At 42.6% G+C, this 125,898-nt stretch overlaps 2 protein-coding genes and 1 pseudogene across 3 annotated transcripts; all 3 read right to left on the minus strand.

Moving 5' to 3' along the window:
• Positions 1 to 5,732: 5,732 nt before the first annotated feature.
• Stmp1 (short transmembrane mitochondrial protein 1) lies at positions 5,733 to 15,448 on the minus strand. The gene is made up of 3 exons (XM_032906760.1): positions 15,340 to 15,448; positions 6,974 to 7,027; positions 5,733 to 6,295 (listed from the first exon to the last, which is right to left on the minus strand). The coding sequence occupies exons 1-3, from the start codon at positions 15,352 to 15,354 to the stop codon at positions 6,221 to 6,223; spliced, it is 144 nt and encodes a 47-aa protein (XP_032762651.1). The 5' UTR covers positions 15,355 to 15,448; the 3' UTR covers positions 5,733 to 6,220.
• A 4,753-nt stretch (positions 15,449 to 20,201) lies between these two features.
• Positions 20,202 to 20,415, minus strand: LOC116902895 (annotated as a pseudogene).
• Positions 20,416 to 22,145: 1,730 nt separating this feature from the next.
• On the minus strand, positions 22,146 to 87,919 carry Nup205 (nucleoporin 205). Of its 2 annotated transcripts, none has more exons than XM_032906762.1 (43): positions 87,847 to 87,919; positions 82,368 to 82,510; positions 80,018 to 80,189; positions 77,799 to 77,943; positions 77,315 to 77,474; positions 76,443 to 76,671; positions 74,611 to 74,775; positions 71,578 to 71,753; positions 69,726 to 69,842; positions 69,406 to 69,543; positions 67,902 to 68,052; positions 66,490 to 66,695; positions 65,037 to 65,219; positions 63,600 to 63,650; positions 62,001 to 62,210; positions 59,422 to 59,521; positions 58,772 to 58,909; positions 57,077 to 57,266; positions 55,412 to 55,532; positions 53,723 to 53,804; positions 53,320 to 53,484; positions 52,878 to 53,002; positions 49,546 to 49,660; positions 46,160 to 46,309; positions 45,642 to 45,713; positions 45,180 to 45,337; positions 44,598 to 44,678; positions 43,859 to 44,050; positions 42,323 to 42,590; positions 42,133 to 42,231; positions 39,509 to 39,657; positions 38,102 to 38,293; positions 37,259 to 37,380; positions 36,066 to 36,204; positions 33,642 to 33,768; positions 31,446 to 31,522; positions 29,344 to 29,472; positions 29,043 to 29,169; positions 25,992 to 26,158; positions 25,151 to 25,274; positions 24,594 to 24,722; positions 23,766 to 23,827; positions 22,146 to 22,491 (listed from the first exon to the last, which is right to left on the minus strand). In XM_032906762.1, exons 1-43 carry the CDS (start codon positions 87,872 to 87,874, stop codon positions 22,339 to 22,341), a joined length of 6,027 nt encoding a protein of 2,008 aa, XP_032762653.1. In that variant the 5' UTR covers positions 87,875 to 87,919; the 3' UTR covers positions 22,146 to 22,338. The 2 variants fall into 2 exon arrangements, with proteins under 2 accessions (XP_032762653.1, XP_032762652.1); XM_032906761.1 differs by lacking the exon at positions 87,847 to 87,919 and adding an exon at positions 87,528 to 87,743.
• Positions 87,920 to 125,898: the final 37,979 nt, after the last annotated feature.

Genomic DNA, 125,898 nt, shown 5'->3' on the forward strand with positions numbered 1-125,898 from the left:
TACTAATTAGCACAGCCAGTATTTTGGCCAATCACAGCAGTGCATGCTCCACAAGCCCGTACATGATGCCAGCAGTGCAGCCAGCTCGAGAGCAGTGGCCTCTCTGTGCAATTGGCTTTAAGATGTTTCGAGTCCGGGTGCTTCTCCTTTTGTTGGGACAGACGGTTTATCACATTTCTGAACCAAAACAGAGCCCTAAGTCCCTGCCTCAGAGGACAAGACAAGCATAGGTAATGTGATTTAGGGAATAGAGAGGAAGAACACTTGGCCCAAGGTACAGTACTTGGAATTAATTTCCGGTCACCCTCTGCGGTCTGAGTCTTTCTCAGGGAGAGCCACGGCACATCCCACAGCAGCTGCTGCCTGGGTCTCCACGGGCCATACTTTCAACCATCCCTGTCTGACCTGGCTGCACTCAAGCAGCTTCTTACCTAACCCAGACTCAGGCAGAACATGACTGCCTGTTTCAAGGATGGAGTGGACGGGGTTAGCCTCCAGCTGTTTAAGAGCTCTTCGGTTCTAGCCCTTCTCTCGGTGGGACCTGAGTTTCACATCCTACACCGGCTCACCTTCCAGATGATGAGAGGGAGCTGAGGATACGGAGTACAGCTACACCTTATTCTTCTAAGTCACTTATCAGCTTTGCTTAAAGCTGCCTTTGAGATCCCAGTAAGGCATCCGTATCGAAATTACCTCCAGGTGTCACGTGACACATCTGGAAAGAGGGAACCTCAACTGGAGAACGGTCTCCATTAGATTGGCCCGAGGGCATATCCGTGAGGTAGCTTCTTAATTGCTAGTTGACGGGAAAGGGCTCAGCCCTCTGCAGGCTGTGCTATCTCTAGGCTGTGTACGGTAGCTGGGCAAGCCAAGGGAAGCAAGCCAGCGAACAGCACTCCTCCTCGACCTCCGCTTTAGTTTCTGCCTCTAGGTTCCTACACAGAGCCCCGGCCTCCCTCGACGAGAGACTATAACCTGTGAGCAGAATAAACTCTCTGCTCCTCAAGTCGCTCCTGATCAGCATGCTCTCTCACAGCAGCAGAATGGAACATAGAACATGGCAGCAGTAAGCGCGCACAGGACCTCCTGCGTAAGTGAGGTCTTACATCCATCCTCACAGTTTTTAAAAATTGCTGCTTTTCCTTCCCTGGAGGGTAAGTGTCGGCTATAAGCAAATGCACACCACTGTATCTAAGGGACTTGAGCATCTTGGACCTGGAACCAATCCCTCATGAATACCAACAAGAACAACACAGTGGGTTTCACATGCAGGCTCTACTGTTGGTGAAGACATTGCTGAAATTAGGGTGACTCTCAGTACTGCGAGACACTTGAACCGCTCAGGCACAAAGGGACTGAAATTCTCCGTTCTCGTGGGGCTGTCCTCGCTGAGTGAACACTGTACTTACACTGCTCCTTCTGTCCCAGTCCTATGCATTTGCACACGAGAGGTGGCACAGCTCACAGCTTTCCCACTGTCCGGCCACGGTGGCAATGATTCAGGCAACGTTCCACCCTGGACTCTTTCTATAAACCGCCCCCTCGGTTCTTTTTGCTTCCACTGTGCCTTATAAAACTGCCATTAACTACGTCCTCTTTAGTCGGCTGAATATGCTACAGCCAGACTTTGAATAAGAATATATTGAACTCCTGAAATTCTAAGTCCCACAAACTCCCTATAAAGAACAAGTGAGGTTTTAAAATATTTTCCCTTCACTATTAAGTTCCTTTCCATAAGGCAATGCCCTAAGACAGGAAAAAAAGAACTCATTCATATTCGTCAGGAGCAAACCCAAGACTGGGAGTTTAAGAAAGGCTTAATTTGCTACAGTACAGTAGAGTGCTCTCTTACAAGGAGGAGATTTAAAGTAACGTTTATACTGTGGGAGACCGCAACAGAAAACAAACAGCAGTGTGGTATCTAGGGCGTGAACTGCTCCGTGGAAATGAAAACATTACACATGTGGACGTGTCACCATGACCAGTAGGACAGATGACAAGGAAACTCACGCATCTTACTTCTCTCCGTAACTGTGGGAATGAAAACCAAATAAGTTAGAAAAAAAGAAACGGGATTTCTCCTTTACACAAGAAGTAGATATCTGCTTAACTCCACGAAACACCAACTCAGAAGTCTAAAGATGCCGTAGCAATGACTCATGAAATGTCACCCTTTGAGAATATTAAACGTTAGGTGGTTTTGATCTAGGTCTACAGTTTAAGGTTATGTCTTTCAGGACTGGAGAGATGGCTCAGAGGTTAAGAGCACTGGCTGCTCTTCCAAAAGACCCCAGTTCAATTCCCAGCACCCACATGGCAGCTCACAACTGTCCTTAACTCCACTTCCAGGAGTTAAGGACACCCTCACACAGACACAAAAGCAAAACACCAATGCTCATTTAAAAAAAAAAAAAAGGAATCATTAAATAAAAGGATATCTTTTTTAAAATAAGATTTATTATTTTATTATATATAAGTACACTGTAGCTGTCTTCAGACACACCAGAAGAGGGCATCAGATCCCATTACAGATGGTTGTAAGTCACCATGTGGTTGCTGGGATTTGAACTCAGGACCTCTGGAAGAACAGACAGTGCTCTTGACCCCTGAGCCATCTCTCCAGCCCTGGGATATATCTTTCAAGTTTAATGTAGTTATTACTTTCCCAACAATCATGCCAGGGGATGGTGGTACATACCTTTAATTCCAGCACTTGGGAGGCAGAGGCAGGCAGATCTCAAGGCCAGCCTGGGACAGAACATCCAGGGCTACATGGAGAAACCCTGTCCGGGGGAGACAGGGGGTCGAACAATCCTAAACTTTTCTATTTCACATGTCATGGGAGCTGCTGGAGTATTTCAAGCGACTCTCCTCTTATGGTCACCCAGGGCAAAACTTTCTTAAATTATATCCCCAGGATTTTCAAGTATTTTTTTAGATGATCACAAATGGACCGCAACCCCACTCACATGACCAATTTCCAACCCCTGTCCCCTACAACTTACAGTTCCAGACTCCACCAACATTTATGTCAATGGCAAATATCTTGCCCAAGAACTGAGCTACAGAACAGAAAGCCAGGGCTGAGGATGTGGCTCTCTGCATGAGAGCAAGTGGTCTCCTAGCGTGGGTAAGGATCAGAAAATAAGTACAGCAAAAACAAAACAAAACAAAACAAACAAACAAACAAACAAAAAAACCCAGGAGAATGTTCCTAAATCACAAACTTGTAACTATCCTGTATTAATTGTGTGCCCATTTCTATGGTGGAGCCAAAAATCAAGAAGGCTTCCCTTAAAGAAACAATTCTATCAGTTAAGGGTTACTTCTGAGGGAAGTCCTCAGTCCCCATGAGTTTGACTACATAATATAAATAGACCGCGGGACTGAAGAGATGGCTCAGTGGTTAACAGCATGTGCTGCCCATCCAGAGGACCAGAGTTCAGTTCCCAGCAGCCCCATCAGGTGGCTACCAAGCAACCATCTGTGACTCCTGCTCAATGGGACCTGACCCTCTCATCTCCACAGGGTTCCTGCACTCACATGAACACACCCACATGCAGACACACACAGAAAGGTAATGCAAATAAATCTTTATTGTATAAAGACCTAATCCCCTAGCATCATTTCCAAGGCAGCCACACGTACAACAATGCTGTCACGATGGTTCTTTTTCTGCAAACAGCTGCTAAGTAAGCCTCTATCCAGCATTCTGAAGAGCCTCGAGGGTGATGCATCTTTCTTCTTTTGAGGCCATCCTTCATTCTGCTAATGACCTAGTCATTCACAATCAAGTCTTGGGAGCCAGGTGTTATGAGGACAATAGATACCGGATCCGCTGTATTTTCGAAAGAGACTAACCAGACTATACTACTACACTGTACACGACTCACAAGTCAGTTCCAAAGTGACTGCAGAAATAGGAAAGTAGTGTGGTAGGCAGCCTTTTCCCTCTGCCATCTACTATTTACAGGACGCTTTGCAAAGCATAATCTAACAGAGCACATATGGTCATCTGTTTCCCCAGGAAGCCCTCATGAGGTAAGTGTTACAAAGTCTCAGAAGAACATACCACTTGCCCACTCCCTGCTGCTAGCTAGAAGCCAACCTCTGTCTGGCATAAAGGGATAGAATGTATCTCTAAGTAGGAGTGCCCTGTTCTGACTCCCATCTGGGACCATTGTTACTTCCTGAAAACAGCTGTCTCTAATTAATCCTTGCAATCTATGGTCTGCTAAAATATCCTCACAAAAGGCATTGTCAGTGAAGCTGCCCAACCAACCCTCCGGAACAAGACACCCTGTCTTAAACAAGCTAGACTGTGACAGTTGATATCGTACAGCTATGCTCTGGGATATGGACACCAGGCTCAGGGCTAGCACCACTCCAGCAACAGAACAACCTAATGCTCATCGGTAGCACATTATGAAATCCCCATTCAATAGAATCGTGCACAGGAAACACAGGGGCAAGGTTAACATACTGACAGGATGCTCTCTCCAACAAGAATAAAAAAGCCAGCCAAGCATGATGGAGCTACCTTTATCCCAGCACTCAGGAGGCAAAGGACAGACAGATCTCTGTGAACATGAAGCCAGCCTGGGCTACATAGTGAGTTCCAGGTCAGCCAGGGATACATAGTGAGACCCTCTCTCAAAAAGCAAGCAAATGAAAGAAAAAGAAAAAAGAGCTTTAAAAAGAGTAGCTGGGCGTGGTGGTGCACACCTATAAACCCTGTACATGAGAGGCAGAGGGCAGAGGACAGAGGGCAGAGGGCAGAGGACAGAGGGCAGAGGGCAGAGGCAGGAGGATCAGAAGTTCAAGGTTATCAATGACTATAAAGCATGGGCTTTATGACACTGTGTAAAAAACAAAAATGAAAGGAAGAGACAAAAAAGTATATGTACACACACACACACACATATACACACAAATGTGTGTGTGTGTTTGTGTGCATGTGTGTGAAAAACACATGTGTGGTTAGATACTCTTTCTCAAAGGCACAGAGGAACGTAACACCAGGGATTGTCTGAGGACTTGTACCAGGGAACAAGACAGAGACTAGAAAGAACCTTCAGTGAAATCACTTTCCCATCATCTCCTGTGAGAATAGGTAACCTTAAAAATAGTTTTTAAGGGGTTGGGGATTTAGCTCAGTGGTAGAGCGCTTGCCTAGCAAGCTCAAGGCCCTGGGTTCGGTCCCCAGCTCCGGAAAAAAAAAAATAGTTTTTAATTAAAAACATTATGGACTAGGCTGCACACCACGGTGCACACTGGTAGTCCCAACACCCGAAAGCTAAGGCAGGAGGATTGCTTGAGCCCTGGAGCTCAAGGCCACCCTGGGTAACACTGGGAGACTGTCTTTAAATAGAGATGCTGCTGTTTGGATCTGTCCTGACTGGGAGAAGATGCTTCACTGTGGAGAGAAGCAGAATCTCCCCCAAGAGACTCATTTTAACCACATTTGGACCACATTCTCTTAGGGGAATCCCTATAAAGTTACACAGTTAGTACAAATGTTACTGTTTAAAGAAAAAGTAACATTCTTTATCAAAAGCTTCTCGCTTATCTGCCCGTCCTGTCAAGTGCAAACATAAAGAATGGTTCTTGGACGGCAGCCTCAGTTTAAAGATATCGTTAAGGAAAAGCACAGACTAAACAGACTGAACTGCATTTTGCATGTTTTAAATTTTCCAAGTCTCTTTTTTTTTCCTGAATTCATAGTTTTTTGGTTAATGACCAGCAAACAATTTATTGGTTAAATTATCAATCATGGAGTTCCTTGATAACATTATATAACAAATGGATTAATTCACCAGAAACTGGCTCGAAAGATACTGATTTTAATTACTTTAACAAAATTTGGTTTGTGTAGCAAGCTCCTACTGTCACTGCTAGACAGTGAATGCAGTAACTATCCAAATCCAGTCATTCCTTGACCACGGGGTCTCTCAGAGCACAGGTGAGTACCAGTTAAGGTTGTGTTTGCTGACCTAGCACCTTAGTTCCAGCCTTAGGACTCAGAAGCAGCTGGACAGAAGATACGGGGGGGAAGGGGAGATGCTGGAAACGCAGAGCTAACTCGACTTCGGGCCGGTGTTAGATCTGAGGCAACGCGCAGGCTCTGAGACCGAAGAGGAACACAGCTTTGGATGTGGCTGTGAGGAAGGCAGGCCCCGGGACGGAATTGGTGGGTCCAGAATACAGTGCCAGGTGGGCATCAGGAACTAGGGGGCTTCTTCTTGGCTTCCAGGTCCTTCTTAATCTCTTCAAATTTTTTAGCCAGGTTTGGCATCTTTAAAAAGAAGAAAGGAATATTATCGTTTATCTGTAGATAGAATACGAAGACTAAGCAGTCTCTCTCGTGTCTCTTCTCTTAAGGACAAGGCTCTGCCAAGGCTTTGGTTTCCTCTGGGGACCTACTCAGTGGCACTTCCTTGGCTCATACCTACATACGTAAGCTATCAGTGTTAGATTTATATCCCCTCTCTGAACGCCAGGCCCAGCCCTCCTTTAGATACACACTCAGTCCTTTGACGCGAGTGCCAGCTAAAAGAAGTGTATGTATATGTAGCAGAAATACATGGAGTGACAAATAATAAAGCAAAAAGTCGCCGTCCCTCAGTACAGAGGAGAATATAATCCTGCATCTCTGAAACACACTCTAGGATCCTCGTCTGCCTGCGATACCGTTTTCCACCCCTCCTCCCTCACACACCAACAATGACGTTGACGTAACTCCTCACTTTACCACACCGTCTTCCTTCCACGAGGCAGGCTAGGCCACATCCAGCTCTCCTGGGATGATGTGGGGACACCCGTGCCTTTGTGAATTCAGTTACTTTTTCAAACAACAGAAAAGCTTTCACATTTACAGACCTCGTTTATGCTAGTAGGCAAACAACGCTGAGAGAGAAAAATAACTATGAAGTGGTTATAGGAAGCCAAGAAAGACGTGAATGTGGCCACTTACGTCGTAGTTCTGGGCCAGATACATTCCAACCACGTTGCCCAAAGTAAATCCAAGCTGAAAGAACAGAACAGGAGAGTTATACAGCAGACAAAACCTGTCAGGAGCCTGCGGCCATGTCAGACGCACAGGTTACATCTTCCCAAGAAGTGCGTGGCAGGGGAATGCTCAGGATCTCAGCGTAGGATTGCATAGGACATAGGAGTCACGTCTTTCTTCTAGGAAACAATCACACACACACATATGCCATGTACCAACATTGGAAGGAATAAACCGTGGCTTTGAGGAGTTTCCCTGTCCATGAAAGACCCCATAAAGTCCTGAAGGAAGGTCTGGAAGCCAGCGCCCTAATTTTGTTACAATTACTTAGTTACTACTCATTGTAGGAGCTGTTACTTCTGTACACAGTTGATAAAAAGTATTCACTGGCAAACACTGGAGCTGGGCTCACATTTGCCATCAGCATTCAGGACACAGCAGGGGGATCCTCGGCAGGGAGAGGCTATCCAGGTCTACACAAAGAGTCCCAGATATACAGGGAGAGTCCCATCCCCACACCTACACAGCAAGAATAGGTCTCAAAACCACAACTACAAAAATCCCATTTGAATCAAAAAGCTTAGAAAATAAAGGGGCTCTCAGAGTTTAGTCTCTCCATGTTTAAAAAGAACTACAGTGGTTTGCCCAGGGTTGTTCACAAAAGCAGCAGCAGACAACTTGAGTTACTCAGAAACTCAGATGCACAAGGGCAGAGAAGACTGGGGAAACTCTGACACATCACCGAGCCTAGTGAAACGCCAAGGGTGGGAACTAAAGGGCAGGACACTTAAGGTCTGTGGCTCCCACTCAACGACCAAAGGGACAGGAACAATTTTTAGAGAACTGTCAATGTTTATCCCACTGGGTGAGAGTATTCTCCTGAACATGTAGAATACTCCATATACACAGATGGACCAGAGTTCCACAGCTGTGCATTTTAATAATTCCGATTTCCCCTAGAGACTTTACTTCAGAGCTTACAACTGTGGGCTAGTTTCTAACTTAATAAATTCAAATTGGCATCTACCCTTTTCCCCCATTATTTTGTTTAAACGGTGCTGCTTCTACTCAGTCTCGATAGAGAAATTAAGATAGAAATCAAAGAACAGCACTAACTGTCCCACCAATCACACATGAGGTGCCTCCCTGAGCTTCCAAGATGCAGGTGAGGCAAGGATACAGTGGGGTACTGGAGAGATGGCTCAGCAGTTAAGAACACTGCAGAAGACCACAGAGGGCCACAGTTCAGTTCCCATCACCCATGTTAGTCAGCTCACAACTGACTCCAGCTCCAGGAACCAACACCTTTTTTTTTAAATTAGTTATTTTACTTATTTATATTTCAAATGTTATCCCCTCTCCCGATTTCCCCTCCACAAACCCCCTATCCCATCTCCCCTGCTCCCTATTTCTGTGAGGGTGCTCCCCCACCTACTCCCACCTCCCCACCCTAGCATTCACCTATCCTGGGGCATCAAGCCTTCACAAGACCAAAAGGCCTCCCCTCTCCCACTGACGGCAGCTAGAGAAGACCATCTCCGCTACATATGTATCTGGAGCCATGGGCCCCTCCATGTGTGCTCTCTGGTTGGTGGTTTAGTCTCTGGGAGCTCTGAGGGTGTCTGGTTGGTTGATATTGTTAGGAACCAACATCTTATTCTGCCCTCCCTGGCATCCGCATGCCAGTGATCAGACTGCACACCACCACCACTACCATTAAAAATAGTAAAAATAAACCCTAAAGGAGGGGAAAACAAAAAACAAGAAATACAACTGGGTCTGTCTTATACTTAACCTTTAAATCCAAAGGCAATTTTAAATTGGTTAGTTGTTAGCAAGAAACATAAAAGAAGTTACCTAAGTTTCTAGTTGATAACCATTTTCTGATGCTTTTTAAGTCATTACCAAGGTCACATTACCAGAATTACCTTTTTTTCACTCTAGTAGGTTCAAACCACAACTTTTTGAAATCCAGGGCAATAATTAAATTTGAGTCAAAATTTAAGGAGAGGAGAAAAAACTCCCTGATGATGCTAATCCTAACTGGGATGAGGAACCGTGAGAGGGACTGCGGGAAGCAGTGACTGGGAGGTCTGGCTGTTGTGGAGACTGCCTTCAGGTGAGCCAACAGCCTGCTCCAGCTCTGCGGGGCTTCCTCACTCTAAAGCAGCCTAACACTGGAATGTTCCAGCTCACACACAGCCCTCCCAATTCTGACGATGTGCGTCTCAAAATAAACACAGGCTATGTCGTGTGGCTCTCTTTTGGCAATGTCACCAAGCATTGGGGCAGAAAAGGGAACAGCTATTTTAGAACACAAAACAAAACAAAACCCCTGGCCTCTGTAAACAGCACCCTGTTCCAGTTTCAGGATACGACCAGATCTACAACCAGACATTTTAAACATGTTTCAGGGCACAGTGTGAGAAGTGTCACTCATTCGGAAAAATGATGAGGAACCCCGAGGTCAGGGAAACACGCGTGCTTCAGGAGACGGTCGCTGGGTAGGAACAGACAGGAAAAGTAAATCTAAGCCTTCACATCTGCATGCACGGCCAAGTAGTTCATCCTGCACAGTCATGTGTACACACACACACACACACACACACACACACACACACACACACACAAAATAAATAAAAATTTAAAAATGTCCGCCCTTCGAATAGTACCATCAAAGAGAAAGGGCAAACCACAAAGTAGAATTATTTGCAAATTATAATCTGATGGTATTTTTATCCAGAATAAAGATCTTTTACAATAAGTGACAGAGAAACATAATTCAATTTAAAAAGTGGGCAAAAGCTGTGAGTGGATTCCTCCAAGGACACACAGTCGACAAGCCCAGAAGATGTTTGACATCAGTTAGTCATTGAGGAACCCTGAGGAACCATGGCACGCCCAGTAAGATGGCCTTACTCAAAAGCAACGGAACAAAACAAAATGAACAGCAAATGCTGGCAAGGCACGGGACGGAGGCCTTCATCCTCCACTGGCACAGGGCATGGCCGCTCTGGAAAGCCATCTAGCCACTTCTCTTCAGGGCTGCGCACATTACATGATGGGACAGCACTGAAAGGTGGAACATAAACCCCCACGACAACGCCTACACCAATACTCCTGGCCTAGCCACCCCCAAAACCAAGAGTGGAAACAGCGGGAGTTGGTTAACGTGTATGCACCATAACGAGAAGTGAGGCGCTCACTGCTCATGCTGCCTACAGAGGAGCCTTGGCAGTGTTGTCAGGGACAGTCAGAAAAGACCATTTACTATTTACTGCATGGCTCTGTAAATAATATACAAGACAGCAAGTCCACAGTGACGCAAAATCAACTGCTGACTGTCCGGGTTGGAGAGGGGAATGAGAAACGAATCCTTATATTAGAGTTTCTTTTTTATATAAAACGAGACAGGTCACAATCTCTTCGTACACTAAAACCACTGGGTTAGATACATTAAATGGGTGGACTTTTGTCTCAATGCCAAAAAAAAATCAAGCAAACGAACAAAAAACACCACCAAAATTTGGTAAAGTAACATCTACTACCTGGGAAGAAGCCAAAGACAACTTCATGGCTTCCAAACTGGACTTTGTTAGAAAGAATGGAAATCCCAGAGGAGCAAAAGAGAAGCAGCCCAATCAATGGAAGAGTCTGCACGTGAGAAATCTAACTTATTCTAAGTGCACTTGTTTTTAACATGCAAACAGGTCGGTCAATAATGCTTTGCCCATTAACACTGAAAAGCCCTGTTAAAAGGCACAGAGCCTGCTCCACAACAGGCCATCTGTCATCTGCTCAGGCCCTCCCCTTTCGGAAAGCTGTGTCTGGAGACCAGCAAATAAAACTGCAGTGTTTATCCGGGATGGCTCCTGGCAGAACCCCAAAGTAGCTGACAAGTCCCAACGTGACTCATCAAACTTTGTTTTCAAAAATAACACGCCCAAGCCCAAGTCACTGATAAGGGTTTAAGAATCTAAAAAAAATAAGGCCGGAGAGATGGCTTTTCGACTCAGAGCTCATGCTACTCTTGCAGAGGATTAGAGCGCATCCTAGCACCCACACCTGCAGCTCGCCAGAGAACCTAACACCTCTGCCCTGAGCACAAGCTCACTCGAAATAATAAAATCTTAAAAGAACTATTAAGTAGTATAGGCCCTGCTAGCACTGAAAAGGAAACCTAAAAAAAAAAAGACATTTTGATTTATGGTAAGAGTATCTACAACTCAAAACTATACATTAACTAACTAGAACTAATAAAAAGATAAGTTGATAAAATGTTTTAAAGTGTTATTTATTCTTACCTGTGTGGGTGCTTTGCCCACATGTATAATGTACACCACATGCATGCAGTGCACACGGAGGCCAAAGAGAACATGGGATCTCCTGGGATGGGAGTTACAGATGTTGTGAGCCTCTCTCAGTATACGGCAAAGTGACCCCAGGTCCTTTGGAAGAGCGGCCACTGCTCTCAGCAGCCGAGGCGTCTCTCCAACCACAGTCACAGAATTCTTACATTCAGAGTCACAAGAAGAAAACAGAGGTCTTCCAAGGAGGCACAAGCACACACTACCATTTCTGTGTCTTAGTTTTTAAACGCAGTGTGAAGACTATCGTCAAATGTCTAATAGCTGCTTCAAGTAGTTAAAAAAAAAAATCTACATTCTGTGCATTAAACAAAACCCTGCTAGGGCTAAAGCCTTTCAGTGCCTCCTAGAAAAGCATCTTTTTAAGAAGTAAGCTATGTTTTATATTCAGTAATATTGCTTAGAGAATAAAAAAGAAAAGAAAAAAAAATCAGTAACTCCTTAATGTGCCAATGTTCAACAGGAGTACAGGAAATCTTCCTGGGAAAGGTGAACTGGCTGCCTGCTCTAAAAGAAGCCGGAGCAAATATTCCACTATCTCATAACCAGTGGTAGTAACGAAGTGAAAAGGAAGGATCTAAAATTAACGAGGGGATCCATTCCAGGCCGCCCCACACACCAACATCTGTAGCTATTCAAACAAGTTACACAACTGCACAGGAACCCACCCATATCCCCCAAGCACTCTAACCCTCTTGGTCACTCACAACGCCTACTGCAAGGAAAGGCCTGATAGTCTATCCCACCAAACTGTTCAGGGACGGCAAGGAAAAACTGTACACAACCACTCATATGCAACTAACTTCTAACATTTTCCATCCGTGGTTAGCTACATATTCAGAAGGGCCCAGTGATACGCAGGGCTGACTGCAAATGAAATCAGTCACTGCGTATTGACTAAACTAAATCCTTTGGTAGTGAAGAGAAGCGGCACGTCAGCCAGACTGGAGAACCCTGCTAGTTCACAGCCTGAGTTCCGCAGCACAGAGGAAGTAACTCACCCTGAATAGGGGCAAGCTTCTGTGAGTCAGCTGTGGAGACCCGACCCGACGGCCTACAAGAAAGGTAACGTTCTAACCTTTCATTAACTCTTGATTCTCACAAGCATGCATATATGTAATAACCACTGTGAATGCCCAGGTTTATGCTGGGGAAACTGAGGCACAGAGCAATTAAAGAGCCTACTCAAGACTACACAGCAGGCCTGGCTCCTCACTGGGCAACTTGAGACCAATCCCCAGAACCCATATGAGGGACGGAGAACCAACCACTGAAAGCTGTCCTCGGATCTCTACACTTGCACGCCTCCACAGGAGAGACATACACAGTAATCAGCAGATAAATGGATGCAGTGTAAGTATCTTTGCTGTGTTGAAGATGCACCTACGGTATCACATGATTCTAAGAAAAGATTAGATAAACAAGTGAATACATGTGTCAGGCACACGATACCAACAGTAAAAGTTTTAATGAAGGAAGGAAAGAAATCAAGGATTATGCCAGCATTTCAGCGGTGAAAATTAAGTGTGTGGGGAAAGGATTGGGAAAGCAGGAATAATCAATCCAGAGGAGAGGAGGCTGAGAGGAAGGCAAAGGGGAGACACTAACAGTTGATACCAGGGATCTAGAATCACAGAGCAGGACTAAAGGTTGTTCTGGAAGCTGATGTAAAAGGTGCCGGCTTGAGGAGGAGCCCGTCTCCTAAGGAGCACAGCCAGCTCAGGACTTGAGCAATCCCCAGGAACTAAGAGCAAAAGCAAGCAGCCAGTGACAAGATTACAGACAGGGAGTCTCTCAGCTGCTACACCCAGATATGGTCTCCTCTGCAAGGGCAGTGGCCAGTCATCCTCACTGTGCGATTTTGAGTTATCACACAGAACAGAACCTAGACAGCACAGTACACAGGCCCCAAAAGCTGAATGGGAATGAGTTAGGAGGAGGTGATTCAAGTTAGCAGCTGCTGTGGGGCCCCAGGGGTAAGAGTCACAGCAACTGTAGCCGTATTCAGGTGCTATGAAACTCACAGCAGCACCCTTAGGCCAGTCCCATCTAAGAGTTCCTTAGAAGAACTTCAGCCAAGCTAGGAGCAAGCTGTCAGTGCAGTGTGGAAATAGGGATACTAGGTATCCAGTGCAGTATGGAAATAGGGATACTAGGTATCCATTTTAACTGGAGGATAGAAACACACATGCAACACAATCAAACGCAACATCTTAGGGGTTACAAAGTATTCAGCTCCCCGCCACACACACACACACACACACACACACACACACACATCACACCCAGCCCTCTCCCGTCATCTGTTGGTGGGAGGCCAGTTCCCGTTTCCGATTCCTTACAAAAGAGAAATGGCAGATCTCAACCATTATTAAGTGCTAATGTTTTAGGGTTTAATGTATTGGCTCCTTCAGAAACCTCACAAGGTGCAAACTGAAGCACAGATAATTTAAATAATCTGCCCAACCAACACACACACACACACACACACACACACACACACACACACACACATATATCTTGAGATTAAGGATAGGGTACAAACTCAAGTGTGATTCTAGAGTCTAAACTTTTAAACATTAGAAAACAGTTGAAATGGCTAATGTAAAAAAAAAAAAAAGCAAGATTTGCAGAAATGAACAGTGTTTGACCAAGTTCCACACAAGGAAAGTTGATTCCACCTCTGTACATCTGTATCCACTTTGACCAACAACAGCAAGGAAGAGGAGACAGACCCTGGGCAAGAGAAGGAACAACAGTTGCACCTGAGCTAAGAATCTAATGGTCGGCTTCAGCGTCTCTCCTTAAATATTGAAAAACTTGAATTCTCCAATCAAAATCCTTGTAAGTATGGAGCAGTTTAGTCCCATATTTTATAGACTCGTTCAGCAAATCGCTTAAAAAGTTAAGGGTATATTGAATTAAGGTTCTCCCTACAAATGCAGTGGAAGGGCCAATCATATCACCTTACACTAGCTGGTTGACGCTGCTTTTAAAAGTGATTCCTGGGGCTGGGGATTTGGCTCAGTGGAGGCGCTTACCGCGCAAGGCCCTGGTTCGGTCCCCAAAAAAAACCAAAAAAAAAAAAAAAAAAAAAAAAAAAAAAAGTGATTCCTAACAAATAAATTACTAATTACTCCTACCTCTAAGGCCTACTAAGGACACTGGAGAAAGCCCCAGAGGCAACGGAGCAGCAGTCTTTGTGGGACAGTTTATGTCAACAATCCAGTTTAGGGTAACGGGATTAAAAACGATTTATTCTCACAGCACCAAGTAGCCAGGGACCATCTGAAAGAAAGAGGATACCTGCTTTATTAGAATTAGAGGATGAAACAGAAAGTTTGAAAACTTTCATCTGAAAATTTGACTGAGGATTCCCTAGAATCCTCAACAGGCAATTTTAGAAATACTTGATTTTTGCCAGAAAACTTGTTAGCTCAAAAAGGAGACTTGAAAGGGTGTGTGGGGAGAGGGAGGTTTTTACAAGTTTCTTGTAGGGCACTCTGACTCACTCCTCAAAGCGGGCAAAGGAGGGCACTGTGGATCTCTCGCTCCGACCTCGTGAGGTGGCTGACGAAGGCACAGCGTGTGAAAGGCACTCTAGGGCCTCAAAAAAGCCGAGTATAATAGATGGGGTCTACGGGAGGGTCTCGGGGAGAGGACAAGAGCCAAGTCGTTACGGACTTCTCCGATCAAACTTACTACGAGGATTGCGCAAATAGCTCACAGTAAGTGGTTTTTGAAAACGCAGCAATTTCGCTGACACCCCAAAGTTTTCGGAACTTGAATGACTGTATATAAACCCAGACCCAAGGACTCAGGAGGAGGCCAGAGGAAAATCGCGAGCAAACCCGAGGGGTAACGACCGGCTCGAGCCACGACTCCAGAGCCGTGCACCGCCGACCTGGGACCCCGGGAAGGACGAGGCGACCGCGGGGCCCGATCCTCGGCGACCCCACTCACCAGGAACTGAAGCATGATGTCGGTGGGGAGGGTGAGGAGGGTGTGAAAGATGCTTCAGCTCCAGCACTGCTCGGAGACTCAGCCCCAACGCGAGGGCGGAACCCGCCGCCAGGTTCCGGTTTACACCCCGCCCCGCCCCGCCCCGCCCTCTCCATTCCCGGAAGCGACTCGCAGAGCCGCAGCGCCCTCTAACGGCCATCTCGGGAAACAGGATGAACCAGACTCCTATAACTGCAGGCCAGGGATTCACATTATAACAAGGACTCTGGCAGTTGTGTTAACACAGTCAGACCTGGGGCTCCCTAGCCTACTAAACCAGGGTGAGCGAGTTCCATGCCAGGTGAGCAGCTGACTCTCCTGGGAGCCATTACAAAGTCCACCCTAATCCCCACCACAGCCGACTCTCAGACGAAAGCGGGAAAAGTTTCCATTTTTTAAAAGTCCACAAATGCGCTATGCAGCCTAGTTAAGGGTAGTCCTCGGACCCGTGGTAGATGATGGAGAGAGATCTTCGGAGTCTGGCACGACTGGATCCAAGTAGTGATTGCTGGAAGCCACCAGCAACCACCTACTCTATATGAAGTTTACTTCTGCCGCAAGTAGAGCGCGAATCATCTACTATGTAGGGGCCAAAGGCAAACCCACTCTTGCCCCGCCGCACTACTGGCCACCCCCATACAGGAGCACATCGAAACCACCCTTCTCACTTTGCTCTCAGCCTTCGGAATTCATCTTTATCCACTTAAATGGGACTCTGGCTTCGAATAACAGAAAAACAAATCCTAGCTGGGCCTAGTGAGGAACATTAAGCCTCAAGCCCTGGGACAATGGCTGAAATGACTTTAACATATCAAAGTAGGCCTGACCTCCCGGTTCTCCCAGCGTCCCTCAGTCCCAACCCGTTACTGGGTGTGGCTGGCACACGCCTCTACCCAAAACTCACCGACCTAGGAGCTGGGCTGCCTTTCCTCCTGAGTCTTTCCTATATAATCCAGCCATTTTGGTTACCGAACCTTTTGTTCCTTTGCTCTTTTAGCCCCTATACCTCATTCTGCCCCCTCCCTCTCCCCCTCTCTCCTCTCTCTGGTCTAGATCAGTCCTCTGGGCTCCCAGATATCCTTGCTTCAGGCTATATGTCTCCCTTTCATCTACAACAAACTTTCTCCACCACCATACCTAGTCTGTTTCTCTATCCATCCGTTTCATTATTTCTCTCCCTCTCTCTCCTCCCAACCCCTCTACTAAACTGACAAAAGAGCTGATTAGAGGGGGAAAAAAAAAAAAAAAGATATAAAGATCACACACCACCAAGGAAAAAGTCAGTAGGTTTGAGAAAAATAACCCAGTGGACTTTAATATCTGCAGAGAATGTACAGTGGGGCATTCTCAATTTATATAATCACTTCTGCCCATTAAAAAAAAAATAACACAATGTATTGGTTAGTTTCATATTAACCTGATACAAACTAGAGTTATCAAAGATAAGAGAGCCTCAACTGAGAAAATGCCTCCTCTAAGATCCAGCTGCAAGGCATTCTCTTAATTATCAATGGGGAAAGGCCCAGCCCATGGTGGTGGATTCATCCCTGGGCTGGTGGTCCTGGGTTCTTATAAGAAAGCAGGCTGAGCAAGCCAGGGGGAGCAAGCCAGTAAGCAGCACCCTCCATGGCCTCTGTATCAGCTCCTGCTTCCAGGTTCCTGCCCTGCTTGAGTTCCTGTCCTGAGTTCCTTAGGCAATGAACAGTGATACATAAGTATAAGCAGAATAAACCCCCTCCTCCCCAACTTGCCTTTTGATCATGGTGTTTCATGACAGCAGTAAACTCTACCACACCCAACAAAGAAAGAAAAAAAGCAAAAGGAGGGCCAATGATGCACACAGAGCAAACCAAGTGAGATACCACTTTACATCCCTCAGATGGGTTCTTTAAAGTACAACAAATAGGGCTGTGAGATGGCTCAGTAAAGTACTTGCTACACACGCATGAGGGCCTGAGTTCCGGTACTGGGAAGAGAGACTAGAAAATCTCTGGGGCTTGCCAGCCAGCCAGCCTAGCCCAAGTCTGTGGATTCCAAGCCAGCAAGAGACCCTGTTTCAAACAGTAGGATGCAGAGTACCTGACTCGTGACATCTAAGGCAAACTAACCTCTAATCTCCACTTACACATACAGACACGTGTAACAATGAAAGGTGTTATCAATGGTGTGACAAAGACTTCTCACCCCGCAGGTTAGACTACATTGGGGCAGACACATAAGAAAAGGAGTGATGGCTGGTAAAATCAGGACTCCTAACTTCCCAGCAGGATTTCCTCTTCTAGTTAACATAATGTGCAGAAACCCTCTACATGGTTTGTCTCGCCAAGGAGATATGAACATATACCGAGGACTCCAACTGGCAAAATATGTCTACGGATCCCATTATAGCATAAGACAGGCATCAGAGCATTTGCACAACAGGTAACTAACTTCAGTAATTATAAGAATACAAAACTATCAGAAACCACACCGAATGAAAAGCAACTTACACATCGTTTCATACGGTATGAAAAATACAAACACTGTATTTTGCTCTGCAAAGTAATACTACTCATATTACTATGGGCAGCCTATGGGCGCACACTTAGAAGTACCAACCATGAGTAAGAAGAAGCAATGAATTAAAAGATGCCACGTCTTTAAAATAAATAAAATAGGGGGGCTGGAGAGATGGTTCGGTCGTTAAGAGCACTGACTGCTCTTCCAGAGGTCCTGAGTTCAATTCCCAGCAACCACATGGTGGCCCACAACCATCTGTGATGAGATCTGGTGCCCTCTTCTGGTGTGTCTGAAGACGGCTAAATAAATCTTTAAAAAAAGAAAGACGCCAGGCTCTGGGAGGAGGCTCAGGAGGTCATGGGGCACTAACCCTATTATACTTTTCTCACAAAGGACCTGGAACAAATGACTCACTGTGAACATACATGTAGTTCATGTGCTTGTGCACATGCAGAAACCAAAGGAGAGCATCTGATGTCCTATGCTGTCACCTTCCAGCTTCTTTCCCCCAGGGCTAGGCTGATAACTGGCTAGCAAGCCCCAGAAAGCCTCCTTCCTATCAATGTCCCTGCAGCACTGCAGATAAAGCCACCTATGCAGCCACGACCAGCTCTTTCTTTGGTTCCTAGGTCCCGACTCCTTGCTTGTATAGCAAGGGCTCTTACTCACCCAGCCACTTCTCCAACCTGAAATGGAGTTATTTTAAAGTATAAAATTAGCTGTATGATGTCAGAACACTGCATATCCAGGTTTGTTATACTTATGATAGCATTTTTAAATTGAAACGGCATACAACTTTTAAATAACTTATTGAAAGAAGTAATTCAACGACTAGAGGTTGTCCTGGGACTGCGATATTCAGCCTGAAAGTATGGCCCACAAGTCAGTTACTCCAGTGGAAGGTAACCTTTATATTTAACCGAAATGTTCATGGGACACATCGATGTGAACATCTGATGAGATACGCAGAGGGCATAATTGTCATCTGTCACGTTGATCCTGGAGGAAGATACTTAACACGAATCTAATGAAAAGGCAAGCATATAATAAAGCTCTTTCTAAACAGCTGAAACCTGTCAACTTCTCACCCTCTTAGGAAAAGGGGAACACCAATGGTTGCAGATACAGATGATTAAAGAGGTAAATAAATATGCCTCTTTTTTTTAAAGGTTTTCCTGAGACAGACAGGGTTTCTGTGTAGCACTGGCTGTCCTGGAACTTGCGCCCAGCTTCATGTGATTCTAAACTGAGTTTTAAAGACAACGGAGGAAATCTGAATGCAAAAGAAATATTAGAAAGCGTTGAGCTTTATAGTATAATGTCTAAAACATGGAAATGATATTAGTTAATGAAAATGTGCTTAGGAATCATTTCAGCAGGCTGGAGAGGTAGCTCAGTGGTTACCCACTGCTGCACGAAGTAGCAATTCTGGTCAGTTGTGCGACTGCTGCTGCATCACTCCCTCCCACACATTTTCCCACTGCCCTGCTGACCTCTCAGTTCGTCCCTGCACTTCTGGTGAGAAAATAAGGTAATGCTGGGGCAGTAAATGGCACGGTGCTTAAAGGCACTCTCCACCAAGCTCAACAGCCCAAAACCCTCGTGGTGAAAAGAACTGATTGCCCCAAGCTGTTCTCCAACCCTGCACATACTATGGTTTCCCTCAGAAGCCCTGTATCTATCATGGACTCACACAATTCTCAGTAGGCGTCATTCAGTTACCTGTATGTGGGTGCTCTCATGCCACCATGTACACAGAGGATAGCATGCTTGAGTTAGTTCTCTCCCTCTACTAGGCGCATTCCAAAATTCAAATTCGGGGCAGCAGACTTCGCAGCAAACACCTTTATGCACTGAGCTATCTTGCTGCCCGCCCAATGCTGTGTTCTTGGTAGCAGACAATGGCTGGATGTCAGTGGCAGAGCATCTGTCTACCATGAGGGAGGCCTTAGGTTCATCCCAGGATCATAAAAGACAAGCGAGCCAGTGAAGCCACAGGCAGGAAGGTCCTTTGGATCCAGTTACAGGTCTTCCTAAGATGTGGGCCTTTTTCCTCTTTTTTTCTTTCTTTTTCTTTTTTTTTTTTTTAAGATTTTTATTTTATGTGAGTACACTTTAACAGTCTTCAGAAGAGGGCATCAGATCCCATTATAGATGGTTGTGAGCCACCATGTGGTTGCTGGGAATTGAACTCAGGTCCTCTGGAAGAGCAGTCAGTGCTCTTAACCCCTGAGCCAGTTCTCGAGCCCAGGCATGTTGTTTTTTGTTTGTTTGTTGTTGATTTTTTTTTAATTTGTCGGGGTTTTTAATAGCAGAGATATGGTTCATTTCAGCTCCTTCACTGCCAAACCTGTGGGGCAGGGACTGCTTCTGCTTCTCTGCCTTCTCCTTGTCTGTGATAACCAGGGTGTAAAGGTACCGGCTACAGCGAACCTTGAACTTCACATTATCCTTGTTCTTCTTGATCTTGGCAGACTTGGCATCCTTCTGCCAGGCTGTGAGTAGAAAATCCTTGATTTCCTCAATTTTCCGAGGCATGGCGATGGGCACTCCACTCTGGCATCAGCACCCGTGCTCTCCAAGCCCCAGACAGGTGCCTTCTAACCAGATGTTTTCTAGCTAACAGCTGTTGTTTAGCTGGTGGGCAGCAAATTACTTTCAAACTGTAACAATGACCAAGTCTTTTAATGAAGATGCTTAAAAGCTATAGAAATTTTGTTTAAAGATTTAAAAACAAAAGTCATCAACCATAATGGCACGGAACTCAGACTAATGCTCTGCTTCTATGTAAACCAGGCCTCAGCCCTCTCAGCAGCCTCTTATGTATCAGGCTAAAGCTGCTGCGGGAAGGAAAAATAGCAATTATGTAATCTTTTCAGTGATTAATCTTTTCATTGTGGCAATCACATGAATGAGAATATAGGCAGATGAATTGTCCCAATTCTTTTCTTTTTATAGTCCAGTTGTTACCCACCCCCAACCCCCCAGCCCCCCTGTCTACCCCAGTCCAAGAGGACATTCCCACCCCAGCTCCACCCGCACCAGGCCTCCCTAACCTCTGGGGCCTCAAGTCTCTAAAGGGTTAGGTATGTCTTCTCTCACAGAGGCCAGACCAGGCAGACCTTTGTTGTGTGTGTGTGTGTGTGTGTGTGTGTGTGTGTGTGTGTGTCGGGGGTGGGTGTGGTTACCAGCTAGTGCATGCTGCCTGGCTGGTGGCTTAGTATCTGAGAGATCTTGGGGGTCCAGGTTAGTTGAGACTGCTGGTCTTCCTATGGGGTTGCCCTCCTTCTTCCTCAGCTTCTTCCAGGCTTTCCCTAACTCAACCACAGGGGACCCCAAAGGTTGGGGTTAAGTATCTGCTTCTGTCTCAGTCAGCTGCTTGTTGGGCCTCTCAGAAGGCAGCCATGCTAGGCTCCTTGAGATGGATCCCAAGTTGGGCCTGTCACTGGACCTCCTTTCCCCTAGTCTCTTCTCCATTTTTGTTCCTGCAGTTCTTTCACACAGGAATAATTCTGGGTCAGAGTTTCTGACTGTGGGATGGTAACCCCATCCCTCACTTGATGCCCTGTCTTTCTACTGGAGGTGGACTCTATAGTTCCCTCTCCCCACTGTTGGGCATTTCATCCCTCCCTTTTGAGTCGTGAGAGCCTCTCACCTTCCAAGTCTAGAGAGCCCCCCAACCCCCACCTCCCGAGGTTGCCTGTTTCCATCCATTCTGCTGGCTCTCATGGCTTCACTCCTGTCCCCATCCCCCTGATCATGTTCCCCTTTTCCCCTCCCTGTCCCCTCTCCTCCCCAGGTCCCTCCTTCTCTCTGTCCCCGAGATTGCTTTCTTCTCCCTCCCAAGTGGGACTGAAGCATCCTGACTTGGGCCCTTCAGCTTGTTAATCTTCTTGAGTTCCGTAGATCGTACCCTGGGTATTCTGTACTTTTTGGCTAATAGCCGTTTATTAGTGAGTATATTCCATCCATGTCCTTTTGGTCTGAGTCACTTCACTCAGGATATTTTCAAAGAAACAAAGACAGGTTTGAAATGCAGGAAAGGCTGAGGCTACTTCTAGGAGAGTTTGACTGTTCATGGCACAAGCGTGGCTGTAGATCATTACCCACTCGGTCAGAGGACCTGAGCACCGCAGAGGCGTGAAGTACGCACAATGTCTGAAAACAAACTGCTGCTGGAATCTCTCCCCAGGAAAACCATGGGCATCGAAACGTCTTTATGTGAAGAATATCAGTAATTTCAAAAGGCTGAACATACACTTGCTTAGTTATTTTTTAAAAAGTATTTTATTGTTCACAAGAAAGGGTGAAATGAAGCAGAGGTTTACAGAAAAGATGTCCATATATAAAGAAAGAAATAGCAAAATATCTTCTGGTCATAATTTAGAAATAAAGTCATCTATAAAAAAAGAGATGGTTTTCCTCAGTTCATCTCTTCCAATCAGAAAGCAAGCACAGTTCTCAGTTCCTTGATATCCTCAGCAGACCACGGATACGTCTGACAAGAGCCTGTATGAAGCTATAGCGAGATCGAACTTTTGAATACAACCCTTCGATGTCAAGCAGTTTCTTTTGCAGTGATTCTCCAAAAGCGTTGATGGCATCAGACTGCAGCTGGAGGCAGCAGAGATACCCCTGTTAGCACTGATTCCAGGCATCGCATTCTAAGTCTCCCGATTCACAACAGCTACACTATTCTTTTTTCTATAATCTTTTTAAAATCTATTTATTCACTTTACATCCCAATTGTCACACCCCACCTGTCCCTCCTCTCCTCCCAGTCCTCCTTTTATAAACTCCTCCCCTACTACCCCCCTCCCCTTCTCCTCAGAGAAGGGGAAAGACCCTCTTGGGTACCGCCCACCCTGGGACACCCAGTAATGCAGCCTCTCTCACACACAGTAAGCTGAGTTCAGAGGCAGAGTATCTATCTGCCTACCATGTGCAAGGCCTTGGGTTTCACTGAAACCCAGCACCACCGCTGTCCCCACTCACCTTACCCACACTTATACCTACAAAAGGCACTTTCTAATGTAAATACTATCAGGTTTTTGTAATGGCGTACCAAATTCATTAAAAATTTATATTTCTACATCAGAATGTTTTCTTGTCATTTTAATTCCTGTACAAATGTATATAAATTAAAGATATTTCTTAAATAGCAACAACTGTTGATGCTGAGATAATGATATACATATAAAAAAATAGCTTCTAAAGGTCATACCAAAAGTTGTTAAGGGGCTTGAAAGATGGCTCAGTGGTTGAGAGGATCTCTTCCAGAAGACCTGGGCTCAATTCCCAGCACCCACATGGCAGCTCACAACCACCTGTAAAACTTCAGTCCCAGGGGTCCTCATGCACTTTCCTGACTTCTGTGGGCAGCAGGCACACACGTGTGCACAGAAAAACGTGCAAGCAAAACGCATACATAAAATAAATCTTTATTTTATTTGGTTAAGAATGAGTGCCAGGGGGTTGGGGATTTAGCTCAGTGGTAAAGCGCTTGCCTAGAAAGGCCAAGGCCCTGGGTTCGGTCCCCAGCTCCGGAAAAAAAAAAAAAAAAAAAAGAGTGAGTGCCAGGCTAGAGACACTATGCTAGGGACACTTGCTCCCCTTACAGAGAAGCAGGATTCCATTTCTAATACCCGTGTCAGGCAGCTCACAGCTACCTCTAACTGACACCCACCTGCGGCCTACCAAGGTGTCAGGCACACACATGGCACACATACATATACAAAGACACTTTCTCATATATATATGTGTGTGTGTGTGTGTGTGTGTGTGTTCTTTTTTAAAAAAGTGTCTTTAGGGAATGAAAGGAATGGTTACTTTCTGTTTTAACAACTTTCCTCTTCTAGAGAAAACAATGTATGGTGACAGAGCCTTACCTGGTCTATATCGTGCTGGTTCACTTGAGCCAGTCCACTTCTGCTGAAGTCCAGATTGGGCTCTGAGGAAAAGGAATTGGAGATAAGAGAGCGGGAAGCAGCTCTGCAGGCGCGTCCCCTGCACAACAGAGGCACTGCCCACGACGGGGTGATGGGGGTCTGAGGCTGAGCCGAGCACAGGAAGGAAACCTGAGGAGCACATTCCAGTGCAGGACAGGTCCCACCCTTCCCTAGGAGTCTAATGCATGTGCATCGGCTCAGAGCCCACCCAGCACAGGAACAATGGCCTGTGTCTGTCCTTCTGGTGTCTCTACAGCAAAGGCAAACCTACTAAAGGAAAATGAAGGACAACCCGTGAACAGGCTCCAGAATATTTCCCATTGGGGCAGAAAATAAGACACAAAAGCAGTTGTGTTTACTATTTAGCTCTCCAGCACTCAGTTCACCAAGTTATCTGAGACACATAACATTAAGGTCACTCGGAGTGATTAGTGCTGTACATCCACGGTCCAGCTACTCAGGAGACTGGATCAATTAAGTCCAGGATTTTAGGACCCATGTGGACAACAAAACAAGACCTTCCTTAAGGAAAGGAAAGGAAAGGAAAGGAAAGGAAAGGAAAGGAAAGGAAAGGAAAGGAAAGGAAAGGAAAGGAAAGGAAAGGAAAGGAAAGGAAAGGAAAGGAAAGGACAGGACAGGACAGGACAGGACAGGACAGGACAGGACAGGACAGGACAGGACAGGACAGGACAAGAGAAAGGAGTATCTGGCTTTTCAGGGCCCTAAAATGTATACACGTCTGGCTCATTTGTTTTGAGAACAGCTTACCCTGTAGTCTTCTGCTTTTAAGTAAAGTCCTAGAGGCAAACAGTGAATCTTGGGAATCCATTGGCGTGCAATGTAACAAGTAATACTCCAGATGGCGCCAAAGAATAAACAGGCAGGTCTCGATGATATCTGGGAGTTCAGATTAAAGAAGAATGTAACCAAGCTTTTTGGTTTTTTGTTTTTTGTTTTTTTTTTTTTAACAAACTGGATTCTGGGAAGGAGAAAAGGAAGAGGCTGTGCTTAATTATCCACCATGAAGTTGGTCTAAGAGACAAGGATGGAGTTCCACTGAACATGCGTCACAAATGGAGTGAGCTATGGGAGTGGGGCCCACAGGGTGCTGTGCACTGGCCACTTGCCCATGCAGAAAGCGTCTGGGTATTTTATAGTGCTCCTTGCTACTCTACAAGGTGAGAATAAAAACAGCATATGGAAACACACCAAAAAAGACAGGCCACAGAATAGTACTTAAGTCCCTTCCCATGTGATTCCAGCTGCATAACGTTAAGTGCAGCACATTTTAGGGTCTGCACGCGGGCTGTGACGCAGAAGGATACAAGAGCAGAGGGACAGTAGTTTGGCTCGGTTGTTGATCAGCTTCACCAGACGCCGTCTTGCTAAGACACACTTCTGCGCCGTAGAGATTTTATCAATGCCAGCAGGCATCACAGACTGGCATAACTAAGGAGAAGAAAGAAGTATACATTATAACAACTTAAAATGATCTACTATGAGCAGGTCAGTATAGTAAAAACTGTGAAAACACTTAAATGTATTCACACTACCTTGTGGACAAAAGTTTAGTCACAAACATGAGAGTTAAAAAAGCAGTCAATTTCCACATGAATGTTTACCTGCTGCCTTTGCAAGTCTGTTCAACAGACACTTACAACCTCCTAGGTCTAGCAGCCCTCAGGGTCCCACTAGATGAAAACAAAAGCCCTTTCCAGTGGTGTGTGGGAAGCGGGCATTTGTCAGTATCTTCTGGAGGAGGTGGAATGGCGGACATGTACCAGACTTACGTGATCAGAACTGGCACGCATCACACCTGTTTGGAAACCTCACTAAAACATGAAGATGCTGAAGACTCAAAGACAACTTCCCAGGTCCTACTGCAAAAGCGTCTGTAACAGCAAGCCCCACTTCTCTGCAGCTTCGGACAACTTCCTGGGAGCTCCTTATCAGGTGGGGCAGCCACTCCTGTTTTCTTGAAAAGAGCCATGGGCTGTTTCTGAGCTAAGATTTCTGTGCGCACAGGGCACATGGCACAGAAAAACCACTGCAGATCCCTTAGAAGCAGGGAGTATATCACTGCTGCTCCTGAGCCCAAGCCAGTACCTGGGCCCCTGAGGTAGAGCAGTGACTTTTCAGGCCTCACGGTTCATTAAAGATTCATACCTCTTTTATCTCATCTGGAGGAAGTTGTTCTACATTCTGCAGCTTGTTGACACTGCGACGGTGACTGTCATAATAGCTAAAGAAATCGCTGGCACTCTGTTTCAGCAGGTAGATAATAATGCCCAAGCCAGGCAGGCGCCAGTATGGAACGACTGGAACCTGGGTATCTAATAGGTAAAAGAAAACAGTGTTGTGTTCAAACACGTTTTCTATGGATTTCATTGGTTTTAAAAGGGGAGAGAACGTGAATGAAGTCTTCTACTACCACAAATTACACAGGTAATTCCTACATCTGGGAAATCACAGGGCTCAACACACACAGAATGCAGTTCCCTCTTACCCTGCCATCTATAAAAATTAAAGATGCTCTGCAATTTAGGTCATGTAGGCTATGATTAATAACAACTCAAAATTACATTTAGGGGCTGGAGAGAAGGCTTAGTGGCTAAAAGCACTGACTACTTTTCCAGAAGAAGCCAGTTTGATTCCTAGCACCCACATGGTAGCTAACAAGTGCCTTCTGTAACTCCAGTTCCAGAAGATCTGATGCCCTCTCCTGGCCTCCAAAGGCAGTACACACAAAGGCTCAGACAAGCAGGCAGGCAAAACATCCTTGCATGAGATAAAAACCAATCTCAAGCCCATGGAGGTTCACAGAGACTGAACCACCAGCATACAAGGGCGGGATCTAGGCCACCTACACAGATGTAGCAGATACACAGCTTGGTCTTCCCGGGGGTCCCCTAACGACTGGAGCAAGGGCTGTCTCTGGCTCTGTTGCCTGCCTTTGGGTCCCTTTGCCCTAGCTGGGCTGTTTTGTCTGGCCTCAGTGGGAGAGGATGCTTAGTCCTGTTGTGGTTTGAGATGCCAGGGTGGGTTGGCACCCATGGGGGAACCTCCCCTTGAGAAGTAGAGGGGAATGAGGGTAAGACTGGGAGGAGAGGTGGGAGGGGGTTGTGATCAGGATGTAAAGTGAATAAGTAATTTAAGGAAGAAAAAAAAAAAGTCAACCTTGAAGAAGAGTGAAGCCCTCATTAGTTCAGAGATGAAGAGGCTAAGAGCTGCTGCAGTCTATGTGCACACAGCTTGGGTCTGTGAGAGTCACGAAACGCCGCTCATGAGTACCCTTTTTTAAATTAAAACCAAGTGTTTATTCATTTACATTTACTTAAGAAATACAAAGGTAGGCTATAAATCTTTATTTATATTTACTAAATCATAGTAATGTGAAAGTTCAGGCATCGGTATCCTGGCCAAAGATAGAAATCTATTTCTTTAGCATCACAGCATACAAACTCTGAGTGGTTATAAAAACTAGCATTCTTAACATAATACCATATATTCTAGTTATTAAGCCCTAATTATAGCTTTTATCTAAAATAATTTAATAGTAATAGAACATTAATTCCAAGGAAGAAGGAATACAGTAAGTTCTCAATGCCAATGAGGAGAGTGCAGTGGCTGCCACTTGACTTTGGGACATTCTGGAGTTTAAAAGTGGAAGGCTGTGTGCTAGTCTGGTTCAATTCCATTATTGTTCACATAATGAACAGGCATACACAGAGCAAGTTACTCATGTAAGGCCTTGGATTCACACAGGAGGGAAGATGCCTAGTTAGTAAGTTATATTATGACAAGTTATAATATATAATTACATTTGTTTGGAAGATCAAATCCAGAGCAGGAGATGAAGCTAAGTGGCCCAGGGTGCTTGTTGGTATGCGTGAAGTCCTGGGTTTGACCCCTAGCACTGCATAAACTCACACCCTTTCTTTATTAGGTAAAGATCTAAGCTTTATGAAAACTACACGCCCACCCATATCAACCTTTTAAAGATTTATTTTATATGTATGAGTGTTTTGCCTACATGTCTGTATTTGCACATGTTGCATGTGCATGTTGTGTGAGTCACCACGGTGGTGCCATGAACTGAAGCTGGATCCTCTTAAGAACAGTGCGTGTTCATATCTGCTGAGCCTCCTCTCCAGCCCCACAAACCATATAACTGTTAGGAGTTCTTCATCCAAAGTGAAACAATTCTCATTTCACCCACTGGTTCCGTTACATGTATTTACTTCTAATCTGTACTGTTCTGGCTACTGAACTGACAACTGAAAGTCATTCTCCCAACTCGAAAACTTAACTGGATTTAATTTTACCTTGTCTCACTCGACAATTCCTTTGGGAGCAAAACAAAGCAACTTGCCTTTTACTTGGCTACCTTCCAGTGAGGGTGCAAAGGAACAATGAGTTTAGGAATATCCTGGGCTACAAATTTAGTTTAAGAATAGCCTGGGGTACATAGGGAAACACTGCCAAAAAGAACAAAAACAAGAAAGTCACTGGTAGGTGACTTTCAATCAAAAGGGATCTCTGGACAGGCTTCTTAATCATTCTATACCCAAACTAATTAAGCTACCTGGGCCAGAAAGAGAATTTTCCCTTCATGCTGGTAAGGGCACACAAAGATTAGAGATTCTCCCATGGATTCTCCTTCCACGCAGCAAACTGGTATGCTTCCTTGGAAATAATCATCCTATTTCATTACGACTAAACCAGTATCCAACAGTTTTGTCTTTTGTGTTTCCAGGATGACAACCAACCCACAATCTTGACCTTCCATACTGTCTTTTGAAGATACCAGAGGTTAAGTCAGTCTACCTAGCACCTAAAAGTTTACTGTCATGTGACAGAAAATCAGAGCTGTGATACATAACCCACTTTGGACACAGCATGAACGGATTCAGCATACAACGTTAACTTACTGTGTATTCACTTTACACCCAGCCAGCTTCCTCTCCAATCTTAGGTACCTTCTTTGGGGTCTCTGGTATTATGTAAAACTATGCTTGCTCCACAGGAAGCCTCAAAACTCCTAAGACTTTCCTTACCTCTATGCTCCCCTCACACACAGATCTGACAACCCTACCCCCCACACTAGCTTTAAAGTCATTTTAAAATTTCCACATTAGTAACTCTACAAGAACAAACTGCATCTCCCTAGAGCCAAGGTGCAGAGCTGCACCTCAGCCTAAGCATGCTGGGCCTCACCTTGCCGTGCTCCATCTCTGTTAACCGTCTCGGAAAGGCTAGGGGTGAAGAGACACACAGCATTCTGGAGGTTAGGGGAGTTCTGCTGCATGAACGAATGGCAATATTCCATTACATTGGCACAAATCTACGATGGAAGAAAAGGAGCAACTAAAACGTTAGGCTAAAAACTCCCCGAAGTCACAGAAATCTAGACTGCAGGAAAACAAAGCCAATTTGTGAAATTACACACAACTGCTATTTTTGTCAAACTTTCCAAAACCATAAAAACTTCAGGTACACAATTTTTACCCCTTCTTACCTGCTGCATGGCCAGCTCAATTTCATCTTTCTTGCTCAACCTGTCTCCCTCCACATTATCTTCTTGGAGTTTAAACTGCCGCAGTCTGTCAGAGCCACCGAAGCGACTCAGTAGGCCTAGGCACTGGCGCTAAAGAGAACAGACATGTCGTTCACTTCAGGGTGAAGTGCTCGGCATTAGTGACCTCCTTTCTCTTGAGGGAGAGAGGAAGAGGAATTCAGTAGGTGGTGGAATTATTCTTGAAAGCACCCAATATCTTACTTCCTACTGAGACCAGTAAGGTAAGCTTGCTAAGATTTATCTTTGTGCAAAGGGAAATACTAAACTTTTTCCACAAAGAATTCTCAATAAAATCTAGATGCTTGTGAAGAAAATTTATGTTGTATATAAAAATATTGAATAATTCTTTATCAAAGTTACAAAGCAAAATACAAGTTAATAAATAAATGAAACGTTTACTAAGAAGGCAACTAACCTGCTCTGCCTCCCAGGACTCAAACTTAAAAGGCTCTAACTCCTGTCTCCTGACTCCCTGAAAGGGCTGGGAATTTACAGGCAGCCTTGGCAGATGACATGCAGATGTGAGGCCAGTGGGCAAGCCCCTCAGCAGGTCACGGCCAAGCCTGATGATATGGATTTGACCCCAGGGGCTTGTATATAGGAGAACAGACTCCCTTAAGTTAGTCTCTGCCCTCTAAGTATACACAATGCAACATGTGTGCACATACACACACAATAAGTAAAGTATTAATTTTAAAGTAACTAATATGAATATTGCTAGCCTGAAATCTAAGTACTTTTCCCAAGGTTTACTGCTTTCACAGATAAAATAGATAGGTTCCACTATTCCCAGAAGGCACCTCAAAGGTCTTTTTCTCCCTTTTGATGAAGAAAGAACACAAGAGGAAACTTTTGGTAGGTTTTGGTAGTGAATTTAAGTCCTTTGGGATAGTTATTTAATAATATAATGTCAAAACTACCATGTGCATGCACTGGAACCTAACTAAACCAGATACATGAGTCAACACTCTTCATCGTCTATGCAGGACGAGAATTTCAAACCCAGTGCCTTGCACTCCTCTACTTAGCCCTGGCATTTTTTGAAAACTTGGAAAAATAGTTTATAAAAAAGTAACAGGTTAAGAAAATTATTGTATTAAAAGGACAGAATGTAAATTCTTATAATTATTTAAAACTAGTAAGATGGACAATGTTTAGGTCAAAGAAGGCCAGTAGGCTCTTCAGAAGCCTTTGGTAAATACATAATTGATAAATTTATATGTTTAAATATACTAAAAGAAGATTATACATATGAAAAATTTAAGGATAAATTAACAATCTAAAAACCAATTTTAGAAAAGGGAAAGCACTTAGCATGCAAAGATAGGAAGTCAAGAGTTCAAGGCCAGACTGGCTACGTGAGACCCTGCCTCAAAAACCCAAGAGACAGCAAGGGGTGAAGGGTCTGAGTAGTGACAACTGTCCATGTAAGAACAACAAATGCCAGACTGGAGAGATGGCTCAGTGGTTAGGAGCACTGACTACTCTTCCAGAGGTCCTGAGTTCAATTCCCAGCAACCACATGGTGGCTCACAACCATCTGTAATGGGATCTAATGCCCTCTTCTGGTGTGTCTGAAGACCACAAGATTTAAGATTTATAATAAATAAATCTTAAAAAAAAAAAAAGAAAGAAAAAAAGAAAAAGAAAAAAACAGACAACAAATGCTGTGTAAAGTGCAAACAGCAGCAGGCTGGGGCATGCCTATAGTTCCAGGACACTGGAAGCAGAGGAATGAAGACTGCTGCAAGTTCAAGGCCAACTTGGTCTAAACAAGAGTTTCAGGTTCACAAGAGGGGCATAAAAATACTGTTCTCAAAAAACAAACAAAGAAAAAACAAAAGTAAAACGAACAATTGTTTATGGCTTACTCATTAATAACATTTACATAGATAGAATATGTGTGATTCTGGGGAAAATCAAGTAGTCATGGCAACGCAGGTTATTGAGTCATTAGAGAACCGATGATGATTCAGCTGAAAGGGGCTACTCTGGTCCAGGCACAGCCCCTAAAACTGCAATTCACGAAATAAGTCAGTTACCTGAAACCTTGCGATGTGTCCCTGGAGCTCCATTAAGGATCCTTCATTTACATCTACATCAAGTTCATTTAACATACCTAAGAAATGTAGATAGAATATGTGTAAATGTAGTTTCATGCTAAAATGAAAACACAAACTAGAGAATGCTTCTGGCATTTTCTATTCTTCACATGCATGAGCAGACTCCTGCCATGAAAGTTTTGAGAAACAGAATCTTCCAAAGACTGTTAAGTATGTTAGCAACACTAGCACAAGGGCATTTACACACAAACTAAAATCTAGGTAGGTACTTTCAAAGGTTTAAGTTTTTAAGTTTAAGAAAGGGGCTAGAGAAATGGCTTAATAACAGGTTAAGAGCACTGGGTGCTCTTCCAGAGGACCACGGTTCATATCCCAGCACCCACATGGTGGCTTACAATCACCTATAACTCTAGTCCTGGGAAATCTAACCCCTTTGTCTGGCTTCCTTGGGTACCAGGCATGCAAGGGGTGCACAGATATCCACGAAGGCAAAACATATACAGAAGATAAAACCTAAGATGTTTAAGAAAACCTTTTACTTATAACCACAAAAGCTGAGACTTTCTAAAATCAGAAATCAAGTATTTCATAAGTAATGATGACTCAAGACAAATGAACTTTAACCCTTCTATCTCTAACAAAGAAGAGGAGGAAGAGGAAGAGGAGGAGGAGGAGGAAGAAGAGGAGGCAGAAGATGAGAAGGAGATCCACTAACTTATGCTGTAAGAACTAAGGAGAGAGAGAGAGAGAGAGAGAGAGAGAGAGAGAGAGAGAGAGAGAGAGAGAGAGAGAGAGAGAAGTGCTAAGCTCCAAGGATAAGCACCATGACTAAGTTCACCTTCTCTCACATACCCACAGACGCCGCATGAGGAAAGAGGATATACTCACAGGACCCTTGCAGACCTAATCCTCAAGAACCATACTGAGGAGGTTAAGGCTTGGGAAAACCTGGGGAAGCCCTTACAACACCTGCACTGCACTTTGGGACATAGAGGAGGAAAGAAGGGTGGAATGTTTTAGTCATTCTATGGGGCCTGGACTAATGTGGAAACCCTCACAGTCCACAGGCTGAGAAGACCTCCAAGTCTCCTTGAAAGCAACAAGGGTCCAACTTCTCTGACAGGAACTGCACCCAACCTTTATCAACTCTCCAGCCAGAGGGCTCACAGAGACATCTGCAAGGAGGGAAAGTGTTGGAGACAGTAGACCAGGGTTGCCTCATGGAAATAGAGGTAGTCTAGATAAGGTAACAACAGGATCAGAAGCCACACTGCCTGGGACTCCTTAACCATTCTGTGCTTCAGTTCCCTCACCTGTAAATGTGGACACTAACAGTTAGGCCTCTTAATGCTGGGGGAGGGGCAGCGCCTGGCACATGAACACATTATCATTGACACTGCATGTGCTAAGGAGAAGAAAGTCACTAGGCTGTGCTACCATTTAAGATCAGTGGCAGTCAAGACAACCTTAAACATGAGGGAACCCAGTGAACACACATCTTCCCTTAGAGAAGAGACCTGCAGTGACAATTTAAAATGCCAAAAGATAAACCAGAAGAAAACTCGTGAGGGCCAGGGAGGAAGAGCTGAAGACAGCAGGAATATTACAAAATGACTTGCAGCTGGAGTGGGATTACAAAGAACTTGTTGTCTCAGGTCTCACATCCGGTGCTGACTTTAGAATTTACACAGTATAAAAATTAAACTGAAGGGAAAAAGGTGGAAAAGTTCATCATTTCCTAAGCAAGTTTCTTAATCATGGCATCCTTTTAAGAACTAATATTTCTTTATACTCTTGGGGAATTTCTAGAGTTTTATTTTTTCATCAGTAAGCCTTTAACCTATTAAACTCATGTAAAATTCTTCTGAACCAGCATGTTGGAAGGTGATGTTCTCATCTATCACCTCTACATGCTGCTACCCCAATACATACAATGCAGTGTTTGAAACAGTAGTTACCAAATACAGCTGATGAGATTCTTATGTTTGCTAATATCTCCTTGAACTTTAACTCTCTGACTATACAGTTCATATTAATAAAAACTTATTTAAATAAAGGCAGCTGAATGTCACCAGTACCAATTCCACAAGCTAACTGTAAAGTAATAAAACTCTCACTGTATTGGGCCTGTGTCAGTTCATAAAGAATTAATTGCATTCAACACAATCAACTCACCAGGAAGCGCTGCTTTACTTATGATTCCTGTCAGCAGGGCTAATTCCTGCAAAGAGCCAGCACTAACATCCTGGCAGCGCAGAATCGCTTGGATGGTATCAGAATGTGAAACGAGAAACTGCAGCACCTAATCAGCCAAGAGACAGAGGGAGAAGGAGGAACTTGCATTATACATGTATAATTCATCTTTTTAGTAAACAGCTGCATACAGTGAAGAACAAGAGAGCGGCAGCTTTCTGAACGTGCAGCTCATTCCTCTCAAAGCAGAAGTGTGACCCACGTCAGCACAGAGCTAAACTACTCCAGTCTGCTTATGAGCATAGCAGGGCTGTGCTGAGGTAGGACAGGCACCATGACTAGGAGACTCTGTGAACACACCTATGTTACTTCTTTTACTACTTAAGAAGAATCAAGAGCATTTCACATGAATGGGTATAATGAATCAAGAAGTCCTTCTATGTAAGTCGGACTTGGGTGGCAAAGTTCAATCACATAAAAGTTTTTGTTACAGTCTCTCTCTGGCAGGCTACTAAGGACAAGAGAAATTCTTCCCTCCAAACTTCTGCCTTTGGTGTTCTATGGAACCACCAGGGAGGGCTCCTCAGCACTCTCACACAGGAACATCGTGACTAGACTTGCAGCACCATGAGAGCTAAGGCCAAACAAGCATCGCAGACTGCTAGGACACATCACTCGCTTTATTTTTGTAAAGTATTTCATTAGCATGTATTAAGTATGCATAATAATGGATCTTACGATGACACTGCACACATATGCTGATTTTGTTTCTCAGTACAGGTCCCCATTTATAGTCTATCATCACTAGCTATGAAACCTTTAATGTCTCTTTTGGTATTGTGCTGGGATCAAACCCACGCTAAAGAAAGCACTCTGCTGCTAAGCCCAAATCTCAGCCCAATTCTTTTTTACAGAAACTTCTTCCTCCAGTGACTCTAGCACAGCCAACAGAAAGCTGGTAATAGCAAACCAATTCATAGTGACAGAGTGCTTGAATAGCATTCCTGAGGCACTAAACTCAATTTCCAGCACTAGTGGGTAGAGGAGGTGTAGGAGTATGTGTACCCAAGAGTGGGGTGGGGAGGACCACTTAATCTAGTAAAAAAAGAAAACAACAAAACCTTGTGTTTAAAGATTCAGCTGTCTCTTAGGCTACTGTAGTGTAATAAATAAGGCACTACTTTAGAAACCACAGCTTTGCAGCTCAATGTCATGTAGGAAAAACAGACAAAATGATCAGAAACCAAAATGTCTCAGGACATAGTCCCTAAGGACCACAATGGAATAAAATACTACAGACCCATGATGGAGTGAAAACAAATAATCTTCCATGCTTACAGAAAACATTTTTGATAGAATATTTGCTAAATTATCTCATGCTGTTAAAAAAAAAATCCCCTACAAATATGGTACAGTCTTTCACACTTTCTTCAAGAAAGGTCTTTAATAGCCACACAGCCATGTCGGGCAGACCTTGATCTCTCCTCCTCCTCCTCTAATGAGCTTCTCCTCTTCCTCCTCTACTTCCTCCTCCTCCACCACCACCACTTCCTCCTCCTCTTTCACCACCATCCTCTACCTCCTAAGTACTTGGATGGCAGGAATGTTCAGCCATGCCTAATTTTGGGGTTTTTGTTTTTATTTTTGAGACAGTTATAATACAGAGACTAAGCTTATCCTGTAGCCTCAGGCTCCCTAGTACTTGGAACTACAAGTATGTGCGCCATTATACTAGGCTTAGTGTTTGTATTTTCTATGGGCCTTATGTTGGTTTGAATGAGAATGGTCCCCATAAGCTGGTATACTTGAATACTTAGTCCCCAGTTGGTAGAACTGTTTGGAAAGGATTAAGAGATGTGGCCTTATTAGAGGTGTGTAACTGGCGCTGGGCTTTGAAAATACTCATACCATTTCCAGTGTGCTTTCTCTCTGCCTCCTACAAGATGTGAGCTCTCATCATGAACTCTTTAACTCCCTGAAAATATAAGCCCAATTAAATGCTTTGTTTTTTAAGTTGCCCTGACCTTGGTCATGGTGTGTGTCATAGCAGTAGAAAAGTAACTAAGACAGGCCTACTATAACCTCTCTAAATCCCTGGCTAAAATGCATTAAATGTCAGCTTATTCCTGTAAGAGTCAGAGTAACTGCTAGCTTTTCTACAGGAACAAATTTCAATCCCTTGCTTTCCATTTCAGGATTCTATTATGTAGCTACAATGTTCCACTCACACAGAAGTACAAAGCTAGTCGGGGTTGTCCACAGTGAAGTGCGTGGGCTGTGCTCTATGCTCAGCTTTGCGCTAACAGCAGGCAGCCATGACTTCACTTGAGTTTTCTATCTACAGGGCCTCTGCATCTGTAAATGCGGGTCTGCATTAGTGACTTCTGTACAAAGCACTCCTCTTACCTGCCCTGCTGCCTGCAAGTGCTGGGACATACTGGATGTGAGGATGACCTGGCATAGCTGGAGGGCTGGAAGGAGAATCTGCCGGTATCGGTCCACAGGTGTTGGGATGAATATTGGTGGGTCTCTCATGCCAAACATGCTTGATTTCATTTCAAATAACCGAGAGAAAAGCAACACTGCATTTAAATATGGTCTAAGCAATTCATTACCACTCTAAACTGTAAACACTTATATTTTCATTTTTAGACAAAAGAAAATGGATGTTTTTTGAGAGGAACAGAAGCAGAAGGAAGTAAGAGGCTCTGTACAGACCAACAATTCTACACCAGGATCTCAAAAAAATTTGGCTTGACTCTCACAGTAACTTTCCCGTCTAAAACTTAAAACCAAACAATCCTTTCTCCTCTCATGAGGAAACACGGTTCTGTGTTAAGCCTAAAAAGCTCAGATATCATTTTGGCAATGGAGTTTAAACAATAACTAAGCCCACCTTAAATATTTTTATTGCTAGGAATATACACAGCCTACCTAACAATGCCATCCTGTAGACTGACAGGAAAAATAGTAAGTGCCAGTAGGAAGGCTCTACTGGTAAACTGATTTCTTGCTGTGCAAACCTTACAACCCAGTCTCTGGATTCCACACTGGAAGGAAAGAAGCAACTCCCAAAAGTTGTTCTCTGACCTACGTACACACTGCAGTGCCTGCAAGCTACACACACTCCGAAAAATAAAATTAAACAACAAAACGAAACTAAATGTTCCATATCCAAACTGAATTGACATATCCTGAAAAATTTAAAGCTTGACTCAGGCTAGCCTTGAACTCACATCCTTCTGCCTCAGCCTCCCAACTGCTGGGAGGTGTGCACTACACACCAGCCAACAAGGTTTAACTGTACTATTATATTTTAAAAGACCCCTAATTAAAACGAGCTTCTATGGAACTCATATACAATAGTAAGACTGTCAAGGCAACACTAACAGAATCCTCACCCTTTCCTCATACTGGGCTACTCTTCTGAAACGGAATTAGGCCCCACCCTACTAGGAAACTTCCACTGATTGGTAATGACAGAGGCAGGCAAGACAGCTATACAGCCCATCCACTAGGAAAATAATCTTTGGGATTTTCATTATCCTTAACAATTCTTTGCTAAGAGCTTAAGCAAACTGGTTCATATGGACACTTACCCATGAGAGTCCACTTCTGGGCGCATATCATAGACTTGGCACTGTGCCAGCCTCACAATCACCCCTGATCTTAGGAGTTCTAGTGAACCTTGCTGTAGCTTAGCCACTCTTGTGAGAAATGCCTACAAAGTTACAAGAGGGAAAGTATCAGTGCTGAAACCATGTCCTAGCCCTCATAAGGAAACAAGACACTCTTAGTTCATTCCTTATTAACCACTGTGAGAGGAAATCCTGAGCTAGCTACAAGGACACACAGTACCTCTTTTCTCATAAGATTTTTATGAGAACTCTGGGGGGTGGGGTGCAAAGTGCCTGAAAATTGTACATTATTATGACTGAATTATTCAATTCAAATATAGTTTCTGTCAGCAGGTCAGGTGGGTTTGCTGGGCTCGTCTCTAGTGTGTCTACCACACTGCGTGTATACTAGGTATTTAGTAAATATGTGTGAAGAGTCTAAGACGTCCACTAGTGTGACATTACGCAAGAAATGTAACGTGGAGAGACCGCAGCAGATCTGGAGGGAAGGAATGACAAAGTAACAGTGTTTAGGCACTGCTCCCTTCCCATGAACCCTGGCTGCCATGCGACCTCAGCAGCAGCCGCAGTGAGCAAGCAGGCAGCAGGACCCTACCCTCTAACCTGGGATCGTCACAGGCCACCTTCACACTGAAAGACGCATTGCTAGCACAAAGTAAAGCTTAACTTAAGGGCAGCTTACATAACAGAGATACTCAGGGTGCACCAGTGGCCTAGCAGTCGCACAGCTGCCTTCCAGTGAACATCTGCAGCCCCAGAAGAAGACCTGCTGACCTATAAAGTCCAGCATCCATACAACCTTACCATTTTGGACTCATAGGTATAAAGGGCTTTTAAGAGAGGAGGCTGTGGAGTCAGCAAGCTCTGTAGAGTGCGATCATCTTCCACCAAGCTGTCTACAAGGACCTTCAAATAGCCACTGTTAGAAAGGTACAAGAGCCACTGCTGCTGCTTGTCCACAGAGACAATCCGATCAAGGAGAGCCAGGGCCAGCATCTACAGAAGAAAAGAATCGGAGTTAAAGCCTTAACATGTGGATGGCTACCAAAACCACCAACAGCCACAGCCTTTACTTGGGGCACTTACAACTTCTTCTTACAAGAATGTATAGAATACAATTTCACTGTTTTGGGGGGAGGTTGGAAATTGTATATACCTAGAATCTCAATTTCTTGACATAAAGAAAATCTTCAGTGTCAAGTTTTAATTCTGAAGCAAAACCTACATTTAAAATAATAGCATTTATATTTTATGCAAACCCAGACACCACTTGTTAGAGAGAAAGGAAAATTAATTTTTTGAGAATATACGTGTGGATGCCTGTATGAGGTTATTTATATGCACCATGAAGGTCAGGAAAGGCTGCGGTCCCTGGAAATGGTGTCACAGATGCTGCAAGCTGCCCACTGTCTATGCTGAAAGCTGAACCTAGGTCCACGCCAAGAACAGTAAGCACTCTAAACTGCCGAGCCAACTCTACAGTTCCCATGTGTCCCTTCAACTATTACTTCTAGACAAGTCTTGGAAAAGTATTAAAAATATATATTATATATAATCTAATAGCCATAGTTAAAGCCTTTTTGATCTATATTCTCCCAGGGTTTTGTTCTATGTACAAAAGTACTTTAAAAACTTAAGCACAGTTGTCGGAGGGTAGACTGGGAGGGGGATAACAACTGGACTGTAAAAAGAGATTAAATAATGATGATGATGATGACGACGACAATGACAACGACTTAAGCATAATGAAGAGATTGCTTTCCGGTTTGCATTTATCTTATTTCTTATTTTCCCCTTGGCTGTGACATAATAGAGTGTGAGTACTACAGGGCATACCATGGGGATCTTCCGCCTCACTGTGTGAGCCACAATGCCGTACTAAGGGAAAGTGCAAATCCCCGCCATACAATACCAAACAGGAGAACACTTCCAGCAGAAGAAGAACTGACCACAGATCTACCAGGCAGAATTCCTATTGTAGCATGTTCTCCTTCCTACAAACCTCAAACTTAGCAAAGGTAATTTTAAGGAGAAATTCTAAGTTTAAGTGCCACACAAACAAAACACAGAGTAACAAAACAGAAGCTACAAATCATAGCACATGAGCACACTCAGTATAATACATAACCACATACATTTTAAAAGCTGACTCAGTATATACTTTCATAAATATACAATATTCAGTAGCAGTTCTACACAATGATATTTTACCCTTCCAATCTCATGGCCGTCGCAAGCATCTCGACAGACCACCTCCATGAGCGCAGCGCCGTAACTCTCAATAATAGCCATGTTTTCTCGCTGTAATTTACTAAACACATCTTCAGGGGCAGTCAGCCTTTCCCACATAGTTTTCTTAGCTACAGGGATTAAAACAGAAAAGTCCAGTAAAAACCCATTTAGCAACTAATAATATCTCATATCCAAGACAGAGATCTATTACACAAAAGACCAGATCAGTGAGTCCAGACAATGAACTTTAGGAGCATGTGTCACACATGTACACTAATAACACAATTTCAAAAGTGAAAATTAATCAGGTACTCCAAGAGAAATGATTACTTGTATTTGTCCTGCTTATCAATTTTTCTTATATTTTATTGCCATCTTTGAAACTTTGGCTAAGAAGGAAAAGTTATAATACAGATAGAAATCTCCCTCAAAAAACAAAACAAAGTTTTAATCTTTAGGGTTTTATAATTGAGATATTTATTAAAATTAAAAACTCATTTATAAGGGTAACTTAAATATATAAATAATAGTGAACATAACGTTTCATTAAGAGTCATTCAAACTACAAAATTTTCATAGTCAAATAAAACAAGTTTTTAATTCAAAGCAATTTCATGACTTTCCTCTCTAACACTTGTAGTAATTTCTGAACTATCATGGTGGGGAGGCTCATCATTTTGGTTTTTTTGTTTGTTTGTTTGTGTTTCCTTTTTCATGGCAGGGTTTCTGTGTATGACAGCCTGAATGTCCTGGAATTCACTTTGTAGACAAGTCCAGTCTCCAACTCAGAGAGATCTGCCTGCCTCAGTCTCCAGAGTGCTGAGATTAAAGGCCTGTGCACCAGGCCCAGCACTAAACTACTGCTGTGAACCAGGCATGCCACACACACTTATGATCACACAGCACCAAGTCCTAAGTTTGCCTGGGATAGACAGACATCCAATCTGCATAGAAATAAGCTGTCATCTTGATGACTATTCCAAGTATGTTGTAAGGGGGCAAAAAAAAAGCTTGATTACTCCAAAGACTTCTTTAAACTATTTATTTTTCTTGACTTAAAAATATCTGCACACAGGGGCTGTACATGTACAGATGGCTCAGTGCTTAAGAGCACCGGCTGCCCTTGCAGAGCCCCTGGGTTGATTCCTAGCATCCACATGGCAGCTCACGACAATCTGTAACTCCAGTTCCAAGGGATCTGATGCTTTCTCCTGACCTGAGACATACGCATAAACCCCAGACACATAAAGAAAGTATATAAACGTACACATCGAGGACCCCTGTACATCTACTGTTGGCTGCTGTTATCTTCCAAAGCACATAGCCACCACAGGATGATATGAGAGAAACCACACTCAAAACAAACATTCATAAAAAACAGTACAGTGAAAGCCTATCATTAGGCGAGGCCACTGACAAGTTCTCAACATAGTTTAGTTGGAATTACTAAAAATAAGAGCAAAATAGTTGTAATTGAAATAAAATTAACAATAAAAATTTCATTATAAAGGTAATTTAAACATATGGTTTGGCTAAGAAGGTTCAGATACAATTTAGACAAAAATCTCCCTCAAAATAGAAAATTAGCAAGTTCCACGAGTTTTCCAAATGCTCCATAAATATACCCAATAAAAGCAGTAATTTTGTTTGAAAGTAATTTAATGTTTAGTCCTGCAGAGTAGCATTTCAAACATGTGCCAATCTGCTCAGCTCAGCATTTTAAACATCTTCCTTTTTGATTTATATTTGTTTATGCACATGTATGAGCAGGCAACCATGAGAAACTTGGATCCCCCAGACATGGAATTATGGGTTTGTTACAAGTGAGTGCTGGACTCTGAATTCCCATCCTCTGTAAGAGCAGCAAGTGTTCTTAACTGCTGAGCCATGTCTCTAGCTGTGCCTTCCTTTAAATGAAGAAGTTCTACCTTGAATTTATCTTTACATTAACAACCTTCACATTAATATAAAAATATATATACTACAGATGAGCATTTATACTGGTAAGACCATTTTAGATGGCCATTCTAAAAAAAATTATTAAAGTAAAACTGCATACTGCTTCACATGAGAATTCTACCACAAATCTTCTTAACAAGTATGAGGATTTTTGAAGCACTATTTGTGATAGTGAAGTATTAGAATCTTTAAGCCTATAAATAAAAAAATTGCTTAAGCGTCAGAGCCTTGCTATAGAACAACAGCCGTTTTCTAAGACCCCAGTAGCTAGGTACTGTACAACCCTACAAACAGTACAGTGCAGTTCAACTCTAAAACTAGAGAATCACTGAAGTGTTATTTTCTTACCGTGTTTATGTACTAGTCTCATAACTCTTAAAAACTAAACATGTGTCCTCCACTTTACAGCAATCTAATAGCTATGTCAAAACGTACTAATTGTAGATGTGCTGAGTCAAAAGATGGAGGAGTGACTTAGATTTTTGAAGTTACCATCTTTAAAAAAAGAATAAAGGGGTTGGGGATTTAGCTCAGTGGTAGAGCGCTTGCCTAGCAAGCACAAGGCCCTAGGTTCGGTCCCCAGCTCGAAAAAAAAGGAAAAAGAAAAAAAAAAAAAAAAAGAATAAAAATCAGTCTGACTTTACCAGCTTCTAATGTGTCCGGCTCATCTGGTCTCTGGGCAATCTGTAAGTAATAAAGCAGCGAGCCATACAGGTGAGTCCTTACACGCTGGAAGCCACCACCTGGAGACAGAGACATGCATGCCGTCAAGTGAAGACTTTTCACTCAAAGCCAGAACAAAGTCGTAATGCTTAGAAAATGTAGATGGAAAACCTGTCTTCAAAATGAAGTCCAACAGTTTCTTCAGTATGATATGAAGTGAAGAATCTCCAATAGAAGCAAAGCCCACCGGCTGGCTCTCTGCTGCAGGAGCTGAGGTGAAAGAACTATCAAGCATGAAAGCATAATGGGCCTCTGCAGGTCCTGAGACCAATGGCTGCTTCTGTTCCGTGCGCACAGCCTGGCTTAGGTGAGCAGTCAGGGTGAACACAGCACCGGCAACCACTGGCATTAGCTCCTGTGCGGCTTCATCATCCAGCACCTTAAAGTACAAAGGGGGACAGAGAGACCAGCTTCCACCAGAACTCAGTAAGTCTCATACACATACAGCTTTACAACTACCTTAAGAATATGAGAACTAGGGAGGGGTGCAAGGGGCGGGGGGAGCAGTGGTGGCACATGTCTTTGATCCCATCACTTGGGAGGCAGAGGCAGGAGGATGTCTTTGAGTTGGAGGTCAGAATGAGTTCCAGGACAGCCAGGGATACACACAAAGAAACCCTATGTGGAACCCTATCCTATCCCCCCAAATCGAAGAACTAAGCTGGGTGGTGGTGGTGCACATCTTTATTTTAGCTCTTGGGAGACAAAGACAAGCAGATCACTGTGAGTTCAAGACATATCTGATCTATAGACTGAATTCTAAGACAGTCAAAGCTACACCATGAAAGCCTGTCCCAAAAACAAACAAAACAAAGCAAATGTAAGAACTATTCAAAGAGAAAAATGGTAAACAGGTGTTAATTCTTATCAGAATTCCATGCAGTTTTTGCTTTGAAATATACATTCATGGTATTTCATGAAAGCTTAATTTTTTTGTACTACCAGAATCATATTCAGTAGTTCTAGGTAAGATCTGCCTACGTGTATGTAGGTTTGAATAAACTTGGTTCATGGGAAATGGCACTATCAGGAGGTGTGGCTTTGTTGGAGGAAGTGGACTTTGAGGTCCTATGCTTGGGCTCTGTCCTGTATGTAAGAGCTCCTCCTCCTAGCTGCCCATGAGTCAGTCTCCTTCTGGATGCCTTTGGATCAAGATGTAGAACTCTCAGCTCCTCCAGCACTGTGCCTGCCTGGAATCTGCCATGCTTCCCTCCATAATGGACTGAACTTCTGAACCTGTACGCCAGCCTAAATTAAATGTTGTCCTTATAAGAGTTGCCTTGGTCCAGAGCGCTTGCCTAGCAAGCACAAGGCCCTGGGTTCGGTCCCCAGCTCCGGAAAAAAAAAAAAAAAGAGTTGCCTTGGTCATGGTGTCTCTTCACAGCACTGGAAACCCTAACAAAGACAGTCTATTTTTACAAAGCTTCCTGGATGATTCTGAAACATTCTAGCTCATAGCCCCTCCTGTACATAATAAATCTTTCTCAAGGAAAGTTTTCATATCAGTATTGTAAACTCTATTTTCCTTCTACTCTAAAATGGAAAAAACAATTAGGGTAGCGTATTGCTTAAAGGCAAATGTATATACCTATACCATGCACTCATACATAAGTCGCTAGCAATAAAGTAACGAAGGAAGTAAATCACCTTATCATGCACATCTTGTAAAATGTCACGAATAATCAGCTGCCGATCTTCTGCCTGAATGAGCTCCTGAGGACAAGCTGTCAGGATAATTTCTACCAGCTGCCTCCAGGATTCCAGTGCATGCCGCTTTGCATGAAGACACTGCAGCAACTTGTTTCTTCCTACGACATACTGAAGAATAGTGCTGATTTCCTAAAGACATAAATATTGAAACGGGTTAACATTCAGGGAAATAATACATTTTAAACAATTTCCTGTTGTTAACACTTCTAGTTATTCAGAAACCACTTAAATTATGCTTATTAATTGTATTGTATAACTTTAAAAAATTGAAATATTAAAAAATATAAAACCACAAAACATTCCATGAAAGTTTTAATATGTGTGTGTGTGTGTGTGTGTGTGTGTGTGTGTGTGTGTTTGTGTGTGTGTGTAGTTCCGTCACTCACATGTGTGAATGCCCTCACATGGATGTATGCCCCAGGAATGCATAGGGATCAACAAACAGCTTCCGTGAGTCACTTCCTTTCTCCCACTCTGTGGGTTCTGAAGATCAAACTCAAGCCATCCAGCTTGGCAGCAAGTGCCTTTACTTACTGAGTCATTTCACCAGCCCTCTCTGAAAGCTTAATGTTTAAGCCACGTACTAATTACATACGCATTTACAGCTTTTTAAGCAAACAAATTAAGTAGTACAACAAACAAACAGCTGAAGGTGTCAAGCTAACACAGAGCTTACCTCCATCAGCAGCGGCCTCTGGCCTATTGCTGCCATACCCTGAAGAGCATTGACTTCGGCTACGAGAACCCTATGAAGAAGCTAAATAATTAGTGAAAAAGAGAAAAACAGTATCAGATGGTGGGTGAATAACACATAGCAATTACCATAGCCCACCCTAACTGGAAAAGGTCCAGGTATCTCTGCACACAATGTATCATTAACTGCATAGTCCAATTTGCACACAAAAACATTAGCCATCCGGCTCCTTCCAGAAAGTAGTACCTCAGAACTGGGGCAGTATTGTAGTGCTGGGGGCCTCAATACCCTCCTCATTCTGCTGAGGCTGCTATCATTCATTTGGTAGAGAACTAAGCAGTGAAAACTACTCTGTAGTCCTAGCTATGGGAAACCCCTAGAGAAAGACTGATGGCAAAGCTTGCAAGGAAGCGCATTTATTCAGTTTGACTTCCCCACTGTAGACACAACAGCCCAGAAACTAACAGCAGAAACCAGCAACTATATACACGTATGTACGGTTACATTTTTCTGACAGCTCGGTGTCTGAACCAGTTACTGCAGGCTCTGGAGAGCAGCCCTCACCTTGACATTGCAGACCGTCTGCCCCTGTAAATTCTTGTGCTCACAATTGGCAATGACTTGCTCAATCTGGGCACGGTCAAAAAAATCCAGCTGCAAAGGCTCAGGAATCTCCTGACTGAAGTCAATCGAATCAAGAATACTTAGAATTTTTCGACGCACTAGAAACAAGAAGTAAATAAACTGTACTTGAGGCACTGAAGAGAAGAACAAACCAGACTTAGCTCATTAGCATGCTATGCTCTGAAACCAACAACCCTGCTGAAATCCCAATCTCACTTGTTTCTGACATGGCCACTCACTAAGATAACTTCTCCTCTGCTCTGTAAACCTTCGCAATTGACAACGAACAATCCTTTACATATCTCGTCTATGTAGGTCCAAACCTAGAGACACCAGTAAATTATCCTGCAGTTTTAAGCTGCATAATATGTCTACAATGTACTACAATTCCAAGGGCCTCACCTTTTGTGGCAGTGTCAAAATGAAGGAACCCAGAGACAGATCTATTTTCATCTTCCATTCCTCCTTCACCATCTGTTGGAGCACCAATAGCAATAGATCAGAAAAGGAAAAGTACACTTTAAAATTACATTTACTTGAAGATGGCAAACATAATATATTTTATTTCTGTGTCAAAGAGCCTTTTGTAAATAGATAAAGATGCAAAATTACAAGGACTTACTAGCAATGTTCATCTACCTTTTCCCATCACAATTTTACCTACTCAAAACTCTAAAGAGAATAATCAGAATTTCACAACTAGCAAGACCCCATCATATTAAGGAGATGATTAAAAAGAAGCTTATGTTTAATTTGCATGTGTAATATCCAGTGAAATAGCTTGGGTCATGATGATTCAGTATAACAAATTTCACTATTTTGTATTGCAAATTCGTTAAAAAGATAATATACTGGAGCTGGGAAGAAGCAGTTTCATCTAAAGTCGCAGCTACGCTAAGACGAGCCTCCTCAGTGCTCACCAGAGTACGGCTTCACCGGCAGGTCATCCAGTAAGAGATGCAGAAGCCTCTGTGTGTGTGAGCGCTGGCGATTCAGAGACGTCACTCTAAGCTCTATTGAGGCAGTCTTCATAAGCCATGACATTTGATTCAGCATAGAGATTTCATACTCTAGAATTTAAACAAATAAATTTCATCTCCCATAGTTCTAACACAAGATCAGAAAATTCCATAAATTTCAGATACTTCCTCATGAAACAAAGTCAGTAATTGCTGAATCATAGTATCATAACCAGAACATAAAATATGAAAGAAAAAGAGGATACAAAAAAGAAGTTATTTTATGTGTATGGAAAATTGAGAGAACAATAAAATTTTCATTTATGCCAGATGGGGTACATGCCTTTAAACCCAAGCACTCAGGAGACAAAGGATCTCTGTGAATTCCAGGCTAGCCTGATATACACAAGTTCCAGGCTGGTCAGGAATACATAGTGAGACATTGTCTCCAAAAAATAAAAAGAAAAGAAAAAGAAAGTTCATTACCAGAGTAATTTCTCAAGTCTGCCGCAATTTAACATCAGTGTCACTTTGTATTGTTTTGAAAAGTAATTCAAATATATAACAATTCGTTAAAAAAAAACAATTTTTACTCCAAAAAATACATACTTAAACCCATATTACATAATTTTATGATATGTGATAAGACAGCTGGTAGAGCGCTTGCCTTGACAGATAATTAAGGCAATGAATCACATACTTAAAACAAGTTTAAGGGGATTGAGAGATGGCTCCATGGTTAAGGGAACGTCCCACTCTTGCAGCAGATCCTGGTTTGGTTCCCAGGACCACACGACAGCTCACAACTGCCCTACAATGAAATTTCATGGGCTCTGCCGTTCTCTTCCCAGGCTTCTGCAGCCGTGGTGCATGTAAATACAGGTATACACATATATACAAAATTTAAAAATAAATCTTTCAAAAGAAGGTTTTCAAATTCAGTTTTATTTTGTCTTAAGATAATCTTGCAATGTAACCAAGGCAAGTCTCAAACATAGCCCCCTACCTTAGCCTCCCAACTGCTCATCATAATTACAGGCATGTATGACCATTCCTGGCTCAGTATTATTTTTGTTTGGTGGGTTCTATGCTTTCAAGTCCTAAATGATGACAACATAAACACAATTGACTAAATAATAACACTAGCAATCTAAACCTGCACTGGTTGGTCTTTTTGCCAACTTGCCACAGGCTAGAGTTAGCTCAGTTGAGAGAATGCCTGTATCGCTGTAGACAAGCCTGTGAGGTATTTTCTTAATTAGAAATTGATGTTAGAGGGCACAGCCTACCGCGGGCGATCCGGCCCCTGGTCCTGGATAGTGTAAGGAAGCAGACTGAGCAAGTCATAGAGTCCAAGTCCCTAAGCAGCACTCCTTTGTGCTTCTGCTTTGGCTCCTGCTTCCAAATTCCTACCTTGAGTTTCTACACTGACTTCTCTCAGTAGCGGAGTGTAACCTGAGACTAATTAGATAAAATAAACCCTTTCCTCCCCAACATGCTTTTAGTAATGGATATTGATCACAGCAACAGAAACCCTAACTTAGACACAGGCCAAGCTAAGTCAATTTTATAACACATAAGTCAGACTGTGACTATTCTTTTGAACTATCTATGTGTAAAAATTTAAAGTTTCTATAATGTTCTTAAGTAAACAAAATCTCCTAACTAAAAATGATAAAACTATGAAAATAAAGAAAACTGTTTTGTCAATTAGGTAATTCCAAGGACATTACACTTTCCCACAACCTAATTACTAGGAACAGCAATGTATCAACAGTTCGTATGGACCTCCATCTCAGAACCTGATGGCATAAGGCAAGGTTCAGAACTGCACTGCAGTGCCTACGCCGTGGTGCTGGCTATAGGTGCAGCTACTCAGGAGGTTAAGGTTAGAGAATAGTCTGAGCTCACAAACTCAAGCACCCTCGGCTTTATAACATAAACCCAAAGGCCATCAAAGGTAAGCTAAGATTGAGCCCTGGACCCACGGGAAAAGGACAGAACCAACTCCTCAAAGTTGTCCTTCAACCTCTACAGGAATGTTGTTGCACAGAATGTAATAAAAAATAAAAAGTTCCACTATATGTGTAAGAGACTAACACAAACAAGTGTAGAAAAATGTTTGTAAATAGTTAATAGAAAGACAGACAGAAAGAAATGAGAGAGAGAGAGAAGAGCCAGACATAGTGTGTAGCTTCAGAGTGAGTCCAGGACAGCCAGGACTGCACAGAGACCCTGCTCAACAAAACAAACAAACAGAATTCTTCTGGCGTTAGCATACACCAGGCACACATACAGGAAAAACAAAAAATTTTAAATACATTTTTTTAATCTAAAGAAAAATATAGAACCTTGATAAAATTTAAATTAGCTTAGAACAGTTCTTAGTCATGTCAATAAACTAGATTTATAATTTCGTCTAAAATTACTTTTCAAAGTTTTACTTCAAGGCAGTTTAGTTTCAAATACATGTAAGACACAAATATAAATGTGAAATTTCTCTAAGTAATTTTCATTCACAAGCAAGTAAGATGTCTCAGCAGAAAAAAAATCACAACAAAAGCCTGATGAGCCAAGTTCAAGCCCAAGAACTCATGGAGAAGTGGGAAGAGAAGCTGTTCTGACCATCACATGTGCAATGTGACATGTACACAGCCTCACACATATCATACACGCACATGCACATGCATACACACACTCTAATTTCAGTGGTTTTCTTATCCCTTTAACATAACCTTTATGTTTTTTTTAGAAAAGAACCAATTCCCTCAAACAGACTATTGTCATGTAATTTTACACTAGAAAGTGAAAACAGGAGGCTTCTCAAGCAGAAACTACAAAAGCATCCAAAGTAACAGCAGAAAAGTACCAAAGGCCATGAGAATCTACCATACCTAGCCAAGTAACGCCAGTGTATACACTGGTTACACAATTTGACCAATTCTAATCTGCAAACACAAAACCAACATGTTCCAAGATAAAATGCTCACATAATACTACTAGTGTAGTATGTCACATGACAGGTTGCAGACAAAATGAAGGCATACTAAAATTATGGGATAAGATTAACTTCAGTCTATTCCTATAAGGTTTACATATACAAATGAACTTCATGTTTAGAAATGAGTACAGTCCCTAGGATACCTCATATGTAAGAAATACTCCCAAATCAAAAGGGATTGAAGGGGGCATGGTGGTATATGCCTGTAATCCCAGCCAAGGCAGAGTACCTCAAATTCTAAGCCCAGATTCAGAGAAGACACTATCAATCAACCAATCAATCAAATATTCAAATTCTGAAACAAAGACTTCCCAACCGATAGTAATAAAGCAATACAATGTCCTACCTTTGTTCGAGAAAGGTAGATGTTGCAACTGAGAAAATAAGAAATCCTGGCTGGTTCTCAAGTACCTCATAGTAGGACCAGATGTATCTGAGCATGCACATAACTGATATATCACCTAATGAAATAAAAGAGAATCCGTTATTTCTGGACTGATTAAGATAACAAAATATGAACGTAAAAAAATTATGATGCATCAACAACCTAAATAATCACAAGTATAAAATAAGCCTAGAGTACTTAAAGACTTATTTATTTATGTATGTGAGTGCTCTATCTGTATTATGTACACTTGCATGTCAGACAAGAGCACCAGATCCTATTACAGAGGGTTGTGAGCCACCATCTGGGCTGGGAATTGAACTCAGGACCTCTGGAGGAGCAGCCAGTGCTCTTAATGGCTGAGCCACCTCTCCAGCCTCATAAACTTAGATTTCTAAATCCAGGTCCTTGGTGTACCAGTTCAAGAAAACACAGTGAAACACAGCTCAAACTATTGACATGCCAGACATGCCTATAACCCCAGAACTAGGGCGCTGAGGCAGGATAATGATGAATTCAAGGCCAGCCTAGGTTACACAGCAAGACTCTCATTCAAAATAAAAATGAGTCGCATATGACAGGCCCAACTCGTGACCTTACCCTAAATATATTTATTAATGCATATACAAAGTTAATTAAGCTTTAGTATTTCAATTAGTAGTAGTATTGCCTGGTAGTCACTTCTGAAAAAGAAAAAAAAAAAATCACAATTATTTTATCTCAACTTCAAAAAAATAGTAAAACTTAATAGAACTATAATAATCACTATTAAACACTATAAAAATGTCTAAACTTCACCATGTAACAAATATAAGCTCTAAATACAACTTTAGGAGGAAGGGGGATATTTATATCAATCTAAGAAAAATTGAGTAGATCTACCAAACAAATATCTCCATTATGTACATAATTTTCATAAATAAGTAAATAGACAAAATGTCACAAAAATGAAAATTACTCATAATAAACCAAAAGGACATGTATTTTCAATAGTTAAGCCAGCTGTAAGTTTGAGGCCAGCCACGGCTTCACAGAGAAATGCTGTCTCCAAGAACAAAAACAACAACAACAACAACAACAACAAAAAGACCCAGGAGCTGGAGAGATGGTTCAGTGTTAAGGGCACTGTCGCTCTTCCAGAGGTCCTGAGTTCAAATCCCAGCACCCACATAGTGGCTCACAACCATCTGTAATGAGATCTGATGGCCTCTTCTGGTGTGTCTGAAGACAGCTACAGTGTACTTATAGATAATAAATCTTTAAAAAAAAAAAAAAAAAAGGCCAGTAGATGGAGTGATGGACTAATGGATGAATCAATGAATGAGGATAAATGATGAGGTAGAAAGCAGGTGTGGTGGCTGGAATATGCTTGGCTTAAGAAATGGGACTATTGGGCTGGAGAGATGGCTCAGCGGTTAAGAGCACCCGACTGCTCTTCCAGAGGTCATGAGTTCAATTCCCAGCAACCACATGGTGGCTCAAAACCATCTGTAAAGAGATCCGATGCCCTCTTCTGGTGTATCTGAAGACAGCTACAGTGTACTTATATATAATACATAAATAAGTCTTTAAAAAAAAAAAAAAAAAAAAGAAATGGGACTATTAGAAGGTATAGCCTTGTTGAAGTGCGGCCTTATCAGAAAAGTGTGCCAATGTGCAGGCGGGACCCTCCTCTAGCCATGTGGGAAATAGTCTTTGCCTTTTTGCCTCTGGAACAAGATGTAGAATTCTTGACTCCTCCAGCCATGCCTGCCTAAACAGTGCCATGCTTCCCACCATGATAATGGACTAAGCCTGTGAACCTATAAACCAGAACCAATTAAATGTTATCTTTTATAAGAATTGTCTTAGTCATGGTGTCTCTTCACAGCAGTGAAACAAACACTAAGACAGCAGGTGTCATACATCTTTAAGTCAGCAGAATTTCTAACTACAAAACGTAAATTTCAGTATTTGCAAAGCAGCAGTAATTTTCATTCACAAGTCACCCATTTATGTGAACTTACTACTCCTATATATCAGGCTCTTTAAGCGACATTCTCTCAGTACATTGTTTGAGAGAAAACTCAAGTCATGCAACTATTAATCCCTTTTGAACTGACATAACCAACACTCTACAAATTCCATATGTGTAAAATTGATCATACCCCTTAAACCAGTGCTCAGAGTTGTCTGTGCAGTTTCAGCTACTGGACTTGTCTAACACAAACAAGGCCACAGGCTTCCTTTGTCTTCCAACTCTCACACTGCACACAAAGGTCCTTTCGTGAGGACCTATAGAGTCAGATAGACTAGGCTAGAGTCAGATCTATATCATTTTTTATTTTGCATAAGTCAGGACCAAGGGCTAGAGAAACTATTCAGCGTTAGGGCATCTATTGCCAAGACTGACAGCCTGAGTTTATCACCAGGACTGGACATGGTGAAAGGAAGAACTGACTCCCAAATGCCCTCTGACCTCCACCCTAACGTGGTGATATGTACACGTGTTTTGGGGATTTGATTTGTGCTTACATGGGAATTCGCACATCCGCTGCAGGTCCCTGCTAACAGCTGGTTTTTGATAGGTCAATAAAGAGCCAGCAGCCAATGGCTGGGCAAGAAACAGAGAGGAGAGAAAGCGCAGAATCACCACAACAGGGAGGCAGAGAGAGCAGACTAAAGAACCCAAGACATGTAAGAATGAGGGAAAGTGGCCCCGGGGGCCAACTCCCCCAACCAGATCTGGAGTAGAAGGGGAGTGTGTTAGCCACGTGAAGGTTCAGGAGTGGCCCAGTCATTGACATAGTAAGGCATAGTAAGAATAACACAGCCCGTGTGAGTCTTTTCATTCCACAAATCCAGAGAACTTGGGCAGGTGGCAAGAAAGCTAAGCGTGATCATCCACTGGGAGCTCAGTGCAGGTTTAAATAATTGACTGCTACACATAAGTACACACGCACACAAAACGCAATAAAAAAATATAGAATTCTAAAAATACAACAACAACAAAAATACAGGGCACAGATGGCAACCAGGAATCTTTTGACCCAAGCCTGTTGTAGGCCCCCAAAGAGCTACTTTAAATACAGTACCACTGGTAAAACCCACCAAAACACCATTCTTCACACTGCTAAGATCTTCAGATCTATAGGATGTTGGTATTTATGCCTCATGGAGTTTATCCATAAATGAAAGACTGGAAGAACTACTAAATGAACTCATTTCTATCCTGCCTAGGTACTGTGTCCTCCCATCTATAAACTTAGCTGCTCAGGTTCCTGCCTGGTCCCCAGGTGCGGTCCCCCTCGTACCTGGTAGCACAGCTCGGCCAGCTGTGGACACGCCTGCACGGCCACAGGGCCACTCCTCCCGTCGGTGCCTTTCTCCAGAATGTTCAGGATGGCATGAAGGCACGTCCGAGGGCAGCCTAGTACTCCTACATGGAACCAAAAGGAAATTCAACTTTTCTCAGGGTTTCTGCATCACAAACTCAAAACTTTCTTTACCAAAGTCTAATTTCAGAAACACATGCTTGCTCAACTGTGAACATGCTTTCAAATACTGCTAACAGACACTGACAAATCCCAATCCACTAAATCTGTTTAGACAGCTTTGATCCTCAAGTCTAACCTGCAACACTTTCATATGTCATACTTTCTAAGTAAATTACCCTATGAACCCAGTATTCAATAAATGACCACTTACACCAACAAACATGTAAGAAATAGATGCCAGCGTGCGGTACAGCTATACCTGGGTCTTGCAGATTCGTGGTACTGATGGGTTTCTTCAATTCAAAGCCCAACAGGTAGAGGGCGAGATTGGGTGGACTGCGTTCTAGAGATGTGATGAGAAGATTCAAGATGTGGATTCTCGTTTCATGACGGATTGCAGCTAATTTCTTTTCTAATTCTGAGCCTAAATACAGAATCCACAAAACACAAATTAATGTAAGGTAGCATGTATATGAAGCCCCACATTACTTAATTCTTGATTGACCTTTATATTGCTTTGATTTAAACAATCTTAAAACTTTTTCATTCTAGCAAATTCTTAATCTCTCTCTTACATCAGCACTAGAAAATTAAGAGTTTCAAGGTTGTTCTCATTATGCCATGTACATATAGAAGTAAAAGCACATTGATCAGAGCCATACCCTCTTCTACACGTACAAATTCTTCTGTGTCTTCACTATCCAAGCACTCTACAAATCCAGCCATCAGCTTCTGGCTCACGTTCTGGTCATAAAAGACAGAAAAATGACAAATTAACAGTGTCTCTCTACATAGAGAGCCAAGGACAAACACGGTGTACTTTAAGAGGCTGAGGTAGGGGTTGGGGATTTAGCTCAGTGGTAGAGCGCTTGCCTAGCGAGCACAAGGCCCTGGGTTCGGTCCCCAGCTCCAAAAAAAAGAAGAAAGAAAAAAAAAAAAAAAAAAAAAGATGCTGAGGTAGGATGACCCTGAGTGTGCAGTCAGCCTCCTCTGAAGAAAGAAAGTGGACCAAGTGTGGTGAACATACCTTCAATCCCAGCCCCTGGGAAGCAGAGACAGGCAGATCTAAGTTTAAGAGTCATCTGTCCAGTCTTTGTCTCAGGCCAACCAAGACTACATAATGAGACTCTGCCTCAAAGAATAAAAAGAAAAGGGAAGGAGGGATGGGGGGGGGGGCAAGAAATTGTGTACTCCAAGCAAGCAGTACTGATAACTTGTATTTAATTTAAAGCTCAGCCTAGTGGCTCACACCTGTAACCCAGCACTTAAGAGGGAGAGGACACAGAAGGATCGTAGGTTCTAAACCAGTCTAGATCACATAGCCAGACCCATTTAAAAGGAAAAGCCAGAATCCAGAAGCCACATCTGTATCTTACAGTAACTCTCAGCCTTGATGGTGCCCTCACTTCAAGGGCATTTATAAGATGGGAGGCCACTCTGATTTGTTACTAGAGCTTACTACTGACGCAGTGGCAGCGAAGAGTCATATGAAAGGTCTTATAATACAAAAACTGCAGCCAAATGAAGATCTAGGGCCAGGGAGATTGCTAAATGAGTAAGGGTACAGGCTGCTGAGAATAATGAAGTATGTGGTAAAAGATCAAACTGACTCTCATAGGCTGTCCTCTGACCCACAACCACCTATGCATACGTCTTCATCCCCGTCCTGTTTTAAAACACTGCTGAGGAGGATCCAAAAAGGTAAAGTTCAGACACTTCTTACAGACACTAGATGTTTACAGGAGAAATACAAAGCCAGTTATGCAGCTGTGCACTGAGGAGAGCACAGCAGCTATGGAGCAGAATCCGCCCTTAGGATCGGATTAGGAGACCTCTTAAGCAGAGCGAGAACTAGCTGAGGCAACACAACACCATCTCAAATGAGAAAAAGAGAAACAAAACTATTAGGAACAGAAGAAAAAGGAGCTGGTATAGAACACAAGCCCATAGTGTCAACTACTCCAGAAGTGGAGGCAGGAGGATCACTGGAGCAGCGTGGTCTCAGGGGAAAAAAAAGACCCATAAATATGTTCTATAATATCCAACATAACACATCTATGGATTACCAGAGAACTACAGAGATAATTAGCTCAGCAAACAGGTATTGTGACTACAAACCCAATTGCTTCAAATGCTTAGAGTAACAGCTATTTTGTGGCTATACGGTCACATACTGGTATGTAAACATTACACAGTGCACACTACAGAAGGTACTACACTGTGAAAAGCATTAACTTCAAAGACAATTCACAGTCAAGTACATTTACTCTTAGAGAATCATTCCACAAATAAAAGTACAATTCACCCAGACACTATGATGGACAGAGAGCACCCTCAATGAAATCAGTTACCTGGTCATGTGTGAAATCGCCAACCATTTTGATCTGAATGTTGGAATTGCAAGAGATACAGCAGAGGATCTTTGCACTTTCAAATGCCAATTCAGGATTACTGTTTCCATGATACAGATACCTTCAGAAGAAAACATTAAAGAACAATGTATTCAAACTTGGCTTCTCACTATCCTCAATAAAGAAAACTTAGGGGCTCGAGAGATGGCTTGCGGTTAAGTGCATGTGCTATTCTAGCAAAGGACCTTGGGTTTGGCTCTCAGCACCTACACCTACCTACAACTATGTCAACCTCCAGCTGCAAAGGATCCAGCCTCATCTCTGACTTGCAGGTTCACGTATGTGTGTGATGCACATAGAGACAAGCAGGCACACGCAAGTACATATAAAAATTAAAAATACTCTTAAAAATAACTCTTAAAAGAAAAAAAGACAGAAAACTCAAGCCAAAGGTTCACCTCCCTATATAATACTTTGGACAAATGAAAGAAAGGTGTCCTCCTTCTAGCTACAAAGAATTTGCCACAGTCTGAATCATGTCCTTCCAAAATATCTAAAGTCTTAACCCACAAGGACTATTTAGAAAAGGGCCTTTGTATATGTAGCAAACCAAGTACTAATAGGTGATTAAGGAGGACTGGGCTGGCTAATTTCATGTCAACCAGACACAAACCAGAGTCAGTTTGGAGGAGGAAACCTCAACTGAGAAGATTATCTCACCAAACTGACCCATGAGCAAGAGAGTTGTTTTCTTGATTAATGGTTCATGTGGAAGGGCTCAGCTCTCTATGGGCAATGCCTCCTCCAGGCTGGTGGTCCTGGGAGCTGTAAGAAGCTGAGTAAGTCATGAGGAGCAGGTCAATAACACTCTCCATGTTCTCAGATTCAGTTCCTGCCTCTAGTTCCTCCCTGACCTCCATCAGTGACAGAGTATGATCTGAGAGCTGTAAGATGAAATATTTTTCTCCTTAATTTTTGCTTTTGGTCACATTGTTTTATCACAGCAATTTAAACCATAACTGAGACAAGGGGACAACAAGACTGTGTGCTCACAAAAGGATTTATGAGCACAAGCACCTCCACAAACCACTACATGAAGCTGAGGTAAGTGATCATCAAGGTTCCTACAAGCCAACACACACACACACACACACACACACACACACACACACACACACACACACACACACACACACACACACACACACACAGAGGACTGGAGGGAGCTCTCTATCCCCACTGTCCAAACATTCAAGTTTCCTACAAAAGACAAACACTATTCATCTCAAACCTAGAAATTTTTAGGACATAGAGTGTACTAGGAAGAGAAAAAAAGAAAAGACACAGTATGGCTCAGAGTAATTACAATCAAAGGAGTAGAATTGGGTAATATTACAGTAGGTCAAAACCAGCCAGGACATGTTCGTGTATGTCTTGACTCCCAGCACTCAGGAGGCAGAGGCAAGCAAATTTGAGTTCAAAGCCAGCCTGGTCTACAGAGCAAGTCCCAGGGTGGCCAGGGCTAACACAGAGAAACTGTGTCTCAAAACAAAATAAAATAGCCCAAAACCAACAATCTGTGGTATATTAAATATGCACCAAAAAAAGAGAAAAATAAAGCTAGAGTGGCCTCCGTCTCCTTCTGCTGTGACTCGGGTCACTCACCTGGCAATGTTAACCACATTGTCTGCCTTCTTAGTCCTAGGGTTAATTCCCTGCAAGAGCTGTTCCAGAGGCGAGACGATGAGAGCCAGCTGACTCTCTCTCAGAAGGTCCATGAAAAGGTTCTCCTTTTGCAGAGTGAGGTTGAGGAGTGCGAGGCAATGCTGAACTGCTTTTTCCAGGTGTTTCTTTCCTGTAACCCCCAATGAAATTACAATCTAAATGTGCTTAAGAGAAAAAACTAAAAGGCACGCTTTAGTCTCAGAAAGTCTGTTTTCACAAACTTTCAACAGCACCTTCAAACAGCAGCTTCCACCCATATAAAACCAGCTATATCCATGGCCCATGCTATTCAGCTATTAACTTCTCTTTTATCTTTTCTGTGATCCTTTAGGGTAGCGGTTCTCAGCCTTCCTGATGCTGGGTCCCTTTAACACAGTTCCTCATGTTGTGGTGACCTACAACCATAAAGTTATTTTCATTGCTACTTCAAAACTGTAATTTTGCTACTATTATGAACTGTAATGTAAATATCTGATATGCAGGACATCCCGATATGTGACGCAATGGCTCTCAGAGTGGGATGATTTGTCCCCAGTGAACACTTGCACCTAAAACACTCTTATTTGTCCTGATAGGAAGGTACAACTGCCATCCAGGAGACAGAAGCCTACAGCACACAGTACAGCACCCACAACAAAGAACAATCAGCTAAACTGTCAACAGTGCTCAAAGTGAGAAACCGACTCCAAATAAGACAATCACTGTGAAAATAAAGACACTAGCAAGCTGAAGACATGGCCCAGTGGTTAAGAGCACTCAGGGCTCGTGAGGAGAATCTGGGTTCTGTTCTCAGCACTCAGACGGTAACTCACAACCTATTACAGCTCCAATTACAGGGAATCTGATACCTTCCTCAGGCTTCCATAGGCACCAGGCATGTGCATGATACAGATATATACTTGCAAGCAAAACAGTCACATACATAAAATAAAAATAATCCTTAAAAAAGGGTTAGGTTCTTTAAAAAGAAAATAAAGAAGCAAAAAGTATATAAAAATCACCTGTCATCTCAACCCTTCAAATTTAAAATGTGGCCTTTCTACTGTTTCTTATCTGTGAATTATACAGTTACAATCCTGTGTTTAGACTGTGACTTTCCTATTTCAGATCCCTGCCACATTAGAGGCAATACAGCACAGCAGTAAGAAACACGAGCTCTGGGGCCGAACTGTCTAGGTTTAAACCCCCACTCTCAGTGTACCCTGTCTGTACATCTTTTTGGCAAATGGAAAGAAGATCTACCACCGAAGGCTTCTGTGCAAATTAAATAGGGTAAAATACATGCTATGCTTTTAAGCCAACTGCATAGAAAGCACATAGAACCACTATGAGCCAGATTCTATAGTGTTTTTGTAAGTGTCATGAGATTTCAGATTCAGAGTTAAACATGTTAAAGACATGAAAGTGATAAAGATCTCTTTAATTATCTACAGATGACCTTGCAATGAGGTAGTCAGATCCAACAAGTATCTGTACTGAATTCAGTCTATGTGTACTCATACTGACTCACTGAAAATAGCACTGTTAGATAAGAGAGTACCAAAGAATGTCAAAGATCATCTCCAGTAAATGCTCTATTTACAAAAGGTGAAGGTGTCAACAGTTTTGAGGGCAGAGAGACTTTCAGACACATACCAGGGAAAGGAGCATAGGTATCAAGCTGTTTAACTCCTTCTTCCAGTAAGCTGAGGGCAAGTTCCAACATCGGTGACTCGTTCAGAAGATGGTACATCAGACTAAAGCCAGGAGGCTTATAGGCTATGATCTCTTCTCCTAAACAGTACACAATCCAAAAGACAGTGAATCAGTCCTGGTTTAATACTATTTGCTTATGTATTTAGTGTATATGTGCGTTCTGGAAGAGAACTAACTCCTCCGGTGTAGATCCAACGGACGAACAAAGGTGACAGACTTAGTGCAGATGTCATTGCCTATAAAGAATCAATTAGTGGCCATTTTACTGGCCCCTCAATTAGAATTTTTGTTATAGCCATTGTTTTTGTGAAATGTATGACACTGTAACTTAAATAGGATTAACACAGGTGAAGGCAAGCTTCAAGTCACAGACAGAGACACAAACTATTAAGAGTAGCAATTCCACACAGGAAAGACTGAGGTGCACATGAGAGCCAGTACCCAAAAATTCTACTTTCTCTCTTGAACAGAACATGATTAAAACAATAAAGCAAAAATTAAATTCTAATTTAACTCATAAATCTTAACTTGCATTTATATATATAATCACTAAATCATGAATACTTTGAAAAGTGACAGAATTAAATTACCTTGTAGCTCCACAAACTGATCTACAAAATCTTCAAGCTGGGGCTCATAATCTCTCAACAGCTTATAAAACACTTCCAGGACAACCTCAGCGACTTCCCACTGGAGGAAAACATGTATGTCAGTAATAACGACAGTCCAGGGTGGGGACTTGTCAAGTCTTTCACTCTCTTCACTTTGCTCTCCAGGAAACAAATCAAGTCCCTTGTGTACTTTATAAATTTATGCAATGCAATCTTAATTTACCTTGTTAAATCTTGTCTAAGGTAACAGATATTTTTTTTTTCAGAAAAACATGTTTTAAATACTATTTACAAAGTATCTCTACAGCCAAAGTTTGAGCTCAGTTACAAGGTTTAGGTTTTAGCACCTGAATGTTCACTTTACAATTACACAATACCAGAGTTCTCTAAAGGTCAAATATTTCACATTTTTTCTAAGAAACTCATGTGATGGCTCAGCACAGTGAATGAATCAACAACCAGTCAAAATGCCCCAAATGACCCCATGACCATTTTACTGTTAAAGAAGGATTTAAAAAACTTTACAGGGAAGGACCCCTGTGTCCAGCTACATCCCCTGCACAGGGTATCTTATTACATAGTCTACTTACTTTTGTGGCACTGGAGACTAAGCCTGGGCTGGGCGTGCATAGCCACTGCTCTACCAGAGCACAGCTGCAGCGCCACTATGGAGGTCTGCAGCACTGGGCTTTACACTGTACGCAAGCTGCTTTTGTAAAAGTCATTAACTATGAAGTTTTATCAGGGCTGAGTTTTGGAATGGTACTATTTGATTTTTATATATGGATTATACATTTATATATTTGGATTATTTATAAAAGAACTGTGGCCTCTTTGGATTTTTTTTAAAGGTATTATCAGATAATAAACTTAGATATTGTTAAATCTACTACCTCTAACACCCTAGCATTTATTTCAACACAAAGCAATGTTTTCATGAGAATCCATTATTTTAAGATATATTTAGCTAAGTTAAGCTAAAGAAGGCTTCAATTAAAAAAAAACATTCTAAACCTGACAAAAACTTTTCAGGGACAATAAAATAGGTGGCAGCAGAGAAAGCAGCAATGTTTGAGGGGCAGCTTCATATGAGCGGAAGTTATCTGGAAAGTGCATAGCTGACCAGTATTACAAACACCTTGGCCATAACGACCTTGTAAAGTGCAAACAGGACATTTAAAACAAGTACAAAATATGTGTCAGGACATTTTGCTGAAAAGACTGTAATGACCAAGCATGCACTGCTCATCTGAAATGACATTCAATGAAGCATGGTTGTAACTGCTGTGAAAATACAATGAACCAGACTATGCAAGGTACAAATAGAAGGAATGGAGTCTATGCAGCAATCGAAAAGCCAAATATTTCATAATTACTTGAAATCTCCATGATTCTATATGACAAAGAATATAAAGTAATGTAAGGTTTTTTTTTGGGGGGGGGGTATTTTTATTATGTTATTTTTTATTTTTTAAGACAGGGTTTCTCTATGTAGCCCTGGCCTCAAACTCACAAAAACCCACCTTCCTCTGCCTCCTGAGTGCTGGGATTAAAGGCATGTATCATCACTGCCAAGCCTGTAAGATAGTCTTCCTAATGTTATTTAAATGTTAAATAAGAAAAAAGACTAGAAATCATGATTTTTATTTTGGTGACAGGGTTAAGGGGTAATATAATTTCTTTTGCTCTGAACTGTCCAATATTAGCATGAACCAAATTCTTTTTATAATCATTAATATAACAAAACATCCAATGGGCTAAAAACAAACAGAAAACTAATAAAGCGGAAATGTTCCTATACCCAAGGACATTCTGTGAGATAATAAACAGTACTACAAACTAAAGGTGAACTACATAAGAACCTGGAAGGGTCTCTTACATAGCTTAGTGGTTATGAGCTTGGATCTGAAGACAGAGTCCTATGTTCAAATCCTGGTCCTGGAACTTAGGCAAGTTCCTTAACTTTGCTAAGCCTCCATCTGTAAAATTGGAACATTAATAGTACCTGCCTCGAGGTAATACTATAGTTACATCAACTGATATATACAATGAGCTCCAAGGTATCTAGGAGCAGAGCCCAGATGTACATAGAATGTGCTAAGAACTGCCGCCAGCATTCACCCACGGCAGCTAAGTCCACCAGCTTTCAACAGAGCTTTCCTGAGTGAATAATCCACCACCTAGAACTGCTAACAAAACTAACACGTCAGCCTGAATTGATACAATTCCTACTTTAAAGCATCCCATGTGTTCCCAACAAAGGTAGAAAGGTTTTAGCTCAATTTTAGTAAAACTGTTCAATTAGACATGGCGAGATCTTGTCTCAAAGTGTTCAGTTAAGGATTGTGAGCTCCCATCAGAAAATCCCTGTCAGAGATCATTAATATGTGTCTTTGATTTTATTTGTAAGACACATAAAATAATAATCTGAGAGGAATAACAGAATTAGGATTTTTATTAACTTCCAAAAGCTAAAGTAAATTTATAGGCCCTTACTCCTTGGATAAAAGAAGCGACAGTAAATTCATAGGAGAGAAATGGTTTACTCTGAACATAACCTTTTCAGCGGCTCTCCGGTAAGCTCTTGTACGGAATCGGAGAAACACAGAATCTCTCAGGAACTGCAAATAAGGGTCAAAGCCAGGGGGGCGCAGGCCAGCACCCAGATTAGAAGGGAATGAGCTCTCCACCAGGGTACTGATCAACTGGCAAAAGGCCCTAGTCAGGGGATACTCTTCACACCGGGACTCTATTTCATTGAGTTCAACCTTCAAACAAAAGAATAAAGAAAATTAACAATATAAAACTATGAGATGTAAAGCACTTTGCCAATACTAACTCATTAACAATGATATATCACCACATAAGAAAAGTAACACATAGTACCATTTCCTACTTAGCAGAAAAGACACCGAAGTACATCAATCAAAATGAATGAGAAAAATTTTAAATTTTCACACATTATCTTAACCTTGAAATAAAAAAAGATTTTACATGCTTCTTTTAAAAAGAAGGGCACAGGGGTTGGGGATTTAGCTCAGTGGTAGCGCGCTTGCCTAGCAAGCGCAAGGCTCTGGGTTTGGTCCCTAGCTCCGAAAAAAAAAAAAAGGACACAGTACACCAACTGGTTATACATACGAGTGACATTATGTAGACTGAGCAGGTTGTATTTAGGAATATATATGTATACGTATACACATACATTTATATATATATACATATATATATGCACACATATATGCATATAACATCAATTAATGAAAAGAGGCCATGAATTTCAAAAAAAACAAAGAGACATACATGGAGGATTTGGAGGGAGGAAAGGAAACAGAGAGATGATGTAATTATAATCTCAAAAGTAAAAGAAAAAGAGAGGAGACAGTGAAAGGACTCAGTAGGTAAGGGTGCTCTCTGCTAAAGTCTGAAGATGTGAATTTGATACCCAGAACCTATATCTGGAGAGTGAACAAACAACTAAAAGTTTTCCTCTGCCCTCCACTGACATGTCATGGCATATGCCACCTTCCTGCAAAGCAAACAAATAAAAAGGAGAACAGAAATAATTTTTCACATTAGGGGTGGTGGCTTATGCCTGTTATCCCAGTACATAAGAATCTGAGGCAGAAGGACTACCAAAAGATCAAGGTCAGCCAGAGCTACAAAACAAGGCATTACCTTAATAAAATAAAACATTAAACTCAAGTTGACTTAACTAACCTAATTAAAACAATTCCAATCAAGACTTTCAATTTGAATGGCTGTCATGTGACATTCTCTTTCAACTGTGAGCATATTTTAGTTTCTTTCATTGACTCCGGAGTGGAGAAAGAAGCTTGCCTCTAAGCCCAATGACCGAGTGTGATCCCCAGAGTCTCACAGTATGAAAAGAAAAGAACTGACTCCCCAAGGCTCTCTGGCCTCCACATACATACTATGGTACATATGTGCCTAGGCACACACATGACCATACAGTAAACATATAAAATCAAAATAAAAAGTTTTATCTCTATTTCAGCACCATTAAGAAAACTCTCAAAAATTAAATATATTACATTTAAAAACTACAGAAACTTTATGGACGAGTAACTTTCCACAATCTTATTTTGGCATTGCTGAATGGATGAATATAGTGTTGAACCTAAAAAGGGAAACCTTACCTCAATACCAATAGCTTGCCTCTGGCTTGGAACCCTGACAGTCTGCAGTATCTGGAAGTAAGAAAAACCTGTCATGAGCATTCTTGTCCACCGAGGAGCAATAATGGCCTTCCAACAGTTACCTGTCTCCACCACCACCCACTCTATCACAAGTGATCACCAAGAAGACACTAGTCAACTTTCATTAGCAGTGTGGCAGACACAACTTTCGGTTTTGTAAAGTACAGGAAACTTGTAAATCCTAAGAGCACACAATTTACTTTTTTTCTGAAAAGCCTGAACCCTATCATATTACAAAGCAGTAAGCACTCAGGACATACTATGGATCAGAAGGGGCGTAGCAGACTTATGGTAAAGCATTAATTACTTTAAATAATTATTCTCATCTTCCAGATACACACTTGGAAAAATCTAGAAGCCTCTGATACTGGAAAACAGTTGTTTGTGTGAATAATGAAAAATAATCCCAACCCTCTGAGACAAATAACATTCCACGTAAGCATCTCCCTGGAGGTACTGCTATAAGAGTGGCTCTCAACCTGTGGGCCGTGACCCCTTTGTGACCCCTTTAAGGGTCCAATTCACAGAAGTCACATATCAAATATTTATTTATAATTCATAACAGTTATAAAGTAGCAATGAAAATAATTTTATGGGTGGGGGTCATCATAACACGAGGAACTGTATTCAAAGGTAGCAGCATTGGGAAGGCTGAGAGCCACTGCTTTAAAACATATTCTTTCCACTTTTATCACAAAGAAAATAACAATACTTAATGGAATAATTTCAACAAAGCTGACTTTTAGAAAAAAAGACTCAGTGAGATATCAAATACCATGCAACCCTTAAATTTCCCTTCTATGATGGTGTAATTGAATGCAAGTCAAAAAAGTTCCTGCAGTCAATCCACTTCCACTTATGCCCATAGCTTATGAGCCTTTTATATCCACCATGAAAAGTCATCCAGCTGCTGTGAAAACATCTGTAAACTTATCCAATAGACTCTTTAGTGGTGAAGCCATGGTAACAGATGCTACATAATATGTCCCTCTCCTAGTTTCAGGCAGGAAGGGCATGGGAGAAAGGAACAGTATAGAAAATATGATGATCTATTTCCTGCATTTAATGAGTACAGTATGTCTGAAGGCTTACATCAATTAGCATGATCTCAAAGACAATGGTAGCAGTCTGCCACACAAGTAATATCTCACTCATCTTAGGAATGAAGATCTTTAAAGTTACTTGAAGAACCTATCTTTGGTAACCTAGTTGAGGTTGTGAAGCGAAGCAAGAAAACAACCTAAATGCAATGCTTGGCTCCCAAACCCTACCTTCCTACACAGAAGTCCTGGAGTACTGTACATTTCCACCAGGCGCTCTTGTCCCTACAGTATTACCATCCTCTAAAGCATACAGTAACAAAGGTCAGGGCACCACCTGCGTGTACTCCAATGACTGCCAGAGAGAAGCGGCAATTTCAGGAGACTTCCCAAAAGCTGCAAGTGTCTTCAGTAGCTCAGCTTTGAGAGCTGGAGGAATACTGCACTGCAGGAGCCCCAAAATCACCACAACGGGAGTCCACTGGGGATGTTCACAGAGCGCCAGGCGAGCATTTTCACTCTGAGATTGGAACACAAAACAACAAGATAGACATTTTACTCATTTATTATGCTTGTGTTTTGTTTTCTGAGAATGGCTCTTGCTATGCTGCCATACTGGCCTCTGACCCCATTAACTCAAGCTGTGCTCCTGACTTGGCCTCCTGAAGATGTGTACAGGCACCTACTACCAAGTCACAGCCACAGAAAGCGATCAGCAAGACATAGTGCGCTGTATACACTTGGTATACACCAAACAAAGAACCTATCTTTTAGCTGGAATCCTACTAGTAGATTAAATCAGATTACTAGTTTAGAATGGGAGTTAAATTTCTAAGAATTTCTTTGATAGACCCAAGAATAGAAATACTACTACAAACATATAAATGGTCTACTAGAGTGACAAAAATCAAAGCCACTATTAAGTCCTTTCTAGAACAATAGTATTATTACACCAAAATATATCTAACTCATGAATGAGTCACCAAATAACTTTTTAAGGAGCTGAAGAGATAGCTCAGCGGTTAAGAGCACTGACTGCTCTTGAAGAGGTCCTGAGTCCAATTCCCAGCAACCACATGGTGGCTCACAACCATCTGTAATGGGATCCGATGCCTTCTTCTGGTGTGTCTGAAAACAAGAACTGTGTATTCACACATATAAAGAAAATATTATTTTTTAAAAAATAACTTTTCAGAAATATTTTATCAAGGATTACTTTATTTTATTTCAATAAGACATTATAAGAAGTTGGTATTTTTAAAGCATAGTAACATTAAAAATGATTAGAAAACTAGAAAACACATTTCTATATTGCAGACAAACGTCAACCTGAGCAGTTCATTTCACTCCAGGATGAACTTGGAGTTCTATTCTATGAAAAGTAGATGCTGAAGGCAGACTAATTTGGGAGAAGCAGCTAAAATGATGCAGTAACTTTCTTTTCCATGACAACTACTCTTTGTGCACACATACAGACTGACACGTGTGTGTGCCTCAGCGCCTCTGCCAGTTACCTTCTAGAAGGATGCACACACAACTGACCCCTCCTTTCTTTTCCTCTACTTTTTAACATGTTCTAGCTATAATTTTCAAATTAAGATTCTGTAATGACCAGAACTAGCATAAATTATACCATTGAAAGTCTAAAACACAAGAGCCTAAGGATAAACAGTATGCATGTGCTAAATATATCACTCATAAACATTAATCACGAAAAGAAAATGCTTGGCCATTTGGGATGTCACCGTGCTACAACACAAACCACCGCCTTCTGTGGATGGGCTACCTACCCAAGTAATGATAGTAGATGTCAGCTGGAGAAAAGCGATCAGCCCATCTTGCTCCTTCTGGGTGATGCCGCGTGAAGGAAGGTGCCGGTACTGGACACTATCTGCACTTGGCAGGTCCTTTCGGAGATGCTCATGGTAAAGCAATAAGGAGTGGAAGAAATGCTCCCAGGAAACAGGACTGCCACCTGCTCCCTGAATGTTTTCAACTGAAAAGAAAAGCAACACAATTTTTTAAAAAAACAAAAAACTGACTATTTAGGGCTCAAAGTCCTGCCTACCACATGAGAGGCTCTAGTCTAGCCTTACAACAAAAGGTCTGGTTGTTTGCTTGGAGTCTAAGAATAATTTAATTAATATCATTTGTTTGTCTATGTCTTAGCAGACAGTCAATCTGTCCTACATGAGCAGTGTTGTTTTGTGTAGGTAAGAGGTATGCTGAAAGGGATCAGAATCCCTCCCTCTGAATTCATTTGCTCAGACCTAAGGATGAGGTAGCACCCATGTATGAACTCCATGTGACTTTGCATACCATTTACCTGCTAACTACCCAGGAGTTCTCATCCTGTCACACTTAAAAAAAAAAAAAAGGCTGGTTTTTCCTACCAAATAATTCACAAGAGTTGAGCTTGAATTCTCAGAAAAGGTAAGTACAGCATAGATCTATAAATTAAAATATTCCATTGCATGCTAAACATTGCAGAGCATAGCACTACAAACAGGATAAGCAGGCCATAACAAAGTAGCCAAACGCTGACTTCAGAGCCACAGATCCATTTCAGTCACGGCTCCTCCAACCTGTCACCTTAGGTATATTAAAATGTAGCTTCCTCAAACCTCATTTTCTTCACATATAAAAGCAAAAATAAAAATATGTAGCCACATATTTCATTTCTTTTCCCTTTTGGCAGTGTATCTGAATTAACCACACCTGAGTCTGAAAATCAGTAATGAGAAAACAAGTGTTTAAGAGGACAAATTACAGAAATCAGATAGCTATGCATGATGACTTATACCTGTAACTCTAGTTCTCGGAAGATGAGGCAGGAGAATAAGGACACCCTGGACTTTAGAGTGAGTTCTAAGACACCTTAAGCTATGGAGTGAGACATCAAAGTAAAGCGAAACAAACATCAAACTTCCACCACAGAGAAGTATGCCTGGTCCTAGGTGCCACATGTGCTCTTGAAAAGTGATGCCTTAGACGCGCTACACTCAACCACATTTAACAAGAAAAACAGCACCCCCCACCCCACCTCAGAGACCAAAGTCAAAGCATTACCACAGATAAAATTCACCAGTGGGACTCTTTCCCTGAGGTATTATGAATGCAATCTGTACCTACGGTAGAATCTACTCAGCAGTATTCTGTAGGCAACAGTGTAAAACTAATCTAACACGCAGACTGCCCTTACCATGACTACTACCGTTGACTTTGAGCAGGCTAAAACAGTAGTGGGCACACTGAGGCCCATTGGCCAAGCCCTGGAGCATCTTCAAATAAGGAATGTAAATAGTTGGCGGCAACAGATCACCCATTTGTCTAACAAACTTTGACAAGACAACCTGAAATTAAAAAAAAAAGTTTATAGAAAACAACTTTAAAGCATCATGGATTCACTAATAAAAAGCTACATAAAAGCTACAACAAATTAAGACTATGACACAATTGATTGCCATAACAAAAGTGCTACTTATGAAAAACTGTTGTTTGTTATTAGCGATTTAAGAACATCTTTGTAAATATTCAGCATGTTTACAATCTCCACCTTAAATGTCACATGTGAGACCACCCATATTTTTAAACTTATTTTTACTTTAGCATACATGTGTGTCTGTGTCTGCATGTGTGTGCAGTGCCGAGGACAGAAGAGTCCTGGGATCTCTGAATCTGCAGTTGCAAGTCATCTGCCATGGGTGCTGGGAACCGACTCTGTCCCTCTCCAAGAGCAGCAACATTCTTAACTGCTGAGCCATCGCTCCAACCCCAACCATTCATACGTCTAAACTATATAAAGCTAAAAGCTAAATGTATACAGACACCTGGAAACTATTGTGAACTGTTAGGTATAAAATAGTTCTACAATACTGTAGGAAAAATACCCTTAGTTCTAAAAAAAATACTTAACCATTGAAGGGTAAAACATTTTGCTGCACATTGCTTACTTTAAAACATCCCTCAAGATTAAAGTTTAGTTGTACAACTGTATCAACTTATAATGTGAAATCGGGGCACTGAAAATCCATTATACTTATTCTATCTTCCCTATTAACCTTTGAAAAACTTTAATATACCCTTCTCTAATATATTTTTCTATATGGGGGAAAAGGCCAAAATAATAAATATAAGAAATAGAGTAAAAATAAAAGGCATGTATTGATTCTAGACTCCAGGGGAGAATGAATTTACAGCATGCAAGCTTCTAAAACTGAAACCCCAGAATGATGAACGCTGACACATGACAAGCCTTTTTATTTACTTCTATACATTATATTAGAGAATACAGGACAGAAAAAGGGCGCCTGTCTACACATATGGAGACTCCCAGGCACCACATCATCAATTATGACCTCTAGGTCTTCCTTATTGCTGAAACTTCCAACTTGGTCAGCATTATGTATACTGGTTATTGTCGCACCCACAGAAGAAGACTATAAATAAAATAAAATCAAAAATAAAATCCCAAGAAAGAAACAGAGAATGAGACCAGGAGCGTTTCTGCCTCTAACAAATTGTCACATGTCTAGTATGTAATAAAAGACTGACTACATAAAATTCAAAATGATCTGAACATAAATGATGGATTCAAAACTTCTTAAATAAAAGAAAAATAGTAATAATTTCTAAACAATTTACTGCCTGTGTTCAAAGCTCAATGACCAAATCAGAGAATAAAAATAAAAAGCTAAAAACCTCACCTGGCGCTGAGGAGGGCGCTGATGAGCTACTCCCAGGTAAGAGCCCATGACCGTGGGAGTCTGCAGAGGCTCTGAGGGACACCAGTACTCCAGAGCAAGCTCCAAATGAAAAGGGTTTTTTTTATATAGTTCACCAATCTGCAGAGAATAAGCAAAAAGTATGGAGAAATGTTTATAGCAAAAACATTACAAAAATAAAAAAGTACGCTAGTATTGAATTCTTTTGCTACAATTTTCCAAGACTCAAGAAAAATTAATGGAACAGAAAAGAGATTTAAAACAACAACAACAACAAAACCCTCTCCAACAGAACGACTTACCAGGAGCATCAAGTGTTCCAGGTCCCTTCTAAGTGAGATGGGGGGTTCGTTACCCATCTGTATACTCATGTGAATCATTCGAGCATCTTCATCTGCCCGATTCTTCAGCTGCTTCACCTATTATATGTATTAAACAAGGCTTAATGCAATTATCTTATGCACTGGTTAATAACAAAATCAAGAAATTAAGTAATAAGAGTAAGCCTATAAGAAAACATCACTTCAATACCTTTACAGTTTAGCAACATGAAAATATACTAGGGATTTCACTAAAATACTAAGATTAGAGTATCTTAAGGATCAGAGATGATTCAGTAGGTAAAGATGCCTACGCCAACCCTGTCAACCACAAGATAGTGCAAAGAACCAAGTCCTACAGGCTGTCCTGATTTCCACTGTATCCTACCAAGAAAGACGTGCTCATGCCCATATACATACACACACGATGAAGGAAGGAAGGAGGGAGGGACGGAGGGATGGACAGACGGATGGACCGACAGACAGAACTTTCCACTTTATGGAAGATGAGATCAATCAGTCTCTCGTCAGAGACAATATCACTAACATCTGGGGCAGGCCATCTCTATTGACGGATTATCCTAATACTGCATGAAACCTCATGTCCCTGGAACTACTAAGAACACACTGCAGTGGTGTAACAAGCAAAACTCACTGTCCAGCACGCTGTGAGGAACATTATACCCAAGCTGAGAATCCCTGTCTCCTAACATTTGTGTGAACTAATTGCTAATGAAACAAGAAATTACTTTGTTCTGAGAAAAAGAAAAAACCCACCACACTTATAGCTGGAAGTTTCAATACTGCTTTCTCAATATTCAACAGACAAAGTACAGAAAGTTGGTAAAGAGATGGAAAGACTTGAACAACAGAACCAAACAATTTCAGTCAGTTGCTGATGGACAATTCCCAGAACAGCAGCAGAGTGCATGTTTCTTTCCATTTCACAGACCACTTACCAAAACAGACCACAGCAGGTGCTTTAAAGCAAACCTCAACATTAACGCAAACCAGAAAAGTATGTTCTCTGACTACCAAGAAACTAGTAAAAGAAAAGTAACTAGCAAGTCTTCTAAGCATTTGTAAATCAAACACTTCTATATATGCCAGTGACCAAAGTCATCTCAAGGAAAATGCCAAAATGTATTAAACTGCACAAAAAAACGAAAATACAAACACTAAAATACTTAAGCATACATAAAAAGTTTTAAGCCGGGGTTGGGGATTTAGCTCAGCGGTAGAGCACTTGCCTAGCAAGCGCAAGGCCCTGGGTTCAGTCCCCAGCTCCGAAAAAAAGAAAAAGTTTTAAGCCAACGATCTAGAAAACCAAAATGAAGGATCTGGGGTGTAGCTCAGTGAGAAAGCACTTGCCTTATATGACTGTGAGCTGTCTCACCCCTTGTACTACCAAAAAACAATTGGGAGAGGGGTGTGTAAGAAGGCTCAGTGGTAAAGGTGTTGAAAACAAGCCATTGGTTGTTCTCAGACTTCCACATGAAAGCACCCACAAAATATATATGAAATAAATGTGTCAATAAAATAAAAAAGGAAATAAAATAGACATGGAACACACGGACATAAGAGACAAGAATATTAGCAGCACTCCATAGGCATTTTCATTAACCCACTGCTTTCTAGACAGTGTCCAATGTTTCTTCTGAAAAACATCCTTCCAGTTAATAAGGTTTGTATTATTTCACCTTCCCATTCAGACTGTATTTGTAATACAATCGGTCAAATCTTAAGTCTATGATAACTTTATTTGTTACCCAACATAGAGCGAGTTAAGACACAGTTTTAACTATTTCAAAACTTCCTATACTGTTATACTTACTTTCATTGGCATAAATGCAAGGAAGTCTGTAATAAGATTATGGATTCTGCGAATATAAAACTCTTCCTGATAGAAGTTTTCAGCCAGCACGACAGACTCGCTGAGGAACAGGAAGACATTATCAGCAATGGCGAGTTCTGCAATCGCTTCATCTGCTTCCGTGAACTCAGCCAGGGCTACAAAAATTCAGAACACAGAAAAGCAGTGAGGAAAAATCTTTAACTCAGGTTATATCCTAGTGGATCATATTTCAGATATTTTTTTGAGCCTCCTAACAAGTGCTATACACAAAATGAGATTTATATAATTGTAATTGATTCACAAACTCCAAAGAACTACTTAAAGAGTACATTTGAAATACCAATATTGCTGGGTGTGGTGATGTAGTTTAGCCCCAGTACTCAGGAAGCAGAGGGTGGCGGACTTCTGAGTCTGAGACCAGCCTGGTCTTCATAGCAAGCTGCAGGCCAGCCAGGACTACATAGTGAACCTTGTCTTAAACAAAACAAAACAATAAGAACAACAAAAAAAAAAAAAAAAAAAAACAAAAACTGGAAGAACACTTGCTCTTCCTATAAGAAACTTTTTTATTTTTTAAGATTTATTTATTTATTTTATGTATGTGAGTGCACTGTAGCTGTCTTCAGACACACCAAAAGAGGGCATCAAATCCCATTACAGATGGTTGTGAGCCACCATGTGGTTGCTGGGAACTGAACTCAGGACCTCTGGAAGAGCAGTCAGTGCTCTTTTTTATTTATTTATTTTTTTTTCCGGAGCTGGGGACCGAACCCAGGGCCTTGCAAGCGCTCTATCACTGAGCTAAATTCCCAACCCCCCAGTCAGTGCTCTTAACCGCTGAGCCATCTTTCCAGTAACTTGTTAATTAATGTAATGTTACACTGGTATATAGTCAGAGAGCTCTTATGCAAACATAACATGTAAAAACAATGTAGGGGCTTTAATTCTAGACATTTCCAGAGAGGTTTTCTTGTTTTGTTTTGGCTTGTTTTTTTGAGGCAGGGTCTCAACTGTCTAGCCCTGGATAGCCTGGAACTCACTTCATAAATTAGGTTGGTCGGTCTTCAACTCAGAGATCCTCCGGCCTCTGTCTCCCAAAAATCTAGGAGTAAAGGTGTGAGTCTTTGAGAGGTTTACCTCAGGAAAGACTCACCTTGAATGTGGCAAGTTTCACATCATAGGCTAGAGGCCTAGGCTAAACTTAAAGAGGAAGAAAAGAAAGCAAACTAGGAGAGTACCACATGGTCTCCCTGCTCCCTGACTGCAGATGAAAGCCATCACTTCTTACACTCCTTCTGCTGAGCCCTATCTGCCATGACAAACCCCGCAAACCAAGGGAACCAAAATAAACTCTTCTTCCCCTGAACTGCATCTTAGCCAGCAACCAACATACAGATGGCACCACCAAATCTTACAGAAGTGACAAGTCTTTGTATTTCAAATTACAATCAAAGTACAGCTTGCATTTGACAAGATGAACCACTCTAAGCCCAATAAATTCATCAATCTAGAGAGCAAAATAGGTTATCCTGTACAACACAGGTTTAAGTAAACTCCCCTACTGTCTTAGTTAGGGTTCATTGCTGTGAAAAGACACCATGACTAAGGCAACTCTTAAAAGGTCAACATTTCATTGGGGTGAGCTTACAGGTTCAGAGGTTCAGTCTATTATCAAAGGCAGAAAGCATGGCAGCGTCCAGACATGATGCCGGAGGAGCTGAGAGTTCTACTTCTTGTTCTGAAGGCAGCTAAGACTGGTTCCCACATGGTTTGGAGAATAGTCTCATTGCCCACCCCCACTTACTTACTTACTTCCTCCAACAAGGACACACCTACTCCTACAAGGCCACACCTCCTAACAGTGCCACGCCCTGGGACAAGCATATTCAAATTATCTATGCTTGATTGATCCAAATATCTCCTTCTCGACACACTGAGTTTAAAGAACTAAATCTTCAGTTTGATACACTGTGAAAAAATTTGTGAACAAAATCAAGAATGAAAAATTTTTTTAAAACTTAAATAGTAATAGTTGATTGTGGTAATACACATTTAAGAATCCCAGCACTTCAGAGGTAGAGCCAGGAGGATAAGAAGCTCAAGGGCGGGCTGGAGAGATGGTTCAGTGGTTAAGAGCACTGACTGCTCTTTCAGAGGTCCTGAGTTCAATTCCCAGCAACCACATGGTGGCTCACAGCCATTTGTAATATACATTAAATAAAAAAAAAAGAAGAAGAAGCTCAAGGGCACCCTTAGCTACATAGTTTGGGACCAGACTGGGATACATGATACCCTGTTTAAAAAGAAAGAACTAGAACTCAGTGGCAGAACCCTCCAGCCCTACCACACATTCAGAAGGCTCTAAGGTCAATCAGTCATTAGCACCGCAAATAAGAAACAGAATAGGTGTGACTGTGCCTGCTGTAGGCTCACACTGCTGCTCTTACACTGAAGGTAACCTATGGGTCTCTTCTGAGACATCTCAGCACTACCTTACAACGTTATGAGGGGTTTGCTGTTGTGGTTTTTGAGACAGTCTCTGTGTAACCCTGGCTGTCCTGGAACTCTATGTAGACTAGGTTGGCCCCAAACTATACAGATCAACCTACCTCCTGAGTGATAACACAAGCCACTGTTCCTGGCTTGCAACTTTTTATCAAACTACTTGTATTTTCTCATGTTCATATTTACACTTTCTGATTTAAAATCTGATATTTGAAAAAAAAATCCCATTTGGGGCTGGAGAGATGGCTCAGTGGTTAAAAGCCTTGGCTGTTCCTCCAAAAAACCCAGGTTCCATTCTCAGCATCCACATGATACCTAGAAACCATTCCTAACTCCAGGGAATTCTTGGATCTCAGGTAACATCAGACACACATGTGGAATACAGACATATATACAGGTAAAACATGCACACATAAGTTATCTAAAAAATTTTAAAGGAAGAAAACACACACATTGCTAAGTATAGAGAGCGGCATAGCCAGTTATCTCAAACTTTCCTTACATTACCTGTCACATCAGGTAGCTGGGATATCCCCCTCAGTGCCAGTGCCCAGGCAAGTCTAACAGTGGCCTGCAGCCCAGGTAGCTTCCAAGGCTGGGAGTCCTGGAGGCGAGAGTGAATTGTGGCAATGTACTGTCTCTCTGTCAACAGGGGAAGGTGGTGAATCATATCTGAAAACACAAAACTAGACCACGTCAGCAAAAAACAGCAGAAATAAATTCTTACTTCTGTCACACATGGATATCTAAAAGTCAAAGACATAGCATTTTCAAAAAGAATAATGTCTAATCAACATTATTATTGACATAGCAGAAATCTGTATTACTGTTAAGTATTATATGCACAAAAACTGAAAAGACAACCAAAAATTTTAGTTAACAACTTTCAATAAGTTTCATAGACAGCAGAAATTAGAAAAAAAAGCACTCACTGTTATTTCTATATAGGAATTCTAAATTACAAATAAATGCTCTCTTATGATAAAATAAATCATCTCCCCACATACAAAAATACTATGTCAAAAAGAAAATAAAAATTCAGTGTTTTCCCAAGTTTTTAAAATGTGAATTAAGGAGGTTGGGGATTTAGCTCTGTGGTAGAGCGCTTGCCTAGCAAGCACAAGGCCCTGGGTTCGGTCCCCAGCTCCGGAAAAAAAAAAAATGTGAATTAAGGTAGCTGCAGTAAAGTCAGGCATGTGCACTCATGAACACACTGCTGTCTATCCTGTAAAGCCGTCATTTCAAATCTCATAAGAAACTAACTGCACAGGAACAAAGCTGAGCATGGTAGTGCTCACCTTTAACCCCATCATTTGGGAGGGCAGAGGCAGGCAGATCTCTGTGTGTTCAAGGCTAGCCTGATCAACATAGTAAGTTCTAGGACAGCTAGAGCTAAACAGAGAAACTGTTCCAAAAAAAATCAAACAAAAAACAAAAACAAAAACCCACCAAGGCTAATTTCCTGTCATTTCTATTAGGAAGCAAACTCAGGACCTCAAGTATGGTAAGCAATTCTCTATTACTGAGTTTTGACCTCAGTCTTAAATTAAATCACACATTTAAAATGTTTCAACTTGCCTGAATTACACAGACAGAAAAAGAAAAGAAAAAAAATTGTATTTTGGAAGTTAAAATAGTCCTTCTTGAATGTTCCCTCGCAATTTAAAATTTTATATTTAAAAATAAAAGTATTGGTGGTTGTGTTAGCACATGTTGGGTATGTTAGCATATGCCTATAATCCCAGCACTCAGAAGACTAGAATAGGAAGCTCAAGAGTTTGAGGCCAAACCAGCAAAATGGCTCAGTGGGTAACAGTGCTTGCTTTCAAACCTGGCAACCTAAGTTTACCTCCCTCTCTCATATAGTAGAAGGAGGCAATTGATCCCGAAAGTTGTCTTTTGGTGTGTGACACACACACAAACACACACACACACACACACACACACACACACACACACACACACACACACACACACACACACACAGGCACACACACACACAGGCACACACACACGCACATGCAAATAAATAAATGTAACTAAAAAAAATTAGTCTGAGGCCAACTTAAACCACACAGTGAGACTCTAAGAAAAAAAAGCATTAAAAATATACATGTTGGAGCTGGAGGGATGGCTCAGCAGTTAAAAACACTGGCTGCTCTTCCAGAGGTCCTGGGTTCAATTCCCAGCATTTACATGGCAGCTCTCATCCATCTACAATGCCAGTTCCAGGGGGTGTGACACCTTCACACAGACATACACACAAGCAAAACACAAATGTGCATATAATAAATATAAGTAAATAATTTTTAAAAAGATATAAATGTGAAACTCAATACCATCTCGTTCCTCTGTGCTTTGTTCTATAAAGCTGGTATCAAAACAGTACAGAAGAGCCATGAGGAGAGCCAGATTTACTGCATCCAGGGAGCCGTTGGCCTCGACTGTCACTCTTTCTAAATGTCCAATAAGCAGGAGGGTGTCATCTTTAGCTAACGGTGACTGGCAAGCCCAGGCAAAAAGACTTTCAGCCAGAGACTGCCTGCACTCCTTGATGAGATCAGAAACCTACAAGTAACAACACGATTGTGACATAAGTTATAGCAAAGTCTGGTATTACAAAATATAGAGTGTCTTCCATAAAGTCTAACAAAATTAACTATCTGAATCCACAGGTGCTCCTAAAATTGCTGGAATTCTGAACAAATTCTAGGGTTTAGTCCTTAAGAAACCATGCTGACCAATTGCTTGAAAAACTCATTCCAAGGGGTTGGGGATTTAGCTCAGTGGTAGAGCACTTGCCTAGCAAGCACAAGGCCCTGGTTGGTCCCCAGCTCTGAAAAAAAAAAAAAAAAAAAAAAAAAAAAAAAAGAAAAACTCATTCCAGAAAGAATTAGACACATAAACAGGCATGGCAACTGGAACAAATGCAAGCTAGTCCCATGAGCAGAACAGTCTACACTTTCCACAGGGGTGGCTGCTCATGCTTTGCATCCTAGAGGCAGTGGATCTCTAAGTTGGAGGCTAGCCTGGTCTAGATAGCAAGTTCTGGACCAGTCTACTACTACACAGTGAGGCCCCACCTCCAAAAACAAGTTACAATGATGATGAAACACAGTGTTTTCATCCGCCTAAGTGAAATGAATATTCTGTTATGACTTCAGTTCCACATTTGACAGACACCCATGAGTTCATCTTATAGAAGCCTTGCCTCTTTGCGGTGTTTCTCACTGCCCAAACCTCTGTCTCTCTGTAGTTTCTCAAATTCATTATTCACATCAATCTGTGACACCAAAGTAAGGACTTTGTAAGTCAATCCTTGTTCCATCAGCTCATCTGTAAAGCGTGTTGTCATGGAAACCAGCTCTGGACTGCAAGGAAAAGAAATAAACAAAGCTACAGTGAATAAAAATACTGTTTTGACAACAGCCAACGACAGCCTATTACTGCAAACAACAAGGATGAATTATAATCTTGTGCTTTTTACCCTTTCTAAATCACTGGCGTTAAATAAACCTCTGTGATTTTTCACTTGCAAATAAGTCATGTTTAAACTAATGTACAACTCTGGAAAGAGCATTCCAGTATATTACTGACATGAGATCACAGTTTACTATATACACTAAGGATTATTTCCAAAATTCAAATTCAAGTAATTTTACTTTAACCCTGTAAGTCCCCAAAGGCAAACAGACCTGAGTTCTAATGTCCATGTCTTCCCTCGTCTAGACTGTATTAGGGTTTTGAGAGAGTTTGCAATGCACCGCTTTCCATCCCAGTATAAAAGGACAGCTACCAATCCTCTGGTGAGGCCAGGGAAATGTGGTTGCTGATGTTCTCCTAGAAAAGGAATTGATTATTTAATAATAAAGCTCAAATGTGTTCAAAGTGTTTGCCAAAATTCATTCAAATCTGCAGGTCTCAACACAAAGGGGAGCCTGAGGATCTCTACTCCCTGTATCATTCCTGGCATAGCAGACTCAAAAGGCCGACCAACCAATTGCCAGGATCAAGCCCATTAATAAGACAAGAAGCCCAGTCACACTGTGGTAGCACAAGCCTTTAATCCCAGCACTCAGGAAGCAGTGGCAGGTGGATCTCTGAGTTCAGAGCCAGCTTGGTCTACAGAGTGAGTTCCAGGGCAGGACAGGGCAGGGTTACACATAGAAACACTGTCTCAACTAAACAAATAAAGAATAAGGGATTCATCACTTTCCCAACTGGATTTCACTTATCTGATCTGCTATGTCGGGCCCACTCTATCTCCACTGGTATGAACTCTTGCGAATGTCTGCAAGTTCCCTCCTTTCAGGGTCATTCTCTTCTACTCTGCACTGCCTCCTGTCAAAACCATTCCATGTCTCTCTTAAATCACCACACTGTGCTCCTTTACACTAAATGAGGCTTCATTCATCTTTATTTTATACCAGTCTTCCCACAGTATCTAGAGCATGGTAAATACAGAGGACATGTTTGTTAAATCAAAGTTCTAGGCTGGAAACAGTTCAGTAGTACAGTGCTTGCCTACCAAGCACAAGGCCAGTGTTCTATCTCCAGCACTGACAATTAAAAAAAAAAAATCTGATATAAATCTCAAGTATGTCTCACATAAGAGAAAACTACCTTCCTCATTTTCAATAACTAATTTTCTTTGGTCAAAAAGGATCTTGGTAGTTACAGGGTATATTTAAAGAAACTAAACAACCATTCAACTAAGATGTATGTCTTTTCTTCACATGGCTCCTTTGTGATCATTAAAGAACTGCTTCTTTTATGGAAATACTGATTTCTATGTAGCAGACACAAATTGACTTAAGTCATTTGTTAGCTACGTTTGTTTTAATCCTCCCGTAATCTCAGTAAGACTACTGGGAAGAGTTTCTCCATTCTCCCTCACTATACCATGCCCAGGCACAGCAGGCTCTTTTCCTTTAAACATGCATTTGCTCAGACCTGAAGAACAAGCTCCTTGTGCCTTCCCCAAGACGTCTGGGAAGCTGGCATGGCATCTAAACATGACTCAGGTTTATGTCAAATGTCCTCGCCTCTGAAAGGCCTTAACTAAGCCCACTAATCAGCACTAGCTTAATCAGCCCTGATGTCCCTCTGCCCTGATGTGCAGTTTTTTCTTCCTAGCATTTATTATTATTAAAATGATCTAATTTTTCACCTAGTTATTCATCACCCAACTAGCCCACTCCAGAAAACTCTCCAAAGAAACAGTAGCCCTGCCTTCCTACCCAAGCACAACAGTACTTGCCTTGAGCCATGCATTCTAGAGCTGCAACTTCATCTTTGCTGGTAAATTACTACACCAAGGCCCACCACAATTCATCAACAACGGGACCACTTAAGCTTGCCCTTTAAGACAAGACAAATTAAGTGTTTTGAATTGTTCTGTCAGATAAATGACATCTTTAAAAACAACCTGTTATGTGGTTAGACAGATGGCTCGCAGTTAAGAACATTTCCACTCCCCAGCACCCACAAAGTGGCTCAGAATCATCTGTACCTCCAGCTCTGGAGTATTTAATACCCTCTTCTGACCTCCCACAGCTCCTGAACAAGTATGGTGCACATACGTATACTCAGGCACACGCCCATCCTTAAAATAAATAAATAAACATTCTAAACCCATTTATTACCTAAGTTAGGGGGCTGGAGAGATGGCTCAGTGGTTAAGAGCACTGACTGCTCTTCCAGAGGACCTGAGTTCAAATCCCAGCAACCACATGGTGGCCCACAACCATCTGTAATGGGATCTGATGCCCTCTTCTGGTGTGTCTGAGTACAGCAATAGTGTAATCATATACATGAAATAAAATGTTTAAAAGAGGAAAAAAAGTCCAAGTTAGGGGTTCATAGCTTCATGATTCTGACTACGTACCACACTTTCAGCTAAATGTCCACTTACCAGCAAGGAGAAGCTCAACAGCTGACAATTCCCCAATGTCAAAAAGGTCACTGATGATAAATGCTTCTTTAATGAGCTGCTCAGGGAGAAGTCTGGTTCCTTGTTGCCCCTGAATGGCGACACCCTCCGAACTGGCTTTCTGAATCTTTTCATGCTGTTGAACATTTTTGGGCTAGAATGATAAAATTACAATCAAATAATGAAAATAGTGCTCCTAGCCGAAGTCAGTTCTCGCATCGCAGCCTTGTTCGCCACGGCAGCACACGCCTCTAATCCTAAATTTGGAGGCAAAGCAAGTAGAGTCACCGCAGCCTGATGCGAACAAAAACCATGAAGCCTGGGACATGACAAACTCAAGGTCTCTTATCTAGCTATCGAGAACTAGAGGCTATGAGGCACCACTTGGCACCACCTTCAACTTTTTAATCCAGTACCACCTTCTCAAAACCTTCTGCTAAACTCTCCAAAACCCAGGAACAATATAAACAAATACTATTGTGTTTTCCACATATCTAAGTGACTGTTTCAGTTACATACCAATAATTCAAATGGACATATGAACACTATTAAGTAACAAGCAATAGTATTACTTTGTAGAGTAAATCATAGATTAGTAACATATCATTTTATGTCCTAAAAACTCTTTATGTGTGATAGTAGGGATGTAACCCACAAATGGACACACACTAGGCAAGTGCTCTAGTACTAACCCACCTAATTAGGCCTGTTAAAGACTCTTTGATTCAACTATTTAACACAGAAAAATCTGTGATAGGTAGCAAACTGTCTAAGTTCAGATACTGAAAAACTCCCTGGATCATTTAGTCCAACTCCTCTATAATACAGAAATGGTACCAAGGTACACTAGGTAACTTGTCTGAGATCATACAACCTTCTCGGGGGAGAGCTAAGACAGGAATTTCAGCTCAGCTAGTTCCCAGTTCCAAGCCAGAGCTCTTTCTACTAAAGAAAATCACAAGAGAGAGCAGGTTCACATTCCAGCTACTCAGGATCCTAGGTTCAAGACCAGCCTGAACAAGTTGGAAAAACTTTTTCAAAAATAAAGACTTTTAAAAATCAAGTACAGCTCAATGGTAGAGCACTTGCATAGTATGCACAAGGTCATAAGATTTCTAGAAACACACACACACACACACACACAGAGAGACAGAGACAGAGAGAGAGAGAGAGAGAGAGAGAGAGAGAGAGAGAGAGAGAGCGCGCGAACGAGCGCAAGCAAGCAAAATGCCAAACTGGCAAGGTGGTTCAGTGTAATAGACCTGAGTGACCTGGAACGCATAGAATGAAAAAACACAGAATCAACACCAAAAGTTGTCCCCTAACTTCACTCACACTGTACATGCCATACAAGATAAAGGTTTAAAAAACACAACTGTGGGGTTGGGGATTTAGCTCAGTGGTAGAGCGCTTGCCTAGGTAAGCGCAAGGCCCTGGGTTCGGGTCCCCAGCTCCGGAAAAAAAAAAAAAAAAAAAACCACACACAACTGTGAGATGGAAATGGCTGCTCATATGAATAATCCCAGCCAAAGGCTGAGGCAGGAGGATAAAAGTCAACCTGAGCTAGAGTTCCAGGCCAGCCTTAGATACAGAGAGAAATGAGTGAGATGGTACCTTCAAAACAAACAAAACAGGCCAGGGGCAGGGGTGGGAAGGGACAGAAAGTTGTTCCAGAGCAAGGGAAGGAGTGTCCACACTCAAATCCTCTACTGTAATCCCTTCTACTGAGAAGGTTTCAAGGCGCAGTGACAATGATGCACGAGATAATTAGTTTAGCTAACAGTTTTCACTGCATTACAGACTTCAAATGCACAAGTGTCTGAAAATAAGTAACCAGTGACGGTTATGTGTACTGTCAATTATAGGCCAGAAACTATAAGGCGAGCAGCATTTGTGGGATACGCTGCATGTCCTAAATCATATCAGACACCACGTTTACCACTTAGCTGGAGATAAATTCAACAGTAAGTTCTATGAAAAATAAAAAGACAATGAATTGCTTGGGGAGGAGCATTTTTTAAAAACTTGAATTAGTAGTGTAGTTCAAGCCACATGTTTACACAGAGTTCATTGTCCTTTATTCTTTAAAAAGACAGACAAAACAGGGGTGGAGCTGACAAGTAAGTCTTACCCCTCGGTACCACACAGTGGGAGAAAAAAGAACTGACTCCTGCAAATTGTCATCTTACCGCCACACGTGTACTATGGCATACTCATGCCCCCACGTAATTAACAAAAAGTCACACATATATACATATGTCTCAAAAGATCACCACTCTGCATATTTATTAAAAACAAACAAATCTAAGAAGCAAAGAAGAGTATTTCCTACTGGGTTTTTAAATAGTGAAATGAAGTCGGGTTTGTGTTTCTTCAAAATCATGTCAAGAAGGTGGACAGCTTCAGGCTGTCTTCTCCAAAGAGCATTTCCGACTGTCTGCCAGATGTCCTTGTAGGGTCCCCATAGGCTGGCAGCTGGAAAGAAAAAAGACCAGTGTGAGATACATGCTATCCACATATTAGCCACACTCACATCTACTTTTTAGTAAATGATTACCAAAGGAAGCACTAATGTCCACTTCTAATATAAAAACTTACATATACCAGGCAAACACATAATAGTACAATTTATAAGAAATCTTTGGCAATAATATAAACTTGCTTTCTAACAACATAAAAATCAAACAAACCCAAACTAAAGTGTACAGCCATCTGAACCTGGCTTGACCACTACATAACCTAGGTGAACTTCAGAGAGAAATCCCTTTCTCCTTTAGTTCCCCTTTATATAAAGCAGGAGGGCAGAGCATGATGCCACACCTCTTTAATTCCAGAATTTAAGGCGTACAGGCAGGCTGAGCTCTATAAACTCAAGGCCAGCCTAGTCTACATAGCTAATCCCAGGCCAGCAAAGACTGAATACTGAGCCTCGACCCAAAACAAACAAACAAACAAACAAACAACAAACAAACCAGACAACCTAATGGGCTGAAGAGCTGGCTCAGTGATTTACAGTGATGCTCTTGCAGAGTTCCCAGCACCCACAGAGGGGCTCACAACCATCCTTAGCCCCTCTTCTGACCTCCTGCATACACAGTCAATGCGCACGCACGCGCGCACGCACACAAATTTAAAGAAAAAACAAAACAAAACTAGCCAGGAGCATTCCCACTCCTAAGGCTTACAGTTCTTGGTGTTTCCTTCTTTCGGTTTTTTGTTTTGTTTTGTTTCTTGAGACAGCTTCTATAGCCCAGGCTAGTCTGAAACCCACCTCATGCCCCCAAGTGCCAGGATGACAGGCCTATGCACCCACACTCAGTAGTTTACAAGTTTCTGAGTTTTGAAAAGAAAGTAAGTAAAACACACAGCATTATACCTCCATAGCACAGACACTTAACAAAGGTCCATTTCCCTCTCCCTTGATAACCTTGTAAAAAGCAGATTTTGTGAAAATGCTTTGTTTATCTAGGAAATTAAAAGACACACTTTGTTTTAGCTGGGACACTGACTACTTTAAAAAGCAAAGAAATATTAAGAACTTGTATGATTCTTCCTAAACTTTTGCTGTGCAGCTTAGCATGGCCCAGATTTACATATATGGCTGTTATCTTATAAGACCTGGTCACTGTATCTTCCTCTGTTTTGCAAATACAAAAACGGAGACAGTTGAAACACTCAAGCAAAGTCACACCAGAGCCGTGGATCTGAAAGAGACCAGCCCATTCCCTAACCAGTGGGTTATACCACCTTTATACATAATATTTAGCAAATTAATGTGTTTCAGAAGACAAATTAGGGATGCCAAAAATATCTAGCAAATAGCACAGTGAGGGAGTTGAGACTGATTTAAGTAAGCTTGCTTCAACCCATGTAGACAGTTTATTAAAAACTCAGTGAGACTAAAACACAGGCAATGAAGCACACAAGTCAGGACTTGTAAGTGTTGACAAGTGGGGCTATGAGCAGGGGCACATGCTCAGCACGTGCGGGCCTTGGATTCCACCCAATTCACACACATAAACACAATTAAGTTTAGGAGACTAATAGAACCTATGAACAGGAGAGCCTAAGGCTACTAGCATATCTTGGCAGTGGAAGGCATGATTATGGAGCAAAAGGCCCTTGGCTCAATCTTCAGGACCAGGAAGCGCTGTATCAGGTCTTCTGTATGAGGATGAGAGAGAAGGGAGTCAATCATCCAACTCCTCTCCTACTTCAATCCCATATCTGCCAACCTCTGGTTGGAAAGTAGAGCTTCTTCTCAGCCAGATGTAGTGGATGACAAATACTTGTAATAAATCCCCAACGACTGGGTCAGCTGAGGCAAGAGATCTCAAGTCTGTGAGTGAGATATGCCTGGACAACACAGCAATATTCCTCCTCAAAACTGGCTGTAACTTGTCATGTGAATTTCTACAGTGAAGATTCTGTTGACAAAGTGACTTGAGTACCTATGCACACATACTGCTGCTACCATCAAAACATTAGCATGCTGGTTTGCCTACAAGTCTTTTCTGAATTTGAATAAAGAAGTCAATTACCAGGCCCTAATTACAACACCAGCAAAAGTCATTGCTGGGCCTCCCAAAATGATGTCCGTCTCTTGACCCTGGTAACTTCCCTCAGGATTGTTTTCTTGGCCCTCTCTGTGAAGGCATGGGACAGTGCAGGTTTGAGCTTTGGATTGCAGCACAGACTAAAACATCTAGATCAAGGTTGCTCAACCAGAAACCCCATGCAAACACACACACACACACAACCTACCAGCTATGAGTGAAGTTCAATCTGTCGTCTGTGACCCAAAACAAACAAAGGCAAACACAGACAGACAATTAGCATGGTGAGCAATGGTACTGTAGTGTAGTGCACTGGAACAGGAGAGCTGGGAAGCCAAGCTCATAGGCAGGTGAGGTGGTAACAAAAGCTAAGTGAAGGTGAGGGCAGTGGACTATCCAGGAAAGGCCTGGAGGAGTAGAAAGAAGTGAGAACTGGCAACTGAGTGGGCACAGGATACAAAGGGAGTCTCAAAACTGGAGCTCACTGTAGAACTCAAAGCCCTGGATCAATCCCTGATGTGGGGAACAAGAGTTATAGGCCTTATCACAGAGATTTCTGAAATCTTATAAAGAGCTAAAACACAAACCAACCAGTCATGAAAGCACAAACGTATCTGTAATCCCAATCCTCAGAAGGCTGAGGTAGGAGGATCAAAAATTTGAGGACAGACTAGACCAAGTCTCTCCCTCCCTCTCTCTTTCTCTCCCTCCCTCCTTCCTCCCTCCCTCCCTCCCTATCCTCTCTCCCTCCTCCTCCTCCTCCTCCTTCTCCTCTGTCTCTGTCTCTGTCTCTGTCTCTGTCTCTGTCTCTCTCTCTCTCTCTCTCTCTCTCTCTCACACACACACACCCACACACACACACACACAAGTTAACTCTCTATCCTTAAGATACTCCATAAAGACTAGGGGGCAGAAGAGACAGCTCAGATGTTAAAAGTGCTTATAGTTCCTCCAAAGGAGCCAAGCCCAGTTCCAGCATCCATCCAGACAGTTCACACAACAGTCTGTAATTCCAGCTCCAGGGAATGCAAAGCTCTCTCTGGTTTCCATGGGCACCTGTACTCGTGTGTGTGCGTGTGTGTGTGTGTGTGCGTGCGTGCGTGCGTGCGTGCGTGCGTGCGTGCGTGCGTGTGTGTGTGTCATACTAAGGGTATTTGATCTAGCCAAAGAGGTCAGGGCAGAGAAGGATTTAGCCTGAGCCAGTATCTGAAACATGGAAGGCTTGCATTTCAAAAATTTTAGTAGTACATTTATTTAACTACCTTGGGGGGCAGAGAACAAGCATGATGATATGATGATGTCATAAAGTTGTGCTTAAATGCATTAACTATTTAATTTGGGAAAAATTGTTTAACCAGTGGAAGTCTGCTTCCAAATTAAATCTGAGAATATTTAATTACACTATTTCAAATATATAAATAAAATACACACACACACACACACACACACACACACACACACACACACGGGGTATAAAAGGTTTAAATGAGATAAAGCAAGTCTAACACTTGTTCTGGTGTTCAGACATCACCACAGCCTCTCATTTTTCTAGCCTTGGCAACTGCCATCCTAATTCCACTTTCCTTTAGCTTAGTTACACTAGGTTAAGTATCATTGTTGTGTGGATTGTGTTTGTGTGTGTCGAATATCTACTCAATGTCCTCAAAGACCACTGATGCATGACTAGATTTCCTTTTTTAATACTGAGTAATATTCCTTTGTGTGCTCACCACGTTTTGTTTACCCACTCACCGGACATCCATTCATCTATGGATGCTTCAGTTCTTCCCAAAGGTGACAAAAACAAAACAACTCTCTGGACTCCTGGCTTTTTAAAATGCTTTTTTCTTGCTGCCAATTAAAGCTCTCCTGTACCAAGTATACCCCTGGGAGCTACTGATAACTGTTTCCTTCTGTCAGCGGTGTGTGTTTAATGGTGCTCAGGATATTATGTGCTAAAAATGTGTGTGACATAACTATAACATGGAAACCTTGCTTCTGAAACATTTAGTAGTACATTTTTTTAACTACTGGGGGGGAGCATGATGTGATGTCATAAAGTTGTGCTTAAATGCATTAACTGTTTAATTTTGCAGAAACTGTTTAACTACTGGAAGTCTTTGCTTCCTAATTAAATCTGAGATATTTAATTGTACTACTCCAAATATAACACACACAGACACACACACACACACACACACACACACACACACACACACACACACACACCCCAGGTATAAAGGGATTAAGTGATAAAAAGCAAGTTTAACACTTGTTCCAGTAAGCAGACATAGTATGTTGTCAATGAACAGAAATTTTCATTCATTCCTGCAGAACAATTTACCATATCACTTCTGAGATGGTTTAAGGTACAAAACTTAGATGTAGGCAATTTCCAAAAAAATATTAGTAAACTAGCAAGAACGAGTACCAAAAACAGTTTAAAAACAAAACAGTCCTGCTGGAAAAGATCGTCTGTAGACATCTGCTATGTTGCCTCTTAACTGTATTCATGAATCGAGTGTCTAAATCCGTTTTTCAGGTGTGCCACACCTCGTACAAAATGTTTGACATCTATGTCCTTCCCTACTAACGACCAGCACTGTGTTCCAAGAACCATGACAAGTCAAGACCATTCACTTCTTCAAGCATCTCTGGAGGGTTCCATTCACCAAAGATGCCCCACCCCCAGCTCTTCCACAGCGTTGTCACGATCCGGCGTGGCTGTGACAATGGCGCAGGCCGGGGCCACACCCACAGAGTCAGGAGGCATGTGCTGAGCCCGTGGCACGGTCTCGCCGGGCACCTTCTGTAAGGTCCTCGTGGCTTGGGCAAGACCTCCTCACCCCTTGCCCCAAGACTGGCCCACGACCCGCTTCGAGACCAGCTTCCTTCCAGCCTCGGCTGGGCCTCTCAGCCCGGGACTTGAGCCGTACCTTGGTGAAAGTTAGCCTGCCTACACCTGAAGGATACCTCTGGGACGGAGCGGCTTCCGGACCGCGCGCCTGGCCGCCCGGGACTCCGCCGCTCCGCCTCCCCTTCAAACACTCGTCTCCAGGGCAAAGCTGTAGCCGCGTCGCGCGCCATTCAAACCGAGGCGGCGCCGGGCTGCAGGCCGGAAAGCGGCGAAAGCAGGCCCTGCGCACAAACTCGCGCCCGCACTCCGAACGGCCTGACTGCACGAGCGCTCCCCGCAAACCGGCCCCTCCCCCGCCGTGGGTCCCCGTGGGTCCCTCACGGCCCGGCCGCGCTTACCCGAATTTACCGCCAACAGCGCCGCCATCTTGGAGGAGGTCTGAGGGAGCTCTCCTGCTGCAGGGAGGACCCCGGGCCGAAGGGCCTGCCCGTGTCGACGCCTGAACACAAAGGCGCCCCGAGGGCCTCCGAGAACCCCATGCGAAGCTCGAGCAGGTGTACACAAGTCTCCCCATCCTGCTCTGACCTAGGGCCATCGATTCTAACTGGGACCCTTACCGTTAAAATAAGGCGGGGGCAACCGGTTCGGAGACTAATCGTGCAGTGCATCATGGGACTCGTAGTTTATTTCTAGTGAGCCGTGAAGTTAACCAGTCTGAAAAAACGTAAATCCATGAAATAGAAAAAGTTCTCCTTACCTTCATTTCAAGTTAAATTTCATTTGAATAGTTCCCTTACCTTGAAAGAGTAGAGCGAAGTAAGTCCAAGTGTTAGGGAATTTCTATTTAGTATATTCTGTAGACATAATCACATTGTATTATGAAAATTTCAGACAGCTACAAAACTTGAGTACTGTCTGCCTGACTTCAAAAGTGTCACCCATTGCTTCCTCACCCCCAACAGGTTATTTTGAGTTAAATTCGACATACTTTTCATGCACACCGTTTTTTCTATCTAAGCAACCAAAATTACTAAAATTTGTTAAATTTAAATTTGCTAATTTATTGGTTTTCACAAGTTTTTTGTTTGTTTTTGTTTTGTTTTGCCTTTTACATACAGTACTAGGGATTGAACCCAGGGCCTGGTTCATGTTAATCAAGTCTTAACCATTGAGCTATATCTGAAGCCTTTTTTAAAAATTCTTTTAAGTATGGTGTGGGCACTGGTAGCTCACGCTTTTAATCTCAGCACTCAAGAGGCAAAGGCAGAAGCAACTCTGAGTCTGAGGTCATCCTTGTCTATAGAGTGAGTGTAAGTAAAGTCAGAGCTACACAGTGAGATACTATCTCAAAAACAACTAAAATAGATAAATAAATAAACAAACAAATAAATAGAAACTCTAGTGTTGCCTGCATGGTGTCTGTGCACTGAGTACGTATGTGCCTGGTACCCAAAACAGTCAGGAGAGATCAGATTGTCCTGGAACTGGAGTTACAGATGGTTGTGAGATGCCACGGAAACAGACCAGAGAGAACCACTTTTTCTGTGTCTTACTAAATCAATGTTAAACATTATTAAATATTATCAAGTAACTATTTAAAAGATTTATTTATCATTTATTTATTATTTTATGTATTTGAGTACTCTGTCTGCATGCACACCTTCATGCCAGAAGAGGGCATCTCAGATCCCGTTATAGATGGTTGTGAGCCAACCTGTGATTGTTGGGAAACAAACTCAGGACCTCTGGAAGAGCAGACAGTGCTCTTAACTGTCTTAAGGAGCTGTCTCTCCAGCTCCTATTCGAGTAACTTGTTTAAAAGCTCCTCAAGGACAATTTTATTAGAGTTAAAAAGAAAAGCACAGTACAGGTACAGTGAACGTCCCAGCAGCCACCAGTAGAGGTGGAGAAAAGGCCACGCCTTTTAAAGTTAGGCATGGAATAAAAACAGGCATCTTGTTAAGAAAGGAAAAGCACATCACAGAATGGAAGTGGGCTAGCGAGATGAGAAAAGAGCCTAAAAAGCCTACTAAGTAACTTATACATTCTGTCAGAACTATTATCTCTGTCTTTAAGTCTACTGTAAAATCTTTATAATGATTTCTGAGAATGATTACTGCCAGCAGCAAACTGTTTGGAAGCCTTCAATGGAGAGCTCTGAGCCAAGCACCTCTTTTACTAGCATTTGGCCAGACTGCCCGTACAGCAGCAGCCCCTCTATTTCGGAGAGTTTACAGTCACCCGGAGGATACACTCACATTTGCACAGCTGAAGACGTGCTCCAGTCATGGTCACGCCAGACAGCCTGTGCTAGCCTTTGGATGCACTGTAATAAGATTAGCCTACGTGAACTCCCAATGACCCCGCAGCCATTTTCACACAGGCTATAGAGAAGGAGCACTCTTCCTGATATTGGCTCACCAGAGCATTGGTGATTAGTACAGATCATAATTTCTTATTTGCATGAAGGATTGTGCCATGGTTGGTGCAAACACCCTTACCAAATAACCTTTTTTTTTTTAAAAATTATTTATTGTATGTAAGTGCACTGTAGCTGTCTACAGACACACCAGAAGAGGGCATCAGATCCCATTACAGACGGTTGTGAGCCACTATGTGGTTGCTGGGATTTGAACTCAGGACCTCTGGAAAAGCAATCAGTGCTCTTAACCTCTGAGCCATCTCTCCAACCCCCAAATAACCTTTCAAGTCAGCTAGGAGATGCCCTTTTTGAAACTGTCTCTGCTGTTAAATCCTTAAGATGATTAAAAAGTTCTCTCAGAAAATGTTTAAAGGAGGGCGGTGGTGACTCACGCCTTTAATCCTAGCACTAAGCAGGCAGATCAGTATGAGTTCAAGGCCAGTCTGGTCTACAGAGTGAGTTCCAGGACAGCCAGGGCTACACAGAGAAATCCTATTTCAAAAATAAATAAAATAAAATAATTATCCTTGTAACAGAGCCCTGGCTGTCCTAGACTAATTTGGTAGACCAGGCTGGCCTCAAATTCAGAGACCCACTGGTCTCTACCTCCCAAGTGCTGGGACTAAAGGTGTGGGCCACAAGGCCAGTATGGCTTGCTAAGCTGATAACAAAAAGACAGGGCAAGCGAAGTGACAGCAGAGTGGTTACAGAAGCAAAGGTCACAGGGAAGGCAATAGCAGCAACAGCAGCAGGTTCAGACACCAAGTGGCTGACTGTTCCTGAGGGTGATGGGGTACTGACATCACAGGAACTGGCAGAGAATGTCCAAATGTGTTGTGGAAATATAAAGAAATCAAGAGAGGAGAGAGCATAAAACTTAACAATAGAAGGACTAAGAATTAGAGGGGATGGGAAACTGGACTTTCATTGAAGGATGGGAGAGGACTACGGAGCTGCTAAACCTTAAGGACCCGGAGCCCTCAGACTCTAGGTCTGAGAAATGAAATACATTGCCAAAGACTGTGGTTCCTGACACCTGGGCTCATGAGCTGTGACACTAACAGATACTACTCGCTGCTGCCTCCTGATCACCTCGGAATTTCCAGAAGCCAAGAATTACAATAGCCACTAAGCGGAATAAGCATAGTTTGTGTGGTGGCTAGTGTTGTCAGCTTGACAGAATCTAGACTCATCTGGGAGGAGCTTCTGAGAATGCCTGTGGACAATTATTTTGATTATGTTTATTGAGGTGGGAAGAAAAGCACCTCAATAAGGGTGGACCGTCCTCTGGCTGGGATCCTTGACTATATGAGTGGAGAGGGAGCCGTGCATCTTGCTTTTTTTTTTTTCTCCTGGAGCTGAGGACCGAACCCAGGGCCTTGCGCTTGCTAGGCAAGCGCTCTACCACTGAGCTAAATCCCCAACCCCCATGTCGTGCATCTTGATGTGGTCATAAGCTCCTTTTGACACAATAGGTTCTACTCTTGTGCTATGAGCTGAAGTAAACTAACTCCTCCTCTCTTGAATAGCAGTTGTCGGGGCATTTTAAAACAGCAACAGGAAGATGAGCTAAGACAGAGGGTAAAGGCCAGAGCAACAACCCTTGAACCAGAAGAATACTGTGACTAAGTCTCTAACGTCAAAAGTCTGGAGCAATAGCCCTCTACTTCCGGGGCTTGGAGCTATAAGCCTCTGGGTCTGTCGGTCTAAATCCTAGGCTTTGGGTACTCAAGGGCTACAGACGGCCATGCTGAAAGAACGAATTCTTGCCCCCTTGTGATTTCTTCTGGGAATACTAGAACTCCTGCCCAGGTGAAATAGCATCCCCTGCTATAAAAATGGGGAAGTCAGAAATACGAGAGTCGTTCGTTCATTCTTGGGGCTCTTCTCTCTTCCGTCAGTCCCATTCTTCTCTGAAGGCCTCATCTCATACTTGGTGTTTTCCAACCGTCTTTGAAACACTCTTTGTGGTTTCCAGCTCACTCCCCCTCGTGGATTCTTAGAATGGTTTTTCAGATCCACGAAGATGTGATGTTTTGTCCTCATTAATATTCTATTACTTAAGAGTGTCATTTGAAAACTTCTTAGCATGTGCCTGACAGGTCCTTCTTCAACCTCCCACACACTTTCTTCCTGTACTGTCTTTTACTCTGATCATTCTGGACTTTCGTGTTCCTGTAAAAATATTATTTACTGAGTCATGTACCAAGGCTTTTGCACTGTTCTGTACATCTGACTTGCCCCGCACTTCCTTTCTATCTCTCTTGAGAACCACCAATAACCTATCCTCCAATCACGCCACTGGAAACTGTATGACGTCATCCTCAGGTCCTCCTGCTGCCACAGCTGGCTCAGGGTCTTCTATACAGATATACCCATCGCCCTATTTTACCTATCTATATGATCCTAAGTCCCATGACACTTGGTCTCACACTAAAACTATTCGCTTATTGTAATAAATGTATTAAAAGGCTCCCACCAAGAAATATTTGTCCTGGAATACTAGCAGTCTTGTGGTGGAGAAGGAAATATATTCCCCTGAGATCCCCCACCCCACCCCCACCCCGCTACAGGGACTGACAATCATGATGTAGCAAATGGGTCACATCACAAGGGAACTTTCCATAAGCTGAGGCCTTAGGGCCCAGTCTTACACCTTCGGTCCCACTTTGTTTCCAGTTCATCTATGTTGTAACCAGCCTCCTCCTCCTCCTAAAAGTCTTTCTATTCTCTTAATGCCATTCCTCTTTCTCTCTGCATTGTTGATATGATCTCTGTAGAACATCCTCTTCTTTACCTGGTTACTCAGCTTTAACCTTCAAACCTCAATTTGAGTATTCCCTCCTCTCATTCCGTTCCTAGCACGGGCGGAGTTAAAATCCCTCTTGCGTTCTTACAGTGTATTATAGCGTTTGTAACTTCTTCCTCCTGGACAGAAATATCCACCTAGAAGAATACCCAGTAAATAAGGAATAAAAGTTCGTCAAATGGGTAAGAATGAACAAAGGAAAGCGCCTATCTTCCACCTTATTATCACTAATTTTTTAAAAGAGTTATTTATTGTGTATACAGCTTTTGCCTGCTTTTATGCCTGCAGGCCAGAAGAGGGCACCAGATCTCATTGTAGATGGTTATGAGACACCACGTGGTTGCTGAGACTTGAACTCAGGACCTCTGGAAGAGCAGCCTCTTAATCTCTGAGCCATTTCTCCAGCCCCACTAAACTTTTTTCTTTTTTTAGGCTGGATCTTTCTATATATTATCCTGGTTATCCTAGAACTCACTGTGTAAACCAGGCTGGTCTTGAACTCACAGAGATACCCTTGCCTCTGTCTCTGAGTGCTGGGATTAAAGGTGTACACCATCACACCCTGATCTTGTTTAAATTTTAAGTGTGCCCCAAAGCTCGTGTGTTGAAAACTTGTTCCCAGTGTGCAGCATCCAAAAGTGGGCCTTCAGGAGGTGATCGAAAAGTGAGGGCTCTGACTTCGTGGGTGAATTAATTCATTTTTGAACTTGTGGCTTCACATGTTAGGGAGTGTGTGTGTGTGTGTGTGTGTGTGTGTGTGTGTGTGTGTGTGCGCGCGCGCGCGCGTGGGCATGCGTGCAAAGAATTTATTAACTTGGCTTATAGGCTGTGGTCTGGGTAGTTCAACAGTGACTCTCTCCTGTCAAAAAAGTCCAAGAACCCAATACTCTCTCAGTCCATGAGACTGGATGTCTCAGCAGTCCCAGTCTGGTGCTAGAGTCCTGGGAATTCCAAGAGAACTGATGGTTTTCAACCTATGTTAGAGTACTGAAGAAAAATCCATTGTGAAGGAATGCCTCAGCAGTAGGGTGGATGAAATTGCAAGTGAGAGTAGAGAGTAAGCAGGCAAAAAAGCATGCGCTTTCTCCTTCCATGTCCTCTTATGTAAGCTTCGACCAGAAGGTGTGGCCCAGATTTAGGGCGAGTCTTGCTACCTCAAATGATCCAGAAGAACATTTCCCACAGGTGTGCGGAGTTGCTTGAGTTTTAGCTACTTCCAGAGGTAGTCAAGGTGCAACCAAGTTTAGTTACCACACCAGCCTTGGAAGGCAAAAACAGGATCTGATCCTCCATTAAGCTGGCTAGGAACACTAGACATATCACTGAACTCTAGGTTTGGTTGAGAGATTCTGACCCAAGAATAAGGCAGAAGAGAAATCCAGGGTTATTCCCTACATTAATCTCAGGCATTTATATACATTGGCACATGTGTACACACACACACACACACACACACACACATACACATGCACATGTTCACACATGTATGTCCATAGGCATGCAAACATGGATGAACATACACACACAGCACACAGAGGGGGAAATTTTTTTTAAAATATTAGGGTAAAGAGGCTGGATTTGAACTCAGAGCCTTGCAAATGCTGAGCATGCACTTACTAGAATGAAATAGAAATGGGAAGCACCTGGGGACAGTTGCTGCTGCCACTGTGGCTGCCACTGCCACTTTTCTCATCCTGTTACCACCTTAGCCTACTCTGCTTGTGATCAAGGCCACAAATAGACAAGAAAAAAAAGAGAAGGTTTTGTTTGAACCTTAAACATGGTACACACGGAAGAGGACCTCCTTGGTTATATTGCCAGTAAGGGGGGTGGCGAGCATGGGCCATACAGATGTAATCTGCACCAAATCACAACACAGACAATTTCCAACCACAAGCCTTACATAAGGACCAATCCCAAGTCCTAAGTTGCGTGACCCACAAGCTTTCTGTTGAGTTGGGAATGTCAGGAGTTTGCCTTCCTCCCCATGGTATCAGCAAAAATATTTACAGAGTGATCGGAGTCACCGAGAGTTCTAGCACGTCTAGGGAGAAGTCTCCTAGAGCCAGTGTCCTTTGCCTGGAGCGTAGACTGAATGAAGTAAGACTGCCTGAAGCACGATTCCTGGTCTGTAGCCGAGACTGCGGTCAGTGTTCCTAGCATCTGAAGAGGAGTTTCCTCCGTGTCTGTGAAGTCTTCAAACCAGCTAGAATGCTGTGATGATAGTCAAACTGGTTACAAAAACAAAGAAGGGCTGGTTTATAGCGTCCTGCTCAAGGTAGACAGGCACGTAGACGTTCTCTGGGTCAGGAGCCTTAGCTCACTGGTAGAGGGCTTGACCGGCTTAGGAACTGCGGTGGGTTCCATTCCCAGCACCAACAAACAAAGCATGGATTTGTGGGATGCATGGACGGTAACTCACACATCTTACCTTTGTACACTCACCTTTGAGCTTACAGAGCAGCGCCTGTCTTAGTCTAAGTAAAGATTTCATCGCAGAGCCTGGAGAGAGGGTTCAGTGTTCAAGACCACTCACTTTGATCTATCTTAGGAACCAGAGTTTGGTCCCCAACAATGACATCAAGTCACTCGCAACCACTTATAACTACAGTTTTAGGAGATCTGATGTCCTCTTCTGGCATCCGCTGGCATTAGCATGCATGTTTATAAATACATACAGACCTCTCACATATACACAATGTGAAATTAAAATCTCTTTATATAGGACCTCCAAAATGTATGAGTCAAAAGTGGGACAACGTTTAATAAGTAGTTTTAAAAAGAAGGACAGGCCATGCAATCACTATCTTAATACGCTATCTTGATTTTCTTGGTGCAAGAACACATTTCCAGGTGTTAATTTAAAAGAATCTGGATTAATGAAAGATTTCTGTAACTTTTGCTTCCTTACTACACACTATCGAGCTAAGCTGTGACTGCAATTAAACCCAGGCAGAAAAGGAAGTATATTCCAGACTGACACATCTCTGCCAGAAATTCAAAAATACTCAGACATTTCCCTGGTGGTTCTTTGCAATTCTTTGTTATGTTGCATTTTTTCCCCCTTAACAAAGACCTTAGTCTGCAGCTGGCACTATTGCACCCCCTCAAAAGTCTCTAAACAAAACTGTCTGGGTTCAGATCTCTATTTATAACACCCTTGAAAATTCCCTTGAGTAAATCACTTGATCTAAATGTATGAAATGTGCTCTGGGCTCTTATTAACGTCAAGTATATTATGGTCTCTCCAGGTAAATTCAGTGTATTAAGACCTCCACCAAGGAAAGCAAATGGAAAAAGGAAAGAAGTCCAGTGCTAGAGCCTCCCCCATCCACGACCACACAGTCATGACTTTGCAAAATGCTAACTTGTAAAGCACCACAGGAGCTGCAGGGAAGGCTTAGCAGTTGAACGCACACATGCTGCTCTATTATGAGGCCCAGGGTCTGAACCTTGCAGTCACAAACACAAACTGTAACTCCAGTTCCAAGGAATCTGATGCCCTCTGGACTCCTGGGTACCTGCACACATATGCACATACAGTCATAGGGACACGCATGCACACACAAGAATTAATTCAATGGAAATTTAGAGAGGAGAATGGGACAAAAGTGCTTTTGCCTCTTCTTTTTTTTTTTTTTTTTTTTTTTCATTGAGTAAATGAAGGGTTCTCAGGAAGCGAAGGACAGAGGGGAGAAAGAGAATGGGGTGAGAAAGAAATGAGGAGGAAATGGAACTTAAACTCTAGGTATGCTTCTTGATTGATATGGAGTTGAAGGAAGTAGCCGAGATTTCGGAATAGATAGACTAGAGCTCATGGGGTAACATGAACAGCCGGCAGAAGTGGCCAGCAATGTAGAAAAGTAGACCAAGTCACATGACGGACAGATATGTATGACCAAATTTCCAGATGAATGGATCTCTACAGGATCCTTCTGCGTGCATTGTCTCATTTTTCCTCCGTTTTACGAGTGGGTAGACTGCAGGTCAGACAAGTCGAACGTCCTGTCTAAGATCACTCAGGAGATAACACAGCTAGACACAACTCATCCAACCGTAAGCTCAGTGTTCCCTCTGGTCTAGAAAAAGGTGAAATCCTTCCTTAGTGATGCTGGTATTATCTGTACATAGATGGAGTCTAGACCGCTCTTCACAGTCCTACAAAGGTCTCTTTTAAGTCTACACTAAAGGCTACAATGAAAGGGGATAAAGGGAGACGTTGCAGCCCTGGCAAGCAAAAATGGCAAGAAAATTACTATGCTCAAGGTGCTGCTAGGGGTGTGGCTCATTGGTAGAGTTTGCCTAGCATGCATGAGTCCCTGAATGCAGTCTCCAGTAGGCCCCCAAAATATACACTGTTCTAAAACGTTTACCTTTCTCACAAAATATAAAGGAGGTGGCTTTTCTTTTTTACCTGAAGACAGACAAAAACCAATGGCATCAACATTCCAGTGCTGTTATCCGATTATCACTTGAACTGAGGCTAATTCTGGAATAGTAATATCTAACCTAATGCTCATCGAATAGGTGGAGTTTTATGTTTCATATCCACATATTGTTCCATTGGGAATGTGCAAGCTCATTTAATCTTCACTCCTTCAGAGTTAAGTAAGTGATACCGGGCAGTGGTGGTGCACACCTTTAATCCCAGCACTCGGGAAATAGAGGCAGGAGGATCTGAGTTCAAGGTTAGCCTTGTCTATATAGCTAGTTCCAATACTGCCAAGGACAAACACAGAAATCTTGTGTTAAAAACAAACAGTTAGCGCAAGGCCCTGGGTTCGATCCCCAGCTCAAAAAAAAGAAAAAAAAAAAAAAAAAAAAAAACAGTTAAGTAAGTGATGCCCCAGCATCACGAACTGGTGCGCACACAGAGGTGGACTTGCAGTGGCGCTCACATAGAGCCTGGCTTCTCAGATTCAAGTAACCATAGACTTTATCGCCTTCTCAGGTGCCTGCCAGATTCCTTCTGAGAACAAGGAGACCTCCGCATGACCTTGGTTAGAAGAATCGCCCACACTGTGCTCCGGTAACAGCTTTCTCTCCCCCTATTGAAACACTCCGTACTTTATGCGGCCCTGTAGTAGCATCTGAAATGGCCTGCCTTCTATAGGCTCAAAGTTATGGAAGCAGATGTTGTGACCATCTCACTCACCATCATGTCCCAAACACCTGGCTCAATATGTGGACCCTAGCAGTTTCTCAGTGCATAATTTATTAAGCTAATTAACAGGCTGATCGAAGAAACACCACTAATACTGTCTACTGTGTACTGGGAACTGTTTCAGAAAACAAATATTAAACTACTCTAGAAGATGTCATCATCATTATAATAATAAAAATAAAAGCTAGAGTACACAGCAGTTGAGTGATTTGATCAAGGTGAGAGTGTAGTAATAGGCAGTTAAGTCAGGATTAAAATTTAGGCAATCTAGCTCCAGAGTCTATGTCCAGAACTACTAAACTGAATGAATGAATGAATGAATGAATGGATACATGAATGAATGAATGAATGAATAGATGAATGAATGAATGAATGAATGGATGGATAGATGGATGAATGAATAGATGAATGGATGGATAGATGAATGTATGAATGAATGAATGAATGAGTGAATGAATGAAAAGGAAGGGAGAAAGCAAGCAAAAAGATACTTCAACAGTCACGGATTATCCTGGTGGCTCTTGACAGCTTCCTTTCAGGCTCAGGTTGGTTACTTCTCAGTGGCCTTCACCACTTGAGCATCAGAGGTAGAACTTGGCTGCATGGAGCTCCACAGATTCCTGTCTCACTTGCTTTCCTTTTTTTTGTTCAGAGAAACAAAAGAATCAGGATAGAAGTAGTTGTCTAAATGTTTTGGCAAAGAGCGGAAAACTGGGGCTAGAGAGATGGCTCAGCAGATAAGAGCTCTAGCTGCTCTTTCAGAGGACCTGAGTTGAATTCCCAGCACCCACATGTGGCTCACAACCATCTACCCTGGGATCTGATGCCTTCTTCAAACAAATCACTCACATACATAAAATACATAAATAAAGTTGTTTTTTTTTTTTTTGGTTCTTTTTTTTTTTCGGAGCTGGGGACTAAAAAGTTTTTTTTTTTTAAAAAAAAAAGAACTAAAGGGGCTGGGGATTTAGCTCAGTGGTAGAGCGCTTACCTAGGAAGTGAGGGCCCTGGGTTCGGTCCCCAGCTCCAAAAAAAAAAAAGAACCAAAAAAAAAAAAAAAAAAAAAAAAAAAAGAACTAAAGACTGATTCTCATAGCATTATTAATGTCAGTAGAGTGTCAAACTGGAGGGTGGGGGCTGGGCGGATTGTTTTAGTTACAAGTCTGCAATATCCTGCTGAAGTTTCTAACTTCCTAAGCAAATTGGGAAAAGTAATCAAACGAAATTGTCCTTATTTAAAGCACTCAGAAACTGTTATGACATCTGTGTGGTCTATTATTCGACTTGTTCTACAAAAGCTTGTATGCAAAAATAAGAACCAGTCTGGGGTATAGCTCAGTGGTAGAGCTCTTGCCTAGTCACAAACAAGGCTCGGGTTCAATCTTAACTGCAAAACAAACAAGTTTGTTTCCTAGAATACTCTTGCCAATTTCTGGGATACTGAGAGGAAAGGAAAGAAAGCACAGTTTGAAAATAGATGGGCCCTAAGCATGTACAATTCTCAAGTCTTTCTTTGGGTATTTTGAGACTTCGAGGGGTTTTGAATTTGGGGATTTTGTTTGCTTGCTTGCTTTTGAATCAGAGTTCAACCTCACCATGCCGCTGAGGACCACCTTCTGACCGTCTTCCCTCCCCATCCCAAGTGCTAGGATTATAGGTTCAGCATTTTATGTGATGCTGGAGATCAAATCCAGGGCTGTCCCCACTAGACAAGTACTCTACCAACTAAGCTGTACCCCAGCAAGAACTCAGAGTAAGATAGCACGGAATTATGCTCTTAATAAAAGAGCAAGAGCTAGCGTTATTCGTGGGCCAGAGACGTGGCTCAGAGAGTTGCTGCCAAGCCTGACCACCTGAGTTTCATCGCCAGGACCTATATTATAAAAGGAGAGAACCAACTCCATAAGTTGTCTGCCCTCTGACCTCTATGTGTATGCGCTGGCATGTAGGTCATGCCCCAACATCTATACACTATATAAATAAATGTTGAATTTTCTTCAAAAGTTACCATTATTATGGTTTTTTCCTTTTTTTTTTTTTTTTTTACCTCACTGGAGAATCTGAAACCCACATATAGTGCTTAAGACATCACACTGTACATTGACCCTGATTTGGTGAAGTAAATAACCTAGAAGGGGAGATACAGGTGCATAGCCGACTTCTGTGCCCTAAAATGCTTTAAAATGAAAATCAGAGCTGGGGCATGGCTCAGAAGTACAGCACCTGCCTAACGTGGTGACCTGTGGGTTCCGTTCACAGCACCGCAGAAAGGGGAAAGAAAAATGGACGCTACCTTCTGCAGAGAGGCCAACGGGAAATTACAGAGCTTACTCTCCCCCAGATTTTTATGGATTTCGAACTGAGAAATCAAAAAATATTTAACCTCTGAGCACAATGATCTTTGAACAGACTGCTTTTTCGAGGTCTTTCGCAGGGATCATGAATGATTACCATGTTTGCCAGTGCCTCTCTGGATTTCTCCTAGCACTGAGGAAATAGGATCCTATTTTGGAAGCATATGGAACCTTCAGGGAAAACACTTTCTCCCCTGCCACCGCTAATCCCTGCCCAACAGATTACCTCTTCAGAGGCAAACACTATGATGAACTCCCTGTGTGCCCTTCTGGAGATGGTGTTTACTTACATCTACGCCTTTTTCACAAGTGGAAATAGATCGTGCACTCACTTCTCACCCATTCCTCTTCCATACAGCTTCAGACGAGGCTGTATGAATCTGCATCATTCTTACAAAGAGTTGCATTGGATTCTGTTACATGAAAATGTCATAATTTCTTCAGCCAGTCTACTATCACTCAACATTAATATCTTATTTTTGTTATTGTAGACAATACTGAAAAAATAGTTCTAAGCCCATAGACCATAAAAATTAAGAATTAAAAGCAAATTTTTAAAAGTGTGGTAATTTAGGAAACAATAAAATGTAATGAAAATTAGAGGTTTGCCTTATGCGAAAGAATACTAGATTTGGGTGAATAAACCTTTATAAGTACAATGGTTTAAGGTGTATGTACAGTGTTTAGAGAGCACAATAAGATTGCTGAAGACAAGTGACTTTGGCTACAGGGACAGAGATCTTTTTCCAGTGTCAAACAGCCCTTGACACAGAAAAGATATAGAATACAAAGATCTCTGTCATGAAAACATGGGTTCAAACAGTGCTGCAGAGAAAATAGGCAAAGCGAAACGTTAACAACAGCAAGAAAATGATAAAGGAACCAAGGCAAGTCATGATGAGAAAGATTAAGAGTGAGTGTGTGTGTGTGTGTGTGTGTGTGTGTGTGTGTGTGTGTGTGTGTGTGTGTGCAGAAACCTCAGAGAATTCCCGTGCCGTGGTGGACCCAAATGGAGGTCAGTATGGAATCCATGAAAATTCAGTTTTGTGCCTTATGATGGTTAATCTAAATTGACAACTTGATAAGTTCTAGAATCACCTGAGAGAAGATAATCTGGGCATGCCCAGGAAGGATTGCCATAGCTATGTTAATTTGGGAAGAGCTGTCTACCCTGGGCGGAGCCCTTCCCTGTATCGGACTGTTTAAAATGGAGAGAGTGAGCTGAGCTGGAGCGCTCATTGCTCACTGCTCCTGGCTTCCTGGCTGTGGGTGAAAGGTCACCACCCACCCCATCAAGCTCCTGCCTTTTCCTAGCCTTGGGGCTGTGTGAGCCAACACAACCTTTCCTTCCTTAACTGCTTTGCTGTTTTGCTGTTGTGGCTGTTACTTTTGCTTTGTTTCTGTTTTTTTTGTTTTTTTTTTTTGTTTGTTTGTTTTTTTCCTCCTTTTCTCTGAGACAGGGGAACTTGCTCTATAGACCAGGCTTGGCCTTGTACTCACAGAGATCCACCTGCCTCTGCCTCTGCCTCCCGAGTGCTGGGGTTAAAGGCATGCAGCCCACCTTGTTGGGGGTACTTTTATCCCAGAAGTTGAAAAGTAACTAAGGCATACCATAATCTAAAGTCAACCTCGAATCTTCCACCTTCTCAAGAAGATTTGGAGGCTAAGCCTGGGGAAGGTGGGAGCAATAAAGTCGAATGTTGTGGTATGTGCATATAGTTCTTGTTGTGTTTTATAAAAAGAAGCCAGGGATGTGTTTGGTGGTGGCGAGGTATGGTGCCAGGAAAGGTGGTGCCTCTGCGGGCCCAAGATGAGGCATCCCTTCCCCCAGAGGGACCAGTCACAGAAAAGTAGAGTATGGAATAGAGTTTATTTAGGACATGGGGAGGGGAGTTGAGGGGGTAGTAGAGAAAGAGAGGGAAGAAGGGACAGGGGAAAGGGAAAAGGAGAGAGGAGAAAAGGAAAAGGGGAGAGAAGAGAGAGGAGAGGGGAGAGAGGAGAGAGGAGAGAGGAGAGAGGAGAGAGGAGAGAGGAGAGAGGAGAGAGGTAGAGGCTGGCCATGAGTATGTGGAGAGAGAAGGGGAAGGGAATGGGAAGAGAAGGGACAGAGGAGGAAGAGGGTAAGAGAGCAAGAGAAGAGCATGAGGAGGGGGTAAGTAGCTCCTTTTAAAAAATTTATTTATTTTTATGTATAAATACACTACCGCTGTCTTCGAACACACCAGAAGGGGGTATCAGATCTCACTACAGATGGTTGTGAGCCAAAATGTGGTTGCTGGGATTTGAACTCAGGACCTCTGGAAGAGTAGTCGGGTGCTCTTAACCACTGAGCCATCTCTCCAGCCCAAGTAGCCCCTTTTATTTTTTTATTTTTTTATTTTTTTGGTTCTTTTTTTCAGAGCTGGGGACCGAACCCAGGGCCTTGCGCTTCCTAGGTAAGCGCTCTACCACTGAGCTAAATCCCCAGCCCCCCAAGTAGCCCCTTTTAAAGTGAGTCAGGCACACCTGGCTGTTGCCAGGAAACTGTGGGGCAGAGCCTAGAAGAAATGCTAACAGTTCTAGCTGCTCAAGAGGCTGAGGCAGAAGGATCACTTGAGCCTATGGATTCAAGACCATCCAGAGCAGCATAGCAAAACCCTATCTCCAAACAAACGGACACAGGAGTGAGCTACACTTTGCAATCAGATGCTCTTTCTAAAACTCAGAACGAATGATTCGAGGAGGAAGACAGGTCTGTTTTGCTTGTAGCAATGTAAGTTACAGCAGTACCATTGGTGACACCAAACAGTAGTAACGGATGTCACTGATGTCAGGGACCTGCTCTGCACACCTCCCCAGCCGCCAGCCTGCTGGTTCCTGCATGTTTTCAAAGCCTGCTTCTCCGTTTCCCAGATAACTTTTTTGAGTCATCCTGTATCTTCTTAATAAATTCACTTACTATTTGTGCCTGTCATGGTTCATTGTTGTCCTTGGTGTTGATTAATACAGTGGATAGGAAGGCAGGAAGGCAACTGAAGTGAGGACTAGCCTCTTTTAGAAACAACCAAAACTAAGGATGTCTGAAGAAGCCTTATGACACCGCACCAGTTTGTAAGTTAATTACGTGACTATCCCACATTAGCGAACGATGCTGTTCCCAGAAGACATGGGGAAATGAAAATCTCATTGATGGGCACAGGTTACCTCCTTATGATGTATTGGTCAGGGAGGCCCCAGAGACACCCAAGATAACACAGGCTGTTTATATTGCTCCTGGTTGTCGACCACAAAAGATGGTAAAACACTGTCTCTGAAGACAGCACACACAGTGGCTGCTGTTGGGGTTCAGGAATCACAACTCAGACCAAACAAACGCTGATCTCAGTTAAGCAAAAAGAGTTTATTGAACGCACACCATGGTAATGGAAGTCCAGGACCTCAAAAAAGACTGGTACTAGACTGCTTTCGGGGTAGGCTTTTTATAGGAAAAACCAGGTTCAAGAATTTAAAGATCGGGGTTGGGGATTTAGCTCAGTGGTAGAGCGCTTGCCTAGGAAGCGCAAGGCCCTGGGTTCGGTCCCCAGCTCCGAAAAAAAAAAGAACAACAAAAAAAAAAAAAGTAAAAAAAAAAGAATTTAAAGAGCAAAGAGCAGGGCGGTTGGCTCACTAGACAGTGTCATCGGCTAACCTTCATGCTGATTGGTCCTGAGTAAGGTATGGGTGGTAGTGGATGGGTGGTGAGCAGGGGAATTTCAGAACATTGAGACAACAGAGCATGGGTATTATAATCATAACCCTTTGGCTTATTTGTGTCACTCTTCCGTGTCAGCCACAAACGCCACAGTGAGCTCATACATAGGTGCAGGAAGGACTGCCTGGTGGTCAGCTCTGACTCAAGATATTTTTAGACATAGTCATTCATTTTGACCTTTGATTTGATGGGTCCTTCGTAAAGCTCTGTGGAATTTCTGAAGATTAGCAAACCTCATACAGAACATTCAGGACACACAGAACAAAACAGGGTGTGTGGTCATCATGTCCTTGACACTGCTCTGTGTCAATGACTGGCAGGCATGTCACGGCGACAGTGTGAAATAGCTGGCAGGCATGGAACAAAATGGCTACAGCTATTCTAGGGAGGGTCAAACCATTAACAGTTGCAGGACAAAGAAACCTCAGTCTGAACTGACCAGGAAACCCACCCCCCAGGGTGGCCTTCATAGCTTTGGAAAGTCTTATACAGGATGAAGGGAAGAATGACCATCAATGGTCTTATCTAGCGGTGGCCCCTGCATGCCGTAATGTTGACCTGTCACGTACAGCACTGTTTATGGGAGTGACCAAATTGTTCCTGGTTGGAACTGAGGCTTGCTCCACAGGCAGGAATTTAGGCCTAGTCCTGTAGACAGGCTCAAAACTAGTGACTAGGGAAACCATAGTTCCCACCTCTGAACCTTTTGATGCTGTTTTTCTAGGCAGTCATGCTGCTCCCACCAAGAGGAGTTTCTTATCGTAGTGGGTAGTGGTCGATGTAGAGACGCATTTCTGTTCAAAGTACTAAGGATAAAATTCTGTAGTTGCTCAACCATAGGTGGGACGTCTGTATCAAGCCAACCCAGAGGCTCCAAGAACACTCGGGGCGGGATAAGAGCCAAAGGATGAGGAGGAGAGCTGTGAAATGCTATCCTCTGGACATGACATGGCTCTTGCTCACATGAACTCACAACAGCCAAGATTACTTACCCAAGACCTGTACAAAATCAAGCCAGTTACAAATTCTGGCACAATGCTACTTGTGGTGTTACACACACCTTTAATCCCATACTTGGGGAGAAGATGCACGTGGCTATCTGTGTGTTTGAGGCCAGCCTGGCATTCACAACAAATTCTAGGCCAAGCCAGTGAGGGTTACATTATAAGACTCTGTCTTAAAAACTCAAACTCAAAACAAAACAAAACAAAATTCCAGCATAGAGGAGAGGCTCCCAAGGCCTCTCTCTTGGTTGAGGAACTGCTGATAGTTTGCTGGCTGCTGAGGGAGAGAAAGTCACTTTTCTGTAGGAGTGTGACCACCAGTTGGTTCCCAGTATCCAGTATCTCAAGCATGCATTGAATTCAGTGGGTTAAAGATAGATAATAGATAGGTGACAGACAGATGAAAGGTAGATAGATAGATAGATAGATAGATAGATAGATAGATAGATAGATAGATAGATAGATAAACAGACAGATAGTTTATATATGCTTGGGCCAGGGAGTGGCACTATTAGAAGGTGTGGCCTTGTTGGAGTAGGTGTGGTCTTGGTGGAGTAGGTGTGTCACTGTGGTGTGGCCTTAAGACCCTCATCCTAGCTGCCTGGAGGTGAGTATTCTGCTAGCAGCCTCCAGATGAAGAACTCTCAGCTCCTCCTGCACCATGCCTTGTTCCCACCTTGATGATAATGGACTGAACCTCTGAACCTGTAATCCAGCCCCAACTAAATGTTGTCCTTATAAGAGTTGCCTTGGTCATGGTTTCTGTTCACAGCAGCAAAACCCTAAGACAGATACCATAAAAAGAGCATGAAGTCGGGAGGGAGCTGATGAGGGTTCTGGGGGTGATGAGTGTAGACTGGCTATGACCAAGATACTAAAAGAGAAGAAGAAAGAATCACAGGGCAGAGATCCTTGGAACTGGTCCTTGTCACCATATCTCAGCCTCTAACTCCAGAGGAGGCACCCTGCTGACTGGCGATCACCAGCCTCAGTGGCCTGTCATTAAGGGTACCTGCCTGAACACCACCCCTTACTCTTTCAGGGTCTCCTCTACTTCCAACCACCACTCCTGTCTTGTCACCATGCCCTGGTACTCAACTCCAGCAGAGGCACCCTGTTTGAATTGAGGCCATACCACACCCAGAATTACAGGTAGGCCACCAGATTTCAGACCATTCCTATTCACTCAGTGTGTGCCTCCTACCCCAATCTCTTCTCTCATCCTCCTCACCATGTCCCAGCCCCTATTCAGGCAGAGACCTGTTCTAGCAGAGGCCACAGCAGGTGCCAGAAGCCCAGGTAGGCCACCTGTCCAGTGAATCCCCTCAGACTTTCAGTTCCTTCTCCACCCTATGCCCAAGCCCCCGACCTCTCATCTCCATGTCCCAACCTCAGAGACTCCCTGCTCAACTAGGGCCACCCCAGCTACCAGCAGTCCAGCCCCCAACTCAGGTGGAGCCCCTCTTCTCAACCACAGGCCATACCAGTCAGATGATCAGAGAGGAAACAGAAACCAAGGAAGAAAACACCCATCCAACAACGCAAAGCCCAGAAATCAGCACCTAGACCTATAATTGCCTCATAACCCTGGTGCCTCGCAGAGCAAGAACACAATTAACAACAGTTAGGACAGTATGTCAACACCAGAGCCCAGGGGTCCCACTACAGCAAGCCCTGGGTATTACAACACAACTGAAGCACAAGAGAATAACCTTAAACCCAACTTTATGAAGACCCTAGAGGTCCTTAAAAAGGAAATGAATAAAACCCTTAAAGAAATAGAAGAAAGGACAAACAAAAAATTGAAGAAAATGAATAATTCACTAAAGAGAGCCAAGAACAAACAGTTGGAAAAAACAAGCAAACAAACAAACAAAATCGGTCAAGACCCCGAAATGGAAAAAGAAACAATAAAGAAAACAGAAACCGAGGGAATCCTGAAAATGGAAAATCTAAGTAAGCAAATAGGAACTGCAGACACAAGGATTGCCAACAGAATACTAGAGATGAAAGAAAGAATCTCAGGCATCGAAGATGTGATAGAAAAAAATGGATCCATAGGTCAAAGAAAATGTTAAATCTAAAAAATTCCTGATACAAAACATCCAGGAAATCTGGGACACTATGAAAAGACCAACCCTAAGAATAATAGGAATAGAAAAATGAGAAGAATCCCAGCTCAAAGGCCCGGAAAATACTTTTTTTTTTTTTTTAATTTGGAGCTGGGAACCAAACCCAGGGCCTTGCGCTTGCTAGGCAAGCATTCTACCACTGGGCCAAATCCTCAACCCCCGGAAAATACTTTTTAAAAAAAAAAATCACAGAAGAAAAAATTACTTAACCTAAAGGATATGCTATAAAGATACAAAAGCTTGCAAAACACCAAATGGACTGGAGCAGAAAAGAAAATACTCTCTCTACATATTAACCAAAACCCTAAAGATACAGGACAAAAAAATAGATATTAAAAGCTGCTAAGCAAAAAGGCCAAGCACCAAATAAAGGCAGACCTGTTAGAATGACACCTGACTTCTCAAGGAAGACTCTAAAATCCAGAAGGGCCTGGACAGACGTGATGACCACAGATGCCAGCCTAGACTACCATACCTATCAAAACTTACAATAACCACAGATGAAGAAAGCAAGATATTTCATAATAAAGTCAAATTTAAACAACGCCCATCCACAAATCCAGCCCTACAGAATGTACCAGAAGGAAAACACCAATCTAAGGAACTTAAGTGCACTCAGGAAAACACAGGAAATAAATAATCTCACACCAGCGAAACCAAGAAGCAGACAGACAGACAGACAGACAGACAGACACACCCACACACACACACACGTTGGGGTTAGTCTTGTGCAAAGTGTATTCAGATGTTGAGTTCTGTGCCCCTAGACCAAGTCTGGACATGGGCAATGTTGACCATATTGCCGTATTGACCAATGTGCTGTAAAGAACATTGCTCCCTGATGATCTCTGATTTGTTAATAAAAGGCTAGAGCCTGTGCCTGGGCAGGAGAGAGGGGCGGGACTTGAGATCAAGTAGGGGGGGGGAGATCTCAGGTAGGGACCAAAAAGAGAAAGAAAAAGACATGGAGAAGGAGGTGGCCATTAGGTGGGATGGACTAGGAGCACACGGCCAAGAGAAGTTTGACTTCAGGACAGACAACTGTCCTGGGCAAAAGCTTCGCAGGAGACACTAACTTGGCAAGTAATGGGTCATTTGTGTGGATTTTAGCAGGTGGAAGGATTAGGATAGTTCAGAGCCTGCCCTGCATAGTGCGGACAGCTTATTAATAAATTACAGCATTTCTGGGTCATTTTCTTGGGAACAAAACAGGCAAGGATGTAGCAGAAGCCATCCCATAAAATTACTTCAATGCACATTCACATTCATACCACCACCACCATCAAAAACAAAACAGATATTGACAATCATTAGTCACTGATATCTCTCAGTATCAGTGGTCTCCATTCTCCAATAAAAAGACACAGATGAACAGAATGGATGGTGGGGAGGCAGAAGGGTTCGGATGGGGAGGGTGGGAAAGGGGAATGGGGAGGGTGGGGAGAGGGGTTTCTTTGAAATGGTTTTTCAGTGTTACCAATCTTCTCTAGTATGGGAAGTGAAGCAGCTCTTCTAGGTGATGTTCAGTATCATCCAGCTCTCTTATTTGGGGGTAACAATATAAATCTTGGGGAGTGGGTAGTGGGTTTTCAAGGACAGTGTACATTATAGGTTAGGGCTGAGGTGCTGAAAAGGCTTGATTTGCATGAAGAGGGTTTCCAGGTTCTTATTATTTTGTCTTTTTTTTTTTTTCCAGAGCTGAGGCCCAAACCAGGGGCCTTGTGCTAGGCAAGCGCTCTACCACTGAGCTAAATCCCCAACCCCGGGTTTCCAGGTTCTAAAACCCATAATTTGTCTGAGAAGATGGAAAGATCTCTCATGCTCACAGATTGGTAGGATCAACAGAGTCAAAAACGGTCTTCCTACCAAAAGCGATCTACAGATTCAACAGAATCCCCATCAAAATTCCAACACAAATTTTTACAGAGCTTGAAACAACAAAACTCAACTTCGTATGGGAGAACAAAAATCCCAGGATAGCTAATAAAGAAAATGTGGTCCATTTACATGATGGAGTATTACTCAGCTCTTAAAAAAATGCCATCATGAAATCTGCAGGCAAATGGATGGAACTAGAAAAGAAAAATCGTCTGAGTGAGGTAACCCACACCCATAAAGACAAACGTGGTAAGTGGATTAGCTGTAAAGTAACTGACAATCATGATACAATCCACAGAACCTGAAAGGAAAAGTAACAAGGAGGGCTCTAGGGGACAAATTGATCTCCCTGGAAAGGAGAAGTAGAACAGATTTTGTGGGTGGACTGGGGGCAGGTGGGACTGGGACCAGAAGAGAACAGGTAGAGGGGGAGGGATAAAGGAAGCGAATACAGAAGAGTCAACCAGAATTGGAGAGCATTTGGGGAACAATGTGGAAACCTAGTGCAGTAGAAACCCCCAGGATTCTACGAGGGTGACCCTAGCAAGGACTCCTAGAAATGGAGGATACAGAAGTCATCTTCTGTAACAGGCAGAGCTTCCAGTGGTGGGACTGGGACACTAACCTAGCCACAAAACCTTCGGCCTACAATGTCCTGCATGCAAGATGTGCTGGGGCAGCAGAGGTGCAGAACTTGTGGAAACAGCCAACCAATGGCTGGTGTGATTTGAGGCCCACATGACTAAAGAGAGTCCATGCCCAGCACTGCCTGGATGACCAGGAACAGAAGGTTGGATGGTCCAGAGACCTAAGATAGGAAAAAAATCAATGAAATGAGTCCTAACGATGTTCTCCTATACTCATAGATAGGTGTCTAGCCCAACCATCCCCAGAGAGGCTTTCTCCAGTAGCAGATGGGAGCAGATGCAGAGACACACAGCCATACAATAGAACAGAGAGAGCCCAAACTGGAGATCTTCGTCAGGTCCCCTCCCTCGGGGAACCCTGTAGAAGATGGGGAGGAAGGACTGTAGGAGCCAGAAGGGTTGAGAACACCAGGAGAATAAAGCCCACAGAATAAACTAAGCAGGGTTCATAGGGACTCACAGAGACTGAAGCAGCGATCACTGAGCCTGTATGGTCTGCACTATGTCCTTTGCATATGCTAGGGTGTTTATGTGGGACTCCCAACAGTGGAAGTGGGGGTTATCCTTGACTCTTTCTCTGCCCTTCGGACGCTTTTCCTCCTACTGGGTTGCCTTGTATAGCCCTGTAACAAGGGTTTATGCCTAGTCCTATTGTAGCTTGTCATGCCATATTCAGTTCGTGTCCCTGGGAAGCCCACTCATTTTTGGATACACCGCATGAGAGAAGAAATAAGGAAAAAAGATTCTTAGGACTGCGGCTTTAAGTAGTATAACCTTTAATTGAAGGTTATAGATTTAAATTCTCAGGAAAATCCAAAGGTGTGAAAGCACAAGTTAAAGGTAAGCGTGGGCCAGGTATGATGAGTTAGTCCTTTACTCCCAGCACAAGGAGACAGAGACAAGAGGAGGTCTGTAAGCTCGAGGGCTATCTGGTCTACCTATCTAGCCAGAGCTACACAGTGAGATCCTGCTTTCTCAATACACACAAAGAGATGTGCTCAAGAGTATAAGAAGAAATGAAGCAGACAGACTTGATCCCAATAGGCTGAGACTGCTTTATTGGGACAGCGAGGGGCCCTGACCTTTCCACAGGATGAAGGTTGAGTGCATTTAGAAGGACTGGGAGACAAGTATACGTACATACACATAGGTTGCTATCAGGAAGTTACAACTATTTTCTGTGGTTGACCTGGAGAAGGGTGGGTTGTTTTCAGTACCCAGGCATTTTGTTTCTGCAGCTGAAGCAGAACAGTCAGGCTGGGGCTAAGACATTCTTTATGGCTAGGAATTATTGCCCCCTACATCCCGACTCATTTCCTCCCTACCTGAGGCTATTACCCAACAAAGTGTTCCACCTGCCCCACCCTATGTCTTGGTTGCATAGAAGCAGAGCAAGTCCTCAGGATAATACTGTCATCAAGGCAAGGGACTCTTCTCACCTTCGGATATTGACATCAAAGTGTACTGGTGTCAGTGGTGACTTACAATGCAGTGATGACCTTGCTATGTCCTCTTTGTCAAGCAGGCAGCTACTTGAAGTCTCATGAGCTTTAACCCTTCTGTGCTCAGCATTATGAGATGGAAGCACAAAAATCCCAAAAGGATTAGTGGGAGTGGTGGGCCATTGGTATACTCTTGATTTCACCCTTGTTTTCAGAATCTTTTTTTTTTTTCCTTTTTTCGGAGCTGGGGACCGAACCCAGGGCCTTGCGCTTGCTAGGCAAGCACTCTACCACTGAGCTAAATCCCCAACCCATCACCCTTGTTTTCAAAACATTCTTGATATTCTTCCTGTTAGCATTCCTTCTAGGATCCGCCCCACTGTGACCTGGCAACAGCTGGGTGTGCCTGACTCACTATAAAAGGGGCCGCTTGCCCCCTCCTCACGCTCTTATTCTCCTACCCCTCTTACTTTCTGCCCCTTCTCCCTCTCTCCCCATCCTCATCCCACCCCAACCCCCCTACATGTTCATGTCCGGCCTCTCCTCTCTTCTCTCTTCTCTTCCCCTCCCCCATGCTCCCTCCTCTCTGTCTGCCTTTCTCTGTTTCTACTCCCTCAACTCCCTTTCCCATGCCCTATTCCACACTATATCCGTTGTATGGCTGGTACTTCAAGGGAAGGGATGCCTCAGCATGGGCCCACAGAGGCACTCCCCCACCACCCCATACACACACACCATAGAAGGCTTGAACCGAACATACCGTGGCTCTTTCGGTACTTTATGAGGCTGACTGATTCTGTGTAGCATGGTACATTAAACCGTACGGCATGTGGGATCACCAGTCGATTCTGCTCTCGGCAGTAAGTTCTCCTCAAAGCACATTTGCATTGGGTGCCTGTGTGGCTGACACAATAGTCAAACCACTGAAAACCAATGTTTTCCTTTGATGCGGAATTTGTATCCAAGGAAGACATCTTTCAAAGAGGATGTCAGTGTTAATACAGCCTAATCAAACTAACAAAGGCTGAGGGAATTGACAGCAGATGTGCACCACAGAAACTGTTGCAAGAAGTTCTTCAAGCAGACGTATGACACCCAGGAGACACTCATATGTATACAAAAAGATTTAAGGGCTTAACAAAGGCTGAAGAAGGTAACTAGGACATTTTTTTTTCTTAACAGATGACTGATGTCTGTACTAGTAAGAGTTCTCTCAAGGAACAAAACCAACAGAATGAATATATACATTAAAAACTGGCTTTATTAGATTGTCTTACACACCATAAGTTCGTTAGTCCAAACACAGTTATACTCTGGAGAAGTTGGGAACCCAATAGCTACTTGGTCCATGTAGCTGGATTCCTCCTCAGCAGAGGTAATCTGGTGCTGAAGGCCTGGAAGATTCCTGGAGAGTCACTAGTCAGTTCACGTTGGATGACCAAGCATGCTGGCTTCTGATGTCAGAGAAAGAGGGTGGTGACAGCTGTAGGGCAGCAATAAAGTAGATGAACTCACTAGAAGGGAGCAAAGGCAGGCATGTTGACAGGATAGACACTTTCTATCCACATTTAGTGATGCTGTCTACTCGGGGAGAGGATGCCCCCACCCTATCTTAGCTGTTTCTCTACTGCTATGAAGACCAAGGCAACTCATACAAAAGAAGGCTTTTCATTCGGGAGCTTGCTTACAGGGTCAGAGGGTTGATCCATTATCATCATGGTGAGGGCATGGTGGGAGCGTGGTGGCACTCACGGTGCTGGAGCAGTAGCTAAAGTCACATCCTGATCCACAGGCAGGGAGGCAGGGACAGAGAGAGACCGAGCCTGGCATGGGCTTTTGAAACCTCAAAGTCTACCCCACTGTGACACACTTCCTTAAACAAGGCCACACCTCCTATCAGTGCCACTTCCTGGTGACTAAGCATTCAAATAAATCTAAGAGCATGGTGACTCCTGATTTTTGATCCCAGAAATGGGAAGGGAAAAACAGGCAGAAGTCTATGAGTTCAAGGCCAGCCTGGTTTACAAAGTGAATTCCAGGACAGCCAGGGTTGTTATACAGAGAAACTCTGTTTTGACAATCAAAACAAAATAACAACATTAAAAAGAGATCTATGAGCCTATGTGACCCACTCTTATTCAAACCACCACACATCATTAATTATCTTAGTTAATCTTTCTAGGAAATGCTATCTCAGACCTACCCAGAAGGGAATCTCTTAATTGATCCTAGATTTAGTCTGTTGACCACCAAGACTGACCATCAGAACGTCTAAAGTAAAAATGGTCACTCCGAGGGTGTCAAGTATGGTTTTGGTCTTAGTCTAGTCTCAGTCTTGGCATAAAACTAAAAGTTTTGTAATCTTCAAGGCTCTTTTACAAATTAGTTCACTGAAGTCCCTAGGTAGATTCAGGGTAAGTGTTGGTCATCAGAAAGATCAAGGTAGGGGTTGGGGATTTAGCTCAGTGGTAGAGCGTTTGCCTAGCAAGCGCAAGGCCCTGGGTTCGGTCCCCAGCTCCGAAAAAAAGAAAAAAAAAAAAAAGATCACAGTAAGATTAGAAGGTTGGGACTTTCGACGGTACCCCAATCTCTGGGATGGGGGTGGGGGTAAGACTGAGGTTAAGCTGATTCTTTTTTTTTTTTTTTTTAATTTTTATATTTTTCGAGCTGGGGACCGAACCCAGGGCCTTGTGCTTGCTAGGCAAGCGCTCTACCACTGAGCTAAATCCCCAACCCCGGTTAAGCTGATTCTTAAAGGTCAATGATTTAGTTAGTCATGCCTCTGCAACAAAACCTCCATAAAAGCCATACAATAAGGTCCAGAGACCTTCCAGAGGCACTGATGATCCCGGGCTGCGGTGTATTGGAAGCAGACACAGAGCTTCTGTAGCATTCCCTTTATCTCTCGTTCCACTGTAATAGCCTCTAGGCTATAACCTTTCTAAGGGTGTGACCCTTTAATACAGTGCCTCATGTTGTGGTGACCCCAACCATAACATCATTTTCATTGACACTTCATAACTGTGATTTTGCTCGTTATGGATTGGAATGTAAATATCTGTGTTTTCCGATGGTCTGAGTCAACCCCTGTGGAAGGGATGTTCGAGGCTCACAGGTGGAGAACCATTGCACTATAATAATCTAGTGAGTGTAAGGGTGCCACTTCTCTTAGTTCTGTTAGCTACTTTAGCAAATTAAGCAAATCCCAGGAGGCAGCCGTGGGGACCCCAGTTTATAACTGGTATGTAGGGCCCGTGGTTCCTACCCGAGGTTCAGGGCGCTCTTGTAGGGCTGGAAAGCTGGGACTAAACACTGCTCTCATGTAGACAGTGTCAGAACTGAATTGAACTTGATCATTCAGCTGGTGGTCTGGATGGTTTCTGTGTGTGAGGGGGTCGGGGGCTACCATCATCTCAGGTCACAAGAACAGTGCTGTGAGAGGGTAGAAGAAATGGTGTTTGTTAATTCTAGAACTTCTGAATAACAATGCATCGAGGACTTATGTAAAACTCGTGACAAATGTTAAAGAAAGTCCAAAAAGTCAGATTCTGTTTTGTGGTAGTGCTAGGGATTAGTATGCAGGCATGTATACAGGCATAACACTGTATGCTATATTCGTAATAAATAAATAAATCTTTATAAAAAAGAATTCTTAGTGTAGTCACATAGGCCTGGGGTTCCGTGCTCAGCACCCACATGGAGGCTCACAACCATCTGTAACTCCAGTTCTAGGTACTCTAACACCATCTGCTGGCTGCTGTGGGCTCCTGCCTATAAATAAGACTCAAGTGAACTGATGCAGGTCAGACACATACGCAAGAATAAAAATAAATCACTAACTCTTAACATTCTAGTTGGATGTTCTTCAACTCTGTAATGTTACTCTAAAAATGCTTTATTTTATTTGTGTCTGTGTATGCCTCTGTGTGTATATGCACCCATGCATGTGGGTGCCCATGGAGGCCAGAAGAGGGAGTTGTCTCCTCTGGCACTGGTTGTGAGCCACCTGGCATGGATGGTAGGAAGGAGAGTACAGTCCTCTGCACGAGCAGCAAATGATGTCACTTCAGATATTATTTATTTGTTGTGATGTCGTTTTTAATAGTTTCTGGACGGGAATTATGGTGCACACCTTTGAACCTAGTGCTTGGTACTTTGGATGCAGAGTCAGGTAGATCTGTTAGTTTAAGGCCGGCTTGGTCTATCTCATGAGATACTGTCTCAAAAAAATGTTCTAATTCTTTTGAATGAATGTTCGAGGACGAACCGTTTCTCTATCTGAAAAGAGGAAATGCAACTGCTTTGTATTCTCTGATAACTGTTTAAGTGTCTACTTTTTTTTTCCCCTAGTCTATTTCTGTTTTGTTTGCTTTCCTGTGGGTCTTCATTTTATGTTTCCGAAATTTATTTTTTCTAGGACATTTCATCTTAAAATTTAGTTGGGTATAATTCGACAGCTGGGTAATAAGGTAAGTGTGATGGTTTGCAAATGCTTGGCCCAGGGAGTGGCACTATTAGAAGGTGTGGCCTTCTTGGAGGAAGTGTGTTACTGTGGGGGTGGCCTTAGAGACCCTCCTCCTAGCTGCCTAGGGATGCTCAGTCCGTTCCTGGCTTCCTTTGGGTGAAGATGTAGAACTCAGCTACTCCTGAACCATGCCTGCCTGGACTCTGCAATGCTGCCATGCTCTCACCTTCATAATGGACTGAACCTCTGAACCTATAAGGCAGCCCTGTTTAAATGTTATCCTCTATAAAACTTACATTGGTCATGGTGTCTGTTCACAGCAGTAAGACCCTAACTAAGACAGTAAGTTTCCTCCAGAAAATTTGTGTTTCCATCTGTGGTAGTTTGAATGAGAATGTCCTCATTAGCTTATATATTTGAATACTTGGTTCCTCTTCACTGGAATTGTTCAAGAAGGATTAGGAGGTGTGGCCCTGTTGGAGATGTGTTACTAGGGGTGGGTTTTAAGGTTTCAAAGATGTGCTATTCCCAGTTAGTGCTCTCGGAATCATGCTTGTGGATTAAGACACAAGCTTTCAGCTACTGCCTCCTTACTGCTGTGCTCTCCCCATGGTTGTCATAGACTCTAACCCTCTGAAACTGTAAGCCCAAATAAAATCTTTCTTTCTGTCTTCTTTTTTTTTTTTTTTTTTTTTTTTTTTTTGCTTTTAAAGGATTTTATTAGAAGCAGGAAACCATGCACTTCCATTCCAAGCCATTGTAAGCATAAAACAGATACACTTTAGGCAAGGTAGGCTTTTATTACATTGGCTGATACTCATGTTCAAGTGAGGCTCTGGTTCAGTCTGGGCTACCACCCACCATGCCTAGCTGACGCTGATGTGGGACAGCCAGCACCCACCGCTTTTGGCCTCTCACACTCAGATAGCTGGCAACAAGGCAGTAAAAAGCCGTCCAACTTGTCAGTTTGAGTAGCAGCTAAGCCCTTCCCAGCACAGAGGACAAAGGGCTTGTTAGACAATGAGATGATCATGACATTTCAGTCACTTGTAGAAGCTCCACCTTAGTCTGGGTCCTGAGGTTAGCCTACATCTAGGTGAGAGGATGGGGCCCCTGGGCGGCCTTCAGACCTCACCCTTCCTTCAGGTATAGGCAGCCAGCGAGTGTCCGCAAAGCCCATTGTGCTCCTGGGTCCCGCAGGCGAAGATCAGGAGCTTGCTGCACTAGGCCGACCCGAGTCTTGTCCCCCGGAGTCCACAGATGCCGCAGAGATTAGTGGGGAGCAGGGGAGCAGAGAAGACCAGGGAACCAGGTCCTGCTGGTTGGCGAGGGTCAGGAGCCTGGAAGACGCCACTGAGCTCAGATCCAAGGGACTCGGGCCAGCGGCTCCCACCCTGGGCTGGGTCAGTTATAAGGGGTGGCGTCACGTGGACATCAGAAACTCTAGTCTGTAAATGTGGGTCATCCTACCTGAAAATCTTTCTTTTACAAGTTGCCTGGGTCATGGCATCTTATCATAACAATAGAAAGTTACTAAGAATCTGGGTGTGGTGGTGCACATCATAAATCCCAGCACTCAGGATGCAGAGGCAGGTGGATCTCTGAATTTGAGGCAAGCCTAGTCTACAGGGTGAGTTCCTGGACAGTCAAGGTGACACAGAGAAACCCTGTCTCAAAAACAACAATTACAACAACAAAAGAAAAAAAACAACCAGAAAAAAAAAAAAAAAAAACTAAACAAAGGAAAAAGCCTGAGGGCGGTGGTGGCTCACACCTTCAACCCAGCATTTATTTAGGAGGCATGAGGTCAGCCCGGTCTACAGAGTTTCAGGTCAGCCAGGAACACAGCTACACAGAGAGACCCTGTCTTGGGGGAGGGAGTTACTAAGACACCTTCTAACAGTTAGAGGGTGCTGTGATTGCTTAATTGAATTAATTGGAATTGAATCCCTTCCCCTACTTTCAAAAGTGGCCCATTTCAATTTTCCAGTGAAGGTCAGAAACTCCAGCTGCAGCCTGTGTGGAATCGATGTCTGTCCCCTTAGGGTCAGGTGTCTTTAGAGTCACTCTGTTTTTCAGCTATTCCTCTTAGATTGGCAAAAGCTGTGATCTTTTACCACATCCAGTGAGAAGAGTACCCTTTGTCTTTGGCAGTCAGGACTGTTTATCTCTGGCTTCTGGCCAAAGGTGGGCTGTCTTTCAGATGGCTTTTAAGGGAGAGCAAATGCCCTTTGGAGGGAAACGGATTCAAGTCACCTCTTTAAACTCCAACTCCTCAGCTCAAAGCCCACTACATTTTTTGACTTCCTTTTTTTTTTTTTTTTTTTTAGCAAATATTTCTAGTATTTATCCAACTTCTCTTTAGTCGTTTATAGTGAACAGATTAAAAAAATCTTTATTGAGCCCCACGGCGGAGGAAGTGGAGTGGACAGAGACAAATGTGTACGGCTCTTGATATTAGTTCTTCCCCTCATTGCTGTGGTATAACTCTACTAGTCGATCCTCCAGTTTCCATGCAAAGACTCTTCTTCACAGCATTTTTGATGTTGAGCTTGTCCATGTCACATGCTGTGGTTGCTGAATTGTTGCTAAATGTGATACAGGGAGAACCTTGGCATGCGCTTTCATATCTAGGCTCCCTTTCGTTCGATTCTGCCACTGCCATCAGAAAAACCTCCCTCAGAGACACACAGCCTCTTCAAACATGAAAGAGATGTGGCTGATGGCGAAGCCCGGCCTGGTCCGGGACAACCAGCCCTAACAACCTGGGTTTGGACAACTTTCCTCGACAGACCAATTAAACACTACAGTGGAGGGCTGGAGAGATGCCTCAGTGGTTCCAGAGGACCAGGGTTCAATTCCCAGCACCTACGTGGCAGCTCACAATTGTCTGTAACTCCAGTTCCAGAGGATCTGACACCCTCACACAGACATGCATGGAGACAGATGCGCACGAAATAGAAACAAACAAACAAACTCCCTGTGTGCCCCACTCCCAAAAACCCACAACAGTGGGCCTGGTGTGGTAGTGGTAGGCAGGTAGATCTCTGTGTGTTCTAGGACAGTCTGGTCCAGAGTGAGCTCCAGGACAACCAGAGCTACATAATAGAGAGACCCTGTCTGAAAATACAAAACAAAACAACAAAAACAACAAAAATGAAATGAAAGCCAAGCCAACAAACCAAAACAACACACAGTGTGAAGATTATTCGATGGAGTCACATTGAGAAGAACAGGGAGGTCCAGTCGGTCTTCTGGGCCCTAAGATGAGGTTTAGGGGTAAATAGAAGACAAATAACCAAGCAGTCCTACTCAAGGTGTGGTCCCGCCTACCACATTATTTTGGCTCCAGATTCCCTCATAAATTGGTCTTAGATGGTGTTGGCATGTTGTGAAATCTATTCCCGAGAAACAAGCTCCCATCTCTGGGTGACACTAGGGCTCCATCCTTTCCTTTCTCTCAGTATGAGACGCCATTTTTTTTTCTTTTTTCTTTTTTTCGGAGCTGGGGACCGAACCCAGGGCCTTGCACTTGCTAGGGAAGTGCTCTACCACTGAGCTAAATCCCCAACCCCGAGACGCCATTTTTTAAAAAAGATTTATTTATTATATATGAGCACACTGTAGCTGTCTTCAGACACACCAGAAGAGGGCATCAGATTCCATTACAGATGGTTGTGAGCCACCATGTGGTTGCTGGGATTTGAACTAAGGACCTGTAGAAGAGCAGTCAGTGCTCTTAACCACTGAGCCATCTCTCCAGCCCCCCCCCCTTTTTTTTAAGGTCTGCTACTTCAAGATTCTTATAATTAAAAGGAAGCACAAAAGGTGTCTCTGGAATATCCTCATCCCTGAGGTTGTAGAGACGGCTCTCAGTGGTTATGAACACTGGCTGCTCTTCTTAAGGACCTGATCACAAGTGTTGCACAGACACACGTGTAGGCAAAATACCTTCTCACATTAAAAAAAAAAAAATCTTCATTTCTTCCAGGGTGGTTGGTTACAGCAGCTTGAAGCACAACCACCCAGATGGACCCAGCTCAGACCACTGGTTCATGGCCCCAAAGACCAGAAGTCTGAGGCATAGCAAAGAGCAAGTGACTATTATTGTAGGCGAAGAACAGGGTTGGATAGTTTGTATCACAGCACTTTTGTGGCTTAACCACAGAAGCAGCCTCTCAAGAAGTTGGCTTTATAGAAAAATAAAATAAAAGAAGCTATGCTTGGTATATGAGTTCTGGAAACTTTTCTAAGGGTCATTTCTTTAACCAGGGAGGTCTCATGGCTACATGATTCCCTAGGTACTTTCTCCTTCGTGTTCTCTACATGGACTTGAAATGGTTCAGCAAGAGAGCAGGAGTGTGTGCAGCCTGGTATGCTCAAGGATGTGTCCAGTCTCTGACACCACCAAAGAAAAACTGCAGTCCATTTTCTGTACACTTGATCTCGTGCACCCGCAGGTAGGAAGAACTGACCGCATCTACGCCTGTACGTTTACTCCTCCAGGTTAAACGTTTTGTTTGATTATTATTTTTTTTTAGAAGGGTCTTACTCTGTAACCCAGGCTAGCTTGGGACTCATTATATAGCCAGGCTGACCTCAAACTAGCAGTGATCCTTCTGCTGTAATCTCCTGAGTGTTGGGATCAGAGGCATGTACCACCTTCTGGCTTGAAAAATCTTTTAAGTAGCTGGCAAAATTGCTCAGAACTGGTATCTTTCCAAACAAAATACAGGCATACCAACTCAATTTCTTATGAATGCATCTCAGAATATTATTGTTATTTTCATTGGTGACATACATTACCCTACATATATAAAGGCCAGTTCAAAATGTATCTGTGTGTGTGCAGTGAATGTATTGTGTACATGCCTGTCCCTCCATGTATGCATATATGTAAAGGCTAGAAACGGATACTAGACTCTCTCTAAGACTCTTTACCTTTCTTTTTGAGGGAGGGTCTCTTTCTGAACCTGGATCTTACTTATTTGAGTATGTTTATTGGGCAGCAAGCTCCTGGGATCTCTGCCTATCTTGTGATCTTGTGACAAGCACTTTATGCACCAAACCACCTCCCTGCCCTTCAAACTGTATTCACATCTCATAAAAAATGGTAACATGGACATCCATGTGTCTATAACAGATTAGCAGACAAGACAGCACTACTTCTTCAGAAAATCTTAACTCCCTCCCAAAGTCACATTCTTTTACCTCCCAACTGGAGTAACCACTATCTTATATTTTGTAACATTTATTTTTCTGTGTAAACTTAACTCTTTACACAACATTTAGTTCTGTGTGCTTCATATAAACTGTTTCATATGAACTTCATATAAAATGTTTCATGCTATTAGCTATTCACTTGTGGAATTTCTTTATTAAAATTTCATTTATTATTACTGCATGTGTGTGTGTATATATATCACATGTGGGTATACACGCTATGGCAATCCCATGAAAGTCAGAAGACAATTTTGTGACATCTGTCCTCTCTTTCTATCTCTATATGGGTCCCAGAAATGAACTCAACATGTCTGGCTTGTGAGGCAAACACTCTGACTTGCTGAGCCATCTCAATAGCTGTGACTGACTCTCTTAGTTTGCTTTTGATATTCTTTGTCTTTTATTTTATTTTTTTCTTTAAGATTTATTTTTTTTATATATGTAAGACACTGTCACTGTCTTCAGACACACCAGAAGAGGGCTTTGATGGTTGTGAGCCACCATGTGGCTGCTGGGACTTGAACTCAAGACCTCTAGAAGAGCAGTCAGTGCTCTTAACTGCTGAGCCATCTCTCTAGCCCCTCTTCTTAATTTTTTAAAAGGTTATTTATATATTTTATGTATATGGGTGTTTTATCTGCATGTAATTCTGCACAAAAGAAGAGGCCATTGGATTCCACAGGACCACAGTTACAGTTATGAGCCACCATGGGAATTGAACTGAAGAACTCTGGATGAGCAAACAATGCTCTTAACCTCTGAGCCGTTCCTTCATCTCCTCCTCATTTGTTTCTTTGTTTGTTTGTTTTTTTTCCAAGAAAGGGTCTCACTATACATTTCTGGCTGTCCTGGAACTCACTAAGTAGTCCAGGCTGGACTCAAACTCACAGAACTCTGTCTGCCTCCACCTTCTTAGTGCTGCTATGATTAAAGGCTTGTACTCTATACCTGGTTGTTCCTTTTCTGTCTGTCTGTTTGTTTTTGTTTGGTTTGTTTTTGTTTTTTGATATAGAATGTCATGGAACTCAGGCTGACTTAGAATTGACTGTGAAGTTTAGGATGACCCTGAGCTCCTGTCTTCCAAATGCTAGGATTAGAGGTATACACTACCATGTCTGCTTGAAGGTTATTCTTGACTGTGAAGTTGTAGCTTACTGTTTTTTATATATAGTATTAAATTGTATTAAACTTCTACAATTTACTCCTCCATTATTTTATTAACATGTGGGCCATTCCCACTGCTTTGTTATCACAACTAATGTTGTCATTAAGGTCCCTGACATACCTGTGTAAAACTCATAGACACTAGATATATACACACTCTTACACACACACACACACACATACACACACATACACACATACACACACACACTTACACATGGGGCGGAACTGTTTAGCTGTAGGATATTTATTAATGTGCAATTTGAATTTCCTCTTAAAAAACTAAATTGGGAAGCTATAGCTTCAGTGCAGCTCCCTATTTTGATAAGATTTTTATAGGCAAAGGGCTGGGTTGGGGGAGAGAAGTAACCAGCATTTTGTAAATTAAAGATTGGAGTGTATGTTTTTGTAGCTCAACATTTTGTTTGTTAGTCATATTCATTAATTTGTAACTGGGTCTTACGTATCTCAGGTTGGCCTCAAGCTCACTACATAGTTTAGATCAGCTTTGAGTGTCTAATTATCTTGACTCCCTCTCCAGAGTGTTGGGACCATCACGCTCCTTTTATGGAGTGCTGGGATTTGAACCCGGGGTTTAATGTTCTAGCAGAGGATTGGTGTTGGTTCTTAGTGCCCAAGTGGGGTGACTCACAGTTGCACTCTAGCTCCAGGGAATCTGACACCTTCTTCTGGCATCCATGGGCACCCACATACACACACATATACACAAAATGTTACTTATTTTCAGACAGCGTCTCATTGTATAGCTATAGCTGGCTTGGAGCTCCCCGTATGTAGATTAGGCTGGTCTCAAACTCACAGAAATATGCCTGCCTCAAGGCCTGCATCACCACCTCCTCCATCTAATAAGTTAAAATTAGGCCTTGTGTGTGTGTGTTTTGCCTGTCTGTCTGTCTGTCTGTCTGTCTGTGCATTATACACGTAACTGGTGCCTGCAGAGGTCAGAAGAGGGAGTTAGGTTCCCTAGAACTGTAATTAAGAATAGTCGTGATCCACTGTGTGGGTGCTGGGAACCAAACCCAGGTCCTCTACAAGAGCATCAAGTACTCTTAATCTATAAAATATTAAAAAAAATATTTTTAGGGTAGGTGAGATGGCCTGGTGGACAAAAATGCTTGCTGCCCAAGCTTGATGACCAGGGTTTGATCATTGGAATCCATGATAGAAGAAGAAAATCAACTTTCACCCTAGTCTAGCCTCAACACCCACACTTGTGCACACACACACACACACACACACACACACGTAATACGCTTCCCCACAAGATCATTTACCCTAACTATTGCGATTCTTATAGGTGATCACCCAAATTCTGTATCCAAAACAAATGTGTCACTTCAGGTCCCTAGTCCTGTCCTGGATCACACGGTAGCACCATATTGTACTTCTGTAGTAACTTCCTAACTAGTCTCTCTACTTGAACAGTGGCTAACCATCTCAGATCCATCCTCCACATGGTGTGTGTGTGTGTGTGTGTGTGTGTGTGTGTGTGTGTGTGTGTGTGTATTGTTCAATTGTCCCTGTGCCTTTGGAAATAGATCTAAACTTTATCCAAGTCTGAACCTTATATGACTTCTTTCCTGTTTGTCTCTGCACTGATTTGATTGGTTGACTTTGAATCCCTGGAATATGCTAAGGATATCCCTTCATTAAGGTCTTGGCATGGGTAATTTAAAAAAAAAAAATGGGACCATTGTTTCTAATGCTTTAGATTTCAGGTTACGTCATGTCTTCAGAGCAGCTCTCCTGTTTCACATCAGCCAGTCCAGGGGCTTTTACCCTATCCTATATTCTTTCTCCTTCCTAATACTTTTGATAATAAACTAATCATTTTATAGTTATTTTATTTGTTCTCTCTCTCTCTCCCTCTCTCTCTCTCAAATCTTAAAATAACTTTGCATACCAACATCTACACCTAACATTCAATACTCAAATACTCTCTAAATGATTAATACAAAAATTATCAAATAACAGTAAGACCCACCGTTAGTAGGGTCTGGGGAAAATAAGGATTCACAAATAGTGTGACACTAGAATTTAGTAATATTGAAGTAATCAGATTTTTCTCCCAGGACTAGGGATCAAATCTGGAGAATTGTGAATACTAAGTGATCATCACCACTGAGCTACAGCCATGACTGCAGAGCAATCATGTCTTTGTATGTAGTCAGGTTCGTATCTGAAATTATGTCCCAAGAATATGATTTGAAATTATGATTTATTTAAAATATTCTTATCTGAGTAATTTGCAAAAGTGCACATCACCACTTATAAACATGACCACATACACATACAATAAATCATTAAAAATAAAAGTTTACCAGGTTCAAGTGGGCAGTCACTACTCTTCTGAAGTCGTGCGGACTTTCACACTAAGTTCTCATCTTCCATTTCATACAGGATATTTCAATCGTCATCGCCTTCCTCTTCTTCTTTGAAACCAGAGGAGCCCCCATCTGCAAGGCCATTCAATCCAGAAAAACGGGACTCATTCAGGAGAACGCCTTCATTTCCACTTTTTTTTTTTTTTTTTTTTTTTCGGAGCTGGGGACTGAACCCAGGGCCTTGCGCTTGCTAGGCAAGCGCTCTACCACTGAGCTAAATCCCTAACCCCCTCTTCATTTCCACTTTATCACTCAGTCTTGTCATTTCAATCTCTAAGAATGTATCTTGGATTTATTACCTTTCATCCGTCTTCGCTGCCACCACAATCAGAGTAACCATCTGGATGACTAAAATACTCTTTTACTTAGTTGTTCCAAGTTCATTCTTGTTTCTCTTCAATCCGTTTGCAACACAGCAGAATATCTATTTATGAAAATGTATAAAACTGGTTGATATACATAACCATAAATCAATGAAGCAATTTATGAAGTTATGTCTTGCTTCCCACCTCTTCCAAATACAGCCCTTTATTTAACTAACTCTACATATTTGATGTGTATGAATCCTGTGGTTTTTTTTTTTCTGTAATTTTACAGACATATTCCTGGGGTTGGAGCGTTGGCTCAGTAGTGAAGGACACATACTATTCTTCCAAAGCGCTTGGGTTCAATTCCCAGCACCCTCATTGGGCTGATCACACCTGATTGTCATTCCAATTCCAGGGGCACCTGACAGGTCAGGCCTCCTCTGGCAGTGGCAGTCACATGCACATACTCACACACAGAACTACACAGGTACACAGAGGTAAAAAAAAAAAAAAAAATCAAAATAAATGAAAAATAAATATTTCTGAGTTGAGTGTGGGAGGCAGAGGTTGGTGGAGCTAGAGGTCAGCGTAATCTACAAACTGAGTTCCAGGACAGCCAGGGCTATACAGAGAAACTCTGTCTTAAAAAATCAAATTAAAAAAGAGACATTCCAACATTTTTAAAGAATTGTTACATTGACAAGTGTATATGTATACACACATTAATATAAGTATATATGTATGCATATACTAAGATGTAAAGATTGGTTATTAATGTAATAAAAGGACTGGCCTGAAAGGGTAGTGAATATTGTTAGTTTAGTAGCTGAGCTGTCCTTTTCTGTCAATCTCCATCAATGAATGTATAAGTGATATTGTGCCTGGCAGTGGTGCCGCATGCTTTTAATCCCGTCACTTTGGAAGCAGAAGCAGGCAGATCTCTGAGTTCAAGGCCAGCGTGGTCCACAGAGTGAGTTCCAGAATAGCCAGAGCTACACAGAGAAATCCTGTCTCAAAAACAAAACGAAACAAAAACCCCAAACAACAACAAAAGTGGCATTGTTTTCTAGTGTTGGGCACTCATAGTATAGGAACCCAGGGTGCTACCCTTCCTGCAAAAATGGGAGAACTATTCTAAATGATTTTATTTGAATTACCACTTTATGTCCCTCATGACTGTCAAAGGAAAACATCTGTGTATGATTATACGAATACAACTTACATCTAATTATCCAAAGTCTAACTTGCTTTACACATGAACACAAAGTTGTTTTGTGTTTTTAGTTCTGACAAATAATGAGCA

The sequence above is a fragment of the Rattus rattus genome, chromosome 6, assembly GCF_011064425.1.
Source record: "Rattus rattus isolate New Zealand chromosome 6, Rrattus_CSIRO_v1, whole genome shotgun sequence".
NCBI lineage: Eukaryota > Metazoa > Chordata > Mammalia > Rodentia > Muridae > Rattus > Rattus rattus.

Bases quoted from the DNA above. Each gene is read 5' to 3' on its own strand.
- Stmp1 (XM_032906760.1), bottom strand. The intron at 6,296-6,973 runs GTAAGTGGCCAC...TTCTTTTTAAAG, and splicing joins ATCTGGCCCAGAACTACGAC to ATGCCAAACCTGGCTAAAAA.
- Nup205 (XM_032906761.1), bottom strand. From the start codon at position 87,678: ATGGCGCGCGACGCGGCTACAGCTTTGCCCTGGAGACGAGTGTTTGAA. The intron at 55,533-57,076 runs GTGAGTGACCCG...TTTCTTCTGAAG, and splicing joins AATGTGGTTAACATTGCCAG to GTATCTGTATCATGGAAACA. The intron at 37,381-38,101 runs GTAAGGTTGTAT...GTAACTTTGTAG, and splicing joins ATACCTATGAGTCCAAAATG to GCATTTCTCACAAGAGTGGC.